At 36.4% G+C, this 121,696-nt stretch overlaps 1 protein-coding gene and 1 pseudogene across 1 annotated transcript; one reads left to right on the forward strand and one right to left on the reverse strand.

Annotated features, from left to right (window-relative positions):
* The first annotated feature begins 956 nt into the window (after positions 1-956).
* Positions 957-116,260, forward strand: TMPRSS2 (transmembrane serine protease 2). Its single transcript, XM_043995711.1, has 14 exons — positions 957-1,071; positions 34,741-34,814; positions 45,124-45,343; positions 51,305-51,391; positions 63,288-63,407; positions 65,962-66,091; positions 77,331-77,441; positions 80,493-80,536; positions 82,709-82,880; positions 86,222-86,397; positions 87,989-88,084; positions 92,106-92,248; positions 102,134-102,286; positions 113,869-116,260. Exons 2-14 carry the CDS (start codon positions 34,800-34,802, stop codon positions 113,878-113,880), a joined length of 1,479 nt encoding a protein of 492 aa, XP_043851646.1. The 5' UTR covers positions 957-1,071; positions 34,741-34,799; the 3' UTR covers positions 113,881-116,260.
* On the reverse strand, positions 11,313-12,726 carry LOC122747431 (annotated as a pseudogene).
* Positions 116,261-121,696: the final 5,436 nt, after the last annotated feature.

The following is a 121,696-nucleotide window of genomic DNA, read 5'->3' on the forward strand; positions in this document are numbered from 1 at the left end:
ATAAAAACAGACAGAGGCTTAGGCTTATCCAACTTAGTTGAGTTCCCCTGCTCTCACTGCTATATGGAAGCCATAAGCACATTGCTGGGATAGCTTGAAGGTCAAAAGAGAGAGAACCCAATAGAAGACAGTATCTGCTTTTACACACAAGAACACAAGAGATGGTTTAGGGTAGGTCATTCACTCCCTTTTAAATATCCACTGAATCAGGGGCTCTTCCTAAGATCAGCTGCCAATAAAGAGGTTGCTTCATTATCTCCAAAGTGCCAGAATCCTTCAGAGTTTAGTCACACATGGCCAGAGGGAAGCATCTATGGACTTCCTCATTCATAAAACACGAAAGCTATTTCTGATAGCAAATGCAGTTATCCACAAGGAAGGGCAACTCTGCAATTATACAAGAAAACCTTATATGATTTTAGTTAAATTACTGGACCTGTTTTCTCCCTTGTAAAATAAGGGGGCTTAATTAGATGATCATGGTCAAACTGAGACTCACATTAATCCAAGGTTTACAAGTCTGGAACCTAAACAAACTTGAAGGTAATAGGTCCTAGATTGGCTCTAGAAATTTTCATTCAAATGGTTAAGGTGGAATTACCAGCCTTCTCATCAGCACTTCCAAAAGTGCATTGAGAGCAACTGAGGTGGGCAATAAGTGATTTCCTCTGGCCACAGATGGGCAGCCCTAATACAGGAGCAGTATTTGCCCTCAGGTAAGGAAACCCTACAAAGTTCAGAAAAGGGCTCCACCAAGTTCTTTCTTCCTGTTCCCCTTTGCAACTTACTGGCCTTTCCCAAAACTAGTGAAGCAGTTGTTGCCCTGAGCTCCAGTGCCCTAGGCCCTGGTATCTTCTCTGGTCATTCCTGGGTGTGTGAAGCTATGTGAGCCTGGGCGCCACCTATCAGGTAAAACAACCTATGGGCTGGGAGCCTAGGAAGGAGGAAGAAAGGCTAGGGAGGAGGCGGAGGAGGAAGTAGCCTGAGGGCTCCCAGAACTGCGGTAGTTGTGTGAGTTCACCTGTGCTTTGTCGGGGAGGAGTCGGGCATAGAGTTCTGTCCCCACAGCAGGTAAGTGATACCTGGGGGAGAAAATAAAAAGAAAACCTATCTGTTCTGGCAGTGGGGATCGAGGACAATCTAAGCGCTGGTTTGTCGGTTTATCTGGATGTCCTGTGTCTCGTTTGGGCTGGAGGCTTTTACATCTAGGCAGATGTAGCTGGATCGAGGGGCACTGTGTCCCGTATTAACAAACCCAACGCTCCTGCCCAAGCATGTATATAAAGAATAGGAGTCACTTAAAAGCCTGAAATAAATATGGATTTTGGACAAATAGGGGAGAAGGGGAAGGAGCCGGTGGATCACTTCTGATCAAACGCTGCAGTTTAAACTTATCCGACTAGCCCAGGACTTGGGGTGAGTAAACTCTGGCCCTCATGGTTTTTAGCCCCTAAGGGAAACTTTTCTACACGAGTAGTTCTTGCGGAAGGGACCTTGCCTTTTTAAATGCTAAATTGGTGGATGGAGGAAGCCCAAATAAAATTTTTTTTTTTTGGTGGCAAGTGCCTTTTGGCTCTGGAAAGACTTTGGCTCTTGCTACTGAATCAATTTGCAAAAGAAAGAGACTTACTTCCTGGTGGTTGAACACTTTGGTGGGTACATTTACTCCCCCCCCCCCCCTTACCTCTGGATTAGGACCGAGGGTGAGAACTAGATTTTCTGGCTGAACTGGTAGTTTCTTTGTGGAAAATCTCAGTAGGCAAAGATGCCGTGGATGTTACCTGAGGAACTTCTGCTTTTCAATTAATACTAAGTTTATAGGTCATTTAGCAACTTGTTTGATGCTATCAGAGCTGTGGTTCTGTGAATGAGGGGAAGGGGTCTTGTGAAGTGTGTGATGTGGTTTGGATGGATCACTTTTGGCTCTCTAATTCTATGACTGGATTGAAATAGTTTGTGTAACTGTCCTTTATGGGATATCCTTTGGGGCTAGCTATGAAGATGATTGGGGGTGGTGGTGGAAATAACTCAAAGGATATGCTCTTGGTCTAACAGAGCAGTTTGAACCTCTTGGTTCATTTTAAATTCTGAGGGAGCCTTTTAGTGGTGTTTAGTTACTTGATCAAATCAGAGAAAAGGATTGACTGCCAATAAACTAATCTCTGGTTAGAAGAATGCCATTTGTTTCAATATGTGTTTTGTCTGATTTTTTTTTAAACTTTGAAACTTAGTCCCTTGAAAAAGGGTCAGGTTGTCTGTCTAAAGCGGGAGAAGACTGTTGGCGTAGCAGCATTTTGTGGCTTGTAAACCTCCCTCCTTTGAAGACGAACCTGGACAGCTATATAACTGGTCTAGTTTGACCACAGATCCTTAAATTTGATTTTCCACGGGAATAATGTAGCAATACTGGAACCGTCACTGAACGTAAGACATGGACACCTTATTCTAAAGGCGCTTCTGAAGATTATTGTTCTAAACTTCAAAGTTTTGAAACTATATAAATCTGTAAGGAACATTGCAAACTCTATTGGTAAAAGGCTCCCGGGAGTGTTTGTTTCCCTGGCTGACATCAATTACTTTGCACTGGGATAGAGACAAAGCTTTTGGGAGGCCTGGGAATTCGTATGCATGTATATATTCATTTTATCTCTCTCCCCTCTACACAAAACAATGAAACATGCTTCCCTCCCCCCTCGCCTTTTGTGGCCTTTCCTGGGACTGTTTCTTGTTCTTCCAAACTCCTGGGGTCTAGAAAACTAAGTGCCTGCAGTAGTTTCACAGCTTTTGTAGAAGAGGAATGGAAGTAAGGAAACAAGTATTTAATCACCTACTTACTATATGCCAGGCCATGTGCTAAGGGCTTTACGAATACTATCTCATTTTTCCTTCACAACAACCCTGTGAGTTCAGCACTATTACCCTCATTTTACAGTTGAGGAATTTGAAACAGATGGTTAAAGTGACTTGCCCTGGAACACAACTAGTAAATGTCTGAAGCTGCATTTGAATTCGGATCTTTCCGGTTTAGGGCACGAGCACCAAAAGCTACTTTTAGGTCTTATTGGATCCAAGTGAATTGTTTTGAACAGAAATGATGAAAAGGCCCTTGAGTGAAATGGCTCACTTTTATATATATATTTATTTATTTAATATGGACCTGTGATTGCAATGATATTGGTATTACTAGGTAGGAACTTACTCTACCTTTGAAGATCTGTAATTTCTTTGATTTTTAATTTTAAAGAGTTGCCTAAGGGTACGAGGAGGTTAAGTGTCTTACTCAGAGTCACACTGCCAGCCTACAGGTGTCAGAGGTGGCATTTCAACCCTTATTGTCCTGAATGGCACCTTGTACACTTCACTATTTCTTTCTCCAACATAGTCATCCTGGGGATGATCTTGAATTCTCCTTCAGCCATTCATTTCCAAAAATACTATTCCCATTGCACTTAATAAGTTTTTTTTAATAGGTAAGATCATATTAAAATGAATAGTAAAGGCAGCCTTGGAGGGAAGGACATTGACAAAAGATCTGGACTGTGTCAGTGTGGGGTTGGCAGAAGTTTGGGAGTTTCTAGGAGATGTTCAAAGGCACTCTATGCTTAGTAAGTAGCTATTATAAAAGATTAAGGCCGTAAGTTGGAAAAGACCACAAAATTCATACCTTCAAGTGTCTGAGGCTGGATTTGAACTCAGGTCCTCCTGAATCCAAGGCAAGTGCTTTATCCACTGCACCACCTAGTTGCCTCCTTATGCTTGTGTTTCTGTTGTCATTCAGTCAAATCCAACTCTTCAAGACCCCATTTAGGATTTTCTTGGCAAAAATATTGGAGTGTTAGGGCAGCTAGGTGGCGCAGTGGATAAAGCACCAGCTCTGGATTCAGGAGGGCCTGAGTTCAAATTTGACCTCAGACACTTTATACTTACTAGCTGTCTGACCCTAGGCAAGTCACTTAACCCTCATTGCTCTGCCCCCCCCCCCCAAATATTGGAATGGTTCGCCATTTCCTTCTCCAGTTCATTTTATAGATAAAGAAATAGAGGCAAACTTGGTTAAGTGACTTGCCCTTGGTTACACAGCTCCATCTGTGGCCAGATTTGAACTCAGTAAGATGAGTCTTTCTGCCTCTAGGCCCTGCACTCTATCAACTCTACCACCTAGCTGCTTAGCTGTGGTACTTTAGGGTACCCTAAAGGAAGGAGATTCTAGTTTAGCTGAAAAATGTAGAGAAAAGTTGTGAGAAATACTGATTGGTTAGAAGTACTGAAGCTGCCTCCTTTTAGTAATTTTTTTTCCTGTTTCCCCATTCCTGGCTGAATCCAGGTTAAGAGGATAGTGGTTGTATTTCCAGAGCTTGTGAGGTACCTTGTCTATTTGATAGTGCAAAGTATTTTTTTAGTCTAAGCTTCAGACTATTATTGGTAATGATAATCAGCAAGGATTTAAAATATAATATAATATAACTTTAAAAATAGTATTTTATTTTCTGCTATTACATGTAGAGACAATTTTAAACATGAATTTAAAAAATTTTTGAGTTCCAAATTCTCTTGCTACCTCCCTTCCATTACCCTTTCCTGAGATTAGTAAGCAATTTGATATAGGTTATACATTTGCAATGATGTAAAACATTCCCATACTAGTCATGTCATAAAAGAAAACAGACAAAAATCCCCAAGAAAAACAAAATAAAAAAGCATGCTTTGATCTGCATTCAGACTCATGTCAGTTCTTTCTCTGGAGGTGGATAGCATTTTTCATTATGAGTTCTTTGAAATTGTCTTGGGTCATTGTATCACTGCGAAGAGCTAAATCATTCATAGTTGATCACTGAAAAATATTGTTGGTAAGGGGTACAATGTTTTTCTGGTTCTGCTCACTTCACTCTGTATCAGTTCATGTAAGTCTTTCCAGGTTTTTCTGAGAGCATCCTGCTCATCATTTCTTGTGACACAGTAGCATTCCATTACAATAATATACCATAACCTTTTCAATCATTCCCCAACTGATGGGCATCTACTAAATTTCCAATTTTTTTGCCATGACAAAAAGAGCTGAATAGCTACTTTTGTATCCCCTACATTTTGGATACATGAGCCCCTGACCCGAAAAGCTGAGAAAATGATACTAAAGCATGAGTAACATCAGAGACCAACCCAGTCATATGAAGTTTTACAAGATCCTTTTGAGGCTCCTTCTAGCTCTAATATTATTTTGTATAAAGTGCTAAAACTTGTTATGATTAAGGTAAGTTTTAAGTCACCAAGAAGCCAGTATGGAGGAGATAACTTAAGTGGAAAGTATTGACTTGGCTTTTAATGTCACTTATTTAAAGTCAACTCTTGATGATTAGATACACATATGAAATAAAATAAGCCAAAACAAAAAGGTTTTCACCATATACATCAGGAGTTCTTAACATTTTTGGGTGTGTTCTGGACCCTTTTGGCAGTCCAATGAAACTTTATGGACCCTTTCTTGGAATAATGTTTGTGGCCTACAATCATAATTAAAGGAAATGCTATTTTCTAGTGAAAATAAACATTGATTTTTTCAAGTTCATGGACCCCTGAAATATAGTTTTCGATCTGGTATGGCTAGGTTACCTTCTCTTGAATTTTTTCCATTAATTCTTTTGACATTCTTGACCTTTTGTTCTTCCAGATGAATTTTGTTGTTATTTTTTCTAGCTCTATAAATATATATTTTTTGGCAGTTTAATTGTTAGGGTACTGAATAAGTAAATTAATTTGGGCAGAATTATTAGTTTTATCTTATTAGCTCAGCCTACCCATGAGCAATTGATATTTTCCACTTGTTTAGATTTGACTTTATTTGTGTGAATAATGTTTTGTAGTTGTGTTCATATAGTTCCGGGGTTTGTTTTGGCAGTTAGACTGCAAAGTATTTTATATTCTCTACAGTTATTTTAAATGGAATTTCTTTCTCTCTCTTAATGCTGGGCTTTGTTGGTAATATACAGAAATAGTGATGATTTATGTGGGTCTATTTTATGTTCTGCATCCTTGCTATAGTTATTTATTTCAAATAGTTTTTCAGCTGATTCTCTAGGATTCCCTCCCTAAGTGCACATCACATCATCTGTAAAGAGGAATAGTTTTGTTTCCTCATTGCCTGTTCCAATTCCTTCCATTTTTTTCCTTCTCTTTTTGCGAAAGCTAACATTTCTAGTACAATATAGAATAATAGTGGTGATAATAGGCAGTCTTGCTTCACCTTTTGTTTCATTGGGAAAACTTCCAGCTTATCCCCATCACTAATGGCTTTAGATAGTGCTTATCATTTTAAGGAAGGCTCCATTTATTCCTATGCTCTGTAGTGTTTTTAATAGGAATGGGTGCTGTATTTTATCAAAAGCTTTTTCTGCATCTACTGGTAATAGTGTATTATTCTGCTGATAAATTTCTGTAATCTCCTAATATTTTATTAAAAATGTTTGCATCTCAATATTCATTAGGGAAATTGGTGTATAATTTTCTTTCTCTCTTTTTGCTCTTCCTGGTTTGTGACAAATCTGCACCATATTGGTGTTATAAAAGGAATTTGGTAGGACTCCTTCTTTGCCTGTTTTCCCAAATAGTTTACATTGTATTGGAGTTCATTGTTCCTTAAATATTTGGTAGAATTCAGTTGTAAATCCATCTGGCCCTGAGGATTTTTTCTTAGAGAGTTCTTTGATGGTTTGTTCAATTTCCTTTTCTAAAATGGGACTACTTAAATATTCTTTTTCCTCTTGTTAATCTGGGCAATTAATTTTTTTGTAAATATTCATATACTTTCATTTAGGTTGTCAGCTTTATTGGCATATAATTGGACAAAATATTTCCTAATGATTTCTTCAATTTTCTCTTCATTGGTGATGAATTTACCCTTTTCATTTTTGATAGTGTAATTTGGTTTTCTTTACTTTTTTAAAAATGCAAATTAACCAATGATTGATCTATTTATTTTTTTTTCTTGATCAATTGTTGTGTTTTTTGTTTGTTTGTTTATTTTTTTGGTGAGGCAATTGGGGTTAAGTGACTTGCCCAGGGTCACACAGCTAGTAAGTGTCAAGCATCTGAGGCCGGATTTGAACTCAGGTCCTCCTGAATCCAGGGCCAGTGCTCTATCCACTGCACCACCTAGCTGCCCCTATTTATTTTTTTCTTAAAACCAGCTCTTAGTTATATTTATTAGGTCAATAGTTTTCTTGCTTTCAATTTTATTAATCTCTCCTTTGATGTTCAGTATTTCTAATTTGTTGTTTAATTGGGGATTTTTAATTTGTTTTTTTCCCCCTAGCTTTATTAGTTGCTTGCCCAATTTATCTTTTCTTTTATTGATGTAAGAATTTAAAGAAATAAAATTTCGGGGCGGCTAGGTGGAGCAGAGGATAGAGCACTGGCCCTGGAGTCAGGAGGACCTGAGTTCAAACCCGACCTCAGACACTTAACACACTTACTAGCTGTGTGACCCTGGGCAAGTCACTTAACCCCAATTGCCTCACTAAAAAACCAAACAAAAAACCCCAACATAATGAAATAAAATTTCCCCTAAGTACTACTTAGGTCGTATCCTATAAATTTTGGTATGTTGTATCATTGTTGTCATTCTCTTTAATGTAATTATTGATTGTTTCTGTGATTTGTTGTTTAATCCATTCATTTTTTAGGATTAGATTAGTAAACTTCCGACTAATTTTAAGCTATTTTCTCATAGCCCTTTATTAAATGTAATTTTTACTGCATTTTGATCTAAAAAGTATGCATTTAATATTTTTGCCTTTCTGCATTTGAATGTGAGGTTTCTTTGTCCTAAAACATGGCCAATTTTTTTTGTAGGTGCCATTGCCATTGTGATAAATAAGTAAGCAAGCAAACAAACAAGAAAATAAATAAATAAATATCCCCCCTTTCTATCCCCTCTTTTTGTGGGTTGTATTGCTCCAGAATTCACTTATTAGCTTGATTTTAAGTTGTTTAAAGGGAAACTGGGGAGAGTTCAGGCAACTTCCTGGCTTTTCTCTGCCATCTTGGTTCTTCTTCCCTGCTGATTTTATTAAGCTCCAGCTTCCTAAATGAGAGCTGTGACCCCCTAAAAGAATTCACATAGGAAAATAAACAAGTGAATGAGGAGATTTTCTTCTTAGTCACCCATTAATTTTATTTTTTTTAGATACTCATCCCATCACATTCAACTCTCACCTGTGCTTTCTTTATATGTATACTCCTTTTAATTTCCCTAATAATGAGAAATGTTTTGGGAATTACAGGTATCATTTTCCCAAGTAGGAATGTAAACAATTTAACCTTATTAAATCCCATATGATTCCTCTTTCCTGTCTATTTTTTTATGCTTTTTCTGAGTCTTGTATTTGAAAGTCCCTATGTTATTGAATATCAGTTTTGCCTCTGAATGGTTATACTCACTTTTCCTGGGTAGGTGATTTTTTTGATTGTAATCCTAGCTTTTTTGCCTACCAGAATATCATATTCCAAGCCCTCTGATCCTTTTATGTAGAAGCTGTTAAATCTTGTTTTATCCTGACTGTGGCTCCATGATACTTAAATTATTTCTTTTTGGGTGCTTGCAGTATTTTCTCTTTCACCTGAGAGCTCTGGAATTTGTCTATAATATTCCTTGGAGTTTTCATTTTGGTCTCTCTTTCAGTAGGTGATCAGTGGACTCTTTCAATTTTTATTTTACCTTCTGGTTCTAGAATATTAGGGCAGTATTCTTTGATAATTTTTTGAAAGTTGCTGTCCCAGGCTCCTTTCTTTTTTTATCAAGACCTTTATGTAGTTCAATAATTCTTAAGTTATCTCTCTTGGATCTATTTTTCCAGGTCAGTTGTTTTTCCAATGAGATATTTCACATTTTCTTGTACTTTTTCATTCTTTTGATTTTGTTTGATTCTTAAAGTCTCAAAGTCATTAGCTTCCACTTGCCCAATTCTAATTTCTAAGGAATTATTGTCTTAAATAAGCTTTTGTACTTCCTTTTCCATTTGGTCAATTCTCTTTTTAAAGGAGTTCTCTTCAGTGAATTTTTGTTTATCCTTTTCCATTTGGCCAATTCTACTCTTCAAGACATTCTTCTCTTTGTTGAACTTTTATGCTTTTTTTTTTTAACCATTTGGCCTATTTCCTTGTTTTTTTAGGTGTTGTTTTCTTGAGGTAGGGGTGTGTGTGTGTGCACACGCATGTGTGCACATGTGTGTTTCCTTTACCAAGCTGTTCATACTTTTTTTCATGATTTTCTTCCATACCTCTCATTTCTCTTCCCAATTTTTCCTCTACCTCTCTTATTATTATTTTAAAATCCTTTTTGAACTCTTCCATGGTGTGGGCCAGTTCATATTTTCCTTTTCAGCTTTGGATGGAGTAATTTTGACTTTGTTGTCTTCTTCCAAGTTTGTGTTGTTTTGATCTTCCTTGTCACCATAGTAACTTTCTATAGTCTAGATCTTTTTCTTCTGTTTGCTCATTTTCTAGCCTATTTCTTGACATTTAACTCTATGCCAAAGTGAGGCTCTGCTTTCCGAGTGGAGGGGGCACTGTCCCAGACTTGAAGTTTGTGTGTGTGTTTGTGTGTATGTAGCTGTTTTCAGAGGTAATTCTGGGGATCTGTATGTTTTTAGTTCTTCCAAGGTGGTATGATTTAGGGAGAGGTCTGTTTACTACTCTCCTGTACTGTGCACTGATCTGTGAACAACAAGTACTCTTCTCTACCCTGGAATTGACTAGGTCCCCATTGCCCCTTAGGCCACAAATTCTGGTATGCTAGTGTTCCTCCTTACTCTGGGACTGAGACCTAGATCCACGTATGCACAATGCAACAGAGTCCTTCCCTTGGTACCAGCAAAGGGACCCCTGTGATTTCCTTCAGACCAGTTGTCCCAGCTCCTTACTGTCTATGGTTTGAGAGGTTGGGAAACAGCCACTGTTTTAGTTGCCCCCAAGGCCTACTTCTGGTTTGCTGGCCGGCCTGTATTAGACTGCATTCCACTCCCACCCTGGTGCAACAGACTTTCTTGCCAACCTTCTAAGTTGTCTTTGGCTGGAAAATGGTTTCACTCCATCTTTTTGTGGGTTTTGCCATTCGAGTTTATTTTGAGTCATTATTTAAAGTTATTTGGAAGCTATTCACAGAAATACATTGATCCAAGTCAACTCTGAAGGACTTATGATGAAAGATACTATCCATCCCCAGAAAAAGAACTGATGGTATTGTAATACAGATTGGAGCATACAAACACACACACACACATTATATATACATATATAGATATCTATCTATCTATATATGCATACAAATTATTTTTCTTAAAGTTTTTTGGTATATTTTCTTTCACAATATGGCTAATATGGAAATGTTTTACATGACTATATATGTATGACATATTGAATTGTTTGCCTTCTCAAAGGGGTGGGGTGGAGAGGTAGGAAGGGAGAAAATTTGGAACATAAAAGTTTTAAAGTTTTGTTTTTGTTTTTAGTTTTAGTTTTTTTTAAAGTTTTAAAAAAGATGTTGAAAATGATTTTTACATGTAATTGGGGAAAATAAAATGCTAAAAAAAAGCTATTTGGAGGGGCTTGGGGGAGAGCTTTTTTTTTTTTAAACCATCTGGGCTCTCCCTCATTTATTGTTTCTTAATGTCAGGCTCTGCAAGGAGCTTTGTTTCCAGTTCTTTGTGACTACAAAGAATTCTGTAGTGAATGTTTTTGTGCATATGGGGTGTTTTTTTGGTCTTTGATCTTACTGGGATATATTTCTAGCAGTGGGAATTTTGAGTTAAAGGGTATGGACATTTTTGATGCATAATTCTAAATTATTTTCCAGAATGGTTGAATCAATTCACAGCGCTACCAAAAAGCACCTTTCTAACAGTGACTATTCCTGTCTTTTGTCAGAATTTCCAATTTTCTGGGTGTGATGTGGAACCTCAGTTATTTTGAAACATATTTCTCTTATTAGTGATTTGGAACAATGTTTTTTATTCATTATTTTCATTTATCATTTTGAGTGCTGCTCATTTCCTTCATTTATCCATTGTGGAATACATACACACATATACACTGATACACACATACATACACACATATACACTGATACATACATACATACAAACACATTTGAGTTTCTTAAATGTTAATTAATTAATAAATATTTATTAAGTGCCTACTATGTGTCAAGCACAGTGATAAGCTCTGGGAATCTGAAGAAAGGTAAAAGACAGTCCTTCCTCTCTCTCTCTCTCTCAAGCAGGCACAGTACAGTTTATTCATTGTTTATTAAAAAAACCATCTTATGTGGTTGCCACAGCAGCTGCCTGGGTCCTCTGGACAGACACCCAAGTATGAGTCTTCACAAGATGGTTGGTGAATTCCTGATAGGGAGACATAGTAAACACAGTCTCCTTCCATAGGTCTGGGGTTAGGTTTTGGAGATGGAATTGAAGGTAGCTTTAGCAAAGTTGCTCAGAGTGGCAGTACAGCTCCTTGTAGAAGTATAGCAGTCATCAATTCCAGCCATCATCAGGAGCTTCTTAGGCACAGGAGCTGAAACAATGCTAGTACCTTGAAGGGTAGGGATCAGGTGCACCAAAACCGATCTACAGTGCCCAGTGACCTTTCAGGGCACTGTGTGAGGCTTGTCAATCTTGTTCCCCCAGTAGCCACATTTCATAGGAATGATGGACAGCTTGGCCAGAATGATAGCACCATGAATAGTTGTGGCTGCTTCCTTGGAGCACTTGACACCCAAGCCAACACAGCCATTGTAGTTGCCAATGGCCACAAAAGCCTTGAACCTGGTACGTTGTCCAGCTCTAGTTTGTTTCTGAACAGGCATGATCTTTAGAACCTCATCCTTCAATGAAGACCCCAGGAAGGAATCTATGATCTCAGATTCCTTAATAGGAAGGGAGAAAAGATAGATTTCCTCCAAAGACTTGATCTTCATGTCCTTGACTAGCTGGCCCAACTTGCTGACAGGAACCCACTCCTTATCTTTTCCTCCTTGGCCCCTCCTTGGCCCCACCTTGGCCATGGCTCCGACTTCGACCTTGGCCCCCACTGCCGAAGCCACTGCAGAAGCCCCCTCAGCCTCCAACTCCAGGGCCCCTCTGGGGCCTCCAGCTCCTCCTGCACTACCGGCGTGATCCACCATTTGGTGTTTGTTAGAAGGAGGACAATCCTTCCTCTTAAGCTGCTCATAGTCTAATGAAGAACACAGTGTGCAAATGTAAAAACACTCCACAAATAGGATACATTTGAGATAATCAACAGAAAAGGCATTTTTAATGAAAGGGAATTGGGAGAGGCTTTCTGTAGAAGGTGGTTTTTTGTTTGGACTGGAAGGAATACAAGGAAGCCTGGAGATAAGAAGATGAAGAAAGGAGATCATTCCAGGAATGGGAACAGCCAGTGAAAACTGCTCCTTATTCACATTCCCTTCGACGTCCCTTCACCCATGTTCCCCTCTGGTTAGAACCCCTTCCACTGTGCTCTCTGTAATGCTTGCTTGATAGGCAACAAAATCACTTTCATCTTAAATCTTTTATTTTCCCTTCAATCTTTGGGTTCTTCCCTGATGACATAGGCTCCGTGGCTACCCCTTTCAGTACTTGCTTCACTTTCATTCATTCCTCTTGAACCGTGTTGGTTGAGGGGAGGGAGTTGCTTCCCATGGCTGCTTCCAGATTCTCCCTCTACCACCATCACTCATCATTTCTACTCTATTCATAATCATACTCTTTGACTTTGAGGTTCACCCAGTCCATATCTACCATTCAATTAAAATTCTGGTAGATATTGTCTACAGATGTCTAATACAATCCCTTGATTTCCTTAGAGTTCATTGCCTGGCTCACTCTTTCTTCTCCTCAACAATTGTTCTGATACTAAAGAACTTCAACATGCCTACTCATTCTTTCTCAAATACCTTAACCTAACAGTTTTTTGGCATAAGCATTTCATATGACCTACTCTGCCATCCTATCTCATCTACACACAAAGATGGTCATATCCTTGATTTTGGTATCCCCTTTAAATACTCTACTTCCATGTTCAAGAACTCTGAAGTTCTTTTATCTGATCACATTCTATTGTTATCTTATTTCTTCCTCTACCTTGCAACTTGAAGCCCTGTTCTAAACTATGATCTTTGATCCCTTGGTCTCTCATTTCTCTCCTGGGCCATTATCCATGAATAAGCTTCCCTCTCCTCTTTTCCCAACATTGACCCCTACTTTATTCTTCTCTTGAGTTCCTTGTCACCTGGCTAAGCCTCAGCCTTGGGTCACTCCCACATTTTGCTGCCTTTACTCTTTTTTTTTTTTTTTTGGCGGGGCAATGGGGGTTAAGTGACTTGCCCAGGGTCACACAGCTAGTAAGTGTCAAGTGTCTGAGGCCGGATTTGAACTCAGGTACTCCTGAATCCAGGGTCGGTGCTTTATCCACTGTGCTATCTAGCCGCCCCCGCTGCCTTTACTCTTAACACAAGTGCTACTGAATGAAGATGGTGAAAATCATAAAATCATGCTGACTGGCTCACTACAAATTTATGTTACAAAACCTCAAATGAACCCTCACTAATACAAGATGTTCTGTCTAATTAATTCACTATCCCACTTACCACAATAGCTCTTCCAAACCTTTTCATCCATCTTCTCAACTGATAACCTTATCTCATATCTTACTGGAAAGGTTGAGGTCTTTCACCAAGAACTCTCTCTTTTCTCTTGTTCTGCATCTTTACATCATTCAGATACCTTCTGTCACTATGTATTCTTTCACTCTCATCTCATATGAAGAGATGCACTTCTCTTTGCCAGGACTAACACCTCTATCTGTACAATTATCCTTTCTCAAATAGATTGCCTCCTCTGTCATCCCCATTATTATTTTCTTAAATTTCTCTTGGCTGTTTCTAGAAACTTGCTGTTTCTCTACAGCCTACAAATATACCCATGTCTCCCTCATTCTAAAAAAAAATCACTTTATCCTCACTAATTATCATTCCATATCTCTTCTTTTGTTGCTAAATTCCTTGAAAAGAACATTTATAAGTGCCTAAATTTCCTTTTCTCTCCTCTTTTTAATTGGATTGTGTAGTTTATTTTTTTATTCTTTTTTTGATGTTGTTCAGTATTTTATTTTTCTCCCAATTATATGTAAAAACAATTTTTAACATTTGTTTTAAAACTTTGAGTTTTAAATTATCTCTCTTTCTCCCTCCTCACCCCCGTCATTGAGAAAGCAAGCAATTCAATATAGGTTATACATGTGTAGTCATACAAAACATATTACCATATTGGTCATGTTGTCATTATCTTTTTAACTCTCTACAGTCTGGCTTCTGGCCTCATTCAGATGAAACTGTTTTCTCCAAAGTTAATAACAATTTCTCAGTTGATAAATTTAATGACTTTTTTCATTCTTCTTGACCTCTTCATTCACCTTTTGGCACTATCACCTTTATAATCCCTTTAGATTTTTCTGACCCTACTGTTTCTGTTTCTCCTCCCTATTTAAATGCTCCTCATTCTCCTTTTTTTTTTCTTCTGTGGGGCTACGGGGGTTAAGTGATTTGACCAGGGTCACACAGCTAGTAAGTGTCAAGTGTTTGAGGCCAGATTTGAACTCAGGTCCTCCTGAATCCAGGGCCAGTGCTTTATCCACTCCACCACCTAGCTGCCCCCTCCTCATTCTCCTTTACAGGTACTTATGCATGTCATGACTGGTAACTGTAGATGTCTCATATGACTGTACTGGGCCTTCTTCTGTGCCATTTTACTTGATGATCTCATCAGCTCTATGGATTCAATTATCATCTACATGCTATGATTTTCAAGTCTATTCTAATCTCTCTGCTGACTTCCAGTTTCCTTTCATCAGCTGCTTACTGGGTATTTTAATGGAATGTCCTGTAAAATCTTAAACTCAAAGTGTCAAAATGGAACTTGCTATCTTTACTCTGCTCCTTCACCTCTGCCAACTTCTACCTCCTTCCAATATTCCCTATTACTATCAGGGTACCACCACCAATCATCCTAGTCACTCAGGCTTGCAAGCTAAGTGTCATCTTTGAATCCTCACTCTCCCACACCGTGAACATCCCAATTTCTTGTCAAGGCCTATTGATTTTGCCTTCATAAAATCTCTCAAATATGCCCCTCTACCATTGCCACCACCCTGGTGCAGGGCAATCATCTCTTCATGCTTGGATTATTGCAATTGTTTGTTGGCTGGTCTCACTACCACAAGTCTCTCCTCACTGTAGTCTATCTTGCAAGCATCTGCCAAAGTGCTTTTATTAAATTAACTACCTATTGCCTCCAGGATTAAATATAAAATCTTTTGCCATTCAAAACCCTCCATAACCTAGTGTCTTCCCCCAGTTTTCACCCCTATCTTTTATCATACAATCCAATGCCACTAGCTTTCTTCTGTTCCCCATACAAGATATTCCATCTCTTGGCTCTTGGTTTTTTTCACTGACTTTCCTCCAATCATGGAATGCTCTCCATTTTCATCTCTATGCTTCTTGGTTATTCTGGCTTACATGAAGTCCCAGATAAAATCTCATCTGCTACAGGAAGCTTTTCTCAATCCCTCTTAATTTTTTAATTAAACATTTTTATTTAAAGTTTTGAGTTCCAAATTCTATCTTCCTCTCTTTCTCCCTCCTCTCCCCTTTCCCTGAGGTGGTAAGCAATCAGATACGGGTTATACATGCATTTGCATATGTAAAACATTTCCATATTAATCATATTGATCAAGAAGAGTCGAATAAAAGGAAAAGAAAGAAAATGAAAAAATAGCATGCTTCAGTCTGTATTCAATCAACATCCGTTCTTTCTTTGGAGGTGGATAGTATGCTTCATCATTATTTCTTTTTTTTTTTTTTGGTTTTTTTCTTTTTGCAGGCAATGGGGGTTAAGTGACTTGCCCAGGGTCACACAGCTAGTAAGTGTCAAGTGTCTGAGGCTGAATTTGAACTCAGGTCCTCCTGAATCCAGGGCCAGTGCTTTAACCACTGCGCCATCTAGCTGCCCCCCATCATTATTTCTTTAGGATTGACTTGGATCATTGTATTGCTGAGAATAGTTGCCATTAACAGTTCTTCATCAAACAATGTTGCTGTCACTATGCACAACAACTTTCTTCTGGTTCTCTTCACTATGCATCAGTTCATAGAAGTCTTTCAAGGTTTTCCTGAATTTATCCTGCTTGTCATTTCTTATAGCACTATAATATTCCATCACAATCGTATACCACAGCTTGTTTAGCTACTTCCCAATTGATGGACATCACTTTGATTTTCAAATTTAAACCACCACAAAAAGCCACTTTTGGGATGTCTTTGGGATATAAACCTAGCAGTGGTATTGCTGGATCAGAGGGTATGCCCTTTGAGCATAGTTCCAAATGCTTTCCTGAATGGTTGGATCAGTTCACAACTCCATCAACAGTGGTCAGTCCCTCTTAATTATTAAGCATTCACTCTGTTGATTATTTCCAATTTATTCTTTGTATAGCTTATTTGTACATTGTTATTTGCATATTGTTTCTCTATTAAGACCGAGAGCCTTGAAAGCAGAGATTCTTTTACCTTTCTTTGTATCCTCAGTCCTTAGTACAGTGGCTTGTACTTAGTAGGCATTTAATAAATGCTTATTGATTTGCCAGAATACCCCTATAGTACTATATAAAGATTGCTTGTGCTCAGTAGTAATGCAGTAGAACTCTCAGTAAATGAAGTTTTCACCAGACAGAAGACCAGGTTGGATGATGATGGTGGTGGTGATGATGATAGGTGGCCATCACTTATTTCATTTGAACTTCACATTACTATGACATTGAACCACATGTTTTATTTTATCTGTTATTTAGAAAGTCTTTAGAATGCAAAAGAATATTGATAACAAGTATTGAAAAAAGTCATGAAATGTGATATAAAAATAGTTGTGTATCAGTTGACACACTTGGTGCTTCTGTTTTCCTAATGTTGATTACTTCTTGCATCCCTGGTATAAAGTCTAGTTGGTCCTGGTGAACAATTTTCTGGTGAAGATTTCCTTTAAAATATTTAACTCTGAATCAGAATTTTTTTTCCTTTAATAGTTCCTTAACAGAAAATTCAGTTTTGTTTTCAGAATTTTGGTTATTGAAGATTTCTATTTTATATTCTCTTTATTTAATTAGTTTAATTTTTTGTAGAATCTTCCTTTTCTTTTAAATTCTCTGTTGTGCATAGTTAGTTCTGATAATAGTAGTAATTTATTCTCTAATTACTACCGTGTGTGACACTTAATGCTAGCATTTTATTAATAAAAGAAATGGTTGTTTGGCCATCTTTTTTGGACTACAGATGACTTATGGTGGTTGACTCACAATTTATATGCCTTTGGAAAAGGGGGTGAACCTGAGGGTGGAAATCAACTCTGGTTAACAAGTAATGAGACAATGAAGATTATAATGAGAGAAAGGCTTATTCCAATGACATCTTGAGGTACAGAACACTGAACACCTACATCTTGTTCAAAGAGACTCAACAATTTCCATATCATCTGTCTGACAAGATGGAGAATGCACATTTCCCCAAACCTGACTGAGTAAACACAACAAGCACAAACCCATTTGCTTAAACTTAGAATTCCTTTACTGTTTTTGATTAGATGTTAGCTTGGGTAAGTCTTTGACCAAGATTTTCCACACTGGTTTATTTCTGGATGAGGAAGTAGAAAACCCTTTAGTCATAATTCAATAATTGCTTATTAATATATGAAATAAATAATTATTTGCTTGCATTCTAGAAATGTCTTATTATTCTCTTTCACATAGTTGCTAATTTTTTCAATGATTTGTCCTTTGGTTCATTTCTTTTGTCTAATAATTTTGAATTTATTTAGGATTTATATTTTCCCAGTCATACATCTTTGTAAAGATACCATGTGGTGCTGAAAAAATATGTATATTCCTTAATGTTCCCATTTAGATGCTAGAAATCTTTCATCACTGATTGCTCTAACAATTTGTTTAGTTCTATATTTTCCTTGTTGTTGATCATTCTGTTAGCTTTTTCTAGCTCTTAGAAAGGAACATTCTTTTTTGCTAATTTAAATTTATTAATTTAGAATTTTCCCCAAGTTACAAGTAAAACATTTTTTTTCACATTGATTTTTTAAAACTTTGTGTTCCAAATTTTCTTCCTCCTTCCCTCCTCACCCTACCCTAAGAAATCAAGCAATTCAATATAAGTTATACATGTGCAGCCATGCAAAAGATCTTCACATTAGTCAGGTTGTGAAAGAAAAAAGACAAAATAACTTTAGAAAGAGGAACTAACAAATAAAATTATACTTCAATCTGTATTCAGATACCATCAGTTCTTTCTTTGTTGATGGTTTGCATTTTTCTTATGTCCTTCTGATAGCACCCTACTCATAATTTTTTTTTCACAATTACTATTGGTAACTGTATTACTCTCCATCCTATTCCCTCCCCTTTTTACTCTATTTTCTACCTTCTTTCACCCTATCCCTCTTCAAAAGTATTTTGCTTTTAACTGCCCCCTCCCCCAATCTGCCCTCTTTTCCTTTGCCTCTCCCCCTTTATCCCCTTCCCCTCCCACTTTCCCTCAGGGCAAGATATATTACTATATCCACTTGAGTGTGCATGTTATTCCCTCTTTGAGCCAATTATGATGAGAATAAGGTTCACTCACTCCCCCACTCCTTCCCCATCTTCCCCTCTACTCCATAAGCTTTTTCTTATTTCTTTTATGTGAGCTACTCCATCCCCTTCAGCCTACCTCCTGAGGTCTGTTCCAGCTAAGTGGTAAGAAAATCCTCTTGTTCATCTATCTCTCCCTTTTTTCCTTTGAGGGTAGATCTGGTTCTGGGTTGGACATCCTTTAGGAGATGGTGTCAGGGCAAAAGGCTTAGACAATTTTGCCTGCAGAAAGGGAGCAGAAAATAAAAAAGGAGTGGGGGAGGGAAGGGAAAAGGTAAGGAAAGAGGTGAGTATACAACACATGGAGGTGGCAGGCTCCTCTTACCCCTTAACTTTATTTTAAAGATGTTATCTTTAAAATAGGGTTGAAGTGTAGGAGGAATAGACTGGGGGAGGGGGAAGGGGAGAGATGGCCTGGAGAGAGGTAGTTCACATGAAAGAAACAAGAAAAAAGCTTATGGAGGGGAGGGGAAGAGGGGGAAGGAGTTAGGGACTGAGTGAACCTTAATATCATCAGAATTGGCTCAAAGAAGTACTAACATACATACTCAAGTAGGTATAGTATTATATTTTTGCCCTGAGGGAGGGGAAGGAGATAAGGGGAGGGGAGAGGGGAAGGAGGGAAGGGCAGATTGGGGGAGGGAGCAGTAAAAAGCAAAACACTTTCAAGGAAGGTGAAGATGTTCTGCATTACTGCACAAGTATGACATATTGAATTGCTTGGTTTCATGGGGAGGGCTGAGGAGGGAGGGAGGAAGAAAAATTTAGAACACAGAATTAACTCAAAGACCTTAATCTCATCAGAGTGGGCTCATGGAAGGAATAACATTCACCTCCAATTGGGAGGAGTAATCTATTTAACCCTGCAGGAAAGTAGGAGGGGAAGAGGATAAGGAAGGAAGGGTGAAAAAAGGAAGTGCAGAGCAAGGGAGGGGTCAGTCAGAAGTAAAACCCTTTTGAGGAGGAACAGGTTAAAAGATAGAAAATAGAGTAAATATCATGGAAAGGGAATAGGATGGGAAATAGTTATGAGGATTGATTATAATGGCAAAACGTATGGTACCTACTTTGCTGTGATATTATGAAGAAAATTCTCTGTCAAGTTTAAGGTACTATATACAGATTATGATGAACAGGAGAACTATCAGAAAAACCTGGAAAGACCTACATGAACTGAAGCAGAATGAAATGTACTTTATACAAAATAACAGCAATAATGTAAGATGATCTGCTGGGAAGCATGTGGTTATTTTCAGCAAGGCAATGATCCAATATAACCCTGAAGGACTTATGAAAATTGCAACCCATCTACAGAGAAAGAACTGATGGTATCTAAAAACAGATGGAAACACATTAAAAAAAAATTTTTTTTTCCTCTTTGACAATTCCTTAATCTGAAGTTTTGGGGTTTTTTTTTGACTGTCTTCTCTCACAACCTAGCTAATGTGGGATGTTTTCCATGACTACTCATGTATAACTTATTTTTAATTGCTTGAGTTCTTGTGGATGGGGGATGGGAAGGGAGGGAAGAAGAGAAGTTGGAACACAAAGTTTTAAAAAATTGATGTTAAAATTTGTTTTTACATATATTTTGGAAAATAAAATTCTATTCAAGAATTAAAAAAAATTCAAAGAGAAAAAAAATAAAGATGTCATCATGGGTCAGCTAGGTGACACAGTGGACAAAGCATCAGCCCTGGACCCAGGAGGCCCTGAGCCCAAATCTGGCCCCAGACATAAGCCACTCCACCCTGCCTGCCCCACAAAAAAACAAGGATAAGCAAAAACTAAATGCTTTACAGATATAATCGCTTCATTTTCAATTCACACCTGTGCCCTCTAAGTATATTCCATTCATCTGCCCTAATACTGAGAAAGTTCTTATGAGTTAGAAGTATTATCTTCCCATGTAGGAATGTAAATAGTTTATACTTTTAATATACCTCATGATTTCTCTTTCCTGTTTACCTTTTTATGCTTCTCTAGGGTTTTGTATTTGAAAGCCAAATTTTCTATTCAGTTCAGGTCTTTTCATCACAGATGCCTGAAAGTCCTCTTTTTCACTGAAGTCCCATTTTTTCCTCTGAAAGATTATAATCACTTTTGCTGGGTAGGTGATTTTTTGTTATAATCCCAGTTCTTTTGCCCTCCAGAATATCATATTCCATGTCCTCTGGTCCTTTAATGTAGAAGCTGCTAGATCTTGTGTTATCCTGACTGTAGCTCCACAGTATTTGAATTCCTTTTTTTCTAGGTGCTTGCAATATTTTCTCCTTGACCTTGGATCTTTGGAATTTGGCTCTAATATTCCTGGAAGATTTCCTTTTGGGATCCCTTTCTGAGGATGATTGGTGGATTATTTCAATTTCTATTTTACTTTCTGCTTCTAGAATATTAGGGCAATTTTCCCTGTCAATTTCTTGGAAGATGATGTCTCAGCTCTTTTTTCTTGGTCATGTTTTTCAGGTAGTCCAATGATTTTCAAATTATCTCTCCTGGATCTACTTTCCAGGTTAACTGCTTTTCCAAGGAGATATTTCATATTGCCCTCTATTTTTTATTCATTTGAATTTGCTTGATTGTGTCTTGATTTTTCAGAAAGTCATTAGTTCCTATTTGCTCTATCCTAATTCTTAAGCAGTGATTTTCTTCAGAGAGCTTTTGTACCTCCTTTTCCATCTGGCCAATTTCTTGACTTTTTTTTTCATGACCCTCCTGCATCACTCTCATTTCTCTTTCCACTTTTCCCTCTACCTCTCTTACTTTACCTTCAAAGTCCTTTTTGAGTGCTTCCATGGCCTGAAACCAATTCCTATTTTTCTTGGAAGCTTTGGATGTAGGAGATTTGACTTTGTTATCTTCTTCTGAGGATGTATTTTGATCTACTTTTCCATCAAAGAAACTTTTGATGGTCTGCTGCTTTCTCTGCCTACTCATCTTGCCTGCCTATTTCTTGGATTTTAACTTCTTAATGTGGATCTCTGCTTCTAGGATGCACTATCCTAAGCTACAGTGGATCCTAAGTGGTACAATTTAGGCTCATTCTCAGTCCACCTGGCCTGTAAGTAACCATGGGCCTGCTTTCTCTTTAATCTGGAAGCAGGGATGTGATTGAAAACTGATTCTTTGGGTTGAAAACTTGGTGCGCCTGTGCCCCTCCCCCACCAGGCCTCTGCCACTCAAGTCCACTTCCTGAGCAATGTGCTCTGCCTCTGCTCCTGCAGCAACCCCAAATATTTCCCTCCAGGCAACTACTGGACTCCCTCACCAGTCTGTGAGCTGAGTTTCAGAAGAAGCTACTGATTCTGAAGATTATGAAGCTCCGGAGATGCATCCTGCCTGGAGCTGAATCTATACCATGCACTGACCTCCTCTCTCATCATATACAGCAGAGGATCCCTGCTGCCTATTTAAGCTATCTTTGGCTGGACAATAATCTTATTCTGTTCTTTTGTGGATTTTGCTGCTCCAGGAGTTGTCCTTATGGCATTTTTTTTTTTTTTGGAGATATGTAGACAGGTTTGTTGGGAGCTTGGAGAGTCACAGCCTTTCCTTTTTTTTTTTTTCTTTCTTTCTTTTTTTTATTTTTGCGGGGCAATGGGGGTTAAGTGACTTGCCCAGGGTCACACAGCTAGTAAGTGTTAAGTGTCTGAGGCCAGATTTGAACTCAGGTCCTCCTAAATCTAGGGCCGGTGCTTTATCCACTGCGCCACCTAGCTGCCCCCTGGTTTTTTTTTCTTTTTCTTTTTTTTTGAGTCACAGCCTTTTCAATGCCATCTTGACTTTGCTCCCCACCCAGAACATTCTTTTATAATAATTTTTATATTATATGTCTCTTGTTTTCAATTCAGTTAAGTTTTCCTTTTGAAATTTTGAGACTATGTATATAGTTATTGTATTACTATTGAAGTCTATGGTTCCTTTAAGTATAACATGGTTTTCCTCTTTATCTGTCTTGATATTGTATTTTTTTCCTGACATGATTTCAACTTCTATTTTGGATTGACCTGATAAATATTTTCAAACATCTTATTCAAATAGTGTATTATTTTAAATGTTACTCATAAATGATTGGTGTTTTGTTTTCTTATCTATGTCACTTTTGTTTAATCCATTTATGCCTAAATTATGATTATTAAATTTTCATTTCTCTCCATTTATTTCTTTTGTATCATTTTTATTCCCTTTACAAAATCAGTAATTTGTCCCTGTGATTTTTTTTTGTGTTCATATACTATTGTGTTGCTAGTCTGTTCGTGCATGCTGTCTCCCTATTCCCATTTTAAAAAATCTTTTGCAAGTTCTTGGGATTTGTTTAAATCATTCATTTCTCTTTCTTTCCCCTTCCTTTCTAGCTGTGTATTTCTCCTTGGTTCACTTTTTCTCTATCCAGTTAAATGAACAGTTAAAAATTGCCCCCCTTTCACCATTTTTAGTAGCTTTTCTTTTGTTCTCTCTAATATTTTCTCACTTTTATTTTGCCTTTTCCCAAGAATTTTTCCCATATTTTGATCTCCTCATGATTTCTCTTTCTTTCTAAATTTCATTTTCTGATTCATGGATTATACTTTTACTAGGTCATTATTTTCATTGTGTTCTTTATGAGGGTAAAACTTCTGAGATCTTAAATGTGACCTCCTTTTTTAATCCAGTTTCTTATTTTGTTGCTCCTTTTTTCCCCTCTTTTTTTCTGAGTCTTACTCTTGCAAACATTGAAAGCAGAGAAGGCTAGTAGGACTGTGTACCTCAGATCCTAGGTAGGGCCTACTCTCTACCATCACCATGGTCAGTCTGCATATCTAACACAATGCAATCTCATCTCTTGCTCTATGTTCTTTCTTTTCTCCTACAATTCCAAGTTCTAGTTGCTCCTAGGAACTCTCTGGGGCAGTATGTTACCCATGGAGGTATAACCCTCTCTTTAAGTGGCCAACAGAACCCCAAACTCCCTTGCTCTTCCCCACCAAGGAAATAAGTTGCAGGATAAACTAGTGTAATGCCATACCAATATATAATTAATCCTAAATATCTTTGAATTTCTTATTTTTAAACTCCCACATCTCAAGAAGGTGGGGGCTAGCTGATTACATCTGCTGCAACTTCCCCTTCTTCCACTGTGTTGTTCTATTTTCACTTTTTCTGATTCTTTTAAGCTTTCTTCCTATATATTTTAACCTCTTGTGTCCTTTTTAATTCCTTGATGGCACTTTGTTCTTGCCTTTGAAAATCCTTCCCACTCTTTTGTCCCATTCCCCTTTTGTGTGACTGGACACTGGTAGCAAGACCTTGTTTGCTTTGGGAGATATGGAGATATAGGATTTGACAGGCTAGGTTATCTAGGGTTATCTTTCTTGGTTTCCAGTTCCCTTTCCTTCAGAACTGAGACTCCATTCTCCTATAGCCTGTGGCTCTGATAAAAATACTATGAATATTTTGTGGCTCTTACTGACCTATTGGGCACATCTTCTGCCCCTCCAAAGACCTCTGTCCATTTCTCCTGTTCATTTCCTTTGAGTAGCTGAGAAAAATTAGTATTAGCTATTTCTTCTGACAAAATATTGGGAGACCCCCTGTTTTCCACAGCTAAGGCCCAGCAAGCAAGCTGTGCCTTGATCTTGGCAAGACAACAATCTTTTGCGATTGCCTTCTGGATGATCTTCCCTCTGGGCTAGTCATATAATTCACCAGGTGTTCTTTGAGTTGGACAAGTACTGGACAAACAGGGAAAGTCCACATTCTTGCTGTTACCCCTCACTGTTGGGGATACAGCTCACCAGGCAGCCACTAGTATAAGTATTGAGATCTCCCTACACTGCCTCAGGCCTCCGCACTAGGGGTGGGGGGCCCCAGCACATATGTCTTTGCTTAAAAGTCATTTTCCTCACTTTGAAAATAAAACTTCTATTTAATTCCTTACTCTCCTGTCTCTAGCTTGCCCTGTTCCAGCTTTAGCCAGTCACAGGTAATAGTCCGGTTTCTGCCAGGTTGCCACTTCCAACATTGGCAGAGTTCAGACAGAAACACTGCCTTGTGGGATCCCTTTAGCTAGATGTCTGTGAGTTACAAGCTTGTGAATGGGTCATTTGGACACAGGGATGATGAATGAGAGATGAAAGCATTCAAATTCTACAGGGTTAATTCATAATATTTTTATCTGATATGGTGGATGTAATGAGAGAATTCTGTCTTGCTATCTTGTGGATTCAGCTATAATTATACCTGTTTAATTTATTTCTTTTGAGGATCTGGGGTTAGAGCAACCTGGATCATTTTTCTGGTCATATTGAAATCTATATGTTTTTTTAAAAACTTGCAGAAGTACTATATGGGTTTGAATCATGGAGTGAAATATTTCTTAATTACCTACTATGTGTTAGGCACTGATTATGCTAAGCTATGTTAATATAAGGAAAGGCAAAAGATAGTCCCTGCCCATCAGGAGCTCACAACATAATGGGGGGGGATATACAAAAAATTTTTATTGCTTTTGTTCTTTCATTTTCAGTTGTATTTGACTCATACTGACCCCATTTGAAGTATTCTTGGCAAACATAATGGAGTGGTTTGCCATTTTCTTCTCTAGCTCATTTTACAGAGAGGCAAATTGGGTTAAGTGACCTGCCCAGGGTCACACAGCTAGTGTTTGAGGCTGGATTTGAACTCAGGATGAGTCTTCCTGGCTCCAGGCCAGGCACTCTATCCACTGTACCACCTAGTTCCCTAATAACATGCAAATAACCATGTACTGTCAGGATCCAAGACCACCCCTCTCTTTTTTACTATTAGGAGACACCCTGTTTTCCAGAGGTAAGGCATAGCAAGCAATCTCTGCCTTAAGCTTGGAATAACAACAATCCTTTGTGCTCACCCCTATTACTATACTACACTGTTTCTTTGTCTAGCCACAAATATATAAATCATGGTTTAGCCCCACTGCCTCAGGCCTGCTAGTAGAGGAGGCCCTGAAACATGTGTCTAATTTCTCTCCCCTTTTTGGAATAAAAGCTTTTTGCTTTTAACCTTTGTGAGCTCTTTGGTATTTTTGGAGTTAATAGTGATTGCAAAACCTCTTTGACTCTTTAGTCATTTGTTATCAGAGTTGAAAGTGCAAATAGGAATAACCACAGAGAAAAGACACTAGAATTAAAAGGGGTTGAGAGAGGCTTCCTTCCTGGACCTGTCTTCTGGAGCCAAGAAAAGTAAATCTTAATCCTTCACAAAGCATATGACCATATGTCAAATATCAGCCATCATACTCCATTTTGTGCCCACCCTCTTCCCCCTTCAAGTCTTTCTTATATTGTAGAACCTGATCTCCTTCCTCACTGCTCTGTCTAGTTTGTGTTGTTTTTCATAAAATGTGCTTCAGGTATGGTCTCTACTGTGACCATCATTTCCCTAAATTCTTCCCACGTAAGATGTTGGTAAGCCAAATTTTATATCTGAGGTTTTTCTTTTCTTAATTGGATCTGAGTAGAGGATTTAATAGAACTTGGTAAGCACTGATTATGTGGCTTAGTATGTATATGGCACTCAACCTTATATAAGAAAGAAAGGCATATGATTATCCCAAGGAGTTTTACATTGATTTGAGATTAAATACTATTATCCATGTATGTTCTGTGGTCTGGGGTGTTTGGAGATACTCTGGCTAAGGTAATTTATTTAAATCCAATTTAACAAGTGTTTGCTAATTACTTGTTTTGTGACAGACATTGCTAGCCATTAGAAATAAAAACAAAAAATGTGGGGCAGCTAGGTGGCACAGTAGATAAAGCACTGGCCCTGGATTCAGGAGGACCTGAGTTCAAATTTGGCCTCAGACACTTGACACTTACTAGCTGTGTTACCCTGGGAAAGTCACTTAACCCTCATTGCCCCACCAAAAAAAAAAAAAAAGTAACAGTCCTGGCCCTTAAGTTTATATTACATTGAATGAAAACAGACATATATAGATAAACAAATACAATGTATATGCAAAATCAGTTCTAAATAATTTCAGTTCTAAATCATTGGATTTCTTATTATTCAGAGTTCAGCTTTCTTTTAGTGATTTAATTTAATATTGCTGTATTTTGTAGATTTGGGGTATACTTTAGATCAGTGCTTCTTAAACTTTTCTCACTCACAACTCCTTTTTGCCTGAGAAATTTTTAACTATCCTGGGTATATAGATATATAAAATAGGTATAAATAACCTTTTAATGTTGCCAAATTTTTCAAGAACCCATATGGGGTCACAACCTACAGTTTAAGAAGCTAGGCTTTAGATAAGCCTCCTATTTTCAGATATCAGTTGAGTTTTGTTTTTCCACATTCTTATTCCAGAAAGTTCCTGGAACCACTAATCTTGTCTTCTACCCCCAAAGACCATGATAGTTAATCTGGATTCACTTAATCATATTTGTCATGGCATATTTGTCATGCATAGTATTTGCATTAGGTTGATTTATACTGGAAATTGTTTTTTGAAACCTGTTTCCTCCTATGATAGTTTTTGGTATTAGTTACTTGGCTGTTGTTTTTCCTCATAAATTTGGAACTGAAAGTCACCTCAGATGACATATAATCCCACTTATGCTATGGACTAAGAAACTGAGGCCCAGGGAAGGAAAGGAGTAAGCATTAGATGAGGAATGTGAGCAAACATTCTCGCCTTTATTTCTAGTGTAGCAGGCTTCACTTCTTTTAGTTACCTTTTTCTATTAGGAATATTGACTAAATAGCAAAAGTAGTTTTTGAACATTAATTCATTACACCTTTTAAGAGGCCACCAAACTTGGAAATCTGCCATTGAGATCAAATTTTTATTTCCTGAAATTTCACCCATAGACCTAGTGAGATACCTTATAGCTACAGGAAGGATATTTACATTGAATAGAGAGAAATTTGATTAATGAGAAGAATTATTTGCTTGCTTCATTGGCCTTTTTGTAGGCATGGCTTTAAAACTATTGCCCTTTTAGGTCAAATTCCAGATTAGATTTTGGGCACAAGTCAATGAATATTTAACAAAGGAGTTTTACTTTGCTCTAACATTGCTGGGATATAGCCCCTCTCATCTCCATCTGCAAACGTGTCTGATCAGGCAGTCATCATGGTATAGTGACTTACCCAACAAGTCTGAAAGGTACAAAGTCCTTATGGCTTGGGCTTTTTATTGGCCCTAGGCCAAGAAGCTGTGTCAGGATTCATGGAGGGGGAGGAAGCTTCACCAGAGAAGCCACCAGGGAAACTGGGGCTGAAGGAAGTTGTGTGGGGAGGAAACTATCAGCTAAGGGGAGCTGAGTCAGGAAATTGCTGTGCTATCACATACCAACTCTTAGAGTCAAGGTCCTAATTAACCTTGTATATGACTTTCCACTATTTAATAACTAGACAGTCTTCTTGTTATAGGTAGGTTGGAAAAGAGGAGAAGAGAGGGAAAAAAAAAACTATTGTGCTGTAAGAAATGGTGAGCAGGCAAATTTCAGAGAAACCTGGAAGGACTTGCATGAACTGATGATGAGTGAGATGAGCAGAACCAGAAGAACATTATACACAGTATCATCAACACTATGTGTTGACCAACTGTGATAGATTAGATTCTTCTCACCAATCCAATGGAACAACAATGTTCCAAAGGACTCATGATGGAAAAGGCTCTCCAAATCCAGAAAAAAAAGAACTGTGGAATATGGATGCTGATTGAACCATACTATTTCTTTTATTTTTGTTTTTGGTGCTGTTGTTTTTTTCTTTTTTGAGGTTTTTCCTTTTTGCTCTGATTCTTCCTTTATAATATGACTAATGCAGAAATATATTTAATGTTATTGTACATATATAACCTATATCAGATTACTTGCTGTCTTGGGGAGGTGGGGAGGGAGAAAAATGTGAAACTAGAAATCTTATAAAAACAAATGTTGAAAACTATCTCTACATGTAACTGGAAAATGATAAAATACTTTTATAATAAAAAAGAACCTTAAAAAAACTAATGGAAGAATAAAAACCCCAGAAGTCCTAAGCTTTTAGTTTCTCTTTCAGAAAGACTAAGGGTCAAGTTGCATAGTCTGGTCCACGTGATGAGTGATGCCACATCTTTGAGATCACAGTGGTGATGACAAACTAGAAAAGCATCAAGAACAACAGGGTTCCTGCATCAGGGTCATCTGTAGTAAGGTGGCAACCTGCCGAGGCCTTTTCTGTTCCACCAAAAGCCCAGTATTTCCTGGCCACCTGCTAAAACCTTCCCTTCCCTGAGACCTTCATCAGAGGAATGAAACAAAATCTTTTGCCCCTTTAGAGTCCTCTGTAGAAGGCCTGGTCTCTTCTTCCACAATGGCTAAAGGCTCGCTCTCACCTTCATTCAGTGACAGAGAATTAACCACAACTCAACTAAGGAGTCTCATTTCTTCCATGTAAACATATATCCACCATAATTAAATAGCAACAATTTCCTCTCACCTATGCTATTAGAAAGCAAGATGCCTCCCAACAATATTATTGCTTGGTCCCCCAAGATTTTCTGGGAAGGATTTCTTTGAACCATCCTCAAGAAATGGAACTCTGCCATTTGAGGGGTACCTACATTACTTCTCCAGGGTATATAGAACTATCTGAGAGGGGAAGAACCTTGAGTCTAAGGAAGGGTCCAAGAGAATCAGCCAGAATATTGTCCAAAAACAGTCCATTCTCACTGGGTAAATATTCCTGAAAACTGGATCCAAGTAAGGAAACCTTTCCCCTTTCTAGGGTAGCATAAATTTGTCACAAATATGGTTTCTGGGAGGGTGGACACCTGACTTAGGTGGTCAGATGCATAATGATGCAACTATTCATCAATAGGGGCAACCCTCTTACCTTGAGCTGGAAGGGTTTTTTTTAATTGCCCCATTGGGGCCAAGTTGAGGGTTGCTTGGGTCAGGTCTAAGTGCAAAGGATGATATGGGCCTGTGACCAACACAGCATGAATTTATCACCAAAATGTCCAAAATGACACTGGCCTCACTTTCCAAACTATTTACTATTTGTAATAGCTCCAATTTTTTTTTTTTTTTTAGCAACAAACATTTATTTTATTTTCCACTTACATGTAAGGGTAGTTTTCAACATTCATTTTCTTTCTTTCTTTCTTTTTTTTTTTTGCAGAGCAATGAGGGTTAAGTGACTTGCCCAGGGTCACACAGCTAGTAAGTGTCAAGTGTCTGAGGCTGGCTTTGAACTTGTGTCCTCCTGAATCCAGAGCTAGTGCTTTATCCACTGCACCACCTAGCTGCCCCATAACATTCATTTTCATAAGATTTAGAGTTCAAATTAGTTTTTTAGCATATGTTTCCAGTGGGTGCAGACATGACCCATAAACAACTATGCAATGGGAGGTATTCACATCAGCAAAATAGAAAGCATTATGAAAAGTAAAATACATATTTTGATTATAATAAATTTAAAAAAGTTTTTGCACAAACAAAACCAAGCAACCAAGATTAGAAGGAAAGGAGAAAGCTGGGAAACAATTTTTAATGCATTACCATCCCTATTTTCCCATATCCTGTCAATCATAATTTTCCTTTTCTGTCATATTAGCCAATCTGAGGTGGTACCTGAGTTGTTTTAATTTGCATTTCTCTAATCAAAAGTGATTTAGAGCATTTCTTCATTTGACTATAGATAGCTTTGATTTCTTCATCTGAAAACTGCCTGTTCATATCCTTTGACCATTTTTCAATTGGAGAATGGCTTATATTCTTATAGATTTAATTTAGTTCTCTATATATTTGAAAAATCAGGCTTTTGTCAGAGATACTTGCTATAAAGATTATTTTTTTAATTTAGAATTTTGTTTTCCCCCAATTACATGTAAAAAATTTAACATCCATTTTAAAAACTTTGTTTTCCAAATTCTCATTCTCTCTCCCTGCCCACCCCCTCCCCCAAGAATGCAAACTGACAGATCTATGGAGAGGGGAAGATTGTATGGCCAAACAAGAGATAGACAACATTATGAAATACAATTTCATTACAATCTTTACAGCAGGGGTGGAGGCAAGATGGTGGAGGAAAGGCAGTGACTTACCTGAGCTCTCTCCAAGATGCTTCCAAATACCTTAAAACTAAGGGGGTGAGAGAGTAATGCACCTGGAGAAAGGGAAAGGGAGAGGTGGAATGGAGTAAAGTATCTCAAATAAAAGCAGCAAGAAAAAGCTTATACAGTGGAGGGGAAGATGGGAAAGGTGCTGGGGAGTAAGTGAACCTTACTCTCCTCAGAACTGGCTCAAAGAGGAAATAGCATAAACACTCAATTGGTATAGTAATCTATCTTACCCTGCAGGAAAGTAGGAGGAAAAGGGAATAAGGGGGGAGGGGAGGTGATAGAAGGGAGAACAAATTGGAGGAGGGGGCAGTCAGAAGTAAAACACTTTTGAGGAGGTAAAGGGTGAAAGGACATAGAGAATAGAATAAATGACATGGGGAGGGAAGTAGGATAGAGGGAAATTCAGTTAGCAATTGTAACTGTGGAAAAATTTTGAAGCAAGTTTGGCTGATAAAGGCCTCATTTCTTAATGTGGAAATGTTTTGCATGACTACACATGACTATAGCTCCTGGTTAGGTAATTGCTGTTCTTGTTCAGTCATTCAGTCATGGCTTACTCTTTGGGGCTCCATAGATCATAGCATGAGAATACTATACATAGTGTTTTCTCAGCAAAGACACTAGAGTGGTTTCTCATTTCCTTCTCCAGTGGATTAAGGCAAAGAGAGGTTAAATGATTCACCTGGATTTCAACTCAGGTCTTCCTGACTCCATGCACAGTACTCTATGCACTGAGCCACCTAGCTGCCTCAATAAGATAATTAGCTCAACTAAAAGCAAATCATCACATTCCCTGCTAATGATCGTCTTAGAGAATTGTCTGAGGCACTAAGGTCACAGAGTCCTGAGAGTCTGTGACCAGGGTCACAAAGACAATGTGTTACAGATCAGCTCAAATCCGGGTCTTCTTAACTGTGAGTTCACTTCTCTAGATTCACTATGCTATGGCTGCCTTGGACAGATAAATATTATCAAGAGAAACAAATTCATACACTGGTCTCGGTCTCTTTTCTTAGCTGTAGTCTAACAACTCTACCAAGAACATTCTTCATTGTTAGTCTTCTGTATTTGTGACTGGTCACTATATTAATTAGAGTTGTCTTTGAAAGTGGTTTTCCTTTCCAATACTATAGTCACTACACAAATTGTTCTGGTTCTACACACTCTATTCTACATCAGTTAATTCAAGTCTTCCAATGTTTCTCTGATTATATCCATTTCATTTTTTAATGAAACAATAATATTCTATTACATCCATATTACAGGTCATGTCTAAAATGTTTGTTTCAAGGGATGACTTCTATTTTCTTGAAAAGGAAAGGTTGTTTTTTTTTTTTTTGGGGTGGGGAGAGCATACAGTGGGGGAGTAGAGATACTGATGGAACAAAAAGAAATAAAGGAAGAAAAGTATTAGTAAAATATTTAACAAATACACTGAAGAAAGTTAAAGAAAAATCAGAAGGATGAAGTCAAGGCAGTATTGATACTATACTGCCCAATTTTATACATAGTTTCTAAAAAGCTGCAAGTAAGAGAGATCCACAGTTTCATATACCAGTCTCTGTTTTTTCTTTGTATATGGAAATTTCCATATTTGTTGATATTTTTCAAGATCATAATACAAAAAGATTTTTTTAAAAAAGCTATATCATTTAAAGGAGGTATTCATCATAGGTAAGTTTGTGTTATAGTAAATAAAATGAGTGGCCCCTTAGGAAATATGGCCCATATGCTTAACTGCTAATTCTTATGGGCATTGAAGCTGGATTGATTGGTTAAATATATGCATCTTTTATCACAATGAACCCAGCATATTCATTAAAATGGTAATTTACATTTATATAGTGATTTTAATTGTGTAGCCTATTTTGCATACCATATCTCTTTTTTTTTTTTTTTTTTTTTTTTTTTTTTTTGTGTGGCAATTGGGGTTAAGTGACTTGCCCAGGGTCACACAGCTAGTAAGTGTTAAGTGTCTGAGGCCGGATTTGAACTCAGGTACTCCTGACTCCAAGGCCGGTGCTCTATCCACTGACCCACCTAGCTGCCCCTTACCATATCTCTTTAAAGTCTCCTAACCCTGTATAGTTAAGTCCTACAGATGTTATCCTCATTTTATAGAGGAGGAAATTGAAGCTGAGCTACTTTAGGTGACCTGCCCCTTCACACATGGCCTTCTTTTTATAGGTCCATAAATTACAGAGGAGTACATGTCTCTACCTTTTTTCCCCCCTTTGCTGCCTGAGTATAAATCCCCACCCACCTACCACCTACCACCCCAAACCCTTGGGGGAAACTAATCTCACTACAAATAATTAAAAAAAAGACTCTTTACTTCTATAAAAAAAAAGGGTCATCTCAATCATGGCTAGACTCCTGCATTCTATATTGAGTCTCAAAGGAGGAAGACCAACTCTCTTCATCATTTCCATGATTCCTCACCCCAAAAAATGTTGGCCTCTTCTTCAGTTGAGTATTTAAATATCTTTAAGCTCTTTGCCTTAAAAATAAAAACTTTATATTTATTCATATTTTCTCAGTTATGTCTTTATTTTTAACATTTCAATTTATTATTTATTTTTAACACTTTTTTCTTTTTAAATTTTGAATTCCAAATTTGCTACCTCCCTCCCACTCCCTTCCACACCTACTGAGAAGGCAAGCAATATGATATCAATTATACAAGTGACATCATGCAAGACATTTCCATATTAGTCATATTACAAAAAAAAGGCAAGAAAAATAAAGTGAGGAAATTATACTTTAATTTGCACTCAGAATTCACTAGTTCTCTCTCTGGAGGTGGATAGCATTTTTATTTTTTCATATGGCCTTTGGAATTATTTTAGATCATTATATTATCAGAGTAGCCAAGTCATTCAGAGTGGATCAACATTATAACATTGCTGTTACTGTGCACAATGATCTCCCAGTTCTTTTTACTTTAATTTGTATCAGTTCATATCTTGATATCCTGGTCTGCACTCTGGTCTTTACCCAGAAAGGGTCCTTGCTCCACAGCAACCACAAGTGGTAGCATTCCTCTTTGTCCCTTTTCCCTTGTCACTTGCCACAAGCTCTCCACCTTGGAATTGTGATCCAGAACCTGTGTATGTGCAATAATGTTGCCAGTTAGTGCCAGTTGTACCTGGTGCCAGCTAAAGGTTCCCTATAATCTCTTTCTGACCAGTTTTCTGACCCCCTTGTATTTCTGGGCTGAGAGCTCCTGCAGCTACTGCTTCTGTGTCTGATATTGTCCCTGTTGTGGGTTTCAGACAAGCCTCTACCTTAGTGATACATTCTTCTCTTGCTGACTTCTTATGCCATAAAAATGTCTCACCCCAATGTTTTATTTATTTTTGTCTCTCCAAAATTTGATTTGAGACATTATTTTAATGTTGTTTGGAGGGGTATGTTGGGAGAGTTTAGTTGGGTGGATGCCTCTAATCTATCATCTTGGCTCCACAGATTAGTTATGTATCTTAAAAAACAATTTTGCTGATTTAGTTTAGAATTTAATGGGTGGGTTGAATTCTCCACAAGTGGTTAAACAAGATAGGTGAGGTGGAAACAACTCAGTCCTTGGAATGAGAAGAATTTGCCCTAGTCATTGAGCAAGATGCTTAATATTTTTGGACCTTAATTTCCTCATGTAATAATTGATGATATTGGACATTTAAGATCCCTTCTGACCCCAAAATTCTGTGGGAAGAGATGAACTTCTGGTATGGGGAACAGTATAGGAGAATGAAGAGGATTGATGTCAATAGCAGTTGGTGTTTTTTTCTCTTCTAAATTTAAGTAAATTAAGTAAATTAATGAAGTGGTTACAGTCATCTTTGAAGATAGAGTTAGAAATAGTCAGGTAGCTTTAAAAGAATAACTGTTACAAAAATATTATATTCCTTTTATTCTTCTAGGTCATTAGGAATTCTCCAAATATTTTAGATTGCCTGATGCTGTTCCTGTTGAAACCAAAATGGCTTTGAATCCAGTAAGTTGTTGATTATTACCTTTTAAGTTATTTGTTCTTTAATGACGTCTATCAATTCCTTTGGTAACATGGTCCATGTTTTAAAAATCTATTACTTTAACAATGAACAAACGTATATACATTTTCTAGTTTTCTCAATAATTTTCCATGTTAGAGGTGAGTCCAAGGAGTGAGTAGTGGTATAGAGACTAGCTTCGCAGGAACTTGTTTTCTCAGAACTATAAAGTGATGATGCCTATGGCCATGGTCTATGATGTGATATCCTGGTATTCATTGTATACATTGTCATCATATTACCATTTACTATTTTGTTTGGGGAATAGAGATTAGAGGAGGAAGAATGGTAGAAAAAAGAAGGGGGAAGAAGTTTGGGAAGGATGGGTCAAGAGAAAATATGAGGGGGGTGTGTGGGTGTGTGGATGTGACTTGACTTCCTTTATGTATAGAAAAAGAAAGAAAACTAATAAGAAACTATTCTATAGCCACACATTTCTTCCTTATTGAACTGGGGAAGTCACACCTTCCTTGTTGAACTATGAGATACTGCTTTTCACCTCTGAAATTCCCTTCTTTCCAATCCATTGTAACAATATATAAAATGACTGACACTAATTCCCCAGTCTCTTCTATTTATATACCTAGGAACGAGTCATTGTATTTGTTTTTCTCCTTTAAATTTAAAAATACATCTTGCTGTTTAATAGGATACATACCCCTTTCTATTATTTTTTTCAGTATAGTTTTAGATCACCTTGTTTTCTACAACCCTATATTTGTGTTGGATAGACTTATTTTTAATATCATGTTCTCAAATAGCTTCAGTGCAGGTTTAAAAAAATGTTTACAAGCTTTCTTTTTTTATTGTCTCTGTTCCCTTTTGCTCCTACTATGTCACCATTAAGATTAAGGATTACATATGGCTTTCTTTATTTTTCTGATACTCTCTTTATAGTTCCACTCTTTGCACTATAGAGAGATTTATTGGTAAGTTACTGGAAGAGCAGTTAATACTAGTCAGCCAATACATACTTATTACTTTAATAGGAATGTTCCTTTGGAGGTAAAAGTGCAAATACTTTTTTAATTATTAAGCTGCCATGGCATGTGAGCATGACCGGCCTTTTAGAGTGCATGCTAAAAAGATGCATAATTATGATAGCTAAAATTTATATACAACATTAAAATGCACAGCATTTTACTTGTTATCTCATTTGATCTTTACAACAAACATGTGAAGTGGGTATTATTATTATTACCATTTTGTATGTAATACCCCCATTTTATATATAACATCATTTATGTGATATTTGTTGAAACTTACAAAAGTTGCATGAAAATGAATTTTACTAATGAAATGATCATATTTTGTCAATGTTTCAATTTTTAAATGACAGACATTAACAAAAATACAGAGGATTATATGATAAAATAATTTATAATTTAATCTTTTTATAACAAATATATTAATTCATACAAACATTTGAAAGCATACTATGTGTAAAGCACCTTCTTTCTGTTACATTTTTTTTTTTGCAGAGCAATTGGGGTTAAGTGACTTGCCCAGGGTCACACAGCTAGTAAGTGTCAAGTGTCTGAGGTCGGATTTGAACTCAGATCCTCCTTACTCCAGGGCTGGTAGTCTATCTATCCAGGGCTAGTGCTCTATCTATCTTTCTGTTATATGAATGTTTTATGGTATTTTCTCTTTGTTCAGTTTTTTTTGTGTGTATATGTGTACCTTTCCGGTTTTGTTGAGTGAGAGATTTGAAGGGAGCCAGGCTTCTTACATACCCCACCAGAAACATTAATATGAATAGTAAAATGTAGGAAAATGGCTTTTAAAAAGAAAATAGAAACCAATAAATAGAAAATGAGCAAAAAGCAAAGCAAAGTGCTGCTACAGGAATATCTAAAACTGGTAAAGTGTTTGTGGCAATGCAAATGGGAAAAAATCCCAAATTTTCCTGTAGGATAATCTTATAAATTATGTAAAGAAATTAAGCAAGAATTAACACTGGTAAAAGAAGTATAATAGGAGAGAAAATAAGACTTCAAATCAGCTTAATATCTAATGCTTTTTGTGCTCAATGCTGAGGTGAGAAAAAGTGAAGTTGCAGGGAAATATATGGGAAAGTATAGTTCTGGAGAAAGAAATGAGAGAGATCAAAAGTTGAATATTATATACAGGCTTCATGGTATTATGAAGACCTTATTTAAAAAAATTGTTAGGCACTGGACATTACAATTAAATTGACCATTTTTAAATAGATAGGAAAAAATTTTATGGAGGTGGAAGTTGTCCCTGGGTCAGCTGTTTGAACAGTCATATCATTAATTCATCAGAGTAAAGAGTAGAATTAATAATAAATAAGAAAGCATAGTAATGAGAAAAAAGAGAAATGGTACACAATTGACATTTAACATGGAATTATTAAAATATGTTATTGAAAATGGAAACATGGGAATCAGGCAACAGAAAAAACATCAACACTGACTGTAGTAATTTCAAAGAGAAGTTAAACTATTGGAAAAAAAATTGCTATGGTAAGTTGAAAATGCCTTAGGAAATATTTGACTTAGTTGCCAAATAGAAAGTGTTGGCTTGCAAAGGCAACAACAAGTTAGAGTGTATATTAATTTGTAAAGTCTTACAAAAAATAATAATTTAATATCTGTCTTAAGCCAGAGAGAAGCATTGGAGGATAAAACCAGTCTCCTGTCCCCCTCTTCCCCACCAAAAAAGTCTGGCAAGATATTTAAGAAAAGTCATCCCAATTACATTCAAGAATGAAAAAAGCTAAAGTACTACAAAAAGAAGAAAAATGGAAAGCACATGAAAAAATTGTTACAAAATTTGTTCTTTTCATAAAGAATAGCAGAACCCCCACACTTGAAGCCTACACATTATAATCCTCGAATTGTTTATTTCTCTGAAATAGAAATAGCATATAAGAGAACAATGATTGGAACAGTAGCAGGATTGGACCAAGTATATATACAGATCATCTCTGCTAGAGTTGTTGTTATCGTGAGGGCACTGAAGAATTGAGTATAAGGTAGGAAGAACATCGAGGAAATGGTTTAAAAGGAGGGGAAGGTAAAAGAGTGGAAAAGTGAAATTTATACTTTATTGATGCAAAAAAAGGTACTGAGAAAACAATAATCTCTATAACTTCTGTCTCTTCTCTAAAAACAAAAAATCATGTGAGAACCAGAATCTATACACAAATTGAGAGCATCCTTGATGAAGCTACCAGTAGGAAACAAGGAGGCCTCCATAGATGTTTAACAATGTATCATATTTATTTCAATCATAACTGACTGAAAAGTGTAGATAATATAAAATCCTATTGTGCTTACCATTTGTTGATTAGAAACAGATTTTTACTTGGCCTTATGGGCTCTTTTACAAGGTTACTACTATCCATATCTTAAGATCATTCAGGGCTCCTTGCAGTGTGTCATAGAATTAACCTTGTTTCATGGCCTGTTCATAATAACTATCAGATGTGGCATAAAACAGGGATACACACACACACACACACACACACACACACACACACACTCATGAAAAGTATTTTGTCATTGTGAAGAGGAAGGTCTAGCTTAGAATCTAAATTGAGGAGGGATTTTCAGTGGATAGTAAGACCATATAGATTTATCTCATGGCAGATTACATTGTGTTGACTGTATCATGCCCCAAGATATAATGTAATCATGCAAAGGAGTTTGGCCTGTCAATCCATATAGAAAAAAACCCAAGTTAGTGAGGTTTACTACCTAGATTTCAACATGCATCAGAATGGGCACCCTATAGAGATTGTCCAATAATATGTAAATCTAGGACAGATAATTGACATATACGTATGTAAGCTGTACTCACAATTTAAAACAAGTAGGAAAGTGAGCTGGATTGTCTTTTGGAAAATTATAGAACACTTTTTATTAACTTATTTTATTTTTCATTAACTTTTGTTGGAAACTGTAACAAATAAGGCTTATCTTTTTAATATAATTATTTTACCAGTATTACAGCAGGGCAGTAAGACCTAGAAGACCATTGCCTGTCAAGAAATAAAGTGAGCATCTTGTAGAGGGCAAAGGAAAGGCATTTAGGGCAAGCAGGGTGTAAAATGAACAATTCCACTGAGCTAGAGATGAGTTCTATTGGTCCCCTCATGATTACAGGAGGAATTGAAGAAGGCCTCCAGTATGTTTCATCCTTTAATGAATTAGGAAGGATATGAACGAGAGTTACACAGGATAGGTAGGCATACATGGTTTGCTATATGCATTATTAGAGTAAACTTGGATGAGATCAGAGATTCAAGTGAGTAAAGTAATCAGAGAATCAATGTAGAGTAGTAGACAGAGGGCCACTGTTATTGCCAGGAAAATGACGCCTTATTGACGCCCTATTGACTCTTTGGAATGAAAGGGTGGGTAAGTCAATTTCTCAGTGCTCCCAAGCAGTTCTCTGAAACTAAATTGCACATTTTTTCATTAGATAAATGGACAAAGCATATAAAAAGGTAGTTTCTTAAACTATCAATAACTATGTGAAATGCTTCAAATAACTTGTAATTGGAGAAATTCAAATTGAAGAAACTGAGTTTATATCTCACTACTAGAAGAATGGCAAAAATGAAAAAAAAAAAGCCCACAAATGAACACTGTTGGAATGGCTACAGAAAGGCATACTAATATAATGTTAGATAGCAGTATAGTGGGCTATGAATCTGGTAGGTGTGAGTTAACCTCCTCCGACTCACACAGTAGTCAATAGTTAGTAAATATTTATTAAACACCGAGCTAGGTATTGTGCCAATACCAAAGCAACACTAACTGGGACTGTTGCAAGGACATTGTGGTAAGTAAGGACATTGTGGTACAGACATGGGGCCAGTGGAGCTAACTTTGCTCCCAGGTGAATTGATTTAGGACCCAAATGTCAGTCCTTTGGGCAAGAGGAATATAAAAGCAGGTTTTAAGACCTTGGTGGAGAATTCCAGAGATGCCAGGAAATCTCTTTGCTGACTGATTTTTAAACCTTGTTTCTGGTGTTTCATTTGTTTTTGTCTCATGTATTGCTTCTAAACCACCTTGAGAATTACTTCTACTTGATGTTAATGGAATATAATTTTAATTAAAGTAACATTTCTTTCAACCTTGTCTTCTGAGTTTTCCATTGTACCAGATGCTGGATAGTGACTCAGGCAAGCTGTGAACTAATCTAGCTATTTAGGAAAGAAATCTGGAACCATGACCAAAAATTCACTAAAGGATGACTTTGATCCAGTGATACCACTAATACTCCAAGGAAATCAAAGGAAGAAGAGGACTCATTTGTACAAGAAGTTTATGGCAACTTTTCTTTTTTTAGGCACAAACATCAGAATCTAAGTAGTTCCCATCAATTAGGGAGTGGCTCAACAAATTATGGTAAATGAACATAAAGTTCTTTAAGAAATGATGAAATTAATGGGTTCAGAAAAATCTAAGAATTCCTGTTTGAACTGATACAGAATGAAACGAGCAAGCAGAAATAGAATAGATCGCATTATAATGTTATTAAGAAAACCATTTTGAAAAACTAACTTTTTAGTGTAGAGACTAACCATAATGCTAGAGTACTGATGATGAACTATATGATACCTACTTCTTGGCAGAAAGATGATGGAACAAAGATGCTAATAAGACTTATGTTTTTCTACATTGCCAATGTGAGAATCTCTTTTATTTGACTATGCATATTTTTGCAAGGTCTCTTTCCCTTCCATTTGGATGGGTGGTAGGGTGAGGGGGAATAGAGATGGGGCAGCAAAAAAAAAAAAAAAATAAAAGTGTGTCATTGAAGTAATCAAAATAAGAATAGGAAGCCCAGCAAAATTATAGATAACTAGAGAAACTTTGAAAATTACATTTTGAAATTATTTATTTTTCAAGTTTCAATATGTACATAATAAACATCTGCAGTTTCACTGCAGATTTTCATTTTCAGTCTTTTTTTTGGTTAAACTATGTATATGGAAATGCCCATTTTATTTTGTGCTTATTAAGTTCAGAATTTTAAGAAAAAGATTAAATTATAGACAATTTGATTGTCTGTATTGGTGGAAGGTGTTCTGGGAGTTCTCTTTACCAGTAAAATCACAAATGCAGACTCTTCTCCAACCTCCTGAAAAAAGAATAGAAAATTTAAAACCTAAATGAAAGAAGAACATATAAGAAGTAAATTTCTTGGAAGGAGCTTAAACAAGAATGAAAAGAAAACCTTTCTTCCCCAAATCAAGAAGAAATAATAAAGGACATTACTAGCATGGGGTTTAAATTTAAAAAAACTTGGAAAAATAATTAAAATCAACCGATAAAAGACATTACTAAATGTAGGAAATGCAGCTTTACTAGAAATACAGGATCAAAAAATCACTGAAATATTCAGAGAATTGGAAGATGTAGAATCATGTGACAGTCCTGGGAGATAGATCATAATGCCTCAATCTCAGGAATACTTCTCAAGATTACTAATATTCTAGAAAATTAAGGAAAAAGGGATTCTGAACAATATACCTCAAGAAATTATCAAAGAATACTTCATAAAGTTTATGTACACTTTTTTTGGTGGGACAATGAGGGTTAAGTGACTTGCCCAGGGTCACACAGCTAGTAAGTGTCAAGTGTTTGAGTCTGGATTTGAACCCAGGTCCTCCTGAATCCAGGGCTGGTGCTCCATTCACCGCACCACCTAGCTGCCCCACTTCATAGAGTTTAAATAACTAACAGAAAACAAATAGATTATTCCTTAGTTCCCTGACACATTATAATATTACTCCAAATGTTATAATTAGCAGTCAGGGAAAAATGTACACCAATTGCCTGAAGACAGAAATTACTTATTAGGTAATTGATTAAGGTTGTGGTAGATTTCTCAAAGAAAATAAAGGGATGATTGATGGACCATGTATACAAAATTTTCTACCCAGAACAGTTCTGGTTTCCTAAAGAATGAAAGGTATATATGTATACAACATGACCAAAATTGCTTAAATTTCCCTCATGTAAACAAAAGCAGCTATTGATTGCTGCAGTAGGCTGCTGATGAATCTGCCTGCCTTAAGTCTTTCCCCATACCAATTCTTTCTCCATTCAGTCACTAAGTTGTAAGTTGTCAGAATATGGGAGCAATAAAGAGGATCTAGTACTTTTGGGAAATGTATATATTTGTGAATCTTATCTCAGAGGAAGATAGGCAGGATGAGAAAGAAGAAAGAAGGAAATAGCGTGGTCCAATAAAAAGAATGCTGGGGGCAGCTAGGTGGCACAGTGGATAAAGCACTGGCCCTGGATTCAAGAGGATCTGAGTTCAAATCTGACCTCAGACACTTGACACTTACTAGCTGTGTGACCCTGGGCAAGTCACTTAACCCCAATTGCCTCACCAAAAACCAAAAAACCAACCAACCAAACAAACAAACAAAAAGAATGCTGGATTTGAAGTTAGAGAATGGAATTTGAATCCTAACTTTTCTTTTCTTTTCTTTTTTTTTTTAGTGAGGCAGTTGGGGTTAAGTGACTTGCCCAGGGTCACACAGCTAGTAAGTGTTAAGTGTCTGAGGGCGGATTTGAACTCAGGTCCTCCTGACTCCAGGGCCGGTGCTCTATTCACTGTGCCATCTAGCTGCCCCCTAACTTTTCTTAACACCTAAATTGACCTTAGGCAGATTACTTAAAAGCTATGAGTCTATTTATTGGCATGTTGGCAAAGGCAAAGGAAAGCTTGGATGTTGAAAGCCTTTGTATAATTGATATGAGGAATTATACAATTAATACTCCTTAAAAAGTAGAAGATAAAAGCCCAATTAGAGATCAATTAATAAGCATTTATTAAGCACTTCTTATTATTTTTGTTGTTTGTCCTTCATTCTTGAAGAGGACCATGACATCAGGGTGATGTCATAACTTGCAGTGAATCGGATTTATGTGAGGGAGGGGGGCTGTGCAGTCAGTCACCATCCTCACTCTCTCCTCCAGAGCCATCTGGGTCCAGTGACAAGACATATATCAGGATGACTGATGATGGTCCTGGATATTTAAGGCAATTGGGGGTTATGTGACTCACTCAGGGTCACACAGCTTGTGTCTGAGGTAAAATCTGAACTCGGGTCCTGCCAACTTTAAGGCTAGTGCTCTGACCACCACACCACCTAGCTGTTGACTGACTTGACCACCAGGCATTCTTCCAAGTGTTAGGGGTGTCAAAAACCAAAAGCAAAAAAACAGTCCCTCCTCACAGGAGCTTACATTTTTATTAGGGGAGACATCTCCCACTTAAATACATAAATAGGTACATGCAAAATACAGAGCAAGATGGTACTGGCACATAGGAGCAGCAAGAAAGACCTTAGAAAATACCCTCTGAGCTGAGCTTTGAAGGAAACCAGAGATTCTAGGAGGTAAAGATATAGAAGGAGAGTATTTCAGGCAAAAGGAGTAGCTGAGAATGGGCACAGAGAGGAAAGCAAGCAAGCAGGTTGTTATGGATGGACTGTAGGGTATGTGAAGAAGTGTAATCGGTAATAAAATTGAAAGATAGTGAGGGATCAGGTTGTAAAGTTCTTGGAATAGTGAGAGACTTGAGGCAGGGAAAATGAGTGAGGAGACTATTGTAGTAATCCAGACAAAATTAGATGAAAGCCTGAGCTATGGTGATGGGTGTGTGAGGAGTGGGGGGAGGGAAGAAGAGAGAGGAGAGAGAGACAGACAGACAGACAGACAGACAGACACAGAAATACAGAGACATACAGACTGAAAGCATGGTGATACTCTCAACATCAATAGGAACATTTGGAAGGGGGAAAAGGTGAGTCATGTTGGACTTGTTGAGTGTGAGATGCTTTCAAAAGGGGTTAGGTATATGGTGATACTAGACAACTTCCTTTAGCTATTATTCTAGTTTCACCACTTATCTCTTCTTTCCTGGAAGATTGTTAGGTAAACAGTCTTAAGAAGGAGCTTACCTTTCCCTGGGATATACAACTTGTAGGTAGACAAGTAAATATGATAGTCTGAAGAGGCAGAGAGCTCTATCAATGAGGAATATTATTTCTTGGACTTTTGTAATAGCTGCCTAATTCTGTCTTCCTTCTTTCCCCTTTTAAATCCATCCTTTGCTTAATGAACAAAATAATATTTTTAAGGCAGATATCTGATTGGTCCCTTCCTCTGTTTAAGAAATCCAGTTGACTCCCTATTGCCCCTAAGATAAAATGCAATCTCCTTAACCTAACAGTTGAGGGCCTTCACAATCTGGCTAACCTTTCCTCCCATTACATGCACATTATTCTGGCCAAACTGGGCTACCATCTTGACAATTCATTTCTTAGTTCAATATCTTTACAAAGATTGCAGTACAATCTTATCTTATCTCTGCCTCTCACAATCCTTATCTTCAAGAACTGGCTCAGATTCCACATCATGTTCTGTGAAGCTTTTCTAATCTACCTTGTCTGAATGTTCTCTCTCCCCCCTTTCCCCCCAGAGTACTTTATCTGGATATCTTTTGACCCTTTAACTTTGTTTCATGTCTTTCTTTGTACATCTTGTATACAGATATTTAAGCAAAGTCTGGAACTGTCATTTTTAATCCATTTATCACTATTACTGCTACTGCTACTACTACTATTACTACTTACTGTAGTAGTACTACTACTATTATTATTATTAGTTGTAGTTTTTCTTTCCTCCTCTTCTTCCTCCTCCTTCTTTCTTTTTTCTTCTCTTCCTCCTCCCCTCCCTCCAACCTCTTCCCCTTTCTTCTTTTCCTTCTCTTCATCTTCCGCCTCCTCTTCCAGAATTACCTCTACTAATATAGGTTGGGATGTGCTCTGTAATTCACAGTTTTTAAAGAATTACTTGGGGCATGGAAAGTTATTTATCCAGAGTCAAACCATCATTATAAGTCAAAGATGAGACTTGCCTCCAAATCCAGCTCTCCATTGGCTATGCCAAGTTGCCTTTTTAACCTTGCACTCAGTAGGTACTTAAATGTTAGCATAGGAGATAAGGTTGCTAAATGCCTTCCTGAAAGTTTGATGAAATCAAGTCATTATCAACCCACTTTTCTGTTTCTTCTTAAAGTGGAATCCATTGATCTAATATGATAATTAATATGAAAGAATCTGGTTACATCAATTTTACTGTATAGGATGGATGTTGCTTTTTTTGTTTTGTTGGAATTGGATATGATGGTTTAAAAAACTGTTTAGGACAATTAAGACATGTTTTTTTTTCTCCCTTCTCAATTATTTAGGGGCCACCAGCATTTGGACCATACTATGAAAACCATGGTTATCAACCGGAAAACTATCCTCCAGGACACCTTGTGAATGCTAATGCTTATGTACCTTACCCAGTTCCATATGGTCCTTCAGCAGTGCCACAGTACATCCCAAGAGTTCCTACTCATACTTCATCACCAGCAACAGTCTGTTTACAACCAAAATCTTCATCTGGGATAGTGTTTACGTCAAGTATGATCCATTTTACATTTTATTCCTAAATAAATATGCCATTTAGGAAGCTTTAGTTTATAGTCCTCCCCTATCCATCCAACCTTCTCTTACTATATTATTCCCCAACATGAACTCTCTCTAGATTCTACTATCCACACGGTTTTCCCTGTAAGACTCAGATTAAATCTGACTTTTTTTCATTGGCTTTCTTGAAATGATCATGCTAACCATGGCCTCCCTCAAAGCTAAACATTACAGCATTTATTTTCTAACTTCAAATGTTGCTTTACTTTTACTTTGCTTTCTCAGATGAGTATGTGTTATCTCATAGCATTGTAAGCCTAGAAAGCAAGTGCTGTGTCTTACTTTTCCTTGGTATCTTCCTTTTTTTCTAGCACAGTGCCATATGGATATTAGTTCTATTAATAAGGTGTTGATGAAATGAATTTCCTTGTAAAGACTAGCTGATACTGAAACATTACAGTGAACACTTTTCCAGATTCAGACTGTTTCCTTAGAGTCAGCACAGCAAACTTTCTCTGTGGTAGGTCATGGGATAGATCTTTAAGAAAATATGATTTTTAGAGTTTGGACTGTGACTCTTTCATTCATTTTCTCTTATTTGTACTTAACTTTCATCCTCTTATTTGTTTTTTCTTCCATCTTCATTTTTTTCTGTTCCTTACAGAATTTTCCCTGAACCACAAATTCCCTTCTATCTGCCTTCCACCTTAATTCCTTACTCATTCATTCCTCACTTATCTATTACCTCCTATTGTAATAGTTCTCTTTGCATTTTCTCTCTTGGTTTGGTAGGGTAATTGACTATGTCTTCTTGAAAAGATTCAGACTGTGTTATGGCTATGTTTCTACTGGGGAGTTGTCTCAGTTGATTATCTCATTTGGCAAAAATATAGGACTAACAGGGACATTAGTTTGTTCTCTACATAGACCAGTTAGCTTTTTCTATTCATTGAATTGCTGTATGTTATAGCAGGAAGGTACCTCTTTATTTATACCAACTAATTTTACAGATAAAGGAAGAAAGGTCCAAAGAGGTGAAGGGGTTTGTGTTAGGTCGTGTAGCTACTAAGTGGCAGAGTCAGGGTATATATCCATGTCATCTGATTTCAAGTCCATCTCTCTTTCCACTAGACAGCACTGCCTATAATTATCTAATTCTGGGTAATCTACTTAAGAAATACAGATAAAGTATGTAATGTGTAGAGCATAAAATTGTCAGCAGTATTGGAAGATTGATTCAGAGCCACATAATAAGAAAGGACCTTTGGTCATCTAGTCTAACTGATACCTGAAAAATAATCCCCTCTATCATTAGGTAGTTCAAGCCTAAACTTGTCTTTGTGAAACTGCCATCCATTCTCCTAGTTGTGCTCTCTGGGGGCCAAACAGAACAAGGAGAATATTCTCAATTCCAGACTAAATATCACTAGCTCTTTCAACCTAGTTTATCATGGCATCAGTATGAGACCTTTCACCTTCCTGGTTACCTTCCTCTGGGTGTGTTACAGTTTATCAGTTTCCTTAAAATGTGGTGACCAGAATTGAATACAAATATGCAAGTACTGTCTGACCGGGTCAGAGACAATTATTACCTCTTTATTTCTGGAAGTTTTGCCTTTCCTGATATAGCCCAGGGTTGCATTAACTTTTAGAACTGCCATGTAGGAGTAGTGACACAAATTCAGCTCTCAGTCCACTAAAGTCACTCACATTTTTTTTCCTGACAAACCACTATCCAGCCATACATCCCCAGTCTTGTATTTTGAAGTTAATTTTATATTTATTCCTATTAAATTGTATCATATTTGATTCAGTCCAACATTCTAGTCTCTTACCATTTGGTTGTCCTATTGCATTGATTATCCCTAGTGGTTTTGTATCACTTACAAATTTGATAAATGTGCTATATATGCCTTTATCCAAATCATTTACACAAATGTTAAACAGCACAGGGCAAAGATCCCAGGAGGCACTCCAATGGAGGCATCCCTCCAAAGGACATCTAACTAATGGGTTCTGGAAATTCAATCAGTTCCAAATCCACCTACCTGTGGATATGGATTATCTTTGTTTTTGTTTATTTTTATTTTTTTTGGTGTGAGGCAATTGAGGTTAAGTGACTTGCCCAGGGTCACACAGCTAGTAAGTCTTAAGTGTCTGAGGCCGGATTTGAATTCAGGTCCTCCTGAATCCAGGGCTGGTGCTCTATCCACTGCACCACCTAGCTGCCCCGGATATGAATTATCTTTAAACCACATTTCCTTGTCTTTTCTACAAATAAAGCATGAAAGACTTTTTCAAGGGCTGAGAATTACAAAAACACTTCTAAAGCATATGCCCTTCTATTGATTGTCAACATCATCATCTCTATGTGGAAAGGACAAAAAGCATATACTATGTGGGATTATCTAGGTTTGGGTTCTTAAAAGCCCCCCTTTAAACATTTGCCAGAAATGTTAGCTACAGAATTAATTTTGCCTAAAGTTAACTTTTACTGGGAGGGGGTGAGAGGTGATTTAGAAAAGGACTGATATCTCCTTCACTTATATTCCATTCACAGTCTAACCACTTCCTCTTATATTCTTCTGAGAATAAGATTAAAGAAGGTTTTACTCATGCCTCCAAGTAAATGAAGTTACAAAGAAGTGTTGGGCTAGTTTCTGGTTATATTCTATCTACTTACTATCACTAATAATAGCTGATATAGATAATACTTTAAACCCTCCCCCCCCCCTTTTTCCTTTTTGGGGCAATGAGGGTTGAGTGACTTGCCCAGCGTCACACAGCTAGTATGTGTCAAGTGTCTGAGGTGAAATTTGAACTCAGGTCCTCCTGAATTCAGGGCCAGTGCTTTATCCACTGCGCCACCTAGCTGCCCCCATAGATAATACTTTAAACCTCACAAAGTGCTTTGTTTTATCTGAATATTATCAAGTCCTGTCAGGTAGATACTATATAGGCATTATTCTAAATTACAGATTAGGAAAGCTGAAGCTCTGAGAAGTTAAATGGCTTGCCTATAGCTACATAGCTAATGAGTGTCAGAGGTGGAATTCGAGCCACAATCTCTCTTGATCTCAAGTCCAGAAACCTTTCTGCTATACTACTGCTTGGGTAAATATGACCTCACATAAGTCATTTTGCTTATCTCATCCTTAGTTTCCTCATTATAAAATCAGAAGCTTGGACATATTTATATAATCCCTTCTAGCTCCAATATTGTATTATTCCTGGTGACATCTTGGTTTATATTTCTACTTTTCTTTGAATTTTGGGTAAAAGTATGTTCTTTATTTAAAAAAAAAATCAAAGCTGCTTTTGAAGTAGTATAATTCTTTGAAATCTTTATTTTATCATTAAAATAGAGATAATACTTTATTATCTGATTTACAGGAATGTTGTAAGTATGGTGCCTAGTAAAGTTAAGATACTCTGAGTGAATCATACTTATAGTACTTTGGGTAGTATGTATATATATATTTTTTCTAAGACAAACAGCTCACATTTCTATTATTTTAGCTTCCTCATAACAACCCAGTGAGATAATATTGTAATTTTTATTATCATTTTCCATTTGAGGAAATGTTATTTAGAGAAATTAAATAACTTGCCCAGGATGATGTAAATAAAAAGAAAGAGATACCAGAATGGGGCCCAAATATTCAGAATTTGAAATCGGTCCTCTTTTTTTTGAGGTAATCAGAGTTAAGTGACTTGCCCAGGGACATATAGCTAGTAAGTATCTGAGGCTGGATTTGAACTCAGGTCCTCCTTCTGGTGGTCTATGCACTGTACCACCTAGCTTCTCCACCTTCCCTTCTTCCTCTCAACCACTTCTCTTTCCATCCCTTTCTCCTTTTCACTCTCTTCCTCTCCCTCTTTCCCTTCTTCCCTCTTCCTCTCTCTTTCCTATTGATTCATGGACCACCTCTAAAATCAGAATGATAAAGGTATGGAATATTAGAACAGAAAAGAAATTATCTAGCATAACTCCCTTATTTTTATTGAACGTAAAAATGTGCCTAAATAAAAAATGATATTACCTGTATTTAATGCTCAGGGTTAGAATTTCACTTGAAACGCTAATTATAAGCTTTTTATTGTTATAGTATTTATAACCTGGTCAAAATTCCAGTTTTAGTGTTCTTTCTGCTTCATATTGTTCTTTCTAACAATTATTTCTTGAGTAAATGTTAGTGAGTTATTTGTGTGATGTTTAAAATCTAATTTTGGTCACCTTAAATTAGAAGCTTTAGCACCAGTCCTTGGGCAATTAAACATTTATTAAAGCATCCAGATATTCCCATGGAGTTCAGAAAGTTAAGAAAAAAGCCTATTTAGCTAGAGTTCCAGCCTGGTCTGGTTCTTCCTCAAGTCCTCTGCCACAAGTCTGCTTCAATCACGAACTCTCTCCAGCAACTGATTGTGGAAGCTTTTTATAGGTCTGGAACAGAGGTGGTCCTTACACACTGCTTCAAGCTGATTGGTTGGCATCATCCAAATCCATTGGTTCTGAAGGTGTTCTCAAGGTGTGATCTACAATCCAGTTAACTTGAAGTAGGCTAATCAGCAGTTAATCACTCTCACTTGATTCAATCAGTCTAGATTAATCTCCAGGTGGGTCTTTGAGTATCTGCTAAATCTCATTATTTTCATCACATTTGTTGTTTCTGCCTTGGGTTTGTTACCTCTTTGTGGTCATAGTAATACTTCCTCTAGTACTCAAATTTTCTTATTAATGTTTATTCTTAGTAATAGTTTATCACTTTAGTATGGTACTTTTTTTAGAATATTTGTAATCTCATCTATTTACTTTTTAGGGGAATCTCTTTAATGTGACATATCTGGTTACTTATTTCTGAGTTTAGTTCTGGTGACCTCGAGAAAAGCTTCTATCTTAGGTACATCTATGGGTGAAATCCATAGCATGAGAAAGTTTGGATGGATTAGGATCTGTAACCATGTAGTTTATTTATTTATTTTTTTAAAAATAAAAGTATTTTATTATTTTCCAGTTACATGTAGAAATAGTTTTCAAGATTTGCTTATATAAGATTTCAAATTTCAAATTTTTCTCCCTCCCTCCCCTCCCATCCCTCCCCCACTCCCCTAGACAGCAGGCAATCTGATATAGGTTAAATATACACAATAACATCAAACATATTTCTGCATTAGTCATTCTATATGAGAAGGATCAGAGCACAAAGGAAAAACCTGAAATCAGAAAACCAACAGCATCAAAAACAAAAGAAATAGTATGGTCCAATCAGCATACATATCACACAGTTCCTTTTTTTTCCCCCCTGGATTTGGAGAGCCTTTTCCATCATGAGTCCTTTGGAACATTTTTGTTCCATTGGATTGGTGAGAAGAATCTAATCTATCACATAGTGTTGATGATACTGTGTATAATGTTCTTCTGGTTCTGCTCATCTCACTCATCATCAGTTCATGCAAGTCCTTCAAGGTTTCTCTGAACTCCACCTGCTCATCATTTCTTACAGTACAATAGAATTCCATTACATTTTTATACCACAACTTGTTCAGCCATCCCCCAATTGATGGACATCCCCTCAATTTCCAATTCCTTGCCACCACAAAAAGAGCAGCTATAAATATTTTTATACATGTGGGTCCTTTCCCCTTTTGAACCATGTAGTTTATACTCACAATGATGAGATCATGGATCTGTTGAAGTAATTTTAATAAACTGTTTTTTTGTTCTTCATACAAATAAAGCATGGACTATATAATTCTGTTACTGATGAAATGCATAGGTAGGTGTGGAGGTGTGTATACAGGTAATTTTTTTTAATTCCTAAGACATATTTTAACAAAAATAGAAAATGAAGCTTTTATAGGTCAGTATATTTATAATAAGTTATAACATGTGGGCAACTGGGTTTATGATACTCTGGCTCTGTTTTATGCTTTCCTTTTCTCACCTTATTCTAGGGGCTAAGAAAATCATATGTGTCACCATTAGCATTGGGGTAATACTAACAGGTGCTGTGATTGCAACCGTCTTTCTTTGGAAGTTTGGTAAGTATAGTTTCTTTAATTTTTATAATGAAAACCAGATTTCATAATGAAAATGAGCAATAATTCTAATGTATCATGTGTTTTTCAACATTATTGTTAACATTTTATGGATTCTTGGACTGTGTTACTATTTATTGGGGAATGGCTGAATGAGTTGTAGTGAATGAAGGTATTAAATTATTATTGTACTTTTAGGAATAATATATGAGCAAGCAATAGTCTCAGGGCCTGAGATAACTTGCTAAGACTAAATATTGTAAAGCAGATGCAGATTTACATTGATAGAGGAAGTTCATCATTATAAGATTCCTACAGTGATGTACACTGATAGGTCTGGGCTCCCTCAAAAGCTGTTGTAAAAGTGATTAATAGAAATTTGGAATGTTATGGAAATACAGAAATTGTGTGAAGTGCTATAGAATAAAGAAGACAACACCCAAAGAATTGCTAATGCTATGTAAGTTAGTACTATGATAAATATCAAACAACAACAAAACTTGGGTCATACACAACAGACAACACTGGCACCATAGTGTAAGGAGGAATAGATAAAGAGAAAATAACTTGGACTTGATTTGGCATTATCTTATTTTTAAAATAAAGGTTAAGAGGTATAGCCACAAGTAGAGATAATTATTTTTACTTATGCTTAGGGTAACTTAAAACTTTAACACTATAAATGATAAACTAGAGATTTAAAAAACAGTGTTCAGGAGGTAGGAATGGGGAATTTTTAAATAAGATTTTAAATATGTTTGGATGATTAGCTATTGAATAAATGAACTGCATGCATTTTCTTTAACAATAGTAAACTGCAAAACTGTAAAGTTGCATCTGTCAAAATCACTTTTATGTGATTTTACTCAACTCTTTTTCATGCATGTTTGTGTATTGATTTTGTATAAATATTGTAGCTATTTTTCTGTGAATGTGATTTAACCTAGGACAATAAAAGCATCTTGAGCACAAAAACTGCCTCACTTTTGTGTTTATCTCCTTAGCACCTAACAGTACTTGGTACATGGTAGGCACTTAATAGATATTTGCTAGTTGATTGAATATATATTTTAGGTAGTTTATTTGCAAAGTTTTGGGGAGATGATTTTTATGAAAGCAAAATTTATCAATTAAGAAAATAAGGTAAATCAAAATTTTTCCTTCTCTTTTGTAATATTGTTGTCCTTATAAAACAACTTGCTATAACAAATCAAGACTTTTTTCCTTACTGTAAACTAGAAAATCAATATATATATATATATGAACATTTCTATGTACAAAGGTTAGAAAAGACAGATTGTTCATGAAACTACAAATCTACAACAGTTTGTTCCTTTAAATTTATATTAAATTATATATGGTAATACTAATTTTGGCTGCTTCTCTCTCTCTCCTCTCTCTCCCTTTCTTCCCCCCTCACTCCCTCCCCCTCCTCTCCCTCCCCCTTCTCAGTTCTCTACTCATCTGCTTTGTATATTTTAAAAAATTGTTTGTTGATGCTCTTTTCTTTCCTATCTTCCCTTTAAAAATTTTGTACCACTATCACTACATGTCTTCTCTTTCCCCAAACTTTTCAACCCTTTACAAAAACCTTCACTTGTAACAAAAGTATAGTAAAGCAAAGCACATTTGTGTTGTAATGGTTGTGTCTTGAAGTATGCATGTGCATGTTTTTTTATTCTACACTTGCAGTCTATGAGCTGTCCAACAAAAAGTAGTGCATGCTTCATCATTACTCTTTTGGAATTGTAATTTGTTATTTATTGTATTTATCATTCTTCTCTTTAAGTCTTTAAAGTTGTTTAACTTTACAGTGCTGTAGTCCTTGTATTTGTATTTGTGCTTGTAGTTGTCCTAGTTTTACTCATTTTGCTTGGCATAATTTTATACAAGTTTTTTCCATGTTTGATCCCATCTTTTTGGTCATTTCTTTTTGTTTTGTTTTTTAGTGAGGCAATTGGGGTTAAGTGACTTGCCCAGGGTCACACAGCTAGTAAGTGTTAAGTGTCTGAGGCCGGATTTGAACTCAGGTACTCCTGACTCCAGGGCCAGTGCTCTATCCACTGCGCCACCTAGCTGCCCCTTTTTGGTCATTTCTTACAGCACGATAATGCTCCATTTGTTTGACCATTCCCCTGCTGATGGACACTCACTTTAATTCTAGTTCTTTGCTTCAACAAAAAGTGCTGCTATAAATATGTTTGTATATATAGGTCTTTTTCCTCTTTTTTTTAAAACCCCTTTGGTGCATATAGCTGGTAGTGATATAAATGGTACAAAGAATGAATGGTGTATGTATTTTTTCTTATGATTCAATATTTCTTTTCAAGATAGTTGGACCAATTCACAGCCTCATCAACAATGTACTACTAATATACCTATTTTCCAGGAGCCACTGTAATTTCTTTCTTTTGTCATCTTTTCAATGTGATTGTTATGATTCTTATAATTGTGTTATTATTTTTTTTGCCAGAGTTGTTTTAATGTGCATTTCTCTAACTATTATTGATTTAGAGTTGATTTTTTCACATGGCAGTTGATAACTTGTATTTTTTTCCCTTGAGAACAGCATCTTCATAGCTTCCAGCTATTTTTTTGGGGGGGGGGTGGGGATAGCATTTGTTCTTATAAATTTGAATAGTTTCTTATATGGCTTGGATATGAGACCTTTATTAAAGAAACTTGCTGCAAATATACACATATATATATATAGTATATATATATATACACACACACATGTATTTTGCCAGTTAACTGTTTCCCTTCTGATTTCTAACTATATTTCTTTAGTTTGTATAAAAATTCCAATTTTATAGAATCAAAATTTTTTATTTTAACTCCTCTCTCATGAATTGGTCAAAAATTCTTCCTCTATCCATTGTTGTGAAAGGTACACATTATTCTCCTTTGATTTGTTTGTGATATTACCTTTTATATCTAGATTATGTATCCTTTTGGAGCTTTATGTGATATGGTGTGAGATACTGATCTAATCCTAATTTCTTCCAGTCTATTTTCCACACTTTTCAATTTTTCCATCAGTTTTTGTTCTTAAATGAGAAGTTTGTAATCTTGGGTTTATTGAACACTATTTTTTTAGTACTTCTGGATCTTATGTACCAAATCTATTCCACTAGTCAGTTTTTTTCCTTTTTATTAAACCAATACCAAGTAGTTTTTGATCATTACTACTTTGTAGTCTACGTCAGATCTGGAACTGCAAATATTCTCCATGGAAAAATATACTTTCCTTGATATCCTAGACTCTTTGTTTCTCTAGAAAAATATTGTTATGAATTTGTCTAGTTGTCAAAAGTAATTGTTTGGTAGTTTAATTGGCTTGGCACTGAATCTGTAAATTAATTTAGGTAGTATTATAATTTTTGTTTTTGTTTTTGTTTTTTGTTTTTGCAGGGCAATGAGGGTTAAGTGACTTGCCCAGGGTCACACAGCTAGTAAGTGTCAAGTGTCTGAGGCCAGATTTGAACTCCTTCTCCTGAATCCAGGGCTGGTGCTTTACCACTGCACCACCTAGCTGCCCCCTATTGTCATTTTTATTACGTTTATATGGCCTAAACATTAGCATTTAACATCTCTTCAATTATTTAGGTCTCTTTTTCTGTAAAGAGAGTTTTGTAGTTGAATTACTATTTGCCTCTTGGTAAATGTATATTTAGATATTGTATACATTCTTTAGTCATTTTGAATGACATTTCATTTTTGGTTGTTTTGTTGTGTAATGTACACAAACCCTGATAATTTGTGGGTTTACTTATCCTGCTGCTGTTTGGACATTATCATTTATATTTAAAAATTTTAATTCTATTATTTTTCCTTATTAAAGAGCATTTATTTTCTCTCCTTTTACTCCCCCTTCAATGAACAATTAAAATAATATCCTCATAACAAATAATACATAGTCAAAACAAATCCACATATTCACCACATCCTTATCTTGCATTTTAAATCCATCATTTCTCTGGCAAAAGAGAAGTCTAGTGCTTCATCTTACATCTTTTGGAATTTAGGTTTGTCATTGCATTGATCAGAATTCTAAAGTCTTTCAGAGTTGTTTATAATTTTATTTTGATAGTATAAATTGTTGTAGTTATGCTGACTTTATTTCACATAAGTTCATAATTTTTTCCCTAGATCCTTCTGAAACTGTCCATTTTATTGGTTCATTCATGAAAATTCTATAATTTTCATATACCAACCATCATTTGTTTAGCCATTCCTCAAATAGGTGGCTATATTCTTTTTTTCTTTTTCTTTTCTGCTGCTACAATAGGAGGTGCTTTAAATATTTTTTGTACATATGAGTACTTTTTTCCTTTATTTGATCTCCTCAGAGTATATGCCTTGTAGTAGTCTATTGAATCACATGGTATGTACAGTTTAGTGCCTTTTGACCATAGTTCAAATTGCTTTCCAAAATAGCTGGGCAATCAAAAACTAAGCCAAAGTACTTTCACAAAGTTTCTCCAAACATTGTAATTTTCTCTTTTTGTCATTTTTGTCAGTCTGATGGATATCAGGTTGAACATCAGATTTATTTTAATTTCGGTTTCTCTAATTATTGACTTTGTGTCCCAGTTCATGTTTACCCATAACATTCATTATAGCTGGTAATTGGGACAAGATGTTCTCAATGATCACATTGTAGCTGAGTTGGGGGAAGAGCATTGCAGATACAGAGGGTGGGGTGAATGGATGGTAATCAGGATGCATGATAGGGAGTCCTCTTTGGTTGGATAGGAAGCAAGCTTCCACTCACAGAGCAATTAGCTCAATGGGTTCTGAAGGAGGCTACTTCAAAGGGTAAAGAAAGTGCCAAGTCCAGTATTCTCTTGTTGAGCATCTTGCAGAAGTTGGATAGCTAGCATAATAGGACTAAAAACTAACAAGCTTAGTTTATTAAGCAACTAGAGACAGAGATCTCAGCTTTAAGGGAATGTGCAATGAAAGCTGAGGAGCAGCTAATGGAACTGACTGTAAAAAATGTGGTATTTCCTGATAGAGCTAGGGATCTTTCTCTCTCTCTCTCTCTCTCTCTCTCTTTCTATATATCTATATCTATATGTGTATATCTATATCTATATCTATATCTATTTATCTTGGTCTCTGACCAAGAGGTTCTGGTTCTAGAGGTTCCAATCCCACTGCATCTCACTGAGATTGGAGCCACGAGACAGGAAAATGAGAGTAGAAGTAAGAAAATTATTTGGAAACTCCCAGTGTTACTAAAAGCCCCAGAATAATTTTATTACTGCTCTAGGGTAGAAGGTGAGTCCTTGAGCTGAGGGAACAGTAGTGTGTAGGCCTTCGCTAAGGAATTGGCAGATTGCATGAGAAGTTCAAATAGAAATTTGATGAATCATTGAAGTAATGACTCCTGAGTGTGTCATGTTAATTGAGCCAATGCTGAGACTCTCTCTCAGGAGGATTTCCATAGGGTGACATAAAGCTATCTGAGAATTTGTTTTTACAGAGGCTAATTACATTTATTAGAATCTCCAGAGAGTGACACCTTTTTTTCCTTTTTTAGGGACTGAGATAGGGAGTTATTCTCAACTGGCCCATAAGATAAAATGTTGCCACTGCCAGCTCCCATGGAGATCTATATAGGATAGGGGAAAGTACCTAAAGGAAGTGGGTTTGATAGATGAGAAAGGGTATCTCATATAACTAGCCTCATTTTATCTCTCTCTGAATCTTTGTTTCAAGTGTGTTTCTTAGAAACAACATATTTTTGGATTTGGCTCTTTAATCCATTTTGCTATGTTCTTCCATTTCATGGTTGTGCTGATCCCATTTGCACTTATGGTTATGACTATTAGTTGTTTAGTTCTCTAAATCCTATAATCATGTCTATTTTACTTGCTTTGTTCTCAACCCCTAACTCTTTTACAAATAAGAAAGGAGTGTTAGAAAGAGGGGACTTTGACTATCACTTGTGATCTATTTATTAATGAAGTGGTCTGTTTTTGCTATAATTCTCCATTCTTCCCCTTACCATGCCTCTGATGATAGGTTTGAATATCTTTTCCTTTTCTTTTAATCTCCCCTTCATAGTCCTTGCTTTCATGTGGGAATTTCACTTGTCACTATAACTTTACCTATCATGCCTTTTTTTTTTTTTTAGTGAGGTAATTGGGGTTAAGTGACTTGCCCAAGGTCACACAGCTAGTAAGTGTTAAGTGTCTGAGGCCGGATTTGAACTCAGGTACTCCTGACTCCAGGGCCAGTGCTCTATCCACTGCACCACCTAGCTGCCCCCATCATGCCTTTTTTCTTAAATCCTTTCCTTTCCTCCCTTCCCGTCATCTATTTCCTTTTTGAGTTTAATGATTTCTATACCTTAGCATCTCTCTGTGTGTGTTTACTATTCCTTTGTTTGGTTCAGATGATAATGAGGTTCATGAGATGCCAATTATTTGACTACTCTTTATTTTTTGTAGTTCTATTATGTGATAGTAATCTCTCTCCTCTTCCACTTCCTCTTTTTTTCCCCTCAGTATAGGTAATTTTCTTTCCTATTTCTGTCTTCTAATACTATCAAAACAGAATAAAATCCCTTCCAGTTTCTTAGTGTATTATTTATCTTTCTTTGTGACCTTTAAAGATATTAGGGGTGAGAAGACATTTCTCTTTCTCTCTGTTTTAGCATGTAAACAAATTATACCCATATTGCCTTCCAATTGAAGAAATAAATACACCTCTCTATGTTTTTCCTATATTTCCATTTCAAAATATCTGCTCATTTCTGATCATTTCATTAGAAAGGCTTAGAGGTCCTTTCTATCATAGAAGTCAATTCCCCTTCCATTATAGGAATATACTTAGTTTTTACAGGTAAATTATTTTTGATTAAAAGCATTTATCTTTGACTTTTGGAATTTCATTTTCTCAGCTTTCTGTGCTTTTATAGTGGCTCTCAGTTCTTGTGTGATTGTGATTATGGTTCTTTAGTACTTGATTTCTTTGTTTTTGGCTGGTTCTTCTTTGACCTGGAGGTTCTGAATTTTGACTATGATAATTTGAGAATTTTCCATTTCTGAACTTAACTTGAATTCCTTTTGTTCTCACTTTGCCCTCTTGTTCATTTATGATTTCTTGGACACCATTATCCAGGCATTTTTTGGGTAGGATCTCCAAGTACTCCAAATATTGTTCAAATATTTCTCCTTTACATATTTTATTTGTTTTTGATGATATATTTTCTTTTTTTTATATTTTGTGATTTTGTTGTAATATTTCTTGTCTCACAGAATCATTGTTTTCCATTTAGCCTATTCTGATTTTCAGGGTAATCAGTCCTTGCACGATGTTTCCTACCATTTCTTACCATTGTCCTTGCCAATTTCTCCATCTCTAGACCTTATATTTTGTTTTATTTCTTCCAGGTACTCTTATGGCAGGGACACTTTTTTAGGAGGCTTTACTTGGACTCGTGAGGTTATTCTTTACTTTCAGGTTTTCCCTTTGGTCAATTCTTGGTCCAGGATATTTCTTCTTATTACTTGACTATTCTTTGGTTCGTTCACATCAGCACTCTCAGTGTCTGGGTGGAGGTCCTATGCTTTGGTTAAATTCTGCTCTTGTACTTCTGGATGGTGTTATGTCAGGTGATATGGCTCTGCAATAGAGTTATGACAGTATCTGAGAACGGGAGAAAGCATATATGAGAAATGTTATAAAAGTAACAGGTAGGATTTAGCAACAGATTAGATTGGTTCAGGTCCTGGCTGCCTATGTATTGGGTATCTATTAATATTTAGTTGAGTATTTTGTATTTACTAAATAAAGTACAATATCATTCTCAAAATGTGATAATTAGGCATGACCTTCTGAATTGTTGGGACTTTGTAATGACTTTCCTTCATTTCTGGAACTTTGAGGTGATCTCATAAAATCTATTTAAAATTGAAATAAAAAAACTGTGTAGTTTACCCTGCATCCAAAACAAGAATCCACTCTACACCATAACTAAAAAGTGTTCATCTAGTTTGTTTGAAATAAGTGATGTGTTTAGTATTTCAGCTTTTACTCATTTTGGTGGAGGTCACAATGCTCTTAAAACAATGATTATTTTTTGTAAAGGTCCCATGAAAAGCTAAGAAGTATATAAGTTTACTTCTATTTTCATTCATTGACCAACAGAAAAATATTATTTCTAATTATTTGAAAGTTCTAGTGAGCTTCTCAACTTATTTAGTGCTTATCTTTTGGTTAGGTTTTATCTAGGTCTGAAAGGGGTACATACAGTAAGTTCCCCTACCATTATAGTTTTACTGTCTAATTCTTTAATTTGTTTAGTTTAAGTTTTTAGATGATATGCTACTGGGAATATTGATGTGGTATCTGTGGTACATTTAATAATATATATATTTTTGTTAATTTATTTTTATCATGTTTATATATACTATACCCTTATTAGAAATTATAATTGCTACCTCTGCATTTTTTAATTCAGCTGACACAATAGATTTTTTTCTAGCCCCTCATTTTTAACTCTTCATGAATCTTTGTGTTTTAGCTGTGTTTTTTATAAATGTAACATTTGACATTTTGTTTTTTGCTTATAACTCTACCTATCCTGTCCTTCCTCTTAGATTCCTTTCTACCACTCCTTTTTCCTGTTCCTTCCCGTTTCCTTTTTGAGATTAATGATTTTCTGTAACAAAATCTCAATGTCTGTGACAATAATTGTCTTCAAACAAAATATAGTTAGCTGATTGCTTGTTCTATCCACCCCTTTTTTCTATGACTTTTTCTTCTGTATCTCAATTAATATAATAGTGATTTCCTTCCCCTTCTTCCTCTTTTCTTCATCAGTATAGTACTCTGTCCCTATATATTTTTTACTTCTCCAAGCCCATTAAAACATAACAAAACTATCTACAAACACTGTGTCATCTTTACCTTTGTCACCCTTAAGGAAATTAGGAATCTGAGAAGACTTTTTAAAATTTCCCTATTAACATGTAAACAGTTCATCCATACATATTCCTTTTTAGTTAAACAAATGTGTTCCTTTCTGAGTTTCTCTTAGTGCTTGCATTTTCATTGCAAAGTATCTACTTAGTTTTGACCCTGTCCTGAGGAATTTTTGGAAACCTATCATTCCTAGTAAAGGCCCATTCCCCTCCACAGCTAAAGCATTCTACTTGTTTTGTTAATAGGTTATTCATTTTTGGGGATAAGTCTTTGTGTTGACTTTTGGAGTATTGTATTCTAAGTTTTCTCCTTTATAGTTGCCATTGTTAAGCTTTAGGGATTCTTTATTGGGGATCCTTGCTACTTGAACTCCTTTTTGGCTTCTTGTAGAATTTTTTCTATAACTTGGAAACTCTGGTTTGGCTATGACATTTTTGGAGTTTTCATTTTGGAATTTCTTTTAGAAGTTGACTATTGGTTTCTTTTTATTCTCACTTTCCCTTTGGTTATTAGACTTCTGGGTAGTTTTTAATTTATATTTTTAAAAAATATGGTGTCTAGACTTTTTTTTGGCGGGGGGAGGGTGGTATGGTTTTCAGATTCTCTGATAATCATGAGGACTTAGACCAGGCTGGTGGCAGTGTCAAAGGAGAGAAGAGAGCAAATTTGAGGGATATTATGAAGATGAAATAGGCCTTGGCAACAGATTTGAATGAGAAGAGAATGAGGACCTAAAAGGCACATGTAGGTTCTCAGCCTAGCTGAATGGGAGGATGGTGGTTCCTCTGACAGTAAAAGAGAAATTTGGGAGTGAGATTCATTGGCACAGAGATGATAATTGAAATCATGAGAACTGATAAAAACCACCAAGTGAAATTATATAATGCAAAGCTTCTTCTTCTTCTTCTTCTGGTGAGGCAGTTGGGGTTAAGTGACTTGCCCAGGGTCACACAGCTAGTAAGTGTCAAGGGTCTGAGGCCAGATTTGAACTCAGGTCCTCCTGATTCCAGGGCCCGTGCTCTATCCACTGTGCCACCTAGCTGCCCCTGCAAAGCTTCTTAAATTGTGGGTCATGACCCCATGTGGGTTTGTGTAACTGAATTTGGTGGGGGGTCATTATAATTTGGCAACAGCAAAAGGTTATGTACACCTATTTTATATACCTATATACCTAGGGTCACATAAAATTTTTTTAGGTGAAAAGGGATTGGGAGCAGAAAAAGTTTAAGAAGCCCTGGTATAGAGGGAGAAGAGATCCCACAAAAGAACCATGTGGGACAACCACAGACAGAGCACCTTGGATGATGATTCCATTTTTGTCCTGTCTTTTCTAGTCCAAAGATTATTTATTCTTTTTAACCAAGAAAATATAAACAGAATTGTGCAATTCCAAGAATACAAAAGTAATCTTAGTATTTTATGAAGTATTTTACTAAGATTCCTTTTGTATTCTTGGAATTGCACAATTTTCACTTTTTAATCTTCAGAAATAGAAGAAATTTAAAATCTTATATATCTATGTATGTCATATATAGCCATATACATGTATCCATAGATACATGTGTATACCTGTATCCGTTTTCTCTCTCTCTCCTCTCTCTCTCTCTCCTCTCTCTCTCTCTCTCTCTCTTTCTTTGCCAGATAGCAGTGCAAAAGAGGACAGACTTTAAGATGATATAGTTACTACCTCACCCCTAAGATTCCCATAATTTTTACTTTATCAATTCTTCCTTGTTTGATGAGAATCACATGAACAATATTAATTTCTTCCATTTGTTCTTCTATCTTTTGTAGAATTAAATTATCACCACAGTTCAGTGAGAAATTATTGGTGACTGATTTTTAGCAGAAAGGGATCTCCAGTAGATTTCTAGACAATTGAATTTCCCATTAACTCATATTATTTTCTGCAAAGCTTATGAACTATTTCTAAAACTTCTTTTCCATATGGCTTTGACTATACCAATTCAAATAGCACTACTGATTGGGCTTCCACTGATCTTCACTAAAATGTTTTCTTCCTTGCTTTCCTTCCCTGGTTTCTAGCTTTCTTGCTTTCTATACTATATTGCTACTTATCCTTTCTTTCCCCTCTCCCTCTATACCTTTCAACTGCTCTATTTCTTTTGAACCATATTGTCATAGTTCTCATATAGTTAGTTATGCCCATGAAATCAAATTTTCTGCTTTGCATTGAGATCTATCCTTTATGCACTTTTGTGTTTATGTATAGAAAACTGTTGTCATTATAATACTGGACCCTTTCTTGTAAATTTCTGTGCATCTCTATTACTGCTCTTCTTTTTCATTTAACTGTCCTGTGAGGTGTAGTCTGGTAAATTATATGGGACTGTTTGCTGCCTTCCTCTTTCTTTTCCATTTAGTAATTGTGATTAGATTTGCAAATCTTTAAGCCTATACATTTTTTCCAGCCCTTAAAGTACACACTATACTTGTATAAAGCAATGTAGAATTTTTATTAGCAAATGTGAATAAAATTTATTGGTAAATGTGAACAATTGGGCAATAACAACAAAAAATACTGTTTCACATTTTTGAGGGTGATTCTTTATCTAGTCACTTGAAAGTGATTCACATGTTTCCCCACTAGAATTGATGACCATATTTCTCTCTCTCTTTTTTTTTTTAGTGAGGCAATTGGGGTTAAGTGACTTGCCCAGGGTCACACAGCTAGTTAAGTATTAAGTGTCTGAGGCCGGATTTGAACTCAGGTACTCCTGACTCCAGGGCTGGTGCTCTATCCACTGCGCCATCTAGCTGCCCCGACCATATTTCTCTTAATGGAGGATTTATTAGTTTAAAAGTTTTTATTATACAGCTAAAATTACATATAACATTGAGGTAGGGGAGCTAAAAACCTAGTATAATTTGTGATTTGTTACTTTTTTCCTTCTTAGTAAGTTTCATTTGTACATTTCATTTGCTTTTCATCCCTAAGTGAAAAATAGCTGCCCAAATTCTGGAATAGAATGTGGAACCTCAGGAACTTGTATCAGTGCATCTAACTGGTGTGATGGAATATCACATTGTCCCAGTGGTGAAGATGAGAACCATTGTGGTAAGTATGGAAATTAGTAATGAGAAGATATTGTCATGTTTAGGACTCCCTTATCACTTAGAAATTTTCCTCTTATGGAGAAAGGGTCACTACTAGGAGGCTGCCCACTAAGCAATTTTTTTTGATGACAAATTCACAAAAATGATCTACTAACATGTGGTAGACCCATGATTTGCATTGGTGGAGAGGAGCCCCCAGCAGTGCTTCATGGATTTGGAATTTTATTCAATTTCAAGTAGGAAAAAGTTAGGAGATTATTCTAATTATAAGTAGTTTAAGGGGAAAATTAAAAGCAGATTATAGAGCTAAAAGACAGAATTATTTTCAAAAGTAGGTGTCTAAATTTATTTTGGACATTTGTTTTTCAAGTTGAGATCAAATTATATATTGTAGAAAAATAATTAGAATAAGAACAAGGAATAATATTTATTAATTATTGTTACTAGTTAATAATATAATAATATTATATAACAAGATTGTTAATAATCATTGTTTAGTGGTTATGGAAAATATTTTCTGCAAGTCAGTGAATTCAATATAACTAAGAATGAAATTTTAGAAACTTTATAAATTTTGTTAGGTATTCTTTTAGTAATTCTACAGGTAAGTCTGTTTTCAGTGACATTTCAAATTTGTATTCTTTATCTTGCTGGCTGGCTGGTATTTCAAACTTGGGAACAGGTTATATTTATTAGTCTGCATAGACACAATACACACATACAATACACATATATAATAGACACAATAAATATATACACATATTTAAGCTTTCCTCCTAATTTTTTTCTCTTCTGGAACTTAAAAACAAGTCACAATAGTGTCATTCTAAGAGTACAAAAACAATCTTAGCAAGGTTATGCTTTCCTTTATATCTTACTTGACTAGAAGAGATCAAAGAAAGTCATGGAGCTTGTTACACTCCCTTGTGACCCCTCTCTTTTTCTTCTTTTTTACTATTACCTCTTCCTTCCTCTCCATTAACTTTGCTTTTGGGAGAAGATAGAAACTTTTCCCTTCTCTTTTGCTCTATTTTCTGAAAACAGTCTGGTTAACCATACTTTTAAGTGATTTTAAGTTTCACTACTAAGCACTATTATTAAGTGGAAGATTCTTTTTTTTTTTTTTTTTTTAGTGAGGCAATTGGGGTTAAGTGATTTGAACTCAGGCACTCCTGACTCCAGGGCCGGTGCTCTATCCACTGCGCAACCTAGCTGCCCCTAGCACTATTATTAAGTATAAGAACTAAATGTAACAAATGAAAAGGAAATTATAAATTTTATAGAGATCTTCTCTGTCAATCCTGTTCCTAAATGTGGATGTGAGGCTTTGTCCTTTCTAAGTTTGATTTTTTTTCATCTTATCACCTTCTTTCTTTATCCTTTAGTCTTGTCTAAGGTCAGCCAGCCAGTGCTGCTTGACTAGATGTTAAATGAAATTCAAGGAGCTCATGCAGATTTCGCTTGGCAATACTTTTAAGTATCTTAATTCTTCTAGAATCTATTTCCCCTTATTATTTACTAAATTTGTGTTCAGGTACTCACACAGAGATGCACACAAGTATGAGTTCTCCCTTTCTCTGAGTGTTTGGTCCCCTAGTCTAGGAATATAATGTTCCTTTGCTCTAGACTGGGCAATGGACCCTGTCCTTCCTTGTTCCTTGGATGAGAATGAGCATTCTCTGGCTGGTATGAGACCATGTTCAGATCTTGACCCCTCCCTTATGTTTCTTGAGATCTCAAGCCTAGATTTTCTTTCTCTTTCTTGACATTGGTCCATTCTCTTTGATCTGGTTTATTTGCTTGAAGCAAATATCTTAGCAAGATTATAATGACTAGCTCCACTTGTGTGAATGAAATGACCCTCTATGTATTTGGAAAGGGGTTGACTTTCAGCTCATTGCCTTTGTTGAGACACACTCAAGCCAGTGAACAATGTTCTGAGGTTTAGTAATAACGCTTTCCTCCCAGAGTTGTTATGAGGCTCAAATAGGATAATATTTGTAAAGCATTTAGCACAGTGCCTGGCACAAAGGTTAATAATACTGGCTTCCTTTCTTCTGATTTTACATATGAGGCCCACAGAGGTTAAGTGATGTAAACACAATGATATTGCAGAACTGAGACTTCACCCTAGGCCTAGTAACTCTGATGACAATGGCAAGACACTTTACTGAATTGTACAAGCCTATTTTGCTCTCTAGTTCTTAGTTTCTCATGGGAAATGAAAGATTTGGACATGTTGGTCTCTAAGAGAACTTCTTCTTCTTTTTTTTTTTTTTGGTGAGGCAATTGGGGTTAAGTGACTTGCCCAGGGTCACACAGCTAGTACTTGTCAAGCATCTGAGGCTGGATTTGAACTCAGGTCCTCCTGACTCCAGGGCCGGTGCTCTATCCACTGTGCCACCTGGCTGCCCCTCTAAGAGAACTTCTAATTCTAGGATTCTACAGATCTCTATAAAATAAGATTTTAAGTTAATTATTCATATCTACATAAGGAAATTTGATTCCTAGTTTTTGTAAAACTCATTGAAATAAATCTTTATTTTTAAATGCAGTTCGCCTCTATGGACCAAAATTTATCCTTCAGGTTTACTCATCTCACAACAAATCCTGGTATCCTGTGTGCCAAGATGATTGGAATGATCACTATGGAAAAATAGCTTGTAAAGATATGGGATATAACATGTGAGTATAACATATGTCTAATATGGAGGTAAAAGGATCACATATGTCTTTGATGTCCTAGTTGGTCATGAATGGAGAGACATTTGGATAAGTTTAGGTATGAGTGAGCCATAAATAATTAGCAACATAAATTGATGTCCCTAATAAGGTTGGTGTCAGGGAAGACAACCAACCTGCATTCTGCCTCCCTTTTAAACACTTGAAGACAGCTACCATGGGGAAGAGGGATTAAACTTGATCTGTTTAGTCCAAAATAATAGTACAAGAAAGAATAGCTAAAAGTTGCAGTGGTAAAAATGTACAGAAAAACTTTCTAATGGTTGGAGTTATCCAAAAAAAGAATGTCTTGATTTTGGGGGTAGTGGGTTTCTTATAATTAAAGATTTAAAAATGTTTTAATATCATAATCATTCCTCTCCTCTCCATTCCATATTTCTTCTTCATTTGTTTTGAAAGACAAAACAAAAACCTTCATGCAATGATTATGTTTAACAATATAGGCAATATTCTGTCTTTTTAGTACCTATTCTCTGCTGTGGAGGAGATAGTTCATTATCTTTTTTTTTTTTTAACCTGGGATCTTCATTTAGTTTCTGTTACTGAGAATACAACATTGTTGAATTCCTCTCTTACTTAGTTCTGCTTATTTTGCTTATTGGAGGAGCAAAAACTAGATTATCTATTATTAGGATGATGTAGAGAGGATTGCTGTTCAGGTAGGGGCTGGCCTTCAGTCATGGCATTATAAATATAGTGCTGGAATGCACCTGCTAAAGGCCATCTATTTCAACCCCCTTGGTTTAAAGGGAAGGTGTAGGGAGGTTAAGTGACTGGCCCAATGTCACACAGGCAATAAGCATAGGGGTTGAACTGATTTAGTCCTACCAGAGGACCTTTGAGGTTTTCTGATTACAGAGCCAGTATTTTTTCCTTGTACCACACTTCCTCGCTTGAAGGTCCTTTCCAGCTCTGAGATTCTCTGAAGTATTCATTAATTGCCTTTTCATGTGCATACAACTGAGATGAATTAAAGACCAAGAGAAAGGGTTTTGGGGTAATTAATAATTTATTAATTAGGCTAGCTGATAATCCATAAAGTGATGGTGATTTTTCTTTGTAACCAAAGACAAAACCATGGAGATCCCTGAATACTTAAATACCTTTAGAAAAGAAGGTGCCAGGACAGCTAGGTGGCGCAGTGGATAGAGCACTGGCCCTAGATTCAGGAGGACCTGAGTTCAAATCTGGCCTCAGACACTTAACACTTACTAGCTGTGTGACCCTAGGCAAGTCACTGAACCCCAATTGCCTCACCAAAAAATGAAAAGAAAAGAAAAGAAAAGAAGGTGCCTCTGGTAGGTGAAAATAAACTCTTGAATGGTAAACAATGAGGAGGTGCACTAAAAGTCTTCAGCTCCTCTCACTGAGAATATGACCTGGTCATGAGTCTTAGTCACCTGCAGCAATCTGGACAAAGGAATCTATCTCTACCCAGACCACTCTGATTGATTTTTCTCCTTCATGAGCCATGTTCCCTTAGACTGAAATGGAGGGGGTGCAAGAGCATGGGTTCAATGCTCTAAGGCTGAAATGGACCCAGATTAGATTCTGTAATTCACTCCAAACAGAAATAAGGTCCCCTATTTGGATGTGGTCCACCTAAGATCATAGAACATGTACACTGAGAATTAGGCCAATCTTATCTTTCAGTCTTGTTCTTCAGAGGCTAGCTGAATGAACTACAAGGGTTAGTTCCTAAATGAGGAAACAGAAAGGGAAAAAACCTTAATATTGATTTAATAATTGGTTATTAACATTGTAGAAAAATAATCACTTTTCTCACTACTGATGTCTAACAATATTTCTAATGGTCTCAGCCCTTTGAAGTTTTCCCAAAGCCTACAATCTTCCTTTCAGTAGCTCATAGGATTTCTTTGTCTCACCAACATTTAGCATAGTTCCTGGCTCATAAGTACTTAATAAATGCTAGGTAATTGATTGAGTCATAGGATTTGACTTTCTCACCCATCTTAGTCCAGCCTTAGATTCCATGGGTATGACTCCAAATGATTTAAAAATAAAATAAAACGGGAAAAGTTCTTATCTTTGCTCTCTACCCTCATCCTTGCTTGTGGGGGAAAAGTGTGAAAAACCTTTCATATTATGACTGATTGACCCCATTTATCAGCAATTAGTTTGCTTTTTTTTTTTTTTTTTTAGTGAGGCAATTGGGGTTAAGTGACTTGCCCAGGGTCACACAGCTAGTAAGTGTTAAGTGTCTGAGGCTGGACCCGAACCCAGGTACTCCTGACTCCAGGGCCGGTGCTCCATCCGCTGAGCCATCTAGCTGCCCCAAGTAGTTTGCTTTTTAAAATACAACAAAACTTCTGTAAATGGTTGATTTCTTCTTTTCCCCACCACTTACACATATGAAGAAAGAATTAAAGGAAAGAGTAGCAGATTTTAGAGCTTATCAAAGCTGCTTTGGAAACCCTATGATGAAAGTCAAGGGGAGAACATGCTGGAGATTAACACAGTCTTACACAATTTAGTAATATCATGGCATGGCCATGATAGAACTTTATCATTGCTCCCTCAAACAATTGTTTGGAATGGTTGCACTTTATCACTTTGCTCTCTCTAATTTTTCCCTGCCAATGGGGTTTTGGACTAGATATCCTATAGCTCTACATTGACTCATTAAATCACCTAGCATTTATTAAGTACTTAACTATGTTCCAGGGACTGTGCTAAGTGTCAGGGATACAAAGAAAAGCCCCCCCCCCCCCAATTACCCTCAAGGAGCTCACAGTCTATTTGCAAATAGCACTGTGAGCAACTATGTACGAACAAGATATATCTGCAATAGATTGCAGAGGAAAAGTAGTAAGAATTTCTTTTTTTTACATATAAGATATTTTATTTTTTTCCGTTACATGTAAAGATAGTTCTCAACTTTTGTTTATACAAGCTTTCCAATTTCAGATTTTTCTCCCTCCCTCCCCTCCCTCCCCTCCCTCCCCAGACAGCAGGTAATCTGATATAGGTTATATCTATATACACATAATAACATTAATCCTATTTCTGCATTAGTCATGTTATAAGATAAAAAAAATCAGAGCAATGATGGATAACCTCAAAATAGAAAAAAAACAAAAGAAATAGTATGGTTCAATCAGCATCTATACTCCACAGTTCTTTTTTATTTTCCCTGGATTTGGAGATCCTCTTCTATCATGAGTTCCCTGGAACTCTTCTGTACCATTGCATTGGTGAGAAGAATATAGTCCATCACAGTAGGTCAACACTCAATGTTGATGATACTGTGTACAATGTTCTTCTGGTTCTGCTCATCTCACTCATCATCAGCTCACGTAAGACCCTCCAGGTTTCTCTGAACTCCTCCTGCTCATCATTTCTTACAGCACAATAGTATTCCATTGTATTCATATACCACAACTTGTCCAGCCATTCCCCAATTGATGGGCACCCCCTCAACTTCCAATTCCTTGCTACCACGTAGAGAGCAGCTATAAATATTTTTGTACATGTGGGTTCCTTTCCCCTTTTCATGATTTCTTTGGGCAAAAGACCCAAAAGTGGTATTGCTGGGTCAAAGGGTATGCACAGCTTTATCGCCCTTTGGGCATAATTCCAAATTGCTCTCCAGAATGGTTGGATCAATCAGTTCAGAGCTCCACCAACAATGAATTAGTGTTCCAATTTTTCCACAGCTTCTCCAACATTTATTATTTTCCTTTTTTGTCATTTTAGCCAATCTGATAGGTGTCAGGTGGTACTTCAGAGTTGTTTTAATTTGCATCTCTCTAATCATTAGAGATTTAGAGCATTTTTTCATATGGGAATAGTTAGCTTTGGTTTCTTCATCAGAAAACTGCCTGTTCATATCCTTTGACCATTTCTCAATTGGGGAATGACTTGGGTTCTTATAAATTTGATTTAGTTCCCTCTATATTTTAGAGATGAGGCCTTTATCAGAAGCACTGGCCTCAAAAATTGTTTCCCAGCTTTCTGCCTCCCTTCTAATTTTGGATGCATTGCTTCTGTTTGTACAAAAATTTTTTTAATTTAATATAATCAAAATCATCCATTTTGCATTTTATAATATACTCTATCTCTTGTTTGGTCATAAACTGTTTTCCTTTCCAAAGATCTGATAGGTAGACTATTCCTTTCTCTCCTTTTACCTATGGTATCATCTCTTATGTCTAAATCGTGTATCCATTTTGACTTTATTTTAGTATAAGGTGTGAGATGTTGGTCTATGCCTAATTTCTGCCAGACTATCTTCCAGTTTTCCCAGCAGTTTTTGTCAAATACTGAGTTCCTATCCTAGAAGATGGAGTCTTTGGGTTTATCAAACACTACATTACTAGTGTCATTTACTACTGCATTTCCTGAGCCTAGCCTATTCCATTGATCTACCACTCTATTTTTTAGCCAGTACCAGATAGTTTTGATGACTGCCGCTTTATAGTAAAGCTCCAGGTTTGGTACTGCTAACCCACCTCCCCGTGAATTTTTTTTCATTATTTTCCTGGATATTCTTGAATTTTTGTTTTTCCAGATGAATTTTCTTATTATTTTTTCTAGCTCTATAAAATAATTTTTAGGTAGTCTGATTGGTATGGCACTGAATAAATAAATTAATTTAGGCAGTATTGTTATTTTTACTATATTAGCTCTGCCTATCCAGGAGCAATTGATATCTTTCCAATTATTTAGATATGATGTGATTTGTGTGGAGAGTGTTTGGTAGTTGTGTTCATAGAGTTCCTGGGTTTGTCTTGGCAAGTAGACTCCCAAGTATTTTATATTATCTACCGTTACTTTAAATGGAATTTCTCTTTCTATCTCTTGCTGCTGGACTTTGTTGGTCATGTATAGAAATGCTGATGATTTATGTGGATTTATTTTATATCCTGCTACTTTGCTAAAGTTGTTAATTGTTTCAAGTAATTTTTGAGTTGATTCTCTAGGATTCTTTAAGTATACCATCATATCATCTGCAAAGAGTGATAGTTTTGTTTCCTCCTTGCCTATTCTAATTCCTTTAATTCCTTTCTCTTCTCTGATTGCTAAAGCTAACATTTCTAGGACAATATTAAATAATAGTGGTGATAATGGACATCCCTGTTTCACCCCTTATCTTATTGGGAAGGCCTCTAATTTATCTCCATTGCATATAATACTTGCTGATGGCTTTAGGTAGATACTGTTTATTAGAAAAGTAGTAAGATTAAGAAAGGTTTCTTGGGGAAGTTGGAACTTTAGCTTTGATTTTCAGAAAGCCAGGGAAGATAGGAAATGAATATGAAGAGGTAACTATGAAAATGCTCTGTCGGGAGAGACAGTATAATGTATAAAGAATAGTAAGGAGGCCAATGTCACTGGATTGAAGTGTATGTGGAAGGAATAAGATATAAGAAGACTAAAGAGTAGGAAGGGGCCAGGTTATGAAGGGCTTTAAAAGCCAAAGGATTTTATGTTTGATCCAGGTTGGGAGCTTGGGTAAGTGGGAGGTTGGTAAATACCCTTGGTAGTTATAAGGAAATTAGGAAGAAGAGATGATTCTGTGGGGAAGATGAGTTCTCTTTTGTTTATGTTGAATTTAAAATAATGTTTACATGACATAGTATCAGAGGCAGTGAAGATGCAGACTAGACATCAGGAGAGAGGTCAGACAAGTAGATCTGATTGTTACCTGCATAGAGATGGTAATTGAATCCATGGGAGCTGATGAGATCAGTAAGCGAAATGGAATAGAGGGAAAGGGGAAAAGGACTGAGGACAGAGCTTTTAGGTACACTCATAGTTAGTGGATGTGATCTGGAAGAAGATCGAGCAAAGAAGACAGAAGGAATAGTTAGATAGATAGGAAGAGGAGTAGCTAGGTGGTGCAGTGGATAAAACACTGGTCCTAGAGTCAGGAGGACCTGAGTTCAAATCCAGCTTCAGACACTTGACACTTACTAGCTGTGTAACCCTGGGCAAGTCACTTAACCCTCATTGCCCCCGCCCCAAAAGGGAGATAGATACATAGGAAGAGAACTAGCAAAGAGTAATGTCATGAAAATATCAATAAGAAGTTCATGATTGATGGTGCTAGTGGTTTCAGTGAGCTCAAGAAGGATGAGGATTCAGAAAAGGCTATTAGATCTGGCTGTTAAGATATCATTGCAAACTTTGGAGAGAGCAGTTTGCAGGGTTTGATGAAGTCAGAAAAAGGAATGTAAGGGATTAAGAAGATAATTAGAGAAGAGAAAGTAGGAGCAATAATTTGTAGACAACATTCTCAAGGATCTTAGTTACAAAAGAAAGGAGTCATATGAGATGATAGTTGGTGAGGAAGGAGATAAAGTAAGGTTTTTTTGTTTTGTTTTGTTTTTTGCTTTTTTAGGATGAGTGAGACAAGGGCATGTTTTTATTCAGTAGGAAAGCAGCCAGTAGACAGGAAAAGATTGAAGATAAGTGAAAGAATGGTAATGATAAAGAGGTCAATGGGATGAAATGGTCTCATTTTTACATATAGAGGAGCTTGCCTTGGTAAGAAGGGCCGCTTTTTCATGTGCAACAAGAGCACAGGAGAAAATAGTGGCAGATGGCATTTTAATGATATTAGATGAGGAACAGGGGAAAAGAGAGAGCTCTCAGTGTATGACCTCATTTTTTTCAGTGAAATATGAGGCAAGGTTTTCAGCTGAGAGGGTGCAGAAGAGGAGCTATGGGAAGTTTGTGGAGGGATAAAAGGTTTTGGAAGAGTTGCTATGGTGAGTGGGATAGTGGATCAAATAGGGAGGTGTAAAAGAATTGCTTTAGGGGGCGGCTAGGTGGCGCAGTGGATAAAGCACCGGCCCTGGATTCAGGAGTACCTGAGTTCAAATCCAGCCTCAGACACTTACTAGCTGTGTGACCCTGGGCAAGTCACTTAACCCCCATTGCCCTGCAAAAAAAAAAAAAAAGAAAAAAAAAAGAAAAAGAATTGCTTTGCAGCAGTGAGGGTCTAGTTGAGATTCTGTGTTTTAATTGTAGTGAACCTTTGTAAGAAGTATAATTGCCCAACCTACAAGAAAAACCACTGAGGCAGAGCTTGGAACCGATGGCACTTTATTAAAGGGTCTATGGTACCCTTTAATGAGATGGACCTTGGATCTTCCTCATGATCTGAGATGCACCTTTCTTTCAGGGCCTGATTTTTATAAGTCTTGATATCAGATTTGATAAATGAACATTCTGGAATGGTTATATGAAGTGCAGAATCCCTTTGGTTGATAGATCTTGCTTGGCAGGCAAAAAATGATGTATGAGCTATCAGGGAAGTCACAGGTTGGGCAAAACCTGGGGTATCTCCATTGACTAAATGGTCATAAGATGTTCATCTGCTCATGTTGAACAATAAAGAGGTGTCTGGAGGTACAAAAATAAATTAGGGGACTTCCCATGTAATTGGGTCAACTCTTCTATGAAAAGCTTGGTCACCATAACAAGGAAAAACAAGGGTAGAGGGTCTCTAGTTAGCTTCCTATGATTAAGCAAGTGAACTTGCTATCTGCAGTTCACAGCTCTGGGGTCTAATATAATCACTTATAATCACTACCCCTATGGAATCATATCAAACTGATTAATATTGATTAGAATAGAGTAGGGATAGAAATGAATTATTTTTCACACCTCTTCAGCACAATAATCACAGAATATGATTTTCTCCAGCTTTGTTCGGTAGCACATGAGAAAGAGTGAAGGTATTGGATTGGGGGTGTGTGATCCAAGACTGGGGTTAGACAGGGCAATATTTTTGATATAGGCAAGGGACTTGAGAAAGGGAGAGGGTAAAGTTCAATTGGCTCACCAAAGGTTTAAGATGGGGAAGGAAATAGAAAATAATGCAGGGATGATCATCTGGAAAAGATTGGAGGGTTTAGAACTTGCAGTGAAGACAAAGAATAGGGTTTGGAGTTACAAGGCTGAGGGAAAGGTGGAATGATAGCATGGAAGTGGAACATTAGTGGGTGATGACAACATCAAGGATATGATCTTCTCATGTTTGTGTATGGCAGAGGTAGGTTGAGGATGAGGTCATAGGAAATAAGTAAATTGATGAGTTGGGACGTTAGATTGTTTGAGAGAGAAACAATATGATGGCGAAGTCCCTTAGTATGATAAATGGAGTTGGGGAGAAGATAAAGACTGTAAACCTGACACTGAATTCATTGAGGAAGGAAGGAGAGTGTTCTGGAGGTCTGTATACCATAGCCACCAAAATCTTGATTGGGTAATAATTATAGATTGAATGAACCTCAAAGGAAGAAAGTTTTACTGAGATGTGTGGTAGAGGGAGAGCCTGGAAGTAGCACTGGTGAACAAGGAGTATTCCAAGTCTCTCACCATGACTACTGAATCTGAAGTTTCAGTGAACTGTACTGGAACAGTTCAGCAACAGTACTGGAAAGGGTAGGCAGGAAATCTGTGTCATCAGGAGGAAGTCGTCTCAGTGAATGCAAGAAAGTGGAGGGAGCAAGAAAGGGAAAAGGTATAAAATGAAAGCTAGTTTATTACCCATGGATCAGGTATTCCATAGAGTACAGTGAAAAGATTGGGTAGCTTTAGAGTTGGATATTGAAGGTGAGGGTTGAAAGGGATGGGAGTAAATAAGGGATGGAGAACAGAGTTTGAACAGTGGCAACTGGTGGTTCGGAATCACTGAGATGTGGTGGGAATGACAGTGGAAGTGTGTGAGTCCTTGAGGTATGAGTTCAAATAGGAGCTTGGCTTTGGTTGGAGTTGTCATAGGGTGTCTGTGTGTGACTGAAAAACAGGGGGAAGGGGAAGAATATGGATGGTATTCAGGTGGGGGCCATGCAACTTCTGTGGAGATTTTTGTGGCCAGAAAGGGTGCTTAGAGAAACCAAAGAATGATGGGGTGACTGCTCAAGGAGGAAGGCTGAGGCAAAGTAACTTCTGATTCTTTGAAAGGGAAGAAGTCTAATAGCAGACAGTGTCTTTATCCAGTGAAAATGAAGTAGCTCATGGGCAGTGTTAAAGTCCCAATCCAAAAACCTCTCCCTTCTGATTTCTCACTTGGTCTTCTCTCTTACCCTTGATGGGAGGTATGGGTAGAGGAATGATTTGGAGGGAGGGTCTCCATAACTGAAGCACAAGGAAGGAAATAGGTTGTCTCTTTATTCACCTCCCATCCCCCATCTGAATTGAGATTCCCCTTGTTCCCAGGCAAAACTGGTACCTTACAGTACAGTGTTGTTGTCACTTGAAATATTCCTTTTTGAGTTATTATCTAGTCCAGCTCTTGTTTTGTTTCTGCTCTTATTACCTTCTACCATTGCATACTGCAGCTACTTTGAAGGAAAGAAGTATAGATGTGGGTCCAGGCATCTAATAAATAGCAGAGGGGTGGGGTGGGAATTTGGGGGATTGCATAGGAAAACCTTCCTACTTTTTGCATGGCCTCATGCTATTTTGAATCAGTGATAATGGAGGGGGGATATTACCCAGGGAAGTATTCTTAAATGAACAAAAACATGTAGGCTACAAACAGAGAGACTCAAATGAATTTTAAGACTGATCATAGAACCAAAGCTATCTATTCCCATATGAAAAAATGCTCTAAATCTCTAATGATTAGAGGGCAGCTAGGTGGCGCAGTGGATAGAGCACCGCCTTGGAGTCAGGAGTACCTGAGTTCAAATCCGGCCTCAGACACTTAACACTTACTAGCTGTGTGACCCTGGGCAAGTCACTTAATCCCAATTGCCTCACACACACAAAAAAAATAAAATAAATCTCTAATGATTAGAGAAATGCAAATTGAAACAACTCTGAGGTACCACCTGACACCTATCAGATTGGCTAAAATGACAAAAAAGGAAAATAATAAAGGTTGGAGAAGCTGTGGGAAAATTGGAACACTAATTCATTGTTGGTGGAGCTGTGAACTGATCCAACCATTCTGGAGAGCAATGTGGAATTATGCCCAAAGGGCGATAAAGCTGTGCATACCCTTTGACCCAGCAATACCACTTTTGGGTCTTTTTCCCAAAGAAATCATGGAAAGGGGAAAGGGACCCACATGTACAAAAATATTTATAGCTGCTCTTTACATGGTGGCAAGGAATTGGAAGTTGAGGGGGTGCCCATCAATTGGGGAATGGCTGGACAAGTTGTGGTATATGAATACAATGGAATACTATAGTGCTGTAAGAAATGATGAGCAGGAGGAGTTCAGAGAAACCTGGAGGGTCTTGCGTGGCCTGATGATGAGTGAGATGAGCAGAACCAGAACAATGTACACAGTATCATCAACAATGAGTGTTGATCTACTGTGATGGACTATATTCTTCTCACCAATGCAATGGTACAAAAGAGTTCCAGGGAACTCATGATAAAAGAGGATCTCCAAATCCAAGAAAAAAAAAGAACTGTGGAGTATAGATGCTGAATGAACCATACTATTTCTTTTGTTTTTGGTGCTGTTGTTTTTTTCTATTTTGAGGTTTTTCATCATTGCTCTGATTTTTTTATCTTATAACATGACTAATGCAGAAATAGGATTAATATTATTATGTGTATATATATACATATATACATACATACATACATACATACATATATATATATATATATATATATATATATATATATATATATATATATATATATATATATATATATATATATATATATATATATATATATATATAACACCTATATCACATCAGATTACCTGCTGTCTAGGGGACGGGGGAGGGAGGGAGAAAAATCTGAAATTGTAAAGCTTGTATAAACAAAAGTTGAGAACTATCTTTACATGTAATGGAAAAAAAATAAAATACTTTATTAATTTTTAAAAAAAGACTGATCATAGTTAAGCTTCTATGAGATTTTGATCATAAAAGTATATTTTGTTATATATACAATTTACAGTTTGGATATACCAATGTATATGTTTCCCCAACTCATTAATTTTTTTTCTTTTCTTGATTGGAACACCATAGTTATAGAGCTTTTATTTACCATTTAGGGCTGATGAAATTAGGTTATGATTTAATTTTTGAAGGGTGACTATATGACTGGGTATTAAGATTTTGAATAGGAGATTGTTGTTGTTTTAACTCAGTGTATCAATATAATAGGCCTTAAGAGATAAAAGAAAATTTGGTTACTTATGATGAAGTCTGATGTTGAATTTGATTTTTTTTTCCAGGAATAGTTTCTACTCTAGTCAAGGAATAACAGATGATAGTGGTGCCACAAGCTACATGAAGTTGAACCTGAGTGCTGGAAATGTAGATTTATATGAAAAACTCTACAACAGGTAGAGAGGCCCTCTAACTGTATTTTTTTCTTCCTTGAAAAATGCTATCATGGGTACAGCTAGGAAATGCAAAGAATAATATGGAGAAATTGTATGATTCAATTTCCTTTATGGATAGGCCCATTATTAGGAGAATATTGGAGTTTAACTAGGTCTGATCTGAATTGGCATTCATTTAATTATTTTAATTATCTTATGTTTATACTTACTCTTTGTCATGCCTCCACAAATTTACTAATGACCCAATAATTCACATTTATAAAGGGCTTCACAGTCATCATTCTTTAGTCCTTATAACATTCATTTAGTTCTTACCACAGCCTTATGAGGTTGACAGACCAGAATAGTTTTACCATTTTACAAATGAGGAAAATGAGGTTCAATGACCTGCCAAAGGACTTATTGCTGCTAAGTGGCCCTTACTTATACCTTAAATTTAGCTCATCTGAACCAAATTTGTTATTTCTTTGTCTAACATTCTGCCTTGCCTAAGGGACAATTCTTATCATAATAGCTAAACAGAGGTAGCATTTATATACCATTTATTATGTGCTAGAAACTCTGCTTTGGGCTTTAGAGGTATCTCATTTGATTCTCACAACAACCTTGCAAGCTAGGTACTATTATTTACAGAAAAAAGAAACTGAGGCAAGTGGATTAAATGACTTGCCTAGGGTCGTATAACTTTTTTTCTTTTTCTTTTTTTTTTGTGGGGCAATAAGGGTTAAGTGACTTGCCCAGGGTCACACAGCTAGTGTCAAGTGTCTGAGGTCGGATTTGAATTCAGGTCCTCTTTAATCCAGGGCAAGTGCTTTATCCACTGCACCACCTAGCTGCCCACTGGTCATATAACTTTTGTTTGTTTGTTTGTTTTTGTTTTTGTTTTGGGTTTTCTTTGCAGGGCAATGGGGGTTAAGTGACTTGCCCAGGGTCACACAGCTAGTAAGTGCCAAGTATCTGAGGCCGGATTTGAACTCAGGTACTCCTGAATCCAGGAGTGCTTTATCCACTGCGCCACCTAGCTGCCCCCATATAACTTTTAATAACAATGATAACAATTAGTATTTATATAGCATTTATTACTATGTCCCAGGCACCCGTACAAAAGTTTTAGAATAATTACCTCATTTGATCCTCACAACAACCCTGCTAAGTAGGTGCTATTATTATCCTCCTTTTACTGAAGAGAAAACTGAAGCAGACAGGTTCAAGTAACTTGCCTAGGGCTACATAGCTGGGAAGTGTCTGAGGCTAGATTTAACTTCAGGTCTTCCTGACTTCAGGGTCACATAGCTAAGAAGTATCTGAGGCTAGATTTGAACTCAGGTCTTCATGACTATCAGTTTGGTGCTCTTAAATTATCAACATCATAAGAAGTTGTGATTTTAAGTTTGCTATTGGTTGTTACACCAAAGAAACTAGAACTCCAAAAGGAAAGTGTACTAAGGGCAGTTTGGTAGAACACAAGATGCTGAATTTAGAATCTGAGGATTTGGGTTCATTTCCAAGATTGGCAGCTGATGACCCACGTGACTGTGAGTGAGCAAGTTAGTTTTCATTCCTGGGGCCTCATTTTCCTCATTTATAAAATGTGATGCTTAGACTAAATAACTGAAGGTCTCTTCTAACTCCAAATCTATGTTCCCATAGTTGTAGGTTAATTTTTAACCAGGATGATGGATTGAGTTCCTTTTAAATCCTAGTATGCTTTGAAATAGATATTGTCCTACTTGCCTGGGAGAATTAATTTTATATTGCCCTTAAATATGTCGTTTATAAAAAGAAAGGTAATTTTTTTCGAACAAAAAATTCTCTCCTGCATGTGGCTTAAAAAAATAAAACAACACTCTTTCTGATCTCTATGAACCTTATCTTACTCCCTCATTCATTCTATTTCTATGAGAGTTGCTACTTAAGTTGGCTAGCCAGGTGCTAGCTTTTGGTGATAAGTATTCTAACTCTCCTTTATGATGATTGGAAAGCCTGGGAGTGGAGCTGTATATCAATCTGCCTCTTAGTTCACTGGATTCCCAATTCCATTTTTACAAAGGAAAATAAATAAAACTAGTATAGCCTTGAGGAAAATAATATACACATGCCCATGTATGTCCATTTATAAAAGCCTGATTTATTAAGTTACACACCTAACAAACAAAGCACAATTGGTGGATTAATTATAAGCTTTGAGTGTCTGCCTTCCATGGTTACACATTCAGTTCTGTGGGCAAGAAAAATCAATGGAGGAAGGAAGGAGTGAGGTAATTCCATCTGTTGTGAATTGACAAAGGTGGGGGAGGAGGGAGGGAAAGAGGGAAGGGAAGAGAAAAACATAAGTACATTGATATACGGCTTTCATCCCTCTTCTATATATCTGGTGTCTATCTGCTGCTACTTTGATAAAATATCTGTTGAACTAATATTGTTTTGAGAACTTTTCTCTTAATGTTAGTGTTTCTTACTTTGTTGAAACAGAATTCTTTACTTCCCCTTATTCCCCAGGATGGAGGAATTGGTCATTGTCTCATTTAAAAGCATATGTGATGGGGCAGCTAGGTGGCGCAGTGGATAGAGCACCGGCCCTGGAGTCAGGAGTACCTGAGTTCAAATCCGGCCTCAGACACTTAACACTTACTAGCTGTGTGACCCTGGGCAAGTCACTTAACCCCAATTGCCTCACTAAAAAAAAAATAAATAAATAAAAATTAAAAAGCATATGTGATGGCTTCCCAAATGTAGAATTCTGATTTTATTTTGCTTTCCTCCAAGAAAAATTGTTGGTTTTATTGTTTCATTTAAGAATGGCATGAAAGTTATGAACACAATTGTTTGAAAATAAATGTCTTCCTTAAGGAATAGCACAAGAGGACCCTAAAACCCAATACTCTCATTTGAGTAATTCTTACCTTTTATGAATCAGAAATGCATTTTTTTCTGTTTCATCTTGCTAATTCTTAGAAGTTAAGAAAGGAGTATTTGACAGGATAAAAATTTTCTTAAATATTCTAGAAATTATGTTCATAATTTATGACAATTATATTTGTTCTTCCCTAGTAATGTCTGTTTCTCAGGAACAGTGGTATCTCTACGATGCATAGGTTAGTACTTTTAATTTTCTTTTTCCTGGGATAGAATATCATACTAATTATATCTAATACTGCTTAGAAACTCTCCCACCAAAATAATGTATTGGAAAATGGCATAAACGAAAACAGCTCCTAGAATGTAAGGCATCAATAGCAACTCAAGAAGCCCTCTTGAATCATAGAATTTCATCTTATGCATTAAAGATGATCAAAGGGAAACAGACATCTTGGAAACCCAAGATCTCTTGGGGGCAGTTTGACACTGTAGCTTTTTTAATTAAAAGAGTGAGATGGTCAGACTCCTGCTTTAGAGAGATTACTTTGGTAGCTATCTAGAGGATAGATTGGAGAAGGAAAAGATGGTAGAAGCAGAGATACCAATTAGGAGGCTGTTTTCATTGTCCAGGCAAGAGATGGTAAGGTCTTGAACTACAGTGATCTCAGTGTGAGTGGAAATAATATAAGCAAGAGATGTTGTCAAGGTAGAATTGGTAAGAATTGGTAACTGATTTGATAGGGGTGGTGTTGAAGATGAGGGAAGATTGAAGGATGACTCTGAAGTTGTAAATTTATATGACTAGAAGGATGGTGGTGCCCTCAGTACAAATTGGAAAGAGCATGGAGTATTTACAAACTATAATGTAATACAAAGAACACTGGATTTAGGAGGCAAAGGCAAGGAGACTTGCTCTACTAAGAGCAAGTCACTTCAATTGAAATAATAAATGATACCTCAAATTTTTGGGTAGCTAGGTGGAATAGTGAATAAAGAGCTATGTCTGGAGTTAGCCTGGAATCAAGAAGACTTTAGTTCAAATCTGGCCTCAGACACTTATTAGCTATGTGATCCTGGGTAAGTTTTCCTTAGTTTCCTTATCTGTAAAATGAGCTGGAGAAGGAAGTGGCAAACCATTCTAGTATCTTTGCCAGGAAAACCTTAAATGGAGTCACAAAGAGTCAGACACAACTGAACAAGAACAAAAATCACCTCACACTTTATGCTCTAAGGTTTGTGAAATGATGATGTTTGTTCTATCAGATTGATAATGCAACTATTAATATTCCCATTTTACAAATGAGGAAGCTTGACTTTGTGGTTAATAGCTACCACAGTGTGTATGCTTGTCTGATAGACAGTGTCTTAGAAAATCATAGTCATTATTCATACTAGTATTTTTTATATAGGGTTCACAAGGGAGTACTGAGATACTGTGATGGAGGCCTTGTAGGTTCCATACTTCTCTAGTACACTTAGAGAACGGTTGTCACTAAGATGTCACTGAGCAGGTGTTGGATTATGAGCTGCTATAAAGTGGAAGGAAAACTTTGACACAGCAAATTACAACTTCATATTCTATGACATACTTCAAGCATTTTAGTGCAATACTTTGGAATACTCGAATTCAGAGATGGGGTGAACAATTGAGAAAAGATAGCAAGTAGAGATGCGCACAGCTTTATTCCATCTCTTTGTTCACCTAACAGTAAGAGAACAATGAACAGAGTATTGAGCACACAATTTGGGCTTCCTACCTGCTTTTAAATGTCCAGGTATTGTATTCAGCATAATAATCTGAGGTAAATAAATTCATCAAAGCCATCCTGGAAGCTGGAAGCCTGCATTTTCATTGGATATCTACAAAAAGAAGTGATGGCTTTGTTTCAGACCAAAGAATAGATTGGTTTAAGTCAGAGGAAAGTCTGAGATGGAGTGAATACATGGTTCATATTCTAGGCAAGCCAGCTTAAACAGAGAGGGAAAAGTCTGTTTTTCAAAAAAGTTTCGTTGATTCCCTATTATTTATGGGATAAAATACAAACTTTTCAGCCTAGAATTGAGTTTGTCCTACCATCTGATTCCAGCCTACTTTGCATCCTTATTTTGCATTACTTCCTTTCACCTGGTGCATTCTGGAAAATTGCACCATAAGCTATTTTCTATTCTCATCCTGAATTCTCCTCTCCTTGTTCACATAGATCAATGCCGGTAAAACATTCTCTCTTCAGCTTTTTAGATGTTTGAAAGAAGGAAACAGGTTGCATAAACCTGTCCCTCCACCTAACTCTTTACCAAAACAAAGATTCTCTTATGAGAAATCACACTCAATTCTGCAGAACTGTTTTTGTTGGTGCTTAAAGTTCATAAATGTATTGAGGGACTTATATTTTGATTATTGCTTTTAGAATGTGGCACAAAAATGGATGTGAGTCGAATGAGCAGGATTGTAGGTGGGACAAATGCAGCTCCAGGGGAATGGCCATGGCAAGTTAGCCTTCATGTCCAAGGTGTCCATGTCTGTGGTGGTTCTATTATCACTCCTGAATGGATTGTAACAGCAGCTCATTGTGTGGAAGAGTAAGTATTTAATCGGTCATTCCAAGGAACTCTTGTTATTCCCATCACTCTCTCTCCCTGTTCCATCTCTGAACACTCAGAGTTGTCTAAGGAGGATCAGTCAGAAGTCTTAGATTAGTAAGGGTTATGGTTATACTTGTTAAGGGATTTAAGTATAGAAATTTGCTGTGTCCTTGATCTGGAAGAAACACTTCTTGTGAATTCAATTATTTTATTTATTTTTTTCCTTAAGAGTTTGTTAAACTTATAGATTTAGTACTGTTTCCCTACATACAGAGTAATTGATATGGAATTATAGACCTGGAAAGGATTTAGAAATTTAATTCAATAACCATTCATTGAGCGTGTAAGGCTTGGCAACGAAGAAAAAATAATTTAGGCTTCCAAAGAACTTGCCATCTTATTGGAGGTGAGGAAATGTAGCATATAAACAGATGGGTAAATAGAAGATAATGTGAGGAGAAAAAGAGCACAAATACTTGAAACCTCACATTTTCCTTTCTTGTCAACTGCCAATTTGATGGATATGAAGTGAAAGCAGAATCTGATTTGTTTTAATTTATATGCCTCTAGTTGTTAGTGATTTGGAGTATTTACATTTTTGTAATCCTCATTTGGTTATTAAAATATTGTTTTACTTAATACTTTAATAAAACCAATTAATCTTACAAATTATACCCTTTTTGCATATTGAATCCCCCATTAGAATAGGAGCTTCTTGAGGGCAGGCAGGGCCTGTGTTTTTGCCCTTATTTGCATCCCTAATGCTTAGCGCATAGCCTAGCAATACTAATAATAAACACAAAAGCCTGACTTTCTGGGTTAGAGTCACTATTTGACAACATCCTATGGGAAAGTTGGACAGTGGTATGGAAGAAATTAGATTTATTTTAATACTTTATATTTTATACAAAAACAAATCTCTAATATTTAGGATCATATCATAAATTAGAAAAATTACCTGTTAGATCAATGGATAGGATAAAAATTCTTGAGCGTGATAAGAAAAGAAAATAGGAAATTTTGATTGTATAACTTTTTTTTTTTTGCTGGATAATGAGGGTTAAGTGACTTGCCCAGGGTCACACAGTTAGTAAATGTCAAGTGTCTGAGGTCGGATTTGAACTCAGGTACTCCTGAATCCAGGGTCGGTGCTTTATCCACTGTGCCACCTAGCTGCCCAGATTGTATAGCATTTTAAAAGTTGTTGCACAAACTTTTAAAGGGAAAAATTAAATGGGAAAAATCTTTGTATTAAATTTCTCTGATAAAGGTCTTAATTCAAAGAGTGCTGAAGAACTGATCAAATTCATAATAAAAAATAGTCTATCCCGGGGCAGCTAGGTGGCGCAGTGGATAAAGCACCGGCCCTGGATTCAGGAGTACCTGAGTTCAAATCTGGCCTCAGACACTTGACACTTACCAGCTGTGTGACCCTGGGCAAGTCACTTAACCCCCATTGCCCCGCAAAAAAAAAAATAGTCTATCCCTAATTGATAATCTTTGTAAATGAACAAACAGGTTACAAGGAAAGGAACCTAGGCTACATATAGCTATATTAAAAATGTTCCAAATAACACTTGGAGAAATCAAATTAATGTGATTGATATTTCATATCAATCCATTAGAGTGGCAAAGATGACAAGTAATATAATAAATATTGGAGGGGCTCTGTGAAAACAGAGACACTGATGCACTATTGGTTGACTTGTGAATAGGTATCACCATTCTGGAAAACATTTTGGAATTAAACTAAAAAAATTGGGGCAGCTAGATGGTGCAGTGGATAAAGCACTGGCCCTGGATTCAGGAGCACCTGAGTTCAAATCTGGCCTCAGACACTTAGCACTTACTAGCTGTGTGACCCTGGGCAAGTTACTTAACCTCCATTTCCCTACCAAAAAAACAAAACAAAACAAAACAAAAAAACTAAAAAAATTATCAAACAGTACTTGTCCTTTTATCCAGCTTTACCTCTGACCTATACTCAAAAGACACCAAAGAAAAAGGAAATATTCCTTCATGTTCAAAAATATTTATAGTACCGCTTTCTGAGGGAGCAAAAGCAATCAAAACTAAGGAATGGCTGAATAAGTTGTAGTGTATAAATGTGATGAAATGCTATTGAACTTTAAAAGATGAGGAAATAGATGAAAAAGACCTATATGGACTGTTATAGTAAGATGAGTAAAACCAAAAGAATGATTTGTCCTACAACATCAGTATTATAAAAATGTAAAATTTTCAGGACTTTTATAAATGAACAAAGAATGAAAAGAGCAGAACTAGGAGAACAACTTCCACGATAATAAGAACACTGAAAAACAACTTTGAAAGCTATATGAACTATGATCCATACATTGACCATTCATGATTCCAGAGAATTGAAATATGCTATACATTACAGAGAAGTAATACATTTACAGTGCAAAATGAGATTTTTTTTTTTGCAAATAGCCTTTGAGAGAATGTTTTGATTGACTATTCATATTTTTTGTTTTTTTCCTATTGGGGTGGGGGTTGGGAGTGAGAGAAAAGAAACCTCTTAACTAAATATATATATATATATATATATATGTAGATATATCTACATATGTGTAGATATATCTACATATATATATATATAGAGAGAGAGTGAGAGTGAGAGGGAGGGGTTGGGGTAGGAGGGGGTGCTACAGATGTGAAATGTTGTATGAACTCTCAGATGAAGTATTATTAGTTTTATTTTTCTGTTTATTTTGTTATCAGAGACCTCTCATGAAGTAGATGTTATCTGTAAATGTAAAAAAAACAAAACTTAAAATACAAGCACAGCATTCTTGGTAAAAGACATTACATAATTTCCCCTATATTCCATACTCGGTGTGGTTTTTGCAAGGCTTGTTTGTTTTAAATTACTTGTGTTTAAATCTCTTCCCTAAGGACCTGGCTAAAACTAACAGTTTTAATCAAGTTAACAATAATAAAAATTTAAAAAACCACATTCATGACAGAAGTAAGAGAAGAGAATAACACCTAGGTAGGATATTGATAAAATTACAGATTGCATTGCTTCAAATTTCTGAAATTTTATAGTAAGGTATAAATGACAGTTGTAGTAGTCAGGGTTTTTTTGGTTTTGTTTTTTAAATTTTAGCCCTCATTTCCCACGTTACACATTCTCCTTGGCTGTATATATCCCTCTCTGTTGTTATGCAGGCAATAGCAGTCTGCAATGACATACACTGGTTCATGATGATTAGAACTCATCTGGTTCTTGTATATGTGTGTGTGTTTTTAAAGATATTCAGATTAGTGTTTACATTCACTATTCTTGAAATTCTCTGGATTTTTTTCCCTAGACCTCTTTCCAACCCCCGGCATTGGACAGCATTTGCAGGAATTTTGAGGCAGTCTCTGATGTTCTATGGATATGGATATAAAGTACAAAAAATAATTTCTCATCCAAGTTATGATTCCAGTACCAAGAACAATGACATTGCTCTTATGAAGATGCAAACACCATTCGTATTTAATGGTATTTTATTTATTTCTTTATTTACTCACTCATTTATTTATTCATTCATTCATTCATTCATTCATTTATTTATTTATTCGGGGTGATGAGGGTTAAGTGACTTGCACAGGATCACACAGCTACTAAGTGTCAAGTCTCTAAGGCTGGATTTGAACTCAGGTCCTCCTGAATCCATGGCCAGTGCTTTATCCACTGTGCCACCTAGCTGCCCCCTTAATGGTATGTATTTACTCTTGTCTAGTTTAGTGGAAAGAATATTTTGAGTAAATCTCAAAAAAAAATTAAAAGATTTCTTTCATTAATAGGAAAAATTAAAGATGGATTTTACAAGGAGTAAAACCGTCTCAAAACATTTCCTTTGACAATTTTAGTTATTTGTCTGACATCACCTGAATGAATGTCCTTAATATTGCTATGGTTGTAGGATTTCTCCCCCCACCTCCAATTCACTAAGTTAGTATTATGTTCCCAGCACTGTGCTAAGTTTTTTTTTTTTTTTTTTTTTTTTGTGGGGCAATGGGGGTTAAGTGACTTTCCCAGGGTCACACAGCTAGTAAGTGTCAAGTGTCTAAGACCGGATTTGAACTCAGGTCCTCCTGAGTCCAGGGCTGGTGCTTTACCACTGTGCCACCTAGCTGCCCCGCTAAGTTTTTGAGGATATAAAGAAAAAAGCTAAAACAGTCTCTTCTCTTAAGCAGCTTATAATTTAGTGGAGGAGATAGCATGCACATAAATTGGTACACACACAGTATGTATAGAGTAGATGGAAGATAACCTTAATGGGGAAGTCAGTAGCATCTAGGGATACCCAGAAAGGACTGAGCTGAATCTTAATGGGAAGCTAGATATTCCAGGAACCTGGGACATGGATGTTTTATTTCATTGAACTCTTACCTATTTACACAAAGATGCAAAGGCAGCAGGCTTATAGGATCACAGATTTGGAGTTGGTAGGGACCTAACAGGCCATGTGGTCCAACCCTCTCATTTTATACATGAAGAAACTGAAGCTCAGGGAAGTTAAGTCACAGGTCAAATGTCAAAGTGGAAATTTTAAACTAGGTCATCTAACTCCATATAAAGCATACTTTTAGCTATATTCATAAAGCCAGTGTGTAAGAAATCATATTTTGAAGTTAATTTGAATCTATTTGAACCTTTTGTTGTATACTTTTAGAAATAGTCTAATATATAATATCATTCATAACTAGGACTTGGAAAAATATCTCAAACCCTCTTACATACTTTGTATTATTGTGACTGTTGTTCCTCACTGGAAGTAGGGTGGTGATAGTGGAAATATAAACTTAGAATTTTGTTTCATTAGTCATTCAACAGACATCAAGTGATCACTATGTGCAGAGTTTATATTAATTACTGGAGAAGATTAAAAGCTTAGATAAGACAAGGTCCCTTTCCTTGTGAGGCCCATAGCCTTGTATATTCTAGTAAAATATGGTCATTTTAGAGTATGGTAACACTCTTGTGGTACCCAGTTGTATTTCATTAAGAAAAAGCAATAGAATTTTTTCAGACCATTTCACAAATGTGAGAATAGAGTATCATGTTTTATGTTCTTGTTTTAAAACAGAAAAAATAAGACCAGTGTGTTTGCCTAACCCAGGAATGATGCTTGAACCCACTCAATCATGCTGGATATCAGGATGGGGTGCAACCCATGAAAAAGGTGAGATGCCTATTTCTAAGAAATAATGATTTGGGGATCACATTTCAGTTAACTGGCCATTTAGCAATGAATGCAGTAAAAATATTCTAGCATATAGTAAGTACTTCATATATAGTTAATATAGACTTGTCTAAACCTACAATTATAGTAAATCACAAAAAGACACAAGGGTAGGGAAAGTTAAGCTAACTTAAGTCAAGGTTCTAAAGGACTGGGGCCTTTATCATACTAGGAGGATTTTTGAGATGGGGAGTAGAGACTGTGATTGGCCATTTCTGACATAAACAACTTGGAATGGCTTCTAATTAGGAAAAATAAATGTTAGCAATATTTCTGTATAACTGATGTTCTAAGGCAAGACTCCTTATGCTTTAAGTATCTGAGATTGGTGTAAAAGTGTGGGCCAAAGTCGGGTCTGCCTGAATCTAATTGTGTGACTTTTTGAGAAAAGGTAATGTAAATCAGAAACTGGTTCATTCTATTATTGGGAATAAACCTCCACTTTCTGTATTTTTCCCCAAGTCCCATTGGAAATACACCTTGTCTGGAGCAATATTGCTTTCTTTTTTTCTTAAGCTTTGTTTCTCATTGCTGCTTCTCTCTTCTTTTTATAGTGGTCTCACTGACATAGAGATTATTTACAGAGAATCATGGAAATGGAGTGGGGACACAGAAATGTGTTCCTAGGGAATGTCTTCAGCATGTAAATGGTGTACTCTAAATCTGTCACCTGGGGGCCAGTAGCATATGTTGATCAGTATTCCCAAGTATTTCAAAACTGTTTATCTTTACAGTGTTGTTTTTATTTAAATTGTTCTTCTGGTTCTGCTTACTTCACCCTGCATCATTTCATACAACTATATTTAGTCCATATAAGTACTTATTTGAAATAATCTTTTCTTCATATATGTATATGTGTTATATGTGTATATAATTATACAGACATAAATATGGCCAAAGTGTGCAACTTTTTTTTCTATTTATGTTTGGAACAGGGGTATTGTTTTTCTTTCTTTTTCAATGTTAGGGGGACATGGGTGAAAGGGGGAGGTAGAGAAGGAAGAATTCTATTTATTGAAAAAATAAAGTTTAATGAAAATATTCTATGGAGAGAATGAAATTTGCACTAGTAACTATAATATGAGGAGGTAATATTTTTAAAAGTACAAAGGAAGGGTCCAAAGTGCTATGGGAAATTTTAGAAGAAAGAGATCACATTCACTTGCAGAGGAGAGTGGGTACCAAAGTGATACCTTATGTTAGCCTGGAAGGAAAAGATGAACTTTGAAATACAAAAATGCAGGGGGCCGCTAGATGGTGCAGTGGATAAAGCACCGGCCTTGGATTCAGGAGGACCTGAGTTCAAATTTGGCCTCAGACACTTGACACTTACTGACGGTGTGACCCTGGGAGAGTCACTTACCTGCCCCCATTCCCCCACAAAAAAAAATACAAAAATGTAGAACAGAAAATAACATAAGGAAATGCACATGCAGTGATGTGCTGTGACTAGCTTAAGCAAGCATGATAAATTTTGATAAACCAGCTTGATAAACCAATTGATAAATTTCCAGTGTAACATTTATACCCTAGAAATCATCAAATGCTACAAATCAGGGCTTGATTTATTTTTTTAAAGAAAGTGTTGGAAGAATTATTAATAATGCACTGAACATAGTCCACCAAACTTAAAAGTATGTTGTGAATATATATATATATAGTATATATATAATATATATATATATATATATATATATATATATATATATATTTTCCCTCTAGAGAGCTGGTTGTTAAATACCAGCATGCCACTGGACATAAAAAGCGGGAACCTGGAAAGGACAAAAAGAGAAAACATGGGATGGAAAAAGTGTGGGTGAAATGTATAATATATGAAGATGTCTATTTGTAGAACAGTCTGAAAAGGGAGGTTGGAGCCAAATTGTGAAGGAAGTTTGCCTCCCAGCTAAAGTATAACCGGAAACTACTTAGGTTTCTCGAGTGGAAGTGTGATAATAAAATGATGCATGAGGAAAATTATTTAGTTAGGTGTGAATGATGAATTAGGGAGGGTGTAGCCTAGAGGCCTTAAACAACAATTGGGGGATATCATAGTAGTATGTGCAAGAAAAGATAAGGGTCTGGCCTAGGGTGGATGCAATAGGAATAGAGAGAAGCCATATGTAAGGATTTTGCTGAGGTAAAATCAGCTGGACTTGAATATATGAAGTTTGAGAGGAATAGCTCTAAGAATAAAATTTCATATTTGGAAGGATGAGTATACCATTAAAAGAAAGGGAAGTTGATCTGAGCCAAAAGAAGTGAAAAGTTTCGTTTTGACAAGAGGACAAGTAGTATGAGGGGAGAAAAATACATTGGATTTTTTCATTAGTGAACTTGAAGAGAACTGTTTTAGTAGAATGGTGGGGATGAAAGCCAAATTGAAAGAAGTTGAGGAGTGAATATGGAGTGAAAGGAGAAGTAGCCAGTATACACAGATCTTTCTAGAAATTTTCAGTGAAGGATGTAATTTGAGTAGGTACCGGCAGCATCAAAAGAAGGAGTGGGGGTTTTTGGTTTGAATTTTAAAGATAGAAGATATATATGGCATTCTTTTAGTGTGAAGGCAAAGGAGATATTAAAGAGGAAGAAACTGAAGATACCTAAGATAGAGGTGGGGATACCTAGGTAGAGAGAGCCTATCTTCAGGGAGGAAGATTGATGAATGAAAGCCAAAGAAGAATGGGGAGGGAGGAATGAGATTAATGGTAGTGGTACCATTAGCAAGGGGAAATGGGTATTTGTTAAGTTATTTTTGGAAAGACAAAGAAAGTAGTGGACACTTAAATGTTTAGAGGGGATTGGAAGGATTTACCTATGATCGCTTTAGATCTTTGTAAAGTGGAAGGTAAGGTCAAATTTGGCTTGGAAGAAAGGAATTTGTTAGGAATGGATAAAGATTCAATAAGAAGGGGCTGCTAGGTGGTGCAGTGGATAAGCACTGGCCCTGGATTCAGAAGAGGTGAGTTCAAATGTAGCTTCATACACGTGATACTTACTAACTGTGGTGACCCTGGGCAAATCACTTAAACCTCATTGCCCTGCCCTCTCCCCCAAAAGGAAAGAAAAGAAATGAAAACTCATTTGAAGCTAGATAACATAAATTTGTAATAGATGGAATTATTTTGTAGTTTTCTTCATCAGCATTTAGCAGACTGGGAGTGGATATCCAAGTGTGAGGGTTATAGTGCTGAAACTACAGAAAGTCAAGAGATTAGAATGTGGAAGAGAGTGCATTGTTGAAGTGGATAACAATATATTCATATCTAGGTAAAGTGGAAAGTGACACGAGACCAGAGTTGATAATATTGAGAAACTTAAGAATTGAAACATAGATGGCCATGATAAGGCTAAACAGATAAAGGAGTCAGAGAAGTGGAAAAACAGAAAATTGCTTTGGAAGGAATTTTAGAATTCCAGGCTTTTGAAAGTGCAACATTTTATGTTGCTTGAATTGTACTGAATAAGAATTGGATAGATTATCTATTGCTCTTTGGAAATAAAAACTCATGATTCTGAAGAGAAAGAAAAAAGGGTGATGTAACCTTTTTTAGATCCTTTCTGTAGGTACTTTCTGTAGCTTTCCTGGCTTTAATTAAAATTGATTTTGTAAATCTGGAGGCCTGAAAGAAGATAACTCATTCAGAATAATCTTTAACAAATGAAATAATGCCTCCTGTTGTTGTTTAGAATTTATTAAATGCCAGAAGTGCTTGGCGCTTTGTAACACTTAACTTCAGATATGGTATATTCCAGTTGGAATGATGATTCAGACTTCTGAGATAAATAACTGACTGCAATGAAATTGAAGAATAAGGAATGTAGGGAAAGGAGTGATACAAAGGAATGAAGCATGAATAAAAGTACTTTAATAACAGTTTAGGGGAGTGACTATTAAATTTTCCAGTTGAAATGATCCAGTCCTTGTCTTAAAAATTGTGGTCACATATTTAATCCTCAGGTAAGACTTCAGATATCTTAAATGCAGCTGTGGTACGCATAATAGAACCTTGGAAATGTAATAGCCGATATGTCTACAATAACTTGATCACTCCTGCCATGATTTGTGCTGGTTATCTCAGAGGAAAAATTGATTCCTGTCAGGTAAGTGCTGTTTTATGTTCAATTATGGGAAAGATTATTTTGCATATATGTATTTCTTTTATTTCTCTTTTTCATTTTAACATTCTTTTAAAAATTTTGAGTTCCAATTCTCTTTCTCCCTTCAGCCCTTCCCTCACCACTTGAGAAAGCAAAGAATATGATACCCATTTTACATGGGAAGTCATACAAAACATATTTCTTGTTAGCCCACTATGTATATTTCCTAAACCCATTCTTTTAATTTAATTTTTATTCATTTTGAACTTCAATACAAAAAGACCAAAAAGGACATTCTTATGTACAACATCACAGCATAAAAAAGGATTCAATATAAAACCATGAATTTTCATTTCATACAGTTTACTTATTTGGAAAAACTGTAATAAATACTATACATTGTTTCCAAAAACTACTTGCTTTTCTGAACTTTCTGGGGCGGGGTAGAGAAAGCTCTGATCTCTGGGTTCCCCAAGAAATCCATTATTAATAATTATTTTTTCACTGCACCAAGAAATGTATATATTTGTAAAACTATATTGTACATTGTTTATCATGATCTTTCCCTGCATGTAGATAGCATTTCCTTCATAGGTTTTTTGTAGTTGTAGTTGATTTGAGTACTCAAAATGATTTAGTCATTCAAAATTGTTCTTAAAACAAGATTGCTATTACTGTGTACACGTTTCTCTTGGTTCTGCTCATTTTCTCTCCATTAGTTCGTGCAAGTCTTTCCATGTTTTCTAAAACCAACAGTTCATAATTTCTTATAGTGCATTATTATTCCATCACAATTATATACCACAATTTGTTTAGCTATTCCCTAATTGATGGACATCCCCTCAGTTTCCAGTTCTTTGCCACTATGGAGATAGCTGTTATAAACATTTTAGCACATATAAGTTCTTTCCTCTCCCCTTAATCTTCTTGGGAAACAGACCTAATGGTGGTATTGCTGGGTCAAAAAGTATACACAGTTTTATAATTCTTTGGGCATAATTCCAAATTGTGCTCTAAATTGGTTGATTCTCTTTACAGTCCCACCCTCAATGAATTAGTGTTCCAATTTTTCCATATCCCCTCCAACATTTGTCATTTTCCATTTTTAATGTTTTAGCCAATATGATAAGCATAAGATAATATCTATGTTATTTTAATTTGCATTTCTCTAATCAATATTATTTAGAGCATTTTTCATTTACTATATACAGTTTGATTTCCTTCACTGAAAAACTACCTGTTCATGTCCTCGAATCATTTATCAATTGGTGAATCACTTATTTCTATAAATTTGACAAAGTTCTTATTTGAGATATGAAAACTTTATCTAAGAAGCTGAATAAAAATTTTCGTCCAATTTTCTGTTTACATCTGATCTTGGCTCCATTGATTTAAAAAAATTTTTTTTTTTTTTTAGTGAGGCAATTGGGGTTAAGTGACTTGCCCAGGGTCACACAGCTATTAAGTGTTAAGTGTCTGAGGCCGGATTTGAACTCAGGTACTCCTGACTCCAGGGCCGGTGCTCTCTATCCACTGTGGCACCTAGCTGCCCTGGCTCCATTGATTTTATTTGTACAACCCCCTTTTTAATTTAATATAATTGAAATTATTCATTTTATACTTTATAATGCTCTCTATCTCTTGTTATATATTGTTATATATTAGTCATGTATCGTTCTCCTATCTATAAGTCTGATAGGTAAATATGTTCCATGTTCTTCTAATTTCTTATGCTATAACTTTTTTTTTTAAATTAAGTCATGTGTCCATTTTGACTTGATCTTGATAAGTGTATAAGATACTGGTCTATGCCCAATTTCTGCCAGACTAGTTTTTCATCTTTCCTAACAATTTTTATTAAATAATGAATTCTTATCCCCAAATTTAAAATCTTACATTTGTCAAACACAAGTAGTTATAATAATTTGCTAGTGTGTATTGCATGTCTTCTCTATTCCACTGGTTAAACTTTCTATTTCTTGGTTAGGTGCCAGATAGTTTTGATAATTATTGTTTATTAATGAATAAGTATGATTACTTAGTAATTAGTATTGATTATACTCTTAATTATTATTAATCTCAGTATCATTAATTTCACTTGTAATTTTTAATAATTTTAAAGATTTCCAATTTGATATTTAATTGGGGATTTTTAATTTGTTATTTTTTCCAGTTTTAAAATTATATACCCAATTCTTGTTCTGTTCTTTCTCTATTTTATTTACAAATCACCTAGAGATATAAATTTTCCTCTGATTACTGTTTTTGCTGCATCCCATAGGTTTAGATATGTTGTTCTCATTGTCATTCTCATTAATGTACTTACTGATTTTTTCTATGATTGTTCTTTAACCCATTTATTCTTTAAGATTAAGTGTTTAGGGGCAGCTAGGTGGCACAGTGGATAGAGCACTGGCCCTGAATTCAGGAGGATCTGAGTTCAAATCCAACCTCAGACACTTGACACTTACTAGCTGTGTGACCCTGGGCAAGTCACTTAGCCCCAATTGCCTCACCAAAAAAAAAAAAAAAAGATTAAGTTGTTTAGTTCCCAGTTAATTTTTATTCTGTTTCTATGGTTCTTTTTAAATATAATTTTATTATATTGTGACATAAAAATGATGCATTTAATATTTTTTATACCCTAATAGATGGTAAATTTTTGTAAAGGTTCTATGTACCACTAAGAAAAAGGTGTATTCCTTTCTATTCCCATTCAGTTCTCTCCAGCTATCATATTTAGCTTATCTAAGATTCTATTTAACCTCTTTAACTTCTTCCTTATTTATCTTTTGGTTAGATTTACCTAATTCTGAGAGGGGGAAAGTTAAAGTCCCCCACTATTATAATATTACTATCTTTTCCACTTATAATTCATTTAACTTTTAAAAATTTAGATGCTATAGCATTTGCTGCATATGTTTACTATTGATATTGCTTTCTTAAGAGAAACAGATAACGTTTTCCTCATATAAGGGACTAAACAGGTTGGCCTGATTGAGTACTTTATAATTGGTCTTTAATGTTTATCATATGTTTCTCCTTGATATTATAATGTCAATTTTTCCTTTGAGTTATGGTCTTTTTTGTCAGAATACCTTGAAAGTCTTTCAATTCATTAAATTTTATTCATTAAATTAATTAATTAACTTAAATTCCATTTCCCCATTCAGGATTATTATATTCAGCTTTTCTGGGTAAGTTATTCTTGGTTGCAAAGCCTAACTCTTTGAAATATAATGTTCCAGGCAGCTAGTGACACAGGGGATAAAGCACTGGCCCTTGGATTCAGGAGACCTGAGTTCAAAGCTCAGTCTCAGACACTTTGACACTTACTAGCTGTGGTGACCCTAGGCAAGTCACTAACCCTCATTGCCCCTCAAAAAGAAAGAAAGGAAGAAATATAATGTTCCAAGCCCTTCACAGCCCTTTTAATGTGGAAGCTGCTAGATGTGTGTTTTACCCTCACTGTAGATCAACAGTATTGAAATTTTTGTTGTTTGTAGTATGTTCTCCTTAACTTGGGAGCTTTGAAACTTGATTGTGAGATTTCATCTTGGCATCTCTTTCAGGTGGCAATTGATGGATTTTTTCTATTTCAATTTTCCCCTCTTATTCTAGAACTCAGGGCAGTATTGATTTATAATTTCTTAGAATATCTCATCTAGAGTTTTTTTTGAAATCATAACTTTCAGCAATCTATCCAAAAATTCTTATATTGTCTATCTTTGATTTGTTTCCAGTCATTTGTTCTTCTGATCAGATATTTCACATTCTCTTCTATTTTTTTCATTCTTTTGACCTTATTTTATTATTTATTGGGTATCTTATAATGTCATTTGCTTCCCCTTGCCCAGATCTAGTTTTTAAGGAGTTTTTTTCTTCCTTAAGTTTTTTGGATCTCTCTATTTGGTTGACTTTTTTTTTTTTTGTGAGGCAAGTGGGGTTAAGTGACTTCCCAGGGTCACACAGCTAGTAAGTTTTAAGTGTCTGAGGTCGGATTGAACTCAGGTACTCCCTGAATCCAGGGCCGTGCTCTATCCACTGCGCCACACTACTGCCCCTAATTGGTTGACTTTTAATAATTTTCTTGATTTTTTTGGATTGTGCTTTTTTTTTCTACTTTATTTTTAACCTTTTCTATATTATTTTTAAAGTCTTAAAGTTCTTCCAAAACTCCTCTTTGGCTTATGACCATTTGACATTTTCTTTGAAGTAGGAATGTATTTTTAAACTTCACTATCTTCTGCTAAATATGAACCCAGATCTTCTCTATCCCCCTAGTAGCTATCTATGGTAAAATTCATTCTCCTTTGTTTACTCCTACTCCTCTACCACCTTCTCCCCTCCTCATCATCATTTTTACCCCCTTATTAATATAGTCAGGGTTCTAGTCTCAAGGTGGGAAGGATGATGTCTCAGCCCTCAGATTTGTTTTTACTGTTGTTTTCTGAGCTTTGTCTTGAGTCTGACCTCAGGCACTTCTCTCAGCCCCAGAACCAAGGCAAAAGTCCGTTAGCCACAATGTCACTGCAATACTCTTACTTCCTGTAGTGCCTTTTATGGCTACAAACTTCAGCTCACCACCCTGCCCTGGAACTGAAACCAAAGCCAGGGATCTGCCCTCTTACAAGTGTTCACATATAAGATCAAGGAGAAATATAAGGTAAACATTGAAGACCAATTATAAAGGAATTCATTAGGTCAAATTGTTATCTATAGTCTTTAGATTGTTATCATTACTTGGGTAATTTGAAAAATCATACATAGAAAAAGGGGTTGGAGTTGAGTATGATGGAATTTAAATTGGGCAGGGAGAGATAAAATGGAGTAATTATACAAAGGATCATGAATAGAAGAACTGTTACAGTGGAAACAGGTGGGGGTATAGGGCTGGTAGTGCTATCATCTTACATAAGAACTGAATTAAAGAGGGAATCATACATCTAGAAAGGAATCAAGGTCTTCTAAATTTATAAAGAAATAGGAAAGCAAGGGGATAGAATGAGAGAAGTAATTTTAGAAGGCTGCTTAGATCAAGGAGTAGGAGGTTTGGGAGAGCATAAGGGAGGAATTTTAGAGGGGTGTATAGATTAAGGAACAAGAGGGCAAGGTAGTGGGTAAAAGTAAATTAGATGCATGAGGAGGGATAGGGTAAATAGGGGGAGAATGATAAATAGTGAGAAAAATATAATGGAAGGAAATACACAACAAATACCTATAACTTTAAATGTGAATGGAATGACCTCACTCATAAAAGGGAAATAGTAGCAAAATGGATTAAAAACAGGAATCCACCAATATGTTTACAGGAAACACAATTAAACATGAAAAGATACACACAGAGTTAAACAAAGGCCTGGGGTAGAATTTATTATGCTTCAGTTAATGGCAAAAAAAAAAAAAAGCAGGTGTAGGAATCTTTATCTCAGAGTTAAACCTCAAGTATATATAACTAAAATAGATAAACAGGAAATTATACTGTCTCCATAGCATTACTCCAATATTATTTTAGAAAAATCTATGAATAATAGCAGTAAAAGAAGAAAAAGAATTGAAGGAATCAGAAAGGGAAATGATGTAATAATCTATCTTTTTTGCAGATGATGTGATTATCTATTTGTAAAATCCTTAGATTCCATTAAAAAGTTAGTTTGAAAATAATTAAGAATTTTAGTAAAGTGGTAGGATATAAAAGAAATCTAGATAAATCATCAGTATTTTTATATATTACCAATAAAACCCTGCAAGAAGAGATAGTAAGAAATTAAATAACTATAGACAGTATAAGACAGTCTGGGAGTATACCTTCCAAAATAGGGCCAGGAATTACATGACCATAATTGTAAAACATTCTTTATATAAATAAATCAGTTTTGAATAATTGGAGAATTATTAATTATGCTTTGGGTTGGCAAAGCCAATATAATAAAAATGACAACTTAACCTAATTTATTATTCATGCCATCTCAACTAACTTACCAAGAAATATTTTATGTTATATAATAGTACCAGAATTCATTTGGAAGTATAAAGTTCAAGAACTTTAAAGAAAGTAATTTAAGAAAATGTAACAAAGAAGGTTTGGCAGTATCAAATCTTTTTTTTTTTTGGTGAGGCAACTGGGGATAAGTGACTTGCCCAGGGTCACACAACTAGTAAGTATCAAGTTTCTGAGGCCTGATTTGAACTCAGGTCCTTCTGAATCCAGGGCCAGTGATCTATCCACTGCTCCACCTAGCTGCCTCCGCAGTATCAAATCTTAAACAATATTATAAAGCAATAACTAGCAAAACTATCTGGTACTGGCTATGAAATATAAAGTAGATCAGTGGACAGAGTAGACATGTAATACACAGTACAGATGATTATAGAAGCCCGGTGTTTGAACAAATATAAAGATTGAAATTTTGGAGATAAGAATTCATTATTGAATAAAAATTATTGGGAAATCTGGAAAACTGTGTGGCAGAGATTGGTCATAGACCAATCTTATGCTATTTATTAAGATTGGGCCAAATGGATACATGACCTAGATATAAAGGGACCTATTAAAAGAAAATTAGAAGATGGAACATATCACCTATAAGACCTTATAGATAGAGGAACCATTAATGAATAAAACATGAAATAGAGTATTGTGAGCTGTAAAATGGATAATCTGATTATATTAAATTAAAAAGATTTTGTACAAATAAAATCATGCTGCCAAAATTAGAAGGAAAGCAGAACATTGTGGAAATTTTTTCATAGAGTCTCCTCAAATAATTTCACTTCTCAAATTTATATAGAACTTTGTCAAATGATAAGAAACAAGTCATTCCCCAATTGATCAATGCTTAAAATATATGAACAGGTATTTTTTCAATGAAGAAATCAAAACTATATATAGTCCTATAAAAATGCTCTAAATTATTCTTGATTAGAGAAATATAAATTAAAATAACTTTGAGATATCATCTTGCACTATTAGATTGGCTAACCTGACAGATGCCCTTCAATTGGAAAATGGCTAAAGGAGTTGTACTATGTAATTATTTTTTCTTAATGGCTCATTCATTTATTTATTCAGCTATTCAGTTTTTGTTTATTTACTTATTTTTAATCTTAAAAGTATTTTGTTATTTTCCAGTTACAAGTAAAGATAGTTTTCAACATTTGATTTTATAAGATTTCTAGTTGCAAGTTTTTCTCCCTCTCTCCGCCTCCCCAAGACAGAAAACAGTCTGATATAGGTTATATATGTACAATCACATTAAACATATTTCTGTATTAGTCATGTTATGAAAGAAGAATCAAAACAAAAGGGGAAAACCTCAAAAAATGGAAATAAAACAACAAAAAAAGTAGAAACAGTACAGTTCAATCTGCATTTAGATTCCATAGCTCCTTTTCCTGGATATAGAGAGCATTTTCCATCATGAGTCCTTCGGAATTGTCTTGGATCATTGTATTGCTGAGAAAAGCTAAGTCTAGATCATTGCACAAAGTTGCTGTTACTGTGTACAATGTTCTCCTGGTTCTGCTCACTTCACTGAGCATCAGTCCACTTAAGTCTTTCCAGTTTTTTCTGAAGTCTGCCTGCACATCATTTCTTATAGCACAATAGTGTTCCATTACATTCATATACCACAACTTGTTCAGCCATTTCCCAATTGATGGGCACCCCCTTGAATTCCAATTCTTCGCCACCACAAAGAGTGCTGCTATAAATATTTTTATACATGTGGGTCCTTTTCCTTTTTTTATGATCTCTTTGGGGTATAGACCTAGTACTGTTATTGCTGGGTTAAAGGGTATGCACAGCCCCATAGCACTTTGGGCATAGTTTCAAATTTTGTGTTATGTAATTGTGATGGAATACTGTTATGCTATAAGAAATTATGAGCTGGTTGATTTTAGAACAAAACACGAAAAGGCTTGCATGAAATAATGAAAAGTGAAAGGAGCAATACCAGGAGAATTTTGTACATATTAAAAGATTGTCCTAAGAACAACTTTGAATGACTAATTCATCTTGAGTATTAAAAATATTCAAACCCACTGTAAAAGTCCTATGAAGGAAGGCATTATCCACCTCCAGAGAAAGAACTGTATGTTATGATTTTGTGTGTGTGTGTGTGTGTGTGTGTGTGTGTGTGTGTGATGGGGGGGATTAGAGGGAGCATATCCACCATTTCTCAAGGCAGCCCATTTCACTTTTGGGAAGATCTAATTAAAGGTTTTCCTGATATCAATCCTAAATTTGCCTCCTTGCAACTTTTACCCCTTCTGTCTGAGTCCAAACAGAACAAGTTTGCATTACAGTCATTTATATACCCTGTAAGTTTCCTCTTCTCTGCTATAAACATTTCCACTTCCTCCAACTAACCTCCTTCTCCTTTCCCTTGAAGCCTTGCTTTCTTTCTTTAGGAACACTTCATTGTCCCTAACAGTCTGGAGGGACAGAAGTGGAATTCTGGAGAGAGATTAGGAATGAATTTATTATCAATTTTGCAACTATCTGCATAGAGACGGTAAATTAACTCATTCAAACTTTTGACATTATCAAGAAAGTATATACATAGAGAAGGATCAGTACAGAATCCTGGGGTGCTTCCACACATTATAGTTAGGATATGGGTGATGATCTAGCAATGGAAATAAAAAATGATTCACCCAACAGAAACAAAGAAAGGTGTAACAAAACAGTGTCAATGAAAACCTCAGGAGGAGGGAAAATCCAGAAGGAGCAGGTAGACGGCAGTGTTAAATACTATGGAGGTTATGAAGAAGGATGAGGACAGAGAAAAGACCATTGGATTTAATAATAAAGAACTCATTGCTGACAGTGAGAGCAATTTTAGTTAATCAGTTGAAATGGAAGGCAGGTTACAAGGGGTTGAAAAGTGGAGTGGAGGGTGAAAGAGTAGGGAAAATTAATACAGACATTTTCTAGCAGTTTGACTGTAAAAGGGAGTGCTATAAGAATAGTTTGAAAGGTAGGACAGCTAGGTGGCATAGTGGATAAAGCACTGGGCCTGGATTCAGGAGGACCTGAGTTCAAATCTGGGACACTTGAAACTTACTAGCTAGCTATGTGACCCTGACCAAGTCACAACCCTCACTGCCGCCCCACCCCCACCCCCGTTCCCCCTCCCTCCCCCGGGTGGGGGAAGAATACTTTGAAAGTCTTGTAGTGGGGGCAGCTAGATGGTGCAGTGGTTAAAGTACTGGCCCTGGATTCAGGAGTACCTGAGTTCAAATCTGGCCTCGGACACTTGACACTTACTAGCTGTGTGACCCTGGGCAAGTCACTTAACCCCCATTGCCTAAAAAAACCCAAACAAAAACCAAAAACTTTGGGGCAGCTAGGTGGCGCAGTGGATAGAGCACTGGCCCTGGAGTCAGGAGTACCTGAGTTCAAATCCGGCCTCAGACACTTAAACACTTACTAGCTGTGTGACCCTGGGCAAGTCACTTAACCCCAATTGCCTCACTTAAAAAAAAAAAAAAGAAAGTCTTGTAGTGTCAAAAATATTTTTTCATATGTATTTGGGGGGTATGTGTGGAAAGCTGAACATGGCTGCAAACAGCAGGAAAGAGCCAGTAGATGATGTTTAATACTAGGTAGAGGGAGATTGAGATTACAAACATCTAGATAAAAGGATGGGAAGGAAAGAAAAAAGGGAGAGAGGGAGGAAGGCAGGAAGCCTTCCAAAGCAAGGTTTTAAACCTGAGTTCTTTGATTCCCAATTCAACATTCTTTGCATTGCATTACCCTCTCCACCCTAAAACCTTTCCTCCACCACCCCACCCCAATTGTCTCTCATGTATTTATTCATATCAAACATTCTTGTCTTCTTTTTGGATTCTGTCATTTTGTACAACTTTCTTTGTTGTTCCTAGGGTGACAGTGGGGGTCCTTTAGTCACTGAGAAAAATTCTGTATGGTGGTTAGTTGGTGATACAAGCTGGGGATCTGGATGTGCCAAACCAAACAGACCTGGAGTTTATGGAAACCTGACAGTATTTACAGACTGGATTTACCAACAAATGCAGGTAAAGTTTCAGTTTTGCCTTCAATTCACAAAATATATCATTCCTTCTTCCTTATTTTTTTTTTTTTTGCTGAGGCAATTGGGGTTAAGTGACTTGCCCAGGGTCACACAGGTAGTAAGTGTTAAGTGTCTGAGGCTGGATTTGAACTCAGGTCCTCCTGAATCCAGTCTGTTGCTCTATCCACTGTGCCACCTAGCTGCCTCCCTTATTTTTTTTTAAACTCACACATATATAATATACTGTCCTTTGTATATTAATACTGACCCAAATGGCCAATTATTAGCAGTAAGAAATGCATGTGGTATTTTTTTTTCAAATAGTAGCCATGTTAGTTGGGAGTCATTTCTTTGTTCTCTCCAAAGATTTTGGAAACTGAAGAGAAATCAAACTGATTATGCCCTCTATAACGTACTTAAAAAGCCTCCTCTCCAAGATCTATGGGAGGAGAAAACCACTATCTCTTAAAACAATGTATTTTGGATAGCTCAAATTATTGAGTAGTTTTTTCTTAAATCAGATTTAAATTTGTTTCTTTGAAACTTGTACTGCTTGAGCCTAATTGTGTCATTTCAACCCAAGCAGAAAAAGTCTAATCCCATTTACAAGTGATAACCTTTCAAATACTTGAAGCCAATTCCAGATATGATCTTACCTGGGTGAAGCACAGCAGAACTGCCATCTTCTTTTTTGTACATTGTTCTTGTAGGTGCAATCTGGGATTTCATAGTGTGTATTTTTTTTATTTGGGGGGGGTTTGCCATTGACTCATTGAACTTGAAGTCCACTGGAAGTTTCAAGAGCACTTAAAAAAAACTCCATTTATTTATTTAGATCCGCCCCCCCCCCGAGTTACATGTAAATACAAATTTTAGCATCAATTTTTAAAACTTTGTGTTCCAAATTCTCTTCCATGCTCCTTCCCCAGCCCCACTTAAGAACTGAAGCAATTCAATATAAGTTATACATGTGCAGTCATGCAAAACATTTCTACATTAGTCAGGTTGTGAAAGAAAACAAACAAAAAACAATACCACCAATTCTTTCTTTGGAGATGGATTGCATTTTTAATAAGTTCTTCAGAATTGTCCTGGATCATTGCATTGCTGCAAATAACCAAGTCATTCACAGAAAATCATCTTACAATATTGCTATTATTTTGAATCCAGTAAATTTCACTTTGCATCAGCTCATGCTGGTCTCTTCAGGCCTTTCTGATAGCATCCTGCTCATCATTTACTACAGTACAATAGTGTTCCATCTTAATCTCATCCCACAGTTTGTTCAGCCATTCCCCAATTGATGGGCATCACCCCAATTGTGAATTCAACTTCTTTTTATCTCTTTTAGGATACCAACCTAGTAGAGGTATTATTAGGCTGAAGAGTATACATGGTTTTATAGTCCTTTGGCCATAGTTCCAAATTGCTCTACAAAATGTTTAAATCAGTTTACAACTTTATCAAGAGGGTATTATGTCTCATTTTCCCCATATCTCCCACAACATTTGTCATTTTCCCCTGCTGTTCTATTATCTAATCCAGTAGGTATGAAGTAGTACCCAGAATTGTTTTGACCTGAATTTCTCCAATCAATAGTGAGTTAGAGCATTTTTTTTTTTTGTGAGGCAATTGGGGTTAAGTGATTTGTCAAGGGTCTGAGGCCAGATTTGAACTCAGCTCCTCCTGAATCCAGGGCTGGTGCTCTATCCACTGCACCACTTAGCTGCCCTAGAGCATTTTTTTTCATATGGCTATAGGTGGCTTTGATTATTTAATCTGAAAACTTTATATCTTTTGTTCAGCTATCAACTGGGGAATGGCTTTCATTTTAACAAATTTGACTCAGTTCTCTATGTGTTTGAGAACTGAGGCCTATCAGACAAACTTGCTTCAAATTTTTTTCAAGTTGCTATTTCTAACTGTATTTCCCTATATCCTATTCCCTCCCTTTGATATTTACTCTGTTTTCTATCTTCTTTCACCCTATCTGTCCTCAAAAGTGTTTTGCTTCTGACTCCCTCCCCTAATCTGCCCTCTCTTCCTTTACCTCTACCCCCTTATCCCTTTCCCCTCCCACTTTCACACAGGGCAAGATATATTACTATACCCAATTGAGTGGATATATTATTCCCACTTTGAGCCAATTTTGATAAGAATAAGGCTCACTCACTCCCCTGCACCTCCCCCATCTTCCCCTCCACTCCATAAGCTTTTTATTGCTTCATTTACGTGAGATACTTTACCCCATTCTATCTCTCCCTTTCCCTTTCTCCCAGTGCATTGTTCTCACTCCTTAATTTTTTCTAAAGATATCTCTTCATATTCAACTCACACCTTTGTCCTCTGTCTAAATATACTCCATTCAAGTTCTCTAATAATGAGAAAGTTCTTATGAGTTACAAGTATCATCTTCCTATGTAGGAATGTAAACAGTTTAACCTTTAAATATCCCTTATGATTTCCTTTTTCCTGTTTACCTTTATATGCTTCTCTAGGGTCTTGTATTTGAAAGTCATATTTTCTATTCAGCTCAGGTATTTTCATTAAGAATGCCTGAAAGTCCTCTTTTTCATTGAATTCCCATTTTCCCCCCTGAAACATTATACTCAGTTTTTCTGGGTAGGTGATTCTTGGTTATGATCCCAGTTCCTTTCCCCTCCAGAATATCGTATTCTAAACCCTCTGTTCCTTTAATGTAGAAGCTGTCAGATCTTGTGTTATCCTGACTGTGGCTCCACAATACGTGAATTGTTTCTTTCTAGGTGTTTGCAATATTTTCTCCTTGACCTGGGAGCTCTGGAATTTGGATATAATATTCCTGGAAGTTTTCATTTTGGGATCTCTTTCAGGAGGTGATCAGTGGATTATTTCAATTTCTATTTTACCTTCTGCTTCTGCAATTTTCCCTGACTATCTATCTATCTATCTATCTATCTATCTATCTATCTATCTATCTATCTATCTATCTATGTATTTATTTATGTATTTATTTATTTATTTATGGTGAGGCAATTGGGGTTCAGTGACTTGCCCAGGGTCACACAGCTAGTTAAGTGTCAAGTGTCTGAGGCCGGATTTGAACTCAGGTCCTCCTGAATCCAGGGCTGGTGCTTTATCCACTGTACCACCTAGCTGCCCCCTCCCTGACTATTTCTTGAAAGATGATGGGGGCAGCTAGATGGCGCAGTGGATAGAGCACCGGCCCTGGAGTCAGGAGGACCTGAGTTCAAATCCGGCCTCAGACACTTAACACTTACTAGCTGTGTGACCCTAGGCAAGTCACTGAACCCCAATTGCCTCACTAAAAAAAAACAAAAACAAAAACAAAAACAAAAAAGAAAGATGATGTATAAGCTTTTTTTTTTTTTTGATCATGATATTCAGGTAGTCCAATAATTTTCAGATTATCTCTCCTGGATCTATTTTCTAGGTCAGTTGTTTTTCCAAGGAGATATTTCAGATTGCCTTCTATTTTTTCATTCTTTTGGTGTTGCTTTATTGCATCTTGATTTCTCATAAAGTCATTAGCTTCCATTTGCTCAATTCTAATTTTTAAGCAATTATTTTCTTCAGAGAGCTTTTGTACCCCATTTTCCATTTAGCTAATTGGGCTTTTTGAGCTATTGACTTTTTTCCTGACTTTCCTGCATCTATCTCATTTCTCTTTCCATTTTTTCCCTCTACCTCTCTTACTTTATTTTCAAAGTCCTTTTTGAGCTCTTCTATGGCCTGAGACCAATTCTTTTTCTTGGAAGCTTTGGATGTAGGATCTTTGACTTTGTTATCCTCTTCTGAAGGTGTATTTTGATCTTCCTTGTCACCAAAGAAACTTTCTAGGATCAGTATTTTTTTCTGTTTGCTCATTTTGCCAGCCTATTTCTTGATTTTTAACTCTTTCTTAAAGTGGGGCACTGCTTCCAGGATGTACTGTCCTAAGCTTCAGGGGGTCCAAGGTGGTACAATTTAAGGAGAGGCACATTCACCTTTCCCCTGGCCTGTACTCTGGTCTGCAAGTAACCACTCTTTAACCCAAAACAGAATCCTATTTCATTGTGGCTGCAAGCTCTGGTGTGCCTTCACCCTCCCCTGCCTGGACCACCTCCTAAGACTAATTCCTGGGTCTGAGTGTGGGCAATACAACAGAGTCCCATCGCAGCACCAGCAGAGACCCCTGTAATCTCCCCCTGGCCAACTGCTCAACCCCTTCACTGTCCATGAGCTGAGTTCCAGAAGTAACCACTGCTGTAGCTGATTCCAAGGCTCCCAAGGCCTGTTTCTCTGGGCCGGCCTGCCTGGGACTGTCTCTGTGCTGGCATGGCTTGTATGGGTGTATGTTCCACTCTCACTCCAGTACAACAAACCTTTCCTGATGACTTTTTTTTTTGGTGAGGCAATTGGGGTTAAGTGACTTGCCCAGGGTCACAGGCTAGTAATTGTTAAGTGTCTGAGGTTGGATTTGAACTCAGGTCCTCCTGACTCCAGGGCCAGTGCTCTATCCACTGTGCCACCTAGCTGCCCCCCTGTTGACTTTTAAGCCTTCTTTGCTAAGCCATCTTTGGCTAGAAAATGATCTCACCCCATCCTTTTGTGGGTTCTGCTGCACCAGGAATTGTCCTATGGCATTATTTGAAGGTATTTGGAAGGGTCCTGGAGAGAGCTCAGGGAAGTTACTGCCTTTCCTTTGCCATCTTGGCTCCCCTGCTCAGAGCATTTTTTAAAAAAAAGATATTTTTAAAGTATTTTTCATTTTTTACATCAGCCATTTCTGGGTTCCTTCTCAGATGAACATTCTCTTGTAACAAAGAAAAGCAGTCCATCAAATAGGATCAACATAGTAACCACATTTGATATAACAGTATTCCCCTTCTCTATTAAGAAGAGGGAAAGATGCTTCTTTACCAATTCTTTGGGACCAAGATTGATTATTACAGGTGCTCAGAGTTTGGTTTCCTTTTTATTAGTTCTCCCCTCCCCCCAATTTCCATTGTTTTGATCATCATGTATTGTGGCAAAAAATACAACTTATCCTCTTAAAATACAGAAACACTAATATACATGGTTACAGGTGGATTCTTTAAGAAAGAAATCTCTTTGAACAGAGCTTGAAGAGGTCTTATACTTACAGAAAAACAGCTTATTTCTGTCTATATTAGCCTTCTTAGCAGTTATTTGCATTTTAGGCTTGATGCAGAACTTTATCTTTGTTTAGCCAACTGTAGGCCTATGTCCTGAGTTAATAAAATCTAGATGAAAATTGAGGCCTCAGATCCTTAATAACTGCGTGACTGTGGGTAGGTCACTTCACCTCGATTTGACTCAATTTCCTCATCTGTTAAATGGGAATAACCATAGCACCTACCACCCAGTGTTGTTAGAGAATCAAATGAGATGATTTAGAAGTGCTTAGCACAGTGACTTCTACTTAGCAAGTGTTATAGAAATGTTAGTAGTCAATTTTATTATGATTATGATTATCATTATTATTATAGTCCCTGATGTCAAAAGAAATAAATGACTTTTGTCTTTTTGTCTCCATACATGCATATAGTTCTTCTGGTTATCCTTACTTCATTCTGCATTAATTCATGTACATCTTACTCCATTTTTCTAAATTTCCTCTTTTAAAGTTTCCTACTGCAGAGTAGAATTCCATTACATTATTTTACTATAGCTTTTTTTAGCTATTCCCATTCTTTGCTACTAAAAAGAATGCTTTTATAAATGTTTTGGTACCTTTTAAATTTTTTTTTGCACATATTGGTTCCCCCCTCCCCAGGGCAATAAGGGTTAAGTGACTTGCCAGGGTCACACAGCTAGTTAGTGTCATGTGTCAGAGGTCAGATTTGAACTTAGGCCCTCCTGAATCCAGGGCTGGTGCTTTATCCACTGTGCCACCTAGCTGCCCCTTTTTTGGTACCTTTTTAAACTTTTCTCTCTTTGACCTTATTTCCTCCGATGTTTTTCACATTACTGTTTTTCAGGTTCTTCTTGCATGTCTTGTTCTAATGAATTAGATTTCCTCACTCTAGTTGCAACACCTATATTCATCGAAATAAAAATATTTAAAAGAGCATTTATTTTATGGTGACTTACAAAATCTTTTATATCTGGGAAATTTGAATCATAGAATAAATAGCCTCAATAATAAATAAGCCAGTATTCATAATAGAACTGTCATTTCTATCACACTTTTAGGTTATAGTACATAAAACAAAGGTGTGAGGTAAATATTTCAGGTCAATATAGAGACCAAAGCTTATGAAGTTTATTTGTCCTTGGTCATATAGCTACTTAGTGGAACTCAGGTCTCCTATCTCAAGTCCTTTTTAAGTCACTGTAATTTAAATTTATTCAGACTAGTTGCGAAATTTAACCTAGTTGACAAATTATTGATGGCATACCCCTCCTGAGAGAAAAATGAAAATAGGAGTTGATTTTAGGGTAAACATGGCAAACATATAGCAGTGGCATTCAAATGCTTTTAAGTCTACATCAAATTTAGGACTTGGTTAGGATTCCACATTTTGAATCTAAATAAAATGGGCAGTAAATATGAAAGTAAGCTTCCCACAGCTATTTTCCCAACTGAAAAAACATTTCTCTTAAAGAAATAATTATATGAAAGTAGCCATCCCTTCTATTTTTATACCTCCCAAAGGTTTTCTGGCATTTTATACTAAGATCTCATGATGCAAGGTTACAGTATCTGGAACTTTTAAAAAAAGAGGACCAAAACACTTCAGGATAATTTTTTGAACTTAATTCAGCCTGCATTATGCAGTATTATTAAAATTTAGCACCACTTCTAAAATAGTGGAAACCAGCTTGAAGTGTTTTTAGTGAAAAGATGAAATAATTCATTTATTTTACTCACATTTATGTAATTCAAGTAAAGAAGACTGAGGAAAAAAAATGAATAGCAATAAATGAGAAAGGGAAATGAACTTTCCCTATTTCCAGAATAAGTAGAAAATCTTAAATCATTCTTCTTGCTTTGCAAGTCACTACTGTGATTCTCTGTAACCCTCTGCTGTCCTGAAAGGCAATTTTGCTCCATCATTTATTTTATGGATTATTCTGATCTTCACCAAAGGTACAAATATAATTATGTTCTCATAATTTAGATTAAGTTCTAGTTTAGGTCTCCTCAGACACAATCAATCATAGCAATAAAGCAATATGATCTCAAATCGGAGGAATATTGTTTAACTTCTTAAGTTTTAACATGTAAGATTTTTCTTAGGGTGAGTTATCTCAAGGCTCAAAAGCAAAGGGCTATGTTTGCTCTATTTCTATAACTCATCCTTGACTAAAATATAACCTCTGATGGTCCTTCGAGGACAGAGTTCTGCTAGGTTTCCTTAAATAATTCAATGCTGCAATTATTTTTCAATACTTTCCCTATCATAAGGAATAACCAAATAAAGTTTCTCATTTCCTAATCTGAATGAGGAACACTTCCTCAAATCTTTCTTTCCAAAATGCCATACATTCAAACCTTCTATTCACACTCAGTGTAAACAGATTTCAACTTTCTTAATTTTATATCTATTTTTTCTTATCCCTACTTAAACTTTCTCTGTTCTTTTCTTTATATTTCCTTCCTGTGAACTTTGGTTAAAGCCCTTCAAAACTGGGCCTTTCTTGTTCTTTTCATACTCTGATCCAAGACTTCTTTTACTTTGCAAGTTGTTCACTGATTTAAAAAAACAACAACACAACTTTGCTCTTTTCTCATTTAACTGAAGAGTTAATAACAGACAGTTCTTAAGTACAGATAGATTTAAACTGCAAACTGCAAACCCATTTTTCTCCTTTCATTTTGGAAATTCACTGATACTACTTTCTAGATAACCTGTTTCTTTTTTTTTCTTTAGTCAGTGAAATAACCTTCCTCCCTTGCACTAAAACAATCAGTCTGTCACTCACCAGGGAAAAGAATAAAAAAAGATCTAAATACTTTTTCCATGTAACTTTCACAGTTTTTTTCTTATTTTTCCTTAGAAGGAATTCTACAGTAGCACCCTGAGACTAAGATTCTTTAGCATTTATATAAAAATTCAAAATTGGAAATTGATAGTTGAGAAATTACATTTTAGTCACAAATTTAGTCTCTAATTAGTTTATAATGCAGAGAGAGAGAGAGAGAGAGAGAGAGAGAGAGAGAGAGAGAGAGAGAGAGAGAGAGATTGATTGATTCTTTTTTGAAGGCTTTGAATGTTCTGCAGAAAAGTTTTCACTCTTTATACCCTTTATTCCTTGGCTAATTAGACCACAGAAAAAAGTCAGTTTGAATTTACCAAGATATAGAACACAAACAATGCTAACAATATGCCAGACATTATACAAATACAAAAACAAACTGAAAGAAAAACCAGACAGATACGTAGTCCTATGTGGCTGGGGGGTTCATATTGGCAGTCTCTTCTTATCTTTCATTTACAATACTCAAAGACTGATTTGAAACTGAAACAAATTATCATCTTAATCTCTTGCAGTTTTAGACTGAATTTAATCTAACCTAATTATGTGCTTAGTCATTCCCAGTTCCACTAAGAGCTTCTCCTAGTTCCATGGTATAAGAAATTTTTTTGGGAGGGCGGGGATTCCCTTTATATACTACTGAAACTCATTATTTACCAAGGAGGAATGTCCTCCAGCAATGTGGAGGGATACCTTGGTTTAGCCCTTTAGGGGAATATTCCCAGAGATATCTTTCCCCAGTAGTGGGGGGGGGGCGGGGCTTACCTTAGCTTGGAAGAGTTGAGATTGAAGTGGAGTCAGACCTCAGGGTGAATCCTCTGTGGAGAAATTCTTCAGTGAGAAAGCCAATGGCATGCTCTAAGGAGTTCCTTGGAGAAGTTATGCTAGGGGTTAGGATACCCTCTACATCCCTTTGTGGTTGCCAATAGTCACATTTGAATTGAGGTAAATTGAGGAAACAAAGTCTAAGTGATGCAGCTAATTAGCAAGGCATGCAATTGCAGATAAATCAGGTACAGGCCCCCTTAACAGGCACAAGGACTCTGAAGAGAGAATAACAAGGTTTTTTTTTATGGTAAAGCACAGTTATTTTTAGATTTAGGTCCTTTCAAGTTCTTAGGAATACTGACTAGTTGCATTCACCTGCATATTACAAGCTATTTAGAGATATAATAATAGCTGATTTTCTTGAAATGATGATATACAGAATTAACTAAACTTAACTCAGGGACACAGAACTTAACTTCAGTAACTATACAAAATGTCCACAATGATACAAAATGGAATCAATTTGATTCTCTCGATATTCACTGCCACACTGCTTTACTTATGAAGATAAGTAAATATAAAATGCATACACATTAGATAGAAATGATTTTGGTAGGAAGGTAGGAAAGGGCAAATAACTGGAGGGGAGGAATAATAAAGATTTATATAAGAGTTGGCATTTTACTGGAATGGAACTAGGGTTTTCAAGGAGTAGAAATGGGAAAACTGCATTCCAGGCACAACATGAAGGGAGAAAAGGACAATGCAAAGTAGGCTAAAGGTAAATCATAGTCAGATAGTGAAAGGGTTAAAGAGTATTTTCTCATAGAGGCATTAAGACCTAATACCTTTGCATATCCTGGCATACTTAATACCTCAACACCAGGCCCATTTGATATCAGCTCATCTTAGTCATAATCCCAGGGTATATTACTTAGATACTTCTTGGTTCTAAGAGCAGGAGGAAGCTCTAGTCAAACACTTGTAATCACTGCTTATCAATGGTTGATTATGCCATGTTGCTGGATTTCTTGAACCTTGAAGGTTATCCCAAGTAGATGTCATATTTCTTGGGAACCAGTATCCATCATTTAAACAAATGGAAGAAGCCTTAAGATTGTCAATGAAATGAATACCTTTTCCCAATTTCCAATTATGGAAATTTTGATCTAACAGAAAACCAAGAGGTTTTGCCAGACTTGGCTTGGTGTTGAGAGTGAATTAAACTACAATTTCCAACTTCATTTTGATAGCTATGTTATCTTCTCGAGTTTCCATTGATTATGTTTCATTCTAGTTATGTTCATGGAAAAAAAATTGGTGTTGTAGCTAAAGAGTCATCCTCAAAGTAATAAAAACTCAAGATCAAATCCTGCCTTTGATATATATTAACAGGGTGAATCTCTTTTCCCCCTCTATACTACTTCATTTCATGATTTCATCGGCTCAATGATCATTTCTGTGAAGTTGATTCTGGATAGCTAGATGGTACAACAGATAGAGTGCTGGGACTAGAGTCAAGAAGACCTAAGTTCAAATCTGGCCTCAGACACTTGCTAACTGGGCAAGTCACAACTCCTATATAACTCAATTTCCTCATCTGTAAAATGGGGGTAATCATAGCACCTACTTTCCAGGGTTGTTGTGAGAATCCAATGAGATAATAATTGTAAAGTGCTTAGTACAGTGTCTGTCACATAGTAAGCAGTTAGGTATGATGGTAATGATTCTCAGATATATTTATCCAGTCCTAACCTCTCACTGGACCTCCAGTCGTCCACTTTCAACTGCTTATATTTGAAACTCAACATGTCCAAAACTGAATTCATTACATTTCCCCCCGAGCCTTTCCCTCTTTATAACTTTTGTGAAGTCAATCGGATATACAAGCTAGGAATCATTCTTGATTCTCCTCATTCTCACTTGCTACATATTCAGTTTGCTGCCAAAGCCTATTATGCCAAGTGTCATAAAAATTGACACTACTATCATCCTAATGCCAGCCCTTGTCACCATGCCTGGATTATTGCGGTTGGTTTCTGGTTATTCTCTCTGCCTCAAAGTCTCTTCCTTTAACAATACATCTTTGATTTAGTTATTAAATTGACCTTCCTAAAACAGAGGTCCCCTTTCTCACCACATTCAATAAACTTCAGTGGCTTTCAGGATTAAATATAAAGTCCTTTGGTGGTTAATGGGCTTCATAACCTGACCTCTTCCAGTCTTCTTACACTTTACTCTTCCCTTGTCCCAACTCATATACTCTATGATCCAATGCCACTTTTCCTTTTACTATTCCTTGCTTAGGACATGATATCCCCTGATGCTGGACATGACTGTAACCCATACCTAGAACTATCTTTCTTCTCATGTCTACTTCCCCACTTCCTTGGTTTTCTTTTCCCTGACTTAAATTCTGTCTTCTACAAGAAACCTTTCCTAATTCCTCTTAATGCTAGTGCCTCCACTCTGATGGTTATTGCCAATTTGACCTGTGTATATCTTGTTTGTCCAGAATTGCTTGCATGCTGTCTCTTCCCTTAAAGTCTGCTGAGCTCCTTTTATGATAGGATTTTTGGTTGGCCTTTTTTGTGTATCCTCAGCACTTAGTACAACACTTTGAATATTATTTGCTTAATAAATGCTTGTTGATTTGATAGATCGATATTGATAGGAGGAGTTCCTTTAGAGAAACGCACTAAATCAATTGAAATTACCATTCTGGACCACTCTCACCAGCTTCCAAAAATGTTTCAATAGTCAAAGTCAAGAAGAAGATATATTGGATTTTTAAATTTGGACTGACATTTTCTCTTTTATTGTTTCTTACAGGCAAACCGGTGATCTGTATGTTTTTCATCTTTGAAAATGTTCAGGAAGTTAACCAAGAAGTGGATTTTCTGTACATTTATCTATCATTAGAATAATTCACTGGTTCTTTAATTTTTATTAAATAGTAAGATGAGCTGTCTTTTTTTTTTTTTAAACTCTTCACAGTTCTGTGCAGGCTACAGTAACTTTTTTTCCCCTGGTTTCTCATTGTAAACACAATGTACCTGAACTTTAAGTGTTACTGATTTGTCTGAAATGAAGGCCAAATGTTTCTTGAAGAGTGGAGACTTGTGAATCAAACCAGAATGATTCATTAGCATATGGTTTATACTCATAATTAAGAAAGTCACTGATTGTTGCATAGTAATGTTTTCTAATATAGGTTTTGTATAACATACAAAGGTGTATGTTTAATTAAAGATATTGATTAGAACCACTCATCTGCTGATTGACTTGAAATGGAACATGATTCAGGGGAGGACAGGTAAGCCTCCCTGGCTTTGAATAATGTGAGAGTACCCCAGCAGTACATTCACATGAAGCCTGATAGCTTTCTCAGAGGTATTTATTAATTTGCATTTTTCTTTTTTAGTAGCATTGTGAAGTGGCTAGAAGTGAATTATTAACTTAACTTCCTTTTGAGTGCTGATCCACTTCAGTTTCATATAGTGTTCACTTGAATAGGAATGGCTTTGTTTTCTCTACTTCTCAACTCCTCTGACATTACCTCTGCTCTCTTAACTCCACCCAACCCTAACCCCACCCATTATTTGAAAATTGCACAGACTCTTCCCTCTATAAAGGGGAGATGGGTGTTAGGGTCTCTATCTGCCTTGGCTCCCTTTGTGCACACTGATCATGAAGAAACTGAAGGCACCTGGGGGAAGATCAGGGATTTGTTGTTTTAATTACAGTGTTTTAATGTAGTTTTCTATGTATATCTCTGTTAATATGATTTGACTTTTGAAGCCTTAAACTATTACATGAATATTTAGCTATTTGGAGATACTATGTTGATAAAATTTGAGAAGTGAATATTTGAAATTCTCCAGATTTGACAGATTTATGTTGGTAGAATGTGTGGCATCAGTGTTCCCAATAAATGGTGCTGCTTTAGATTGGCCAAGAAAAATAAAAAATAAAAATGGTGATTATTGAAGGAGAGGAGTCATATGACAGAACATATATGACAGGAGAGCAGTCATACTAAAATAACATTGATGGAGTTGTGTACCTTTACAGCTATTCTGGAAAGGAATTTAGAATTATATCACCAAAATCTCTAAAGTATACATTTTGTCCCAGAAATACCACAACTAGCTAAGCTTATTCACCAAAAATGGAAAGGACCTATGTATACAAAGGAATTTATAGCAGCACTTTTTGTTATAACAGAGCTGAAAATTAGATGTAGGCATCAGATGGGTAATGACTAAACTGTAATAAAAATATGTAATGGAATATTATTGTGATATAATGTTATGAAATATTCAGAAAAAAATGGAGAGACTCACTTTTATGAATTGATGCAGAGTGAGATGAGTAGAACCAGGAGAATGATTTTTATACAAAGACTAAAAATTGAGAAAAAAAAACTACTTTGAAAGACTGGTCAATGCCATGACTCCAGAAGATAGATGATGAAAATTGCTTTCATAGAGCTGATGAGCTAAAGGTGAAGAAAAGAGACATACATTTTCAGAAATGGCCCAATATGTGTATGTATGACCATGGTCATTAGGTGAAGCAAAATGTTTCCAAAAAGAATTGTGATGGGGGTATGATAGTGACAAAAAAGTTAGAAATGAAAACAAGAAGGACAGTTTTGGCATTAACATGCTGAATGTATTTTATATCTAAAAAATAAGCTGTTTTTAATGGAGATTCATGGTTTCATGTTACATTTCACTCTCCCCCCCCCCCATTCTTTGTACATGGAATTCCTCATTTTCTGGTATTTGCCAAGTTCATAAATACAACAAAAAATATATAAATGGTGCCGAATTTGTGAAAGAGGAGAGTTAGTTGTTTTAAGCCAAATTCATACAGTTAAATGAAGACTTTCTTGTATGTAAACTTCCTCTTCCTTTGTCCACTTCCTTCCTTGATATCCTGATTTCAAGGATTTTGAATGTTTTTGACACTATTGCACAACATGAAAGAGAAAGTGATGATTATTATGTTCATCTCATGTTAAAATTTCCTCTTCCTTTGGCATTACTCTCAACAAACATTTCTTGGGAATTTCCAAACAGCATCCAGTACCACAAGATATCAGTCAATTGAGCCTAATTTCTAAAAGATGTATATCTGTAACAGTTTTTTCCCCCTTGATGCTTAGTTTTATTTATATGTAACCAATAGTTGTATCTTACATTTTATGTAATTTTAAACAGCTGTAAAATTAAATTGCATATTATCTTGCAAATAAATTCTACTTTTTCCCTTCCTCAATATCTATGTGGATTTTATGTTGCAATTAATGTGCTATCTGACATTTAGATAAATATCACCACCTTTGTTAAATGTACATTTTGTGATTAAATTAGGAAGATAAGAGAGGTGTAGAATATTTGACTAGCAGTAACTGCAACTGCCCAGCTAATCCTAGACTAACATTATTTTCCCCCAACTGTATTAAAATCATTATGGAAAAACCTCACATGTGATGATGGAAAAGCAGTTTTTAAACAATATAACCTTTATTAGGTTTTGAGTAAAAAAATTAAAAAGTATGGATACTGACTTTTAAAATATAAAATTCATCCATTTAAAAAAATCTATGGATCAACAAAAATTTAGTTTTCTCTAAAATTCCAATTTTTTGGAAAGTAAGAGGAACATTTATACCCCCAAACCAAAATTGAACCCTGGCTCAGGACCTTCTCCCAACCATGGGAAACCATTACTCTGCTCTGCACCGCCCCCCCCCCTTCCCTTCCCCAGCCTGCCCCTTCTACCATTTCCCCAAGAAGAGGAGGAGCTGTACTTCCAGGCTGAACCCAATCTTAGACCTTATATATAACTATCTGTTATAACTTCGAAGAATGAATTTCATTATTCATTATACACTAATTACTCCCATGCCTTCTCTTGTTTCTCTATACCTGTATAGTAAGTAATTCTTCATTTAAGAAAAAACTATCCCCAACCCTCTCCTTCAAATCTCTCATCTACATCCTCAACTCTACTCAACCCATGTCCCACTCCAACCTTGTCCACCCTTTTCACTGTGTCCTTTGGAATTCCCATTTCATAGTGAACAAACTCCCTTTCATCCTGGATTACTTTTTCTCATACATCTTCCATCTCAGTGAGACATAGCTCATCCCTGGTGTCTGTATTCCCAGCTATACTCTTTGGCTGTACCATCTTTCACTGTTCCTTCTCTCTCTCTCTCTTTCTCTCTCTCTCTCTCTTTCTCTCCCTCCCTCCCTCCCTCCCTCCCTCCTTCTCTCTTCCTCCCTCCCTCCCCCCACCCTTACCCTGTTCCTAGAGGGAGAATCAGAATATTCTTTGCTCTCCATTATCATTTCAAAATTCCAATTCAGTAGAATTTCTACCTTTGAAGTCTACTCAATCAAAAATTTCCACACAATCCAAATTATGTTGGTTATTTTATGTTGTGCAGTTTTCAGTCATGTCCAATGTTTTGTGACCCCCATTTGGGATTTTCTTGGAAAAGATACTGAAACATATAGGGGTAAGGGAGCTAGGCCACATAATACATGAATCCTTATGACATGTGGGACCTTGCTCCCCCAACATACTCTCCAATACACTGGGCATAATCCCCCCTTGCACTACTTCATACTCTAGGGAGGGGAAGGAGATTAGGTTCATATCTTAGTTCAGTTCCTATATTGAACAGCCCTAAATTTCAAGTCTAAAGCCCCACCTGCGTGAATTCTCAGGTCTTTTGAAGGCTTTCATGCTGGATTATCTGGCTACTATGTCCAGTCTGAAATAATGTTGCCATGGCTTGATGGTTCCATGTCTCGCCAAGCTCTCCACAGTGTCTGCCTGCTTCAGTTGCTTTCATGGCTGATGTAGCAAATTGTTGTCATCTACCCATTCTACCAGAAGAAGTCTTAACATGCTTCGGGCCCTGCAGTTACCTTAAACCTGGCTTAGCTGGTCTGTTGAAATGGTTTACTAGGATGTGGCCACTGTTCCTACTATAGCTTTTTGGGGCCACAGGTGAGAGTTGAGTGCTTATACTCACCACAATTGTAATTAACAAGATGATCTATGCCCTGGTACCTTTTTATCAGGTGACAATGACTCTTTGAGTTACAGTATCAATGATATAACATTGGTGTGAACAATTCCTTGATCCCACTATTAAAACAATAACTTAATCAAAAACATAAAATTGGTTATCAAGTTGCAAAGGGGTAGTGCTTCAAGCCATTTGATAAAATCAGATAACAAAAAGTATTGCAATTAGTTGAAAGAATTAGACACAAATCTGGGCATATGTATATCAAAGAAGGAGATTCTATTAGCAGAATTCCAGCAATTGAAGGTTGAGGTGTGAGAGCATTTTGATCATCCAAACTCTTGTGTCTGTAACCAGACAAGAAGGTTTGGGGAGGAGACAGTAAGTCTTGAGGGAATGTTATAGTATCCCTTTCCAGCCCATTGAATAATAAGTCTTTGGAGAGAATGGATCGGTAACAAATAATACATCCAGCTGAAAACTTTCTGAAAGGGAACAAACCAGACATATTAAAGAGAGGCAGCATCAGGGAGTGTGACCTCTTTGGGGTGGAAGGAAGTATAGTTTCAGAATTCTACAAAAGGCACAACCCTTAGGGCCTAGCAGAGAGCTACACATACCTCAAGGGAATGTCATGAGGACTCCAGTAAGCAAAAAATGACTTCCATTTAACTAGGAACTGTGAGTTATCCCTTTGCCACATGTACTCTCAGAGCCTAAGTCAACTTTCTCCTAGACTCTTGTTTATACTTGTGGGAGAGTGAGTCTCACTTTTGTGAGGAATGTTTTTGTATCAACTATCCTCACTGTATCATGTGAGTGAATACCTTTTTTGAAAGTTAATTAAGTCTGATTGGCTAACTGATAAGCAATGAGGCTCCTGGGTGAAATTATTCAAAACTTCTGAAGGGAGACTTAAGCTACCTTCTAGATACCTAGCCAGCAGAGCAAATAAGAGTTGGGAAGTATTACCAGAAGGGACAGAGGAAGAGAGTCCAAATTTGGAATTCCAGAAATTCTACCAAATTTGAACTCCCTCCTCTATCGCATTTCTATATTAGAGTATTTGTGGATATGTCATCTTCCTTTTTTTTTTTTTTAAACTATTTCTCACCCTTAGAAATAGAAATTCATGATAAAAGTAATATCAAACAGAAACAGTGCCTTGTGGTGGGAGTCATTCTATCTTGTTATCCAGTGCTATACCCTGCCAGTCCCTAGGAGACATTCAGCACTCCTAAAGTCAGGTTGTATTCCCTCTGTTTCTATATCCTTTCTCCCTACCACTTCGGGTGTTAGATTCCACTGGGATGGGATATAGTCTTGGGAAGTACATCCTTTTCCCAGAGAAAATGTTCTCATCTCATCATTCACCTGAAACTGGCATTTCTAAATTAACAGTGATCTCTTTTTTTTTTTTTTTTTTTTTAGGCAATGGGGGTTAAGTGACTTGCCCACAGTCACACAGCTAGTAAGAGTCAAGTGTCTGAGGCCGGATTTGAACTCAGGTACTCCTGAATCCAGGGCCGGTGCTTTAACCACTTCGCCATCTAGCTGCCCCCAACAGTGATCTCTTAATTACAAAATCTGACACTTTTTTTTTTCCTTCTCAGCCTATCTGCTGCATTTGATACTGTTAGTCTTTTTAAAGTATTTCTTATGGAAAGAGAACATAGATATTATATTTGATTTAATATGTACACAGTATGTTTTTAGAAGAGATTCTGTTGATCTTTTTTTGAGGAGAAAAGAGTCAGGGGTAGCTAGGTGGTGCAATGGATAGAGCACTGGCCCTAAAGTTGGAAGGACCTGAGTTCAAATCTCACCTTAGACATTTACTAGCTGTGTGACCCTGGGCAAGTCACTTAACCCCAATTACATTAAACATCCTGGATCATTTCCAGTTATCCTGATTTCTATCTTGCCACTGGACCCAGACGTCTCTGGAAGAGAAAGTAAGGTTGGTGACCTTGCATGGCCCTCCCTCAATTAAATCCATTTCACTGTAAGTCATGACATCACCCCAATGTCTTGGTCCTCTTGGAGAATGAAAGACAAACAATTACAACAAGAGTCATGCCTAAATTTTAAATGATTTTCCCTAAGGTTCTGGAATGGTGGATATAAAGAACTGGGCACAATAATAAAGAACCAGATCCCTCCTCTCATTAGGTCAGCCTTCTCTAGGACTAAACCCCATCCATATGAGTGCGGAACTTGGGATATAAGCATATAATAGCTAGCATTTATATGGTTCTTTACAAACATTATGTGTTTTTATCTTTAAAACACTAAGAGGTAGATACCATTTTACAGATGAGGAAATAGAAGCAGAAAGAGGTAAAATAATAACTCCAGAATCACACAGTAAATATCTGAGGCCAGATTGAATTCAGGCCTTCTTAATTCCACATTCAGTGCTCAATCTATTGGCAGTCAGTCAGTTAGTCAACAAACATTTATTAAGTTTTTACTATGAACTAAGTACTTGAGAAAAAAATACAAGCAGAAACATTTATTAAGTTTTTACTATGAACTAAGTACTTGAGAAAAAAATACAAGCAGAAAGAAAGATAGTTCCTGTCTTCAAGGAGCTCATAATGGAGGGAAGAAAACACATGAATGGGAGCTGAAATGAGCCAGGGTAGGGAGGCAGAACAAAGTACCTGGCTCAGGTACATGATGGAGAAATTTCTTTGGATATGAATCATCAGTGCATCATGAAGAGGAATGAAGGTATCTTTGGCCTGGGCCTTCTCCTTTAACTAGAGGCTTTTGGGGGAATCAGCCAATCAAAAAGTAGAGAGTACTTCCATTGTCAGAAGTAGTTCAAGGTGGAATGAGCTTCTGTAGTGAAGAGGTGGTATGGTAGACGAAGTTTTGTAGAGATGAGTCAGCAGTGCAGTCCAGAGAGGGATATATGTATATGTGTGTGTAGTTTTCTCTCATTTACTCTAAATAAATTGTAGCACTATCATCAAACAGTCATTGGGTGTTTACTATGTGTACAGTATTGCGGTTGGTGCTAAGAATAGAAATATGTATAACAGTTATCAAGGATTTGACAATTTAGTTGGAGATAAAAGAGTTATATTCATCTATGGAAGATAAAATCATAAAAAGACAAATCACAGTTAAAGCATGAAATCATAAGTCACATATATAAGAGTAATATTCCCTCTTGACATGCATGATTTAGAGGCTCTTTTCTCCTCCTTCCCTTCTGAATGCTTCCTATAAGCCCTTATGACATTTTTTATTGGCTGCCAAGCCAGAAGTCTATGCATTTACTAAAAAGGCAACCTTTACCCCTCAAGTCTTTTCTACCTGATAGCCTTGAGATGTAAGAAAAACTTCTGAGCTCTGAAGGGTTGGTAGGAGGATGCCCTCTCCGTAACTGGGCCACAAGCCCATGCCTTCCTTAGACGAGCTTGTATTTGGTTGCCTCTTCGTTCTGTTTTCTTTTCTGTGGTACAAGTCTTTATAAGATCTCAAAAGGAAGCTGGTTCTCTCTAGGCACCTGAGCAGAAAGATTGGCTAGCAGATCAGCTTGCATTTGTGTGGATTAGGCTGTACTCAATAGAGGAGAAATGTAAACTAGCTAAT

The sequence above is a fragment of the Dromiciops gliroides genome, chromosome 3 (genome assembly GCF_019393635.1).
Source record: "Dromiciops gliroides isolate mDroGli1 chromosome 3, mDroGli1.pri, whole genome shotgun sequence".
Lineage (NCBI taxonomy): Eukaryota > Metazoa > Chordata > Mammalia > Microbiotheria > Microbiotheriidae > Dromiciops > Dromiciops gliroides.

Excerpts from the sequence above, each read along its gene's own strand:
- TMPRSS2 (XM_043995711.1), top strand. Across the intron at positions 63,408-65,961 it reads TGAAGATGAGAACCATTGTG|TTCGCCTCTATGGACCAAAA; the intron begins GTAAGTATGGAA and ends TTTTAAATGCAG. Across the intron at positions 86,398-87,988 it reads AACACCATTCGTATTTAATG|AAAAAATAAGACCAGTGTGT; the intron begins GTATTTTATTTA and ends GTTTTAAAACAG.